General features: G+C 50.5%; 7 protein-coding genes across 15 annotated transcripts; 6 read left to right on the forward strand and 1 right to left on the reverse strand.

Moving 5' to 3' along the window:
* Window positions 1–656: 656 nt before the first annotated feature.
* Window positions 657–20,877, forward strand: MPG (N-methylpurine DNA glycosylase). 2 transcript variants are annotated; one of them, XR_012634610.1, is made up of 10 exons: window positions 657–764; window positions 2,782–2,916; window positions 3,591–3,703; window positions 4,886–4,957; window positions 6,920–7,068; window positions 7,651–7,876; window positions 11,390–11,594; window positions 18,395–18,658; window positions 19,916–20,038; window positions 20,737–20,877. XR_012634610.1 is itself a non-coding variant. In XM_074919646.1 (8 exons), exons 6-8 carry the CDS (start codon window positions 7,655–7,657, stop codon window positions 18,787–18,789), a joined length of 822 nt encoding a protein of 273 aa, XP_074775747.1. In that variant the 5' UTR covers window positions 657–764; window positions 2,782–2,916; window positions 3,591–3,703; window positions 4,886–4,957; window positions 6,920–7,068; window positions 7,651–7,654; the 3' UTR covers window positions 18,790–18,917. The 2 variants fall into 2 exon arrangements, 1 of the variants encoding a protein (XP_074775747.1); XM_074919646.1 differs by lacking the exons at window positions 19,916–20,038; window positions 20,737–20,877 and having other exon boundaries at window positions 18,395–18,917.
* On the reverse strand, window positions 19,154–66,824 carry NPRL3 (NPR3 like, GATOR1 complex subunit). 6 transcript variants are annotated; one of them, XM_074919640.1, is made up of 16 exons: window positions 66,679–66,818; window positions 64,665–64,734; window positions 59,299–59,337; window positions 55,535–55,664; window positions 52,215–52,289; window positions 49,136–49,289; window positions 48,226–48,307; window positions 41,078–41,215; window positions 40,203–40,359; window positions 38,219–38,325; window positions 36,842–36,971; window positions 28,377–28,566; window positions 27,015–27,207; window positions 21,141–21,381; window positions 20,725–20,828; window positions 19,154–19,266 (listed from the first exon to the last, which is right to left on the reverse strand). In XM_074919640.1, the coding sequence occupies exons 1-14, from the start codon at window positions 66,794–66,796 to the stop codon at window positions 21,216–21,218; spliced, it is 1,749 nt and encodes a 582-aa protein (XP_074775741.1). In that variant the 5' UTR covers window positions 66,797–66,818; the 3' UTR covers window positions 19,154–19,266; window positions 20,725–20,828; window positions 21,141–21,215. The 6 variants fall into 6 exon arrangements, with proteins under 6 accessions (XP_074775741.1, XP_074775740.1, XP_074775746.1 ...); XM_074919639.1 differs by lacking the exon at window positions 19,154–19,266 and having other exon boundaries at window positions 20,048–20,828; XM_074919645.1 differs by lacking the exons at window positions 19,154–19,266; window positions 20,725–20,828 and having other exon boundaries at window positions 21,211–21,381; window positions 66,761–66,823.
* A 5,264-nt stretch (window positions 66,825–72,088) lies between these two features.
* Window positions 72,089–74,076, forward strand: LOC141966310 (hemoglobin subunit pi). The gene is made up of 3 exons (XM_074918821.1): window positions 72,089–72,183; window positions 73,162–73,366; window positions 73,948–74,076. Exons 1-3 carry the CDS (start codon window positions 72,089–72,091, stop codon window positions 74,074–74,076), a joined length of 429 nt encoding a protein of 142 aa, XP_074774922.1.
* Window positions 74,077–76,612: 2,536 nt separating this feature from the next.
* Window positions 76,613–77,384, forward strand: LOC141966302 (hemoglobin subunit alpha-D/D'). Its single transcript, XM_074918796.1, has 3 exons — window positions 76,613–76,788; window positions 76,907–77,111; window positions 77,209–77,384. The coding sequence occupies exons 1-3, from the start codon at window positions 76,697–76,699 to the stop codon at window positions 77,335–77,337; spliced, it is 426 nt and encodes a 141-aa protein (XP_074774897.1). The 5' UTR covers window positions 76,613–76,696; the 3' UTR covers window positions 77,338–77,384.
* Window positions 77,385–79,678: 2,294 nt separating this feature from the next.
* LOC141966759 (hemoglobin subunit alpha-A) lies at window positions 79,679–80,501 on the forward strand. Its single transcript, XM_074919839.1, has 3 exons — window positions 79,679–79,835; window positions 79,968–80,172; window positions 80,275–80,501. The coding sequence occupies exons 1-3, from the start codon at window positions 79,741–79,743 to the stop codon at window positions 80,401–80,403; spliced, it is 429 nt and encodes a 142-aa protein (XP_074775940.1). The 5' UTR covers window positions 79,679–79,740; the 3' UTR covers window positions 80,404–80,501.
* A 7,372-nt stretch (window positions 80,502–87,873) lies between these two features.
* Window positions 87,874–105,010, forward strand: PGAP6 (post-GPI attachment to proteins 6). 2 transcript variants are annotated; one of them, XM_074919545.1, is made up of 14 exons: window positions 87,874–88,019; window positions 92,077–92,254; window positions 93,806–94,013; window positions 94,100–94,233; window positions 94,857–95,122; window positions 96,303–96,314; window positions 96,417–96,628; window positions 97,315–97,408; window positions 97,966–98,089; window positions 98,761–98,897; window positions 100,892–101,070; window positions 101,535–101,681; window positions 102,082–102,198; window positions 102,727–105,010. In XM_074919545.1, the coding sequence occupies exons 1-14, from the start codon at window positions 87,923–87,925 to the stop codon at window positions 103,021–103,023; spliced, it is 2,202 nt and encodes a 733-aa protein (XP_074775646.1). In that variant the 5' UTR covers window positions 87,874–87,922; the 3' UTR covers window positions 103,024–105,010. The 2 variants fall into 2 exon arrangements, with proteins under 2 accessions (XP_074775646.1, XP_074775645.1); XM_074919544.1 differs by having other exon boundaries at window positions 96,303–96,628.
* Window positions 105,011–105,177: 167 nt separating this feature from the next.
* MRPL28 (mitochondrial ribosomal protein L28) lies at window positions 105,178–108,778 on the forward strand. 2 transcript variants are annotated; one of them, XM_074919186.1, is made up of 6 exons: window positions 105,178–105,512; window positions 105,736–105,888; window positions 106,209–106,343; window positions 107,013–107,099; window positions 108,013–108,077; window positions 108,492–108,778. In XM_074919186.1, the coding sequence occupies exons 1-6, from the start codon at window positions 105,225–105,227 to the stop codon at window positions 108,520–108,522; spliced, it is 759 nt and encodes a 252-aa protein (XP_074775287.1). In that variant the 5' UTR covers window positions 105,178–105,224; the 3' UTR covers window positions 108,523–108,778. The 2 variants fall into 2 exon arrangements, with proteins under 2 accessions (XP_074775287.1, XP_074775286.1); XM_074919185.1 differs by having other exon boundaries at window positions 108,013–108,778.
* The last annotated feature ends 17,298 nt before the right edge of the window (window positions 108,779–126,076 follow it).

The raw sequence follows: 126,076 nt of genomic DNA on the forward strand, positions 1-126,076 counted from the left end.
ATTAACAGGGTAGATACTAAGCGCTCCTTCTCTGTGTTGCTGGCTTCCAGGTGATGCTGTCCTCGCTGGTGCTAGCCTAGAATCAGTATTAATTATACAAATGCAAATAAATCCATTTTGATCCGTCAGACTTTCCCTCACACCCTTTGTGCAAACACTTGTTTATGAATCAATGGCCTTAACTCCACGTCTCCAGAAAGTTGTGAGGAAAGTTGTATTTTGACCCCACTTTGACCGCATGCTCCATCTGGTTAAAAGCTGATGCCAAGAATTTTTTCTACAGGCCCGATACTTGTTACTTGAGGAACTGAAGGAATAATTAACGCAGCTCTCTATAAAGCCAGCTTGTGACCATTCGTATTCATCAGAATGTATATTTATCCCTTCATTTTTCTGAGTATTATTAATATGAAACAGCAAGGAGTGCGAGAGTGGAAACCGGGGAGAGTTCCCTGAGGGCCCATAGAGAATCTGTGGTCCAGAAAAAAACCCAGAGTTACGATCAAGCGAGCTCAGAGAAGGGGCTGTGGATCCGTCTGCCTGTGGCTCATCTACAGAGTGAGGTGTCAGGTAGAAGAAGGATCTTCGGTCCTCCGAGCCGCAGCGCAGCCGTACCGGGGCTCCGCCGGGCCCGGGCCCGCCTCCCCGGGCCCGCCCCGCAGGAGAGCTCCCGGCTTCCGCCGGGCCTCCGCGCCGGGCCTGCCCGCGCCCCCCCAGGCCCGGGCGGGGAGGCGGCCGGCGGCGGCGCGGGGAGGCCCCGGCAGGTGCGTGTGCGGCGGGGCCGGGGCGGGCGGGCTGCGCGGGGTGCGGGAGCTCCGGCTGCTCTCGGCGGGCCCCGAGGCCTGGGCCCGGCGGCGGCCCCGGCGCGGCAATGGCCGGGCGGGAGCGATCGGGCGGGGCCGGGGCCGCCGTTTCCCCGCTGCTGCGCCGAGGCCTGAGTCGCTTTCACAACGTGAGCGTGCTGGTTACCGCACCGTGTAAAAATCATGTACTTGTGGGCTCAGCTTAGCCCCGGCGGCCAGTTCTGCGTGGAGGGATTTCACCAGCAGAAGCCATAAACGCTTCCCGAGTGTAGGAAAAGCTCTGGGGGGTCTTGCATCGCCTGCGCGGCTGTCGGGGCTGTTTGTTGCCCTGGAAGGGGCCTGCCTGTGGACAGGACCCCTTCTAATCCTGTAAAACCTATTTTGTGTATGTTGTGAGTCAAAGATACTGCAGAGACTGTGCAGCGAACACCCAGGGCAAGGTACCGACCCCGCTTTCTGAAGGCAGTGCAGGTGGGGGAAGGAGGTCTCTGATCAGCTTGTGAAGAGTGTGGTGGTGATCCGTGTTAAAAATAGAATGACTTCAATAGGAGGAGCGTGGGTGCTGCTGATGTTTTGCTGTGGACATAAGTTGAAAGGGATTTACTGTAGTTTAATTGTTAAAATGGTTTGGAGGTTTTTTATCGAGTAAATACAGACCCACGTGGACAGTTATTGCAAATGTGAAAAAGTACTGGAAAAACCCCTGTTGGAAGGACTCTCGTTTTAGCAAGAAAAGGAATGGAAAAACAAAACAAAAAAAAAACCCCGCTCCCCAGCGTACCGAACCTTTTTTTGTTTTGCTTGTTCTCATTTCAATAAATTCATAAAAGTTATTTTCTGGTTCTGCCTCTGCATTTATAACAAGCGGGTTAAATAAAGGTGTACAGATGCACTTTGAATAATGTTGCACTGTGATTTCCTAACTCTCCTGTCACTTGTGTTCTACAGGGAGCTTCCTTTGGCATTTTTGTATATAATTAAACAGATTATGACATTGATAATATGAACTGTAGAGATTTTGAGAGAAGAGTGATTTCCCAGTCAAGTGCTCAAAGAGCAGCTGCTGTACAGATGTGTCACAAAAATGGGATAGTTTGGACCCTGTAAGGAGGAAAAATACCCAGTCTACAGAAATGTGCAGTACGCCTGTTCTGAAAAAAAAAATGAAGCTTTTCTAAATAAGATTGTCATGTTAGAAGCAAGTCTACTGTGGCATAACAAGAGTGCCTTTGCACTCTACTGGTTCAAATCTGCGTCTGACTCAGATTTTCACAGCCTCTGCAGTCAGCAGTGATTTGCTGGTTTCCTGGAAGCATCTTTTTATAGAGGAGACTTTTGGTTTTGTTCTTTTGTTTTCCCTCGCTTGCCATTAGCAAACTATTGTCACAGCATATTATCCAAAGCTGTGTGGGAAATTGTCCTCTCTCCTCCCATGCTTCTTTGTTTATATAGGACCTGAAGGCTTTGTTCTAGTGTTTTGAAAACCACCACTTTCATGGTGGACATTTTATCAGCTGTTTATCTTCACCTGCGTTTACACTTGTATCTCTGCAGACCGTCATCTGTTAAGGCTTTGATCCAGCGTTCTCTTTCCTTTCTCTAACTGTTTTACAGTGTCTGGTAAGGCAATGCAAAGTACACACAGAGTTTTTCTGTAACAAGGATATACTGTACAGATTAATCCTCCATCACTAAGTGTAGGAGAAGCCTTTCCTCTGGTTGAAAATAGAAGAAAACAACCTCCTTTGAGGAGAGAGGCTCGTAGCATGTGCATTGAATCCGTCCCAACTTAATTACTTTGAACAACACCTTAGCTGTTACAGAGCTGTCTCATGACTGATGACAGAGTGTGGCTGTGATTCCCTCCACATGGTTTTGTTGGAGCACTCAGGTTCTTTGTGAAGAGCATGAACTCTAAGGCCTTTCTTTGGGTAGCTTGGCCTGAAATAATCTGTTCTGTTTCTCTCTTAAATCAAAGATTTCCTCATAGGGCTTCACGTGCTCCTCCTTTGTAAAGCTGGACGTGGAGCAGTTCCTTTCTCTGACCCTGAGCCTAGGGCTGACTTCTCAGGAGGAGGTGTGAGAAGGGAGCAACTCCAGCATTCTTTTGCAGGTAAGTCTTTGCTGTTTATGTTTTTCTTCCTAGTCTTTAAGTTACTAGTATTTCCACAGGAACTGTTAAGTAGAACTCTCTTTGTGGATATTGTTCAAGTATTCCAGCATTTGAGTCATAAGTTTTTGTCAGTGTATTAATGAAGGCTTTGGTGAAACATCTTTGGTCATTGAGTCAAATCCCTATGCTAAAACTAAATTATTTCTCATGCAGTACTAAGATCTGGGGAAGGAATGTGTTTTCTAGGGTCATTTTATAAGATAGGTACCCAGCACTTGTGTAACTTGTTCTGTATCCTGTTATATAGCTCTTTCAATAATGTCGATATAAAGAAAAAACCTGAACTGCAGGTGATTTTGAATCTTTATGTCTGTTTCCTGATCAGTGTTTGTGACCTCTCTAAATGCTGCCTTGCTTAACTCAAATCTCAGGAGGCTGAGCTAGGTAACATCATTGTTAGTATTTTATTTCACTTGTTTGTTTGCATTTAATATGCAAGTTTGGCACTCAGTTAAAAATAGCAGCCAGAATGTTGGAGGGAGGGGGAAACAGAACAAAACAAAATGGTTCAAGAGAGTCAGCTAAATGGAGCATAATTTTGCTGTGGAGGATTTGGGGGTTTTTCATGACTTTTCATCACTCTTCCTCACTTTTATCTTTCTCATTCTTCACAGAAGGATGAGTCAGTTTCATTCCAAAAAGCTCAAGATGTCCAGTAGGCAATAGGAGCAAAGAGTGGAATTCCAAGGAGGTCTTGCAGTAAATGGCATTCCCAGCCCTCAGTAAGGCGAGTTAAACTATTCATTTTGCCATACTTTTAGAGGTATTAGTAGGATTGCACGTAGTGTCCAGTTTGATCACTACCAGCTAAAGTAGCAGAAAATTATTGGACACCTGCATAAATATTATATGGTGGGAAAGAGCAAGTGTGGCTTTTGTAATAGAAAGTCATGCCTTAAAAAAATCTTGGAATTCTCTGAAGGTCTAAACAGGCATGTTGAGAGCTCTGGCTTACAGTCTATACTCAAATTTCAGAAAGCTTTGAAACAGGAGCCTTCACCTGAGCAGTCCTTGACATAATAAGGGAGTTCCCTGTCATAAATAAACAATTGGTGCAAAGATAGGAAAGAGAATATGAGTAAACGGGCAGCCCTTGTGGTGACTGGAAGTGACTGTTGGGGTGTCTCAGGAATGTTTTGTAAATGACCTGGAAAAACAATGTTTCCAGCTGGCTTTACCTTATTTAAGGTGGTAAAGAAGAGGGCTGAGGGTGATGAGTTGCAAATGTAAAGTGATTCATGTGGGTGGGGAGCAGGCCTAATTTCACACACAAAATGAGTGAGTTTTTGGAGCCATAACGACTAATTCTATGAAGCTTTCTTTCAGTAAAGCCTCAGTTTGGATAGTTTCACACAGGCTCAGGGATGACAGCATAAGCTCACAGTTACCAAGTACACAGAAACTATGCCTGGTTCTGAAGGTTCTGCTCTGGCGTCCTGGGGGATGTGTGCTGCTTCTTCCCTAGGCTCCCGCTTTGGACCTGTGCTGCAGAGCAGGATCCAGGGAGAGGCATCCTTGGGTCTCACCCAGCATTGGCTCTTCCTGTATTCCCACATAAGATCTGTACACCTGGGAGCTGGAATGAGGAACTGTCTCTCCAGAAGTGGCAGTGTGTTCTTACGTGTGCTGCTTCATCATGCTGTCAGAGAGATGGGTGCATGAGGAAAACTTTGCAGCTGCAGGTATCTGGACCTGTGAGCCAAAAGTACATGCAAATTACTGGTGGGGTTTGGGTTTTTTTACCTCCTTTTAATGAAAGCTCATTAAGTACATAAGGAAATACCTACAAATGCAGTTTTATTAGAAGGATTAAAGAAGCTGTTGTAGACTCAGTTGTGCCTTGACTACAGGGTGTATCTGCCACTGAGCTGTATTTTACACCGATTGTCTTTCTGATTCTGCCTTGCAGGGTCCCTGAATGCTGGCCCGAGACTAGCCCAGAAGCCCTGAAGACTTCAGGCACTTTTGCAGAGTTATTCAGGTCTTGATCTTCCTTTTCTAACTTCCATACTTTTTTTTTTTTTTTTTTTTTTCTGCATGTGTATACACATGGGCTTAACAAATTGTAGCTAGTTACAACAGGATTAGTAAAAAGTGATTAAACCCAGAGATGATCCTTATTTTAGGCACAGAAGTAGAATTTGTTTTACTATACATGCAAGAAAATCTAGAGGGGAATGAAGAGTTGAAGAATTTGTAGATTTAGACGTGCAGAGATTGTGTCTCTTGCTTCCCAAATACACAGGTCTTGGGCACTTGATCTGTACTGTGTTCTACCATGTGCTTTTTCACAGGCAAGAAGGAATTTGTGTATGCAAGCAACATCTATACAGACAGCGTAGATAGGCTTTGAGGCATAGAGTTTGATGTTTCATATCTTGATATGAACAAGCAGGGAGACAAAGGGTAGACTGGTAGTCTTCGGGATTTCCGAGATGGTATTGCAGTCCCCTCATTCTGTGCTTTTGCTTTTAAAGCAATCACATTTCTGTTGTGACCCATTTCTCATGACTAAGGCAGTTTCCTGCTGCTGTTTCTAAGGAGAGTTGAAGATGCTGAGATCTGTCTAGGATCAGCCCATAGCAATGAAATTACAAGTGCCCCGGGGCTGCCAGTATAACATTTACATGAGAGCACTTGCAGCTTTTAAGAATTACTTAATTGGAAATGCGATAGGTGCCAGGCAACTCAGATCCTGTTTCTGATGTCGCATTCCATAAGAGCACAAATTACCAAATGAGTTAATGCTCTTCTCAAATTGGCCATGTTTTCAGCATGTCTTTATGTGTGGCTGATGAAGTGGAAGTTCCAGTTAATAATGTCAGAGAAGGCTGGAGGTACTGTCTTCAGTGTGAAACATTCCCTCGATGGAGTCTTTACTGGGTCAGCCTGGTAGAGGGAAGTGTCCCTCCTCTGTCCCTTCCTTCCTGCAACCCTTTTTCCTCTTTGCACCCCTTCTCCCAGACAGGACTCTCATTTGCAAAGGCCACCAGCCAATTTTTTCTGAGGCAAGCTGGTGACTTCTGACAGAATTTTTGAGGATTCCCACCAGGTGAAAATCACAGTTCAGAGCAAAATACCTGGCATGGAGCTGGCCATTCTATGGCAAGTCTCGGATGTCACTGAATTACTGAAATAAAGATTTAGGAGAAAAAAACAAATCCCATCTCTCTGCAAGTTGTGCCAATGTGATTTTTTTTTTTTTTTTTTTTTTTGGCTGCCTATTTTTATATGTTTGTGTCTGGATTCTTCTGGAGTGAAATGTAACACTGTTGGGGAATTGGCCGCGGTGTAGCAATGCTGAATTTGTTTCAGTCTAGTTCAAGGAAACTATGGCTGGTGGATCTTTCTTTGTGAGAAACATCAGAGCAAGATAAAGATTGTTTTTGATGGTGAAAGTTTTTGTAGTCGTTTTTAAAAGCTGATGGTCCTGGTGAAAAATTAGTGGCAACAGCTAGTAGATTATGTGTATACTTCCCTTGCAGGTTCAGCTGTACGTAGGATTCTTTCTCCATCTCTGATTATTTATGATGTTGAACTTTGCTTTTTTCCCCTTATATCCACATGTGGTTGAATTTCAGAACTGATGAGGCATCTTCTAAAACCCAGTTTCTTTGCACTGTCTTGTAAGAGTCCTTTCTCGAGGACTAATTTTCAAATTTAGTGTCAATGGGGGAATTTTAAAAGTTTGGTTTCAGCTCTTCGTGTATTCAGTATAGGAAAAGTGCATTCCCCACTGTTTTCATAGCCTTTTGTGTAAAAACTAAAGAGTATCTCCGGCAATGCCCCAGGTGGGAGTTGGTCTTCTGCTAGACCAGCATAAAATTGCAAATTGTTCTTGAGTTTGAGCTAATGTTGCACTGTTGGTAACATGTCCAGAATCTCTTAGCCTATTTCAGAGTGCTTCATACAGTGAATAAATAAGTTTGTTCCTGTTCAACAGGTATGAGGACTGTGGCACAGAAAAAGAAACACTTAACTTTTTGAAGCTTAAATAGTAAATTGGTGACAAACCTGGAAGAACAATTACAGGTTTTGTAGTTGCCTCAAATACATTCTGTTGACTGGAACAGACTGCTCTTCATCTTTCTGGTATGTTGGACTTAAAGCTTATTTTTTGGAGGTTCTAACACAAACGTTTCTGCAGCATGATAACCAAGTTTGACACTAATTGTAAAAAGGGCATCTCCCAACTCAAATGTTCTGTGTCCTGAGGAGTTTTAGATTCTGACCCAGTGACATTAGTGATTAAAATGATTGATACGTGACTTCTGAGCACAGTTTTTGAGGTGGCCGTTTCCTATTTTTTTCCGTCTGCTTAACGGATTACATTAGTTCTCGGTAAAAAGTGTATAGTACTGGTTCATCTTTGTTTTCAATTTTTGAATTTCCTAACCTAAAACTTCAGTGGAGCAGAGCTGCTTTTTAGCTGCAGTCCTTAAAAGATGAATACTCAAACTGCAATTTTCTATTTGCTTAATAGTAGAGCCCGGTATTTGCCTAGCCTGATGTGGACACAGCTCAATCTGTCACCTGCTTCTGTAGTTTTGCCTATTAGTTACAGCTTTCAGATTAATTGTTCTGGAGAGATGTGTAAAAATAGGAGTTTGTGGACATTAGTTACTTTTTAAATAAGCTTTATATTCCTAATTATGATTATATTGATTTTTTTAGAACTATGCCGAGAAAAAGAAAGCTGTTGGCTCAATTAAGTGCTCTCCAAAGCAACTCGAGCGTCCCTCCATTTGATGCCTTGGGGAACCTGAACACTACGCCTGATGGGGATTCTTCTCCAAAAAGCAGCAAATATTTTGCGATAGAGAAAAAAAGTTCTTGCCAGCTAGAAGCAGATTTTTTCAACCAGCCCTGTATTAGTCTGGCCAAGTCCTTTCTGGGACAGGTAAGACATGAACACTGAGATTACTGTACTGAAGCATGTGCTAGCGAATAACTTGGAGTAAAAGGATGAAATATTTTTTTTTTTTTGTCATTTGACTCCAAGGCTTTGCTATTTTAAGAATACAGTTCTCATTCCTTCTCTTGTTAAGTGCAGTGGAATTTAAAGACTAGTAGCCAAATCTATTTTGGATGTAGTCAGAGGAGTATTTTTTTCAGGTTTAGTTTACTGTCACATTTCAGAATTAGTTTTTTTGTGGAGTTTTTCTCTCTTTTTTTTCTGGTTTACTGAAATGTGCTTTTCTGGTTGTGGTTTGAAGGTTGTTTCTGGCCCATTATTTCCCTTTCGGGTATGCCTTTATTTGTTTTTTGCTCTTGCTTAGCCCAGTGGAAGGTAATGCTCTGCAGTCAGCAACGTCTCCTTCTCTGCCTCCATTTCACTCTCCTGTGATGCTGATACGTGGCAGGGCCGTGGCCCTTCTTGCCAGTGTCCACTGTCATAGTGTACTCGAATATTTCGTACTTACCTGCGAGTTCAGCAGACTGCTTGGTACTTTGTTTTGTGCTGCCCTGAATGCTTTTAAACTTGCATCTCATACTACCTGCTTTTATTTTTGCTGTTCTGACTAACTCGATACTGCCAGCACACGTGGTGAGCTCGCTAACAGTCATGTTCCCCCAGAATAGCCTTTCTGAGGTTATTAACACAAATGTGTGAGGCAGCCCAGGCCCCGGTGTGGAGATGTTTAGGACTCCACAGTTCCAGTTAAACTCTTTTCACTCCAAAAACTGCTATTCCTGTCTTTTATTTCTGAGTTTTCAAGTCATTACTTGTTCACGAAAGGACCTTCTTCATTATCCCATTGTAGAAACTTTGAGGAATTTTTGGACTTTGTTGAAAGCCTTTGGAAATCAGAGTGGGGGAGATTGAATGTGTCTCTTCTGCTTAGTGAGTCCTTAAAAAAAACTCTCCTGCTTTTTCCACGGGAGGGAGTTTCTCCAGTGTTTTCCCTATAAAGAGTTCCAGTCTGGGACCTCCTAAACAACAATTTGCAAAATGTGTTTTTAGTTTCACTGCTGCGGTCTTATCTTCTGTGAGTCTTTTTTATACCTTTGTTGTCTGTAGGGTGAACGGGCTTTCTGGGTTCTCATTCATTTAGATAACTTCAGGAATTTTTTTCCACAAACTGTTGGTTTTGGCCTTTCTCACTGTGTCTAGCTTTTATTTTTTTAAGTTTTTTTTCTAAGGATATTGTCTTGCTTGTAATTGACGCCTTTGCTCTGCTTCTTAACCCTGCTGGGGATTTTTTGGTCTGTCTTAACCTCTCTCTGATATGTAGTGTGTTTGCTATCTTTATAGACATCCTGCTAGAGGCTTGCCTTTCCAGTTTTAACCTTTGGCTGCCTCTTTTAAGTTCTTCCTAACAAGCTTCCTCACTGTATGTAGTTTCCCCTTTTTGCTGGGAAGCAGAACTCTGATAGATTATTTTTGGACCTTAATGCTTGTGGAAGGACACTGAACTTTATACTCCATGGTCATTACAGAGTTGTTTTTCAGGGATAAGCCTTTGGAAAGGACTTTGCATTTTGCTCTGGTTCTGTTTGAGAGCTTAGTCTTTCCTTGAGAGATCCCTGATTGCAAAATGCTCTGCAAAGCATTTGATGGTGCCTTAAAAAACGTAGCCTGTGTCCTGTCCTAGTGTGATATTTACTTGGTCTGCATGAGGATTCCTGAAGTCTCCCAGTACTGATGCATTTTTTTGTTGTCTTCATGACTCTGACATCCTAATGCATTCAGCTACCTTGGGCAGATGATATTGTAGTCCTAATTCTATGCTTTTTCCTATTTAGGCCTAGAATTACAAGCCAGGCTATTTTTATCTTAATTTTAGTTTTTCTTTATAATGCCCAGTCCCCCATGACCCAGTCTGTTCTGTCATTTTCTTAGAATTATAAGGGTAATTTAGTGTTTCAGTCATTATCTTCATTGTATCAGATTTTGGAGGTGGCTAGTTATATTAATATTGTTTACCTTAAACATGATACTTGAGTTCTCGGAAACAACAAAAATACCCCCAAATATAATAAATATATTTAATGTTATTGTATATTATTTAATAATATTGTATATTATTGTATTGTAATAATACAATAAATGGCCTTTCAAAATGAACTGTCATAGCACCAAGATACATCCTCAGTGAGAAATAAAAACCTCTATGAAGTAGTTTACTGTGAGGGATTGTGGATGATCACCATTTTTTTTACTGTTTTAACTGTGAATATTTGGTGTGTCTGAAGAGTCAGGGAAATGCCTGCATGCTTTTAAAACCATAACCACTGCATTTTATCATATTGAAAGAGAAATGCAGCCTCATGGGTGTTTACAGCTTTCGAGGTGTTTACAGGCAGTTGCTAAACTCCAGTGCTTTTCCAAAATCACTGTGTTTTTCATAGAAATAATAAACTGTTTCCAATGATTTTTTGAGAAGTGCTGTAGGGAAACCGTGATATACTGGAGTCACAACATTTGAAGGTGCCTTCTGGAGCACCCATAGATCGGGTCAATAACTGCATCAGCAATCCAGCACAAACATCTGTTAGGAATGAAGCTTTGTTTCTTGAAGGTCACTGCTGAATGGCTGGTTTTCAACCATGGCAGCCCTGAATGTAGTATAATTAAACTGATAGCTGTTGCCTAAGTGAGACTATTACTGCAGTATTTCTGAAACACACATTAAGTAAAATCAAGTTTAGAAATCGGGTCAAACCACAAAAAACTTCATACAAAGTTTAGTGACTGTTTTATTTTTAAAGAGAATCTTTTCACTGTCATGTGCTTTATTATTTTTATTTTTTTTTTTTCCCCTGCATCTGCTTTGTTTTATTTAAGGAGGTATCAGCAGTGAGGAACACACTGTAATAACAAAGATCTGTTGTTGTCTGCCTGAAGCCAATTCCCAGCTTCCCTGCACTGCCCCTCTCTGGGGTGCAGAAAATACAGAAATAGCAGTGATACTCACTCTGGTCATGATTATGGCTAGGGACTAGGACTTGTTTGGAACATCTCTATGGAGATTCTATCTAATCATAGTAGTTAATTAATTGTGTTTAACTGTGCCACTGTCGTATTTCTTCTGATCTAAGGAATATATATTCATGATGCTTCAAGGTTGATATTGGTCATGCGTTTTTGCCTAAAACCTGGTGGGCTGGGGAATACAGAAAATAACCACAAAAGCAACTCTGTGGGCTTTATAGGATCATGAATTTGTTCGTTATGATACTGCCACATCTAGACACTCCAGGCATCTCGTGGGGTGAATGTCCTGAGGTGTGGCCTGGACGGTAGAAGCTGAAAAATCTCACGTTAGCTTAGACACTGGACTGGTAGGGGGAGAGGACAGTAGGTAGTACCATCAGGGCCTTTTTGAGGACTTCTTTGTTTCCACAGCTCGTGTGCTCTGGTTGTGTTGCGCAGAGGTTGCTGACTGACACACTCTGACCTCTCTTTCAGATTTTAGTTCGCAAACTTCCTGATGGCAGAGAACTCTGGGGGAGGATTGTTGAAACAGAAGCTTATCTGGGTGGGGAAGATGAAGCTTCCCACTCAAAAGGTGGGAAGCAAACTCAACGCAACGCAGCAATGTTCATGAAACCAGGAACCCTGTACGTGTATCAGATCTACGGGATTTATTTCTGCGTGAATGTTTCCAGCCAAGGTAAGTTGAGGCTGAAAGAGATGTAACGCCTACAGCACAGGGATGATATTTCAAGGTACACTTGCTGTGTTGCAGTGGCTTGTGAGCTCCCTGGGGGCTCTGTGAAGTCAGTGACTAGCTGCCAGTCTTTCCTTGGAACCGGGGTTTCGCCACTGTGAACAGTACGTGGCTGTGGACACACAGGGTGTTGACTTTCAGCATTACAAGCAGGGCCCACCTCCAGCTGCATGGTGGCCAGCCCAGTGGGGTTTTGGTCCCAGCTGTGAGCTGTGTGAGCTGTGCAGGAACAGAAATAAAGACTAAGAACTGGAGGAGAATCTTCATAGGATGGAGCTTTCAGTTTTAATGACCTGGGCTGCTGCCTTATTCATGTGATTCACTGGACTTTGTTCCTTGAAAGTGGTGATGTAGAAGTAAACTTGCAGTCTAACTTAAATCTTGGTATCTGTTATCAGGACAAGAAACTCTTCTGTCTCCTACCTTTATCTTCAGAAGTTGTAAATGTTGGGGAAAACAAAAAGGTCCGAGATATCCTAAGCAAGGAGTCAATGTAGGAGTGTTTTAGCTGCTTTGCTGTATCTTAAAACCGAAAAAAACCTCCAACCCCAAATCAAAATACCCAGACTGTTACAGAATCTTCAATCTTCTTTTATTATTCTCAAGATAATATAATAACCCCCTAATCAAGTTATTCTGGAATTTACTCAGACTCTCCTTCCACAGCTCCTCTTAACATGCAAGTGCTACTTCTAAAACGTGGGGTTTTTTTTCTTTCCTGTAAGAATGACAGTGTTTGCGTTGCAATAGAGCTATTGGTTAATCAGACACCTTGAAACAGCAGCAGGTATTTTATGGATAAATACTCATTTTGTTAGGAAAAAAAAAATCTCAAAAATAATTTCTTTTTGACCATTTCAAAGATACAGCTTCATAAAACCCCATCACTTGTATATTCCTAAGTGGAAAGCGAATGTGGTAACAGTGACCGTTAATCCTCGGGTTTTGGCCTTTGGACAGGAGCCACGTGGGAAAACAGTGCCAGGTTATAGTGTGGGGGAAGAGCCTGTCTTCCTAAATGGAGGTCTGGAGTCTGGTGGATGAACACATGTGAACTTCATTACATTGTCTCTGCCAAATCTGTTCAGATAATGAAAGCAGAACGGTTCGTTTTTCAGGATGGGATTCTTTAGTGTTTGAAATAGTAGGAATAAGAATTTTTATTAAAAAAAGATGCTTAGCCTTTGAATTCTAAAAAGATTTCTTTGAAGTGTATACTTTGGGAAATTTTCCCTTATATACCTGTGTTTAGTTTTGTAGCAAATCAGTTGGAGAGCTCACTGTTGTGATGGATTTAGTTGGATTTATTTTTTGTTACAAACTTAGTCTCCACTGGCTATGCTGACACCTGGCACAGCTGTCACTGCCAGCTTTGTCGGGGACACACGGAAGCAAATACACACCAGGCAGAGCCGTGCTATCACAGATGCACCTACACCAGTAGGATTTACTCCTTCAGTATATTTGCCCACGTATTGAAAGAAAGAATTTGAGGAGGAACCGTACCTGAGATGCTTTTCTCATCTTAACACAGACTGAGAAGCAGCCTGCCCTGTTAGTCTGAGGAGGGACTGAGGAAGTCCTCTTCTGCGGTGGCACTCCGCACCTGGGTAGAAGGCAAAAGCATCTCATTCTCTGGCTGTGGGACAGGTCTTGGAAACTTTGTTTTGAATCTGGCTGTGCAGAAAACACAAGGAAACACTGGTCAAAAAAAAAAAAAAAAGAAACAGCAGCCTCTTGTGGCATAACCTGATCCTTCTTAGTAGCACAGACCACACTTCGCTTATAGCATGAACTTCTGATGTAATAGGATTTCATCATCTCTGCAGGGAATTTGATGCAAACTATCTGAGTACTGCAGCGTCTCCCTGGGAGTGACTGACCAGGAAAGGAACATGAACGTGTTATTTCTGATGGTGCCACTTGAAAAGACTGAACAGAAATTACCGAGAGAAGACTAAATGCTTTCCTTTTTCAAAGGGCACATCTCCAGTGGTGTCTCAGAGCTGCATCACTCTTTTCTTGGATTTTGGCAGTGCAAAGCTCAGAGCAGCACGAATGTGGAATGACTGCATCTGTTCCCACGTATGATCTTCTGCCTCCTGTGATCTCCCAGGATCTTTCATGTTCTCCCTCAACTGTCTTCCAAGCTGAAGGTTTTTCAGTCTGCTTAGTTATTCCTTCCTTAGGCTCTGGCTCCAAAGCCAGTCTGTACCTTTGGTAATCCTGGTTGTCTGTCCCTGAATCTCTTCCAGTTTCGTTGTATCTTCCTGTAGATGGAGGGGAGGAGCAGAACAAGTCTAGACATACACACACACAAATTCTGGGACAGCAGAGCAACTTGCTTTATGTGAGTAGCTGGGGTTTACATCTGGGAATATCGTATGGCATTGCTGCAGCAAATTGGAGCAGTGGAGAAGGTTTTGGGGGGGTTCCCTGATGTCTTCAAACACACACAGATTGACCCTGTCTTAAGCCGTTTCAGTTTTGACCTGGATACATGTTAGCAAAGCTCATACTGAATGACATGAGAATGAGGGGAAAACCAGAGCTGATTTAAGGAGAAATTAATTCTAGAGATTTTCCAAATGACTCTTGCAAAGTGTTTCTGTTTGGCCACTGGGTGATTTGCATCAAAATACTCATGTAATCGTACACTGATGTTTTAACAAAGCGTTTCTTTCTGGAGGCTGTTGGAACAAGCACGTAGATTTAAGTGAGATCCAGTGCGGTTTGAGATGGTTTATTAAAGTCAGCACAAATTAATAATCACAAACAAATTCTTAGCTGGCTTAGATTAAACTCTCTAGTTTCGTAGTGCAGGCAAGTGTCTCTGCTGCTTAAATTACAGGATCCTTGTAGGAGGAAAGCAAGCAGTTCAAACAACCAGTATATCCTCTTCAGTGCTGGCAGTGACTGCTGTCCTGCTGCTGCTCAGACTCTTGAGCTGAGAGTGACCGCAGAGCTGATCTGGAGGCACTGGCTGCTCTGCAGGCTGCTGTCCTCTGGAGAGGTCAGGGTGTTGCACCGTCCCTGCGCACAGACGCTGCACAGGGCTGTCCCAGACACACGCTCTCGGGACCAGGCAAGCAGCATGAATTGGACTGTGCAGCAGACTTTGTTTTAAGAAGTAGTTTAACACCGACTTGAATCATGCTGGGGCCTTCTTGGTCCTGAATCGGCTCAGATCTGAGGCCTGTGCAGAGCGTTACATGCAGCTCGTACTTGTTCCCTCTGCTCAGCTTGTCAAGAACAGGGTATTTGGCTCCTGAGACTCTGGCTCTTTAGAGACCTCTTGTTTTGATGTGTAACCCCACAGTATTGTCTCTTTTAACACCAGGTGGAATAAATTTTCTCTACTGTTTTGTATATTTGGCTTATGCTAGACTTCAGGCTCAGCAGTGCCACTTGGGGGTAGGAAGAGGTGTGTCCCCATGTCCCCAGCAGAGCTGTGCTGGCAGAGGTGCCTGGTAGAGCAGCTACAAAAGCAGAGACCTCACCTTGAGAGCCACCACCACTTGTAGTGTCCTCAGCAGCACGTCCCAGCCCAGCCTGATGCTGCCAACAGACATCAGAAGCACTTCAGCTGTAGCATTGTTCTGCCACTTTGCTGGGGCACGAAGTTGTGGCTGTTAGTGTGTTCAGTCCCGTTCACTTGACTGTATCTTTGTGTTCATAAAACCGTAACGGGCTGAAGGGTGGGCTCAAATATTTTCTGTTGCTGGGGAAGGGGAAATCTTTGTGCACATCCCTGAGATGAAGCTGCGTGCTGGGGCTTTTACTGTGGGAGGTCTTTCCATCACTGGGTGAAATACTGCCACTGCCTGAAGCTGTAGGGGGCATCACTCCACTGGTTCTTTGGAGAAATCATAGTGGCAGAGGAAGAAGAGTTTATAGAAAAAACATAACCAGTGTCTTTCAGTGTGTGTGAATCCTACAGCATATCCCGGGCAGCACAGTGATCTTAGTACAAAGAGCTTTCCCAAGGGTTAAGAGGGATCTTGGGCTTCCTGCACTTCAGGAAGAGGGTAAATGCCAGTCAAGCTTCTCTTTGACTTTGCTGTATTTGTTTCTCTGGAATTTGCCAAGGTGTGTTTTGCTGCCAGATCTGAAAGAATAACTTATAAAATCAAGATCTCAGTGGTGTTCTGCCCAGGGTCCTACTGCATGGACTTCCCCCTAACTTTCAGATCCTAGACTAGGATTTGAAGGAAGGATTTTGGGAGCAGTGAGTCAGACGGGTGGAGAGAGGAGAAAATTTTCTTCTCTCCAGTGGCCAAGAGCTGTTTCCAAGAATGGGAGCTGGAGCTGTTCCAGGGAAGGAGCAGCAAGCTGCGCAGTGGGGGTGTGGGACTTCCCTATCGCTTTATGATTTCTAGCTGCTCAAGGAGAGAACTGGCCTCTGCGCTGTTAGATCCCAGCTTTTAGCTCTGGATGCTACTCGTTACACGGAGTGACTCGGGCATGGGGGGCAGATACTCGGCATCTCTGGACTGGCACCGCTGCGGATGGCGTCTCAGCGCCCAGGTGGTGTCAGGCAGATGCTGCAGCCAGATAAACCCCGAGAGCAAACCGCTGCAGGGAGCCAGGACGGCAGCCTGAAGCACTCTGGCAGGCAGGAGTTGACTCAGAAGGATTTGGCTACTCTTTGATAGTTAAAATAAAACTTCTGATGGGCAAGTGTGTTTAGGAGGGACCCAAGCATCAGCCCCGGGGTGCAGGGACAGATGGGGGCAGAGAAGGCAGTAGGTCGTCGTGGCACCCCTGCACTCTGACCCTGCCTGCTGCCTCCAGCTCTGCCCACAGCTCCGGCGGGGTTGTGGCCACACTCGGGGGCTGCTGACGTGGAGCCGGGCACAGGGTCTGTGTTGCACAGAGCTAGGAAGAGTGTGAAAACTTTCTGGTGGAAATGCAGAAAGAGCAGCCAGAGACAGAAATGCCCGGTACCCCCTGCCACGGCTCTGGGAGCACCTGCAGTTTCTCCGAGGGCTTGTCTGTCTTCACATGAACTCCCCGAGGACTCGGTTCAATTCAAGTCGAACCAAGGGTTCCACTTGTGATGGGTGAAAGTGAGCAGTGTCGTAGTGATTGCTCAGAGCAGTGTCATTAGTGATTGCTCACAATCCCACAGTTGTTGCTGCCGAGTGAGGCAGCATCCTGAGGCGAAGGATGTTTCTTTGTGTGTGGATGAAAAGCAGATTTAGGACATGGAACATGTTCTTAAAAATCTAAAATGACCTTTGAGCTCTAAATCACTGTAGTACAGGGAAGCAGCTTTTGGCTGCCAGATTAGCATCAATCCCCTTCCTTAGAGAAGGGAGTGCCGGGGAGCAGATTGCTGACAGCTGTTGGAAATGTCTGTTGACTTCACAGAGCTGTCCTGAGGGCAGGGGGGCTCAGGGCAGGTTCAGGGCAACAGCCACACCTTGCAAAGCCTGACATCAGGCCCTCAGTTGGGAGCCCAGGAGGGTGATTTAGCGTGGGACTGGTACAAAATCAGGGAGGGATGCTATTTTTGGAAATGGCGGATCCTCAGGGATCTGTCAGTGCCTACCAAAAAAGCCTTTGCCAGGCGTGAGCATGGCTCCAGATGTTTGAGGCTGGAGAGGGGATTCTCACGGAGCGGCATCACGCAGATGCTGGCGGGCAGGAATGTCGTGGGCGGCCCGGCACAAGGGCTGCTGTGTGGGCCAGCACACAGGGCGCTTCACCAGGCGCGCTCCTCGCCCACCCCAGGTCACGAGGGGACCTTCCGTGCTGTCCCGCGGGAAATACCGAGGAGGTGCTTGTGTCCCGCTGAGGCTGGAGGTCCTGGGCACGGGGGGATGCCCGTGCTCACAGCTGTCACCAGAATCAGGGAGGGCAGCTGGATCCAACGGCTGCGGGGGGCTGGAGCTTCCTAAGGCTCCTGACAGGGTGGCAAATCACATTTGAGAAGCGAATCTGTCACTTTTCTTCAGTTCTTGTCACAGAAGGGTCTCTGCTGGAGTGATGCTCCCAGGGCCGTGCATCCCACAGCCAGAGACCGCACAGCCCCGGGGTCCCTGGCCCGAGGGTTTGGCTGGCTCCGGGCTGTGGCTGGCGGTTACCCGTCGCCCGGAGCCATGGGGGTCCCACCTGCCCTTACACCTCCACGGGGGGGTTGAGTTGGCAGCGCCTGCAGCCAGGGCTCCCGCAGCGGCGCAGTCGGCAGCTGCTCCCTCCCAGCCCTTTGTCCAGCCTGACTCTGCGGCTGCCTCTGCCTGCTGGCCCCATCCCCGCTCATTCCTCCTCTCCTTTGTCAGCTGGAGTTCGTGTAATCAGTTTATTATAAATCCACTGGGTTTGGGAGCAGCTTTAGATAGCTACGCCCAAAGTGAACCATATGTGTATTTATTCCTGAACACTGTGTTGACATAAGAAAAAAACCTCTTGCCCTCTGGTGAGCCTCGGAGCAGCAGCTAGGCTTGGAACATCCAGAGGTGGGGTTGGGGAAGAGCAAGTCAGCGCTGCTCAATAAATGACATGGAGGTACGGGACCCTGGGCACTCAGAAACGGGAAGATGGGGCGCTGGCCCTGCGTTAGCTGCTGACTCTGGAGCCTGGCACTTGAAGCAGAGTGGCCCGAGGGAAGGACAGACCCTGCGGTCAGGGGCTGAGCTGAGCCGCAGGCTCAGAGCCCGAGTGCCGCTGCTGGCGGCGGGGCTGAAGGCCCGGCTGTTCTCCACCTCAGCCCGCGTAACGCCCGTTCTTGTTCTGCACAGGGGAAGGGGCCGCAGTATTGCTTCGCTCTTTGGAACCTCTTCAGGGTTTAGAGGCGATGAGAGAGCTGCGCAGCGCTTCAAGGAAAGGCCCCCCAAAGCTGCTGAAGGACTGGCAGCTGTGCAACGGGCCCTCCAAGCTCTGCCAGGCCTTCGGGATCGACAAGGCTTTTGACCAAAGGGACCTGACGCAGGACACAGCCATCTGGATGGTACCCGGACCCGACCCCCCCGGGGAGCAGGACGTGGTGGCCACAACGAGGATTGGTATCGGCAACAGGGGAGAGTGGGCACAGAAACCTCTCAGGTTTTATTTACGAGGAAACAAATTTGTGAGTGTTGTAGACAAGAAAACAGAGAGAGAGATGGCAGCAGTGGGACGCTTCTCTTGCAGCTGACGAGTCGTACAGGTCCCACTGGCCAGGACCTGAGCTCTGCTCTGTGTGACGGCCTCAGGCTGCGTCACGGCAGCAGCCAGGGCGCACACAGCGGCCTGGGGGCTTTTAACAATAAATGTACTTTATCACAGTGGATGGGGCAAGGTGGAATTTTATTTGTGGGGCAGAGGGGCATGGGTCTCCCAGCCAGCACTAAGATCTGTTGTGGCTGTTGAAGCCACTTTGCCCCTTGCGTGTGGATGCAGGAGTGAGCAGGGGGCTGAGCGGTGAAGGGTCACAGCTCCGAGCTGCTCCCAGCAGAGACCAGCACTCGGCTGCTGCAGGGCTGGCAGAGGAGAGAGCAGAGGAGCTCAAGGAGGGATCTTACTGTTCTCTACAACTACCTCTTGGGAGGGGGTGGTGAAGAGGGAGCCAGGCTTTTGTCAGACAGGATGAGAGGCAACGGGCACAAGCCAGGAAACAGGAAATTCTCATTAGCTGTATGGAAAAAAATTTTCACCATGTGAGGGTGGTCAAACACTGGAACAGTGACCCAGAGAAACTGTGGGACCTTCAAACCTCCCCTGGACAAGCTCCTGAGTGACCTGATCTAACACATTTTCTCTGGCAAAAGACCTCCAGAGACCCCTTCCAATCTACACCAGTCTATAATGTCCAGCTTAGAGAACAAGAATGCTTTTTGTGTGTTTTGTTTTTTTTTCCCCAGGTGCTTTTAAAACCAGTTCAAATCTTAACCACTGTGTGAACCCCGACACAGAGAAAGCACCAATACTGAGATTTCTGTAATGCTGCAGCCTGTCACGTTCAGGGGGAAAAAACCTCTGGGCTTTAGGGCAGAAGCTGCAGAACTGCAGCCATCCTGGCAGTCTGAAGGGTGACAGGGATACCCCACACCCCCAGGATTCACATGCAAGAAAAAAGCTCAAATTTTTCAAAACCCTTGTCCCCATCACATGAAAAAAAAAAAAACCCAAACCTCTTTTGAGCCCTTCTGAACTGCCCTTGTTAGCCTGATCTCAGTAGCTAACCCTGAGACACAGTTGCTGGGGGTGGGCTGGGACTGGGGCCCTACAGCCGTGTTGATCTGATTTTTAGGTCAGATATTGCTTCTGCTCTTCTGTAACAGCCCTGCTTGCAGCTGCTGGGGAAGACTCACGGAAGGGACCGTGAGAGAGGAGCCGCCATCGGGTATCTGGTGATACTGGGGGACACTGGGGTCCCTGGCACAGCTGTGCCTTCCTGGTGGTCGGTAAGTTAACATAAAGCTCCCAGTTTCACCCAGTTTGCGTGGGCAAGTGAAGCTGCTCTGGGAGAGCCTGCAACTCTGGGAAAAACTCCAGCCTGTGTGTGCCGTGTAAGGGAAGGGCTCAAGGAGGAGCCTGGCAGCCTTTTAACACCACACAGCCTCGGAAGCCACCACCAGGGAGGTGAAAGTGTGTCCCTCCCTTCCCGGGTGCACAGAGCAGAGCAGTGGCCTCACGCAGGATGGGGGGGAGGTGGCATAAGCTCCTGCTGTCCCCAGCAGCGGGAGGAGCATCCTGAACCTGCCACGTACAGACCTGGGTCTTGGCTTTCAGCTGCAGAGCTTTAACCCACAGCCACGCTTGCAGTGAAGGGGAATGGAGGAACAAAACAAGCCCTGGGGGACAAGTCTGAGTGCCCTCGGCACCAGCCCCTGGCTGTGTGGAACCCACGCCTCCGTGCGCTTGCAGCTCGGCCAGCTGAGTTCGGTTCTGCTCCGCAACCCAGCTCCCCACCCGCCGTCAAAAAACAGGAAACCTGGAAAAGCCACAAACACACGGGCTGTTTGGTGACAGCCATGTGCCAACAGACACTTAGCAATGAGGATACCGGGGAGAGGAAATAAGCTGTAACACAGTGAGTGAGTCATTCTCATTCATGAAACCGTTTACTTGTGATACTTTGCCTTCCTACCTCTGTCCTCAGTGCCGGCAGATAACAAGGATCAAACGGAATTCCTCGGCGCCCAGGGACACTCCCCTGAGAGCCAGGCTGCTCGCACACCCAGCAGTGACCTGCTGGAGAGAGAGGAAGCGCTTGAGGTGCGCCAGCGCCCACCCAGAGGTGAAGTCCCGCAGGGAACGTCCTGGCCCGCTCTCGGGAGCCCTGGGGAGGGAGCAGGGGCAGGGAAGGGCTGTGGACCAGCAGCTCCCGCGCTGTGCACGTGGCGTGGCAGGAATCCGGGCTGAGCAAGCGTGTGCTGCGTGTGCTGTCCTGCAGCGGGCCCCGGGCGCCCGGCCCGGTGTCGCCACAGGGAGCAGATGGGATAGCAAGGCACGGAGGGGGAAGAACCTGCTCTATGTCACACGGCGAGAAGGAATTGAAATCACCTCCTTCAGTTTTTAGGCATCTTTTAGACTATCCGTGTGGAGCCTGTAGCAGGTTCCCTTCCTTTGCCAGTAGAGTCACTTCAAGAGAGACTGAAAAACTGAAATGACGGGGTCCTCGTGGCTGGTCACCACCAGCACGCTGCGGAATTTGTCAAACAGCATCAGCAGCTGGGAGCGACGCATGTTCTCGTTGTACATGATCTCCTCCAAGTGGTGTCGGCCTCGGAAATAGTGCAGCAGCCTGTGGGGAAGAAGAGCAAGGGAGGCCCGTGGGCCAAGAGCAAGTGCACGCAACAAGCACTGACACTGCCGCCCTCAAGGTTTCCTCTCCCCTGGGATGCAAAGCAGAAGGTGTTTGGGTTGTGTCCCTCATTTACATGAAAAATGAAGAATTAAATGAGTTCTTACCTTAGGCAGGCCTAGCACAGAAATCTCCTGCAAAAGCAGGGGACTCCCCGTGCTTCGGAGCTTTGCAAAGGTCTGCCTTGTATTAAAAGGTTTCCTAGCCTGGGTCTTTTCCTGAAGTGATTGTCAATTTTCAACATAGTTTTAACTCCAGAAAGTGAGGAACCACAAGTGCCAACAAGCCTTGAGAAGTCAGGATGTGGCAGATTTACTTCTGTCCTCTCTTAGCTGGGTCTACAACACCCTCTGTCGCAGCTCCGCACCAGAGGCCCAGGTACCTACACCTGCTTTTAGAATCAAGAGTGTATTTTCCCTCGGACCTCGGTAACTACAGGTCGTGCACTCTAGAGGTTTGGTTGGTTTGGGTTAGGTGGAGCAGTGACAACAGGGAGATGGGTATTGTAAAGCCCCCAGAGAGAGCCAAAACCCTGAGGCCTAAGCTCAAACCACACTGACCAAGCTGGGGCAGGGTCTGGAGCACAGGTCTGCTGGGGAGCGGCTGGGGGAACTGGGGGGGTTCAGTCTGGAGCAGAGGAGGCTGAGGGGAGACCTCCTGGCCCTCTGCAACTCCCTGCCAGGAGGGGGCAGAGAGGGGGGATGAGTCTCTGGAGCCAAGGCCCCAGCGCCAGGCCCCGAGGGAATGGCCTCAAGCTGCCCAGGGCAGGGTCAGGCTGGCTCTGAGGAAGGATTTCTGTGCAGAAGGGGCTGTTGGGCGTTGGAATGGGCTGCCCAGGGCAGGGGGGAGTCCCCGGGATCCCTGGGGGGGTTGAAGAGTCGGGCTGAGCCAGCGCTGAGGGATCTGGGGGAGTTGGGAACGGTCAGGGGGAGGGTCATGGCTGGGCTGGAGGAGCTTCAGGGGCTTTTCCAACCAACCTAGATGATTCTGTGACTTCCTAAATTCCCAGTTCTCTTTAAATAGAAACAGCACAGATACCCCTTTGCTGGCCACCAACACGCTACAGCCATCCGGTAACGCCAGCCCTGCAGGGCAGGGTCTAAGACAAACCACTGCAGCCTCTGCAGTGCAGCAGGTCCCTGCTGGCTGAGGACCTGCTCCCCGAGAGCCTTCGGAGCCGCACCACCAAGGCAGCCCTCCTGACGGACCTCGAGTTTGCTGCTCAGTCCCTTAATTGTCTCGACAGCCTCCCAAGCGCAGGAGCCGCGCACCTCACTCAAATACTTCTGCCCGTCAAGGCCTGAACGTGTATGCCAGAATCCCTTCCCCAGCCAGATGTGCATCCACATGTGTTACACATCACACTGGGCTCTGCGCTTCGGCAGCTTTTGCTCGTGTTTCCACACCCATCTGCGGTTTAGGAATATGCTGGGCTGCTGCTTCATGCCAACTGACAGTAAAAATGAGTGGAGATGACAAGATCTGTTTTCCAATTCATTCATACACTCCTCATGCAGGAACAGCCCTCGAAAGACACCGAATACCCCTCAGAGCATTCCTGCTACTTTCACGTGGCAGCAGGATGGGGCCCCTCGTGCTCTCCCTGAAGGACTGGCGTTTGCCTGCCTGCCTGCTGCTGCTCAGGCTCAGCACTCCTGGCACCCGTCACCCTTCGTGGGGGACTGGAAAGGAGCCACTGTGCAACGAGTCTGCCTCCCTCTACAGTGCCCAGAGTAGGTGTCACCTCTCGTCCACTGCCATTTGGGTTTCTCTGCTCCCCCCTTTGCCATGTCCCTCCTCTCACCCCTCTCTTGTTCCCCCAACAGCTGTGTGTAAGCTCAGAGCCAGGAACCTCACCGCCTCACCCCTGCAGGCAGCCTGGGCCGTGCAGCCCCCAGCACGCTGCAGCCTCCCTTCTGCTCTGATGTGCCCCTGCCAGCTCGCAAGCTGACACCACAGAACATGATTGCGGCGTCGCTGTACCTGCAGCACGAACGCGCAACAGACAGACAAGCTCCAGCCATATCCACCTTCCCACTCTCTGGGCTGTGCATTCGCCTCTTGCACTGTCTCCCACTGGGTATTTAAATTGGGCCAGCTGGCTTCCTCCCCTGGGCCAACGGCAACCAGTGTGCACTGCGAAGCAGCCATCAGAGGGACAGCATCAGTTTGTGTGTCTATGTGTCAAAACCAGACCATTCCATGAGGTATTAAGAGAAATTTTTGCATCTTATAACTTGTATCACTGTTCAAAAAGTGATTTTGACAAAAATTTTAAAAGCTACGTATTCTCTCCCGTCTATAACGCTGCTCACTGTGATTGCCCATGCGCTCATCTCCTGGCCCAGCTGTCTCCTGATTACAAACTGGCTTTCAACAGCAACACAGACTAAGCAGTTCTCCAATAAATAAATCCATCCTATATGCAAAAAGAGTCTGGATTTGTAACCAGTCAAGATGAAATACTTTCCACTCCAATAAAAGTTAGAGAGGATATTAAAGAATATCACAAAAATGCCGGCTGGAAGACACCTCCAAAGTCTAGTCCAGCATCCTGCTCCAGCAGGACTCGTGCCAATGCTGTAGCTTTTTCTAGCCAAGCTCTGAAACCCTCTAAGGATGGAGATCCCCCCACATGCCTGGACAATCTGTCCTGGGCTGCACTGCCCTCCCAGGGAAGAAGTTTTCCCCCAAATCCAACCAGAGTCTACAAAACTGTAACTTGGGGCTCACAGCTCCAGTGAAGATGGACACTACCTTTGCCTTTTTGGGCAACGAACATTTATGGGACCCAAACAGGACATAAGATGGCACTTCTGGGGCAGTAACACTGCATCTGAGTCCCTCTGAACCTGCACAGATGTGTCTGTTGACAAATGTGCAGATCCAGATCCAGTGATGGAAGATTTTTGCTTTCCATTGCTCATCACTCTTCTCCCCTCTTTAAGTTATAGGAGCTGCCCATCTAACAGCAGTGTAGTGTTCTTAAATGCTAAAAAAAAAAAAAAAAAAAAAGCATTATCTCAGACTAGTCATTCAAAGAAAATTAACTTATTTCTGGCCAAGGAGATATCCCTTCCACCAGCACTGCTTGAAAATGGAGAACTGTCCACAGCTTAGTGCCACCAATAAGCATTCCCCAGTGGTGTAAAAGGTCTCCATTTCCCAATCTAAGAGCAAGAAAAATCATCCTGAAAGTGACTCCAGAGCCATGGCTTGGAAGAGAAGCCACGAGTGAAGCCTCAAACTCTCTTTAAAAGCACTGATTAATGTGCAGTGAGGAACACCTTGTGTACGTTACCGAAGGTCTAGCTCAAAAAAACCCTTGTCTCCTCCTTAAGTTTACTTCTGGAAGCACAGGCCAACCCTCCTCCAGCAGCACCTAAGTAAAGAACTTGGATTTCAATTCCCATTCAGTGTAATGAGGGTTAATGCAGGCAGTGCTGAAGCCAAGCTTCACTATTTCTCATTTCCCCTTAAGGTTTCTGTCTGGCTGTGCATAGCACTGGTCAGGCACAAGCCCTTTCTGCCATCTGTTTAATGAGTAACAGGCGTTCGGAGGCACAGACACCAGAAAATGTATCAGGATGAACTTTACTGCTCTGCTGAAAACAGCCCATCCCTTTGTGTGCACACACAACTACACCTGGAAGGGCAGTTGGAGTACGTTTAGTGCACTAACTGTGCATTTATAGCAGGAGTTTGTTCTCGGGGGCAGGTGACAGAGCAGAGCCCAGCCCTCGTTAGGCTGCCGTTCCTCCAAAGGGAGCCGGCAGTAACCTGGATCAGGGTAATGAGGGACATCACCTCGTTCACTGCAGCAGCTTCTCCACAATTGTTTACACTTTCATTAAGAGCGATAGGTTTACCCAGAAGACATTTATCTCTGATGGTTTATGGCACAAAATGAGAGAAAATACACCCACAACCTCCAAGTTATGGTGTCTCATAAAGCCACCAGTAACCAAGAGTGTCTTGCATAAACATTTCTGTGGGTACACTCCAGCATCCTACCCCCAGGACCCATTTGTTTATCCTTCTTCTCTCTTCCTCGCTGTTGACTTGGAAGTAAGCTATGCTGTTGTCAATTCAATCTATAGTAGAATGGAAATTCAGACTTAGCAAAGCCATCCTGGGGATCTGCAGAAGAACCTGGTGCACAAGCAAACCGCAAAATAAACATCATTCAGACAGCTGCCTGGTTACAGCAGCTGATTTTATGAAGAAATCAAAGTAATTTTTTTGCATCTGCAATTCCAAAGCTTTCAAATGGCTGTTTTACCCAGATGAGGGAAGTGACAGGGGAGCAATCATGAAATCCTTTCCTCTCCCCAGGATATCTAAGAATCTGCACTGCCACTAAACTGGTCCAAAGCATCCCACACAAATTCAGTCTTAAGATATCACCAGTTAGGATTTTGTTTTTCCTTGCCTTTCTCACTGGTTTTGTAATGACTTATCTTGAAATGTTTTTGCCTCATTACCAAGTTCCCAAATGGCCGAAGTGTTGCCTCTCAATCGAGAATACCCTCTGAACAGTTTACAGACGATGGAGAAGACAAGTAACTCAGCAGTAACTACCCGCAAGCTTGGGAGAGCTCTGTGAAAGTGCCCGAGCACAGCAGAGCTGCAAACTTTGACACAGACAAGAAAAACATTTTCTTGCAATTAATTTCTCTAGGCTACTTGACTATATTCATCCTAGAGCAAGACCCGGGTTTTCAGGGGACTACCAGCTGAACATGGGAAGTATAGAAAAAGCTGCAGGACTTGCCTCAGGTGGTTTTCTGCTCTACAAGTACGAAAACCAGTGAAAGCTGCATTCCAGTGATGCCACTGTGTTTTGAAATGCTTAGGAAGAAAAAGTATTTTCCCCCACGCCTTTTTCCCAGATGGCTGGTTAGGAAGTTATTCTGCTTTTTACCACGTGCAGAACCACATCTTGTGTATTTTGCTGTGTTAAAATTTGTAACAACAGAACTGTGTGCTACTAATCACACATCCTAATGACTTTAGCCTAACTAACCTAATGTAACGAGCAGCTCATCTCCGCAGAACAGACCCTGAAATGTTTGTAGGCTGGGCTGTAGAAGTATTCAGCTGGCTTTGTGTCTTACGCTCTTTGTCTCTGTCTCGTATTTGCATGGAGTTTACAAACCTTAAAATACAGGCTTGGAAATACCAACGGACACAAAGCGACAGCATCAGCATGACTGGGTCTTTGCTTTGCAAGCTCAGAAGGCTTTTTCAGGCTATGAAGTTTTATGACTACCATGTGTGGACACAGGAAAACTCGCAGGCAAACAGTGAAGTCCGTGTTGTCCAACCACATGCCCTGATGCTCCCTCACACATCTAGGACTCTTCGTTAACAAGTGTTCTTGTGACACATACATTAGTTTTTGTCCAAAACTGATGTGCACAGATGAAATAGGTGTAAGGGGAACAAACCCGAAAGAATTTACCCTCCAAAAATCCCAAGCTAACAGGATTTGCTGAGTCCAATGAAACAACAAGGATAAGAAAAAAAAAAAAAAAAAAAAAGGATTACATTCTGCACTCCTCATTTCTTACCTTGCAAACATGCGAAGATCTTCTGGATTTTGGGCAGCAGGGACATTAAGGATAGCTTCCCGCTCGTGTTCCAACAAGCTTGCTAGGAGATTCTCCGTCATCCTTTTATTTAGGGGTGAGTCCCCACCAGGTATCAACTCAGCACTGGAATTATCCATGCTAGGGCTTGTCAGAGTCATGTCATCACTACTAGCTATCAGGGGAAGAGAGAAAGAGACACATAATTTTTATATACCTCAGCATAATGATGCAAAGATTATCAATTCAGGCTGTTTCTATGCAGTCTTTGCAAATAATCCCTTCAGATTTGTAGAGCAAAGAGAGTGGCTCTTGAAATGCTACATGTATCTGCAATTAGTCATATGACAACGCAGCGATTTTCTCAATGGGAAAAGTCAAATGTTTCAACGAAGGCATCAATTTGTGTGGAAAATTGTACTTCTGGAGACCATAAACAGTCCATAAAAAACACTGAAGAGAAAATTCCCAGCCAGCTCTGCTGGAATACCGTGAAGTGGTAACATGAAAAGCCTAACAGCACAGAAGGTGGGAGCAAGCAGAAAGAAAGGCCAAGAAGCAATATCCTCTTGTGAGCGAGCCAGGATAAGCAGATCGCAGACTGATCTGACTCACGTTCCAAGATTTCTGCCCTAATTCATGACTTCTGTAAAGCTGAAAGTTGTACAGAGAATCTCTCTTGATATCCAACCCCAGTAGCGTTCTGAGAATGTTGCTCGTAGCAGCACAGGCAGAAAAGTTGGGGATTTCAGCACTGGATCTGGTTTTTACCCCTGAAAAAATGTTTTCCTGGAATCACCCTGAAGAATGGCACTGAGGAGATTAAAGAAATCAGGAGACAAACAGCAATCAACCACTGGTGATGAGATTGATTGTGACTGAGAAAGACAGCTGGCTCTGCATCTCCTTAGGTGGCTCTACAGCCCACAGAAATCAATGCAGCTTGAAACAAATTGTCACAATTGTCCTTCTCTCCTGAAAACCAAGGTTCCTGCAGGAACAGTGGTGCAGCCAGAGGAACGTGGCAGTTACTTTTCAGTATAGCAAGGAAGCAGGAAGTTGCTTCAACAAAACAGAAGTACCTCCGATACTTTACATGACCAAATGAGAACCTGGCAAATTACAAAGCACTACTTCTTTTTAAAACCAACAATTTAAGGTCTAATAGCCCTTAAGACTTTCACCAATGCCCAGCTCTAAATTTAAGAGGGGCTGGACCCAATTAGTAAGCACTCCAGCAAAGACAACTTGTCTTGTTACCAAGGCCTGACTACCCTAGGCATCACTAAGGGAAGCTCTAGGAGTGGGCTGTAGTCCGAGCAGCAGAGAAAAGGGTGCTCATACTTGGCGAGCCAAAGCTGAGAGCATTGGGGGTGCTTAAACTTCGGCCTCCAACTCTGGCGGTAAAGGGCATGTCTTCATCTTGGGCTCGGAAATCCTCCTCATTTGGTGGCACCATCAGACAGACGTAAGTGTGAAGCTGAATAAGAAGCCGGTGTTGGAGCATCCATATCACCATCTGAATGAGCTGAGTCTGCAGAGTGAGACGTGAGGTATTAAACAACCCCGAAATAAAATACAGGAGGAAAACAATGCACAAAGGTTAGGCTTTGTGACTAAGGAGTCACAAGGAGAAATGCTTTCCCCCACACACAACAGTTTTATCTCTTCTCCAATCACAAAAAGGTGACCAGGCACACAGGTTCATCACACCCAAAGCCTCTGTGGACACTCAGGCTGTAATCAAACCTTTAATGATCAACATGCCTGCATGCAACACTGACCAGCACAGCCAGCGTCCTCAAACGAACCAGCCCTGCCCCTTGCCACAGCTCCAGCCCTGCCGTGTTCCAGCAGAGCAGCTGACCGCCCTCCCCACGTGATGCTTCAGCCACACAAGCCCCCCTGGAGCTGTTCCATCCTCTTTTAACAAAACAAGTTTTGTAGGTGCTACGAAAATGGGATAGACTTCCTTCTGAGAGACAAGACATGGAAAATGAGTCAACTGGATGCAGGCCCTGATGCCCACAGCCCAAGAGTGTGAGCCCTGAGACCAGTTTGCTGGTTTCTATAAAAACCCCACTAAAATCGGTGATCACCGAAGGGTTAATCCCAGAGCGGTCAGATTAAAGTGCAGCTTCCCCCAGGAAGCCAAGGAGAGGGCAGGGTGATGGGGCAGAGTCGGAGCAACCAAGACAGGTGCCCAGAAGTAGGAGCCATTTGCTGTCAGATGGGAAATTGCTGCATAACCACGGGAGAGCCTCCGGAGATCAGAGCCCTGCCAGGACCCGGCGATACAGACACAGTGCCAACAGCTCCAGCAGCCCTGGCAAGAGGCAGCAGCCTGCTGCCGCCAAGGAGTCCCCTCGCAATGCGAAGGGTTAACATCCCCCATTTCCTCACCATCCCTCTGCAATAATAGGACAGGCTAAGCTTACGAAGGCCTCTGGTTTTTTAGGCTGCAGACAGGCAAGAGTTTCAGAAGCTCCAAGAGATGACGCTCATATTAAACAAACATGTGCAACACCTTTGTATTCCAGCAGCTGAGGACCTGCACAATGTCCCCAGAGCACCACTGAAAACGGTGGGTAGAGTGAGGGACAAGCGTTTGTAGGTTCTTGGCATGGCCCATTTTTCAGGAGTTTTGAAGGAGCATTCAAAACACATCACCGTGTCTGGATTTCGGCACAAAAAGCCTTTTCATATCACTGCAGGCAACCCTTCCCATAGCTAATGGCTCTGAAAACACTGATTCACTGACAAAAGCTGTTTGGGGATTTCATAGCAACCAACACTGTTTTGGTGAGAGAAACACATGCAGAATGAGCTCAGACTCTGAGAAGGAAGCTGGCTCTGCTGTATTAATCATCAGGATAACGGGCCAAATCTCAATAAAAGCCCCAAACTGAAGTTCATCAGCCCACATAATTTTCCTTTTTCCATAAATCTTGTAATTCTCAGTTACTCCTCTGCTATCAAATCACAAAAGAAACATCTTCTGTTTGCAGACAGACCCACACCCTGTCTTTTCAGGGATTACCACTTTTGGGGACTGAATGGATTTTAATGTTAATACATATTATCTGGGATCGCCTTCAAACATTATCTTTTTTAGAAAAGCCATAATTCATTTTACATGTTTAACAGAAAATCTAAAGACGAAAGTTGGCAAAAGATGCCAAATGCATAGTACTTTGCTAACATCTGAAATCAGCCTGAAAGAGAGAGGAGGCTTATTCCAGTGATTACGTTGCTAAAAACCTTCCTTCCAAATGCAGGCCTGGATGGAAAGATGTCTCATATATTTTACTTAAATTTCCAACCTGTTGGCGCACAGTGATGTCTGATTAACTAGTTTCACATCAAATGAAAGAAGTCTGCACATTTCACAGCACAAAATAACTCTGGAAAAATCCAAGGCAATTCAAGGAGACAGTTAAGAGAGGCTCTACAAGACCTGCAGAATCTGCCGGGTAGGGCCTGACCCAGACCAATCTCCACTGGTCACTTTGGTAGTTTCATGAATTAAAATAACAGCCCGTTGCATTTTTTACACTCATGTGCATGGAAAGTCTTATCCAACACACTCTAACCCTGCGTATGCACCTCCACTTCTACACTCTTGTGTAAGTATCTAGAAAGCCAGCCCTGAGCCAGCAGCTGTGGCTCAGTGGAACAAGAAGCCAGGGAAAAGTGGTGTGACAGCTTTACAACCAACAACTGCCAAACGCCTTTGTGCTGGAAGTGGGAGAGCTGGAGATTGGCTGTGGCTAACCTGAAAACTAGAGAAAACTGTTCTTCTGTATTGAAGTGAGCCTGAACAACCATCCCCAGATAAGAGAGAATGAAGATCATTGACTGTCTTAAAGCTGGACTTCAGTGAGAATTTGGTACCCTTTAAAATCTAGTCGTAGAAAAAAGCCCAAGCAATGCAGCATCCTGCAACTAACACCATGCCCCCAACAGTGTGCTTTGTGCCATCACTGCCAACGTGCCTCACACCATTTCCACTTTTTCCAGTTTTAAACCTATTTCTTACCAAAAGCAGCAAGTGTTTTTACAGTTAAGGTCTAGCAGAAGCTTTGCTAATACGTTCTGCTGCTTGTCCTTCTGGACACAAACACCTAATTTACAGCCATTCTCCATCTGCTCCTCTTGAGCTCTGGTGGGGCTTACAGACAGGTCTGCAGGAGAAGAGGCTTCTCTGCACCATCTGTGCCGCGCTGACTGTTGGAAATGCTCTTCCTCCCTCAGAGATACAGCGTTATCTTCATGCCTGGTCTCGGTCTACTTGATTAGCTGGGCTCATTGCTGAAGCCAAAAGGGCTGGGAGGAGCTTCCCAGGCAAGGATATACTTCAGTCCCACGCCTGCCTCCACTCACTGTCATCATCTGGCGTGGCAGGAGTCTAGAGCCAGGCTTTCTTGGCTGAAACACCAGGACCACGATGGAAATATAAACCAAAACATTTTTCATTGCTTAATTTAACTAAAAATCAACTCTAAATTTCATCCATATTCTTTTCATCCTTCCCATCTCCCCATGCTGCCTCTCTCCAGCCTGCTGTACGAGGGGCCTGTCTGCTGCCGCATCTGGACCTCTCCGTGCTGCGGCGCAGCAGGCCCCGGGCAAAGTTAGAGGCTGTTGTCATGCCAGGCAGCACGGAAGGAGTTGGTAACAATACATCGCTTTGTGCTCATTGACAAAAGCAGAGAAGATGTATTAGTTTCTGAAAACACGGGCATTATACGTCAGCCCATCTGGGCAGTTTGGGACAGTCAGAGGAAAGCTCAGCCCCAAGTCTTGGAGGGACAAGATCCAGCATTCATTACTCTCTTCCCTCTGGGAACCAAAGGGAGCGTTTGTAAAACTCGAGTAATGTGTTAAACAAACCACATTTCCTGCAAGGACTTTATAAGGCTGTTTTCTTTCCCAGACCTAAAAAGCTAAGGAAAACGCCAAGATAACCAGGACCGGCAGCAAGTTCAGGAAAGGGAAAACAGCAACCCAGAAGCGCTCGATCCTAGCTTGTTTCTTACTACACGACTATAAAATGAGAGTTAAAACACAGCCTGTTTTGCCTACTGAAGTATATGAGCCCCCTTTCTCCAGTCTGGATTATACGGTTACTTGACACATGCACTCTTCAAAGTCTGACTTGAGAACTAAGGGCTGCCTTGGCTCAGTAGGACAGCACCTAGTTGCTGGGGTAAATGGATGTTTGCTGAAATGTATGACCCTCCTTTATCATTCAAACCACGCTGGTTTACGAAAATAGATCAGCTAGTCAAACTTCTCCCTACTCTACAGAAAACAGTCTCTAAAGACCCCTTCTCAGTGTAGGACAAAACATTTATTGTCTCATATTGCCATTTTAATCATTATGTAACGGCTTTGAATTCTCAGCGTAACCACACCCTCCACTTAGGTGTAGAAAGACATTATATTTTTAACTTGCCACACTAAACCCCCCTGATTTTACACCTAGTCCAACTGAATATAAATGCACCTTAACATTACTCTCATCCCGCTGCCAACAAAAGCTCCCGTGGCTCTTAATGCTTTCCAGATGCCCAGCAGAACGGTCACATTTGCAGTGTGTCTCTCGGAAGACACAACTGCCCATTCAGTATTTGCATGCAGCTCTCCTCCCACTCCCATCCCCTGACATACTTGCTCATTTTCCACCGAGCTGTTACACAAAGCACGGCACGTTTTCCGGATGCATAAGGCAGAGGCCTCATCCACCGGTGCCTTACTCCCAACAGGATGGCCAGACTTATTAAAACAAAAGTGAAAAATTAAACATTATTTTGTTCAGCAGCAGCTGTCACACTTTCCCATCTGTTTTTTTTTTCCGCAGTTATCCTAGCCCCATCAAGGGAGAATTAGATAACTACGATAATAATAACAATGTGCATTATGATAAAGAGCTAGTGCAGTGAAGGGGATGCAGGGGGGAAATGGGATGGCTAATTCACCTCCGTGCACCCCTTCTACCTTATGGGTGGAAAGATCCCTCCTGCTTGTTCCTCAAGGCAGGCTAGAGAGATGTTAGAGCTTCTGAAACAGAGGAACTAGCTGAGGCCATAATGCACAGATGAGGGAAAGCCACAAGCACTGTCCCTTTCTCTTGGTTTGCAAAGAAACTTAGTGGACAGTAGCTGAGTGAAGAAACTTTTGATATGGTGCAAAGAAAGCCTTGCACTGAAAAGCAGGTTAAAGCATTCCCATGCCCCAGCTGCAGTGCCTAGCACACACACTCTGTCAACGAACGTGTGCCAGCTTAAAGGTTTTAGGTCACCGAGTGTTTCTGTGCTTTCACAGGAGGTTATGAAGGGCTGTGCACCACACTGAACAGCACCAGAGTCCACTCTGGTGTGCTCTGCAGTCACATCAGGCTGCGCCACGTCTGCGAGAGGAGAGCACAGGGACAGGAACCACCAGTCACAGGCAGCAGCAGGAAGGACGGCTCCTTTGGGGTCGGGGTAGAGGAGATGCAAACTGTTTCTTTTCCAGTAAAAACACTGAAAGGGAAGAGTTTACCTATTGTATCAGCTCGCAGGATCTCCTCACCCCACGGCCGCACCCTGGTGAGATCCAGGACGGGCAGCACGGGCTGAACTGGCTGCTGTTCAGGACACGGCCAGGCTGCCCTGGATTGCTGAAGTCGGGGTGACACCATACAGCACGGTGGAGCCACTGGGAAAGGGGAGAATAGCTTCTGCTTGCCTCACTCACATCCCCAGCTGCAGAAATGCCTCCCTTGTTCTACACCAGCCCTGGAGCTTGCTGGATCTCCCCCTGTGCAAATTCCACCTGCTAACCTGGTAGAAAACTAGAACAGCTGAAACAAGTTAAGTGAACAGTCAAGCTGGACAGGACCCAGAGCTCTAGCACAAAGGGGGAGGGAAAGGAGGAAGGCATGTGTGCACACACCTGAGGGTAGAAAGGAAACCCAGGGCCTCCTCTCATCAGCACCAGATCAGCTGAGCTGTAGGCACAGGCTCATCCTCATGCTGCTGCACCATTGCTAACCTGCCTTGCTTGGATAAACACAGAGAGAGGGAAGCTAGCATACAGATTACTACACAAATAATAAAATCTTTTCAAATTATAAGCACAAGAGCACCGATAGATATACAACCACCACAGAGTTCAACTGCAATATACTGCTCGTCATCAGAGGCAAGAAAAGAGATCAAGATGACAGACTCAAGAAGAATTCCGTCTGTAGCACAGGGCACAGCTGAGAGCACTAGTGGTCCTGGCAGACACCACTCGCTAGACATCTCCCACCTACTTGACAGACAGACACCAAAAGCAGCATGTTGACATGCACTCCGTCTTTCAAGGCAGTCTTGTCCCTGCTCTGGGTATTGCAGGTTGTCTGTACCTCCTACCAGCCAAAAAATATCACAGCACCCTAAGTATAAAAATGCCAGTGTCACATTTTTTTTTATCTGCTCAAAGGAACGGAGCAATTCCACCCGTGTAACAGTAAGCAAACAAAAATAACTTAGTCCTCTTTCAACTCAAAGCGGTACAACTTCATATAAAAACAGGGGAAGAGCTCTTCAACAGCTTTCCTATTTCGTATGGTGGACTTATGAATGCCTTCCATATCCTCTGCCCATCCAGAAGCACGTGCCAAAAGGAGAGAGCCAGTCCCATGCTTAAGACAAGAATCAAAGGGGATGGATGCCATGAGACCATGAGAGTTTCTGCAGAAAATCCAGCCCTTCCCACAGCACTGACCTTCTAGCGCGGACGACCTTCAGTAATAGGGAGACAGTACAGTCAGCATGATGACAAGCACAAGGTAACAGACTACTAGTGAAAATCTTCAAAGTCAAACAAAATCCCCACATCCCCTCTTATGTACACAAAGAACAGTGAAAGGTCCCCAACTTTGTTAACTTTTTTCAAAGGCAAAACAAATACCATTTGACAATATTTACAGTTCAGAGTACAGCATTTTTTATCGCCACACAGTGGAACAAAAACCTACCCACATTTCATCAGATTAATTGCTCTATCAACTAGAACTCTGTTAATTACAATTGGAACCTGACCACTTCAGCACAGGGATTGGATTCATCTCTCAAAAGGCTAGCTCCTAATAAAACAAAAATACAAAGAGTTCTACATGGGTAAATCAAAGTGATATGAAAACATCAAAGAACTCTCTCTAGTCTCAACTCCCCCAAGAACTGTCACACTTAACTTTATCAAAAAAAAGCTTGCCCTGACTCCAAACAGCCCACCGGTGTATGGTGGTCTACTTCACCTTCATGCACACGTCTTGCCAACGTGGCCCCAAGTCTTCTGCAACCACAGTTCTCACCTCCCCTTTTCAGACTGTAGAAGGCACTTCTGTATCGCAGCATCACCCTTCACCCTTCCACACATGCTGAAAGGATGATGAAAACAAGCCGTGCTGCTGACCTTTAGGACCCCATCACAGACAGGTGAGCATCAGAGAGAAGGCACACGCTCTAAAGGATGCATTTTAGCACTTCAGCAGCTCTGGCAAACACTGGTCACACACTGTTGTTTCAAGGCAGAACTGCAGTAGTAAGTGGCAGAGTTTATTTGTGTATTTCAAACAAAAGTAGGACGTCTGAGAACAACCAGAAGTATTGAAGGAGAAGTATTAAGGCAAGTAATTAATTTTAAAAGGAGTACTGAGAGTAAGAATGTCTCCTGAAGCTACTGCAGCTAGAATAAAATCAATGTCATTAATTCAGCTTCAATTTCCATGACACTGATTTGTCTGTAACTACAGAGAAGTACTGACAGAACAGTAAAACTGCTCTTCCCCTGCCTCCCAAGGTGGCAGCTGACCAGTACATACTATCAGGATTAGATCCTACATCATTACTTATCTTTATCTCCGATCATAACCTCTGCCAACCTGTAATTACAACAAATTCTTCTCTCGCAATTGTGCCTGTGTGCGCAATTGTTGTTCATCTTCTTGATATCTGAACAGTGGCTCAATTTGTATAGCCAGCAAGTTATCAAAGTATGAAGGCTGGCAACAACGCTGCAAGAAATCAGCTAAAGCAATCTGCCTGTGCTTCCTCTGCCACAATGAGCTGTGTACAGAGGTCCAAGCTTCTTCATCTGGGAAGAAAACAGTGTCAACCAGGAGAGCTCACATTAACTGAGCTCCTTCTTGCATTTCACCAGTTCCCAGAAATGCTGCAAGCCATGATCTATATGTAAGCAAAACAACGGCTCACAAATCCAAACTCTGTATGTTATTATCCCAAATCTGAACGTTAAAATGCTAATGCTGTAACACATGGACTTCTGTTGACTACACGCTGAGTCTACTTCCTCTAACAGCCTTTAAACAATTCCAGTTTCATAGCAAAAGCTAAGTGAATAGACAGTTTGCTTTTAAAACCAGATTGTGAACCTAAAGCAGATGGAATATAATAAAATTAAATGTGATTGTGAGGAATCCACAAACTTGCACTCAGCCTTACTAATTTATGACAGTTTTCAACAGACCAAATGGAGTTTCAGTCTTCCCTATTATATCACTCAAGAGAAAGAAACATTCTGATTTTTCTTTTAGGATTGTGCTGTCCTAGCAGAGTATCCACACAACTTCACCTTGAACATCCTCACAGCTTTTTGGCATGTGGATATGAAACAACAAATCATATGGTTAGAAACACAGTAATTGGCAACCTCTAAACCTGCAATAGCAGGTTCCTGACTAGGTACTCCAGAAGCACCATTCCTTGCTCTCATTAGCAGGAGAACAAGAGGCTTGTGGACACTCCCCATCTCACCTCCTGAACGGGTGGCGCGAGTGGATTCTTGAACTCTGAGAGTGACACTGGGAGGGAGAACTTGGAAAGCATCGACGGCAGGTTGTGGCCTCGGAACTGACAAGAAAACGCATCTGCTAATGGAGAGTAACTACAGAAAAGAGGGAAAGGCAGAAATCAGTTTTATTTTGCTGGTCAGCATAACACTTATCCATTTAAGCATTGCAGAAGTGCCAATTCCCAAATGAAATATTCTGCGTTATCTAGAAAAACAGCAAGGATAGTTTATGGCATTTTGCATCCTGCAAAAGTAATCAAGAAGCATATGCACTTTTATCTTGGCTTTAATGTTCGTGTGGAGGGAAACCAGAGGAGAAAAATAAAAATGATAAAAAGCCTAGACCTTCGCAGTCTCTGATCAAAGGAACAGGGGTTAGGCAGTCAAGAGAAGACAGGGATGGGCGGGACAGATGCACAATCTTCAATCTTTGCATATGCAAAATGCAGCTGCAGATGTGACTGTTCTTCCTGCCCATGCTGACAGGACAAGCAGTGTCACTGATCAGAAGTAAAGGAGAGTCAAGTTAAATATTAGGAAAACTGTCTTTCTTATGCTTTCCATCTACAAAAGTCTCTAAGAACAGCACTGCCATATATGACACAGGCACAGTTGTTCCTGAATGACCTCAAGGTCCCTTCCAGCCCTATTTTTATATTTCCATCACAGAAGTTCTGATTTAAAACTATTTTCCTATAACTGAGTTCCAACACAGATTCTAAAAACATCTCAAATCCAACACAGAAAGGGTTGCCAATCTTCAGCAGAGCAAAAATACCCACCACTGTCTCCATATTCCTTGCATTGCTGCTGCCTGCTCTCAAAATGGCCTCACTGCCTTCTGTCTGCGAGCAGGCACATCAGTATGAAATGAAACAGTACAACACTGAGAGCAACACTACCCTGATTTGCTACTTTTGATTAATTTAAGGTGATGCTGTGTGCCAGATATACAGACAGTCCTATGAAACATTTATTTAACTTAATTGCCAAGTATTTTGTTTTGTAAACGTTTCCATACTGCTTCAGGTTCATGCAGCCTTTCTGATATGGATATTCAGTGAGCAAGAGTACTAAAAATACTAAAAGTAGCTGCACAGGATAAATATTGCTTCCAAGACCCACATCACTGCAGAAGCATATTGATCTGCTATGATGTTCCTCCCCACCACACACTGGCTTTGCGAGTTCAGGCACATGTAATGGTTTGTGTTTCGTACAGTCTCAACAAATTCCTATGTGAAGAAAGACCCCACTCTGTACCCAGTAAGACAGGAAAGGAAAGCATATCTGCACTTCTCATCACCTCATCGCTAGTCACTCATTTTCCTTCTACTTACAGACAGACACTGGCATTTGGAGAAAGCATGTAGACGTTGTTTTCACACAGCGGATAAATAATAATTGCTTTTCCCCAGTAAACGAGATGTGCAGCAAGCTGGAAAACCTGCATTGAGAAAACAGGGAAAAATTAGAGGAGCAAAAGCAAAATTGAAACTCAGCAAGAGTTCCATACAGTGACAGAAAAGTCTTGTTTGAGATGAAATGAAAGAAAAATGTTCCACTCTTTCACCCTGCCTTCAGAATAAATTCAGAGTTTAATATAACATGTGGCACATCAAAAAGCCTTTGACAAGGGCATGAATTTCCAGAGGGTCGCTTCACGTTTCTAAGTATTTCCTGCCTTAAAGGAGTTTCTTCAAACTGTATCTATAGAAGTTTAGTTACTTTTTGTGCCCCAAAAATCTATTTTTGTTTATGCACAAAATGCATTGTTATACATGAAAAATGAAACAAAAGACTCGACCTCTGCCATGACACAAAAATAAAGGAAACCAACCCTGCCTTTTTAATACACTGAGATATTTCAGTAATGAGTTACACAAAGTGTTTTAATGTGTTAAACAAGTCGGTGGTTGTTAATGGCTCTGGAAGAGCCACATAAATAGCGTCTATGAGACATAAAATCCAGCCTGTATCATTAGATGCATTTAACTTTGCTTTTTTGTGGAGAACAAAACTACAGCAGCAGTAGGGAATTTCCAGAGTTCATCCCATAGCTATATAACACCAAGCAACACCACAGGCCACTGCAAGCAGACCTAGAAATTTTATTACAAAACAAGACCTTTCCCTCTGAATAAGAGAAGGCACGGGCCTGCCATCAGGAGCACCTGAGATGACAAGCCGTGTTCTTCTCCACTGTCACACAAGGCACAGATTGCACGCCCGGGTCTGAAGCGACCCTGAGAAGTCCAGAGTGGCTCTCCCCTCTCCTGATTCATCTAATACCACCATCAGGCCCGAGCAGTAAAGGGCCGCAATGCCTGCAGTCCTCCGCAGTGGCCTCGTGTCTCAGGTGCTTGCCAGTCTCGCTCCCTTCGCTGGCAGAAACTTCCCTTTTCAAGGGCTCGTCACATCACCTTGAGCAATTCAGATTTGAAATCTGGTTGTCAATACTGGAAAGGCATTCAGAAAGAGCTGCTGCCTTGGAGAGACTGCTTCAAAATTTTTGCCAAAGCCTGAAGTAGAGCTTCTTCCCAGGACTGCAAAGTCCCAGGGAAGCTCTCCTTTAGGCTTGAGCAGAAACTTTCAGAATAAGGGAAATCAATAGGTAGGTTTGTACAGGCTTTTAGAGCTCTTTAGTAGAAAAGATCTTGGCAGATCCAGAGGAAGAAACATTTGGCCATGGCAGCTGTAACCTTTCACTTGCATTTGGGGTGCCTCCATTTGCACAGACATCAATGTGGCAGAACCAAGCCAGACCACCGTGGTGTAAGTCAAGAGTAGTATTCATTCTGGTTTTAGCCACAGGAAGGCACAGAGAAGACAGAGTCACTCCTCTCCGAGGGGCACAGGGACAGGACGGGAGGCAACATACACACACAGGGTGGAAGATGGGAAATTCCCATTAGATACGCGGAAAGTTTTTCACCCTGATGCTGGTCAAACGCCGGACCAGGGCCCAGAGAGGCTGCGGGAGGTACCCTGGAGGTATTTAGAATTTGCACAGACAGGTTCTTGAGCAGCCTGCTTTGACAGACTTGTTCTGAGCAGTGGGACTCCAGACTCCCGGGCAGCCCTGCTACCCCACAGCACTCTGTGACTGGGATGTGGCTGCAAGCCTGCCGAGTGCTGTCGCTGTGCTGCTGCCCTTCCTCTCTCCAACCTTTCCCCACGCTCTAAGGCTCACGCTTTCTCCGTGCACTCTGCTCACACCAAGAGAACCGACGTGCTCACGCGCCACAGACACCCGCTGGCGCACAGAAAGAAAACACCTCGTGATTTAAAAGAATTTCAGCTGCGGCTGACAGTTCCCCGTACCTGCAGCAACGCTAAGTCAGCATCTTGAGCCAGTTGCTGCAAATTCTTCACAGCAGAGGTAGTTTTAATTACTCTCACCAGGGCAGGAGAGCAGTCCAACGGGAGCTCATTAAGCAATGACTTCTCATCATTTAAAAGTAATAAGGCATGGTAAGGCCTGCAGAAAAACAGAATACATTTGCACAGTAAACTGCAGTTTTTCCCAAAGGCTGTTATTGCGAGACCATGATACCTGGGGTCAATCTACTGGTAAAAAATAGCTTCTAATATCATTCTTTTGCTGTAAGTGGGTTCAGAACAAGCTTGTTTTTATGTCACAAAGTAAGATGCTCTCCATAAAATGGGGATAGAGGGTAACTGGATGCCCCAGTGACTAGATAAAAAAGACTGCACTGTCCTGACGTGCAATTAAGCCTGGAGAACTAGTCTGAAAACTGCTCATCTGCATTACTGAAATACAGAATAGAGTAGAAGAAAGGAAGAAAGCAAAAGTGAGTTACTTTTTCTGGTAAAAAGCTATAAACCTGGAATGCAAGAACTATGATATCACAGGGCCTGGGGTCTCTTTCTTCTAAAAGCAAAATTACTTCTGGGTCAACAGATTAAAACAAACACACAATTCCTCTCTTGCAGCATCACCTCAGTACAACCACCTAATGTTAACACAAAAGCTGTGGTTTCACACCACCACCTATACAGCAGCATCATGGTACCACGGCATCAGGTTCAGAGGGTCCTGTATCAGCCCATGCCCCCACCACTGCTACAGCTCAGTGTCACATCATCCTCCCAGCTGTGCCAGCACAGATATTTGCAGCAGCACACTTGGAACTGGAAGGACTGGCCACACTCTGAAGGCCAGAGCTTGCTCTTACCTGATAGATTTCAGGCTTCTCTCAATTGCTTCAGGGGGTATAAAGTTTGTGGCAACATAATGGATTTTATGAGGCAAGCAGAAACTCACTTCCAGCCAGTTGTTGATATGTAAACGGACCACCCCTGTTGTGCAGAGACTAAAATAGGAAGAAAATAAATACATACAGCATTTACCATGTATAACAAAGGAAAACAGTGGTCCAGATTCTCCCCTGCATAGGATAAGACTGAATGTACCTTGTCTATCCCCAGACTGGCTGAGGACCAGCTGATTCATAGCTGCAAGGGCTCCTTAACTTGTACTTATGGAGCATTATCCCCTAATGAGTCTTTGGGGGGATGTGAAAGACTTCACCCCAGTGACCTTCTGCTCCCTCTGCTCTTAACACTGAAGCAGTGTCTCAAGTTAAAAGAATTTCTTGAAGATCTACTACAAGGCACTGAAAAATTCCCTAGATCAGAGCTGCAAAGGACAAGATGAATCGGGCACAATGTTTTCACCTCCGATTTCCATCTTCCTCTCCAAGGAAAAAGAAAAGGAGATGTCTGCACTGGGCAAGGGGTGTTATGAACAGCACATTTCCACAATAACGGACTCCTTTGGTTCTGCTGTTTCCTACCAACCTACTCCTGCTTGTCACAGATGTGTTTGTTAAATGCTTTCTTCATTCTAGGAAACCACAGGGACTAAGCTAAGCCTTTAAGCTGACTTCAGACAACAGGGCTGGAGTGGAAGTGATGGACATCTCAGGAATGACAACAAAGTCTGACCCGCATGTTCAGCCTGAAAGCAACTATAAGCCTCTTTTACTGAAAAAAAACCCAGAAAGCTGGGAGATGAGAGCACAAATGTGATTCAGGTAGTTCTACAGAAGTCTGTAAATCTAGACAACAGATGAAATACACCTACATATTTCCTATATCACCTATAGATGAAATATACTATATTTGCTTAAAAATGGGTAAAGATCCCATAAGGAGCTAAGCAAGCACCACCTTGCAAACCTTCACAACACTGCCCAGGGAACAGCTTTTCTCAAGGCAGTGGGACTAAGCAAGGAGGAAGAGGCAAGGCCCACCACATATTTTCAGGTATACTGAGTTAGCAATACATATAAACTTGAAAATCAGTCTTAAGCAACAGCTAATGTGTCTCCACTGGAGAGCTGAATTTCTCAGCATGTCCTTTGATTTTAAACTTTGTTCCAAAAGAACTTTCTGGGGCCTAAAATAAAATTTCAAAGTTTGCACTCTGAAAATTCCAGTCTGAATTTCAAATTCAAGTGTGTTGAGACTCGTAATAGGACTTTTGTGTCATTAACACCCACGAATTTCCCCTCTACACAAAACAGATTTTAAAACATGCCAGGAACAGGCCAGGAGCAGATAAATGTCTTGGAAACTCTTTATGTGGTGATTTAAACATTTATACCTAGCATTCAATTGTAGACCACAAACTAACATGCTCTTTTTCAAGTTCATCTGGTTGTATACAGGGATTAGAAAGACCTGAAAATTCAGCTTTCAAACAAAAACATTGGGTAGCTTTAGCTGCCAGTGTAACTATTCACCAAACCACAACAGAGTGATGAGAGAGCCAACACGATCCCATCCTGCCCCGTGCATGATCAGACTCATTAGGGAAAAATCTCACTGCAGAAAATGCTTTTCAAAAGCAAAGGCCATGGTTTTGTTCACAAATCTTGCACTGACCTCTGAAAAATAACAGATTTTTCAAGTTGCAGATGGAGTAGGTACTATTTATGTTTTCATTTTTTTGAAAGGAACTGAAAGGATGAATCCACTGTCTCTCTGGCACTACCACCTCACATCTGATCAGAGGCTCCAGACCCTGAAGGAACATGCAAAGCACAGCAAACACCTCTGCTTTTCTTGCATTAAATGTTGCAACTCCAGTAACACTGCCCATCCCACCAGACACACACCAACTGACAGATAAGGCTGGATTCTCTCAAAATACATCAAGGTGAAGGGCATCCTGAAGCAGCGGTTATCCATACTACCTACCAGGCCAAATACTCACAAGAGAAAACATGACAATAAATGAACAGAACATGCGAGTTAAGAGACTACCTGAAAGCTACCAGGGTTGTTCAAACAGGTTACCAAAAAGCAGCAGAGGCACATGAAAACACGAAACACTTGCAAGGATATCTTCCCTGAATAGTTTAACATTCAGGAAACAGAAAAAAATACAGTTGGTTCCTTTCATTCTTTTGTCCAAGTGCACCAAGGCAGAAGCTTTAATTACATAATTATACTCTCCTCAGCATAATGTTTTCTACAGTGCACTATACAAGAGCCTAGAATTAAAGGCAACAAGAAAACCAGTTTTCAGTTCTGATCTGGATCTTAATTTCATTCTTCTACATTTGCATTCAACTGTACAATTTCAAGCCTTTATTATAGCTTTATGTTCATGATTTCTCCTTCACCTGCCCCTCCCTGAATGGAAAATAATTTAAGTTTCTAATAATTTGACAAGGAATAAGCTACATCCCCCAGCAGCAATGTATGCGACTGCCCTTAAGAGCCAGAGTTAAATAATTTCACCAATATATGCACAAAGATTCATGCAATGTGAAATGCAGTCAAGTCACAGAAAGTGAAGTTCAGATCCACACTTGTCTTCAGTTTTACAGATTTCCCTATAAGTCATCTATTTAGCAAGTTTTTTTACTGTGAGCCTCACAAACCTCCACGAGCTGCCCCAAGCTTTTTGGCTGGGGACCAGCAGACCCAGAAGCCACTTTCTTTTATGGGCAGAAGCAGAACGGCAAAAACCAGCAACAGAAGAGAATACCAAGAAAACAAGTTTTCAAAGTCGCATCGGGGAGTCACCTAGCTCCAATTCTACTTTGTTATCCTTAACCAACTAAAATTGTGGAGCAAAGAGTCCGGGCTGCATTGCACGCTATGAACCTCAGGGACACAGTTTAAGTAGCTCCTGATAGGAAACCCAGAACTGCAAAGATTCAAAAGTGCAGTAGGTACAGCAGGAGTTTACAGGAGGCTCTCTGTTGTTCTTTGCTCATTTCCTAACCACTCTGCACAGTTTATGAGAATTTTTTGTGGCGTTACTCTACCCTGAGCTTTTTCACCGAGTCGACATTTTCACTGAACTACCTGCTGTAATTCCAAAAACTCTTTTCACAGCAGTTAATGTGCTATATAAGGGTTGTTTGGCTTTACATGCATTACTTTACATCTATCTACAGGGAATTTCATCTGCTGTTCTACCACTTAACTGGTATCCAGAGACCTTGCTGCAACTTTTCCTTCTTCCCCCAGACTTCAAGTATAACTGGGCAAGAGCAGCTTCAAGTCCCATACTCTAACTGGCTATTAAACCCTCAAAGACATCCCATTTTACCCCATGAACACTTAGTTTTAACAATTTTTTAAAAAAATCTCTGATGAGATAATACATGATGAGCGATACTGAGGGATACATGGTGAGGGATTAGGATACTGAGAGGGGATATCAGTCTAAAATTAGACAGGGAGAAGTAAATAGGAAAAAAGCTGTTTAATGTCTCTCCATTGTAAAGACCTAGGAGACATCTCATGCTACTAGAAGAAACAAAGTTCAGAACAAATAGAAAGAAACACAGAAACTGGTTAAGCCACGGAGCTCCTTATCAGAGGATGCTGTAGTTGTTAAATATTTACTCTGGCTCACAGGATTGTGGACTAATTCCGGGAAGTGAGATCAGCTGAAGGCTGTTGAATATACAGAAACCACCCCCAGAGCTGCAGGAAGCTGGGGAACATTTTTTGGAATATCACTGCTCTTTTGCTCTATTATGCTCTGCCCTGAACAGCAGCTGTGAGCCACTGCCCCAAGTTGGCCAGTATCCCACAGAACTGCAGCCTTCTTTTTCATAACTATTGGCAAAACAAAGACAATCCCACCTCATATTCAATAAAAGAGTTATGAATTTTTACATATACAAACCTCATTTTATGTCAAACCTATTTATATCAGAAATCAATGTTTTCTAGTTTGGTGAAGATGAGCTTGGAGTTTTGGAGTTTGTTTATATTTGTTAGAGGTTGTGACAGAGCTTTTAAATTATTTCACATTTCCTTGTAAAGGACGCACTAACCATCCTTTGATCAAATAACTGTAATTGGGTTTATATTTTACAGTACAGCCACACAAATTATATCTAATAATTCATTAGATCTCATATAATTATTCCACTTCTCCCTGAGCTGCTGTGATAGGCTTGATCTACCAGTCAATTCAAATCCCACTGGGCTAAAAATGTATAAAGGCTCTTTGTGTATTAAAAAGAAGAAACAAACAATCCAATCCTCCCAAAAAACCTCCCCATGCTTTCACTTCTATTCCAACATAAAGCTAAGAGAAGTTTGCTAAAATCAGCAAGCAGTCAGCTAGTATCAAGCTAGCATATTACACGCAGTTGCAGATAAAACTTGGTGAAAGCTGTCTTAATTCCCTAAATTGAACAGTGGCTTAAAGAGACACCCGTTGTAACACTGGTAAATTTTTCATGCTGGAGGTACTGGCAACTGGACTTTCTCGGTCCTGAAGTCATTGCTTTTTGTTCCACACTCATGCTGGAGTTTGGGGATAAGATGAACGAAGACTCTCAAATCTATTTTCTGAATTAATTAAAAAGAAACATTCTAGTTTTCTCCATTCCTTTTCTCTAAAAAGGTCCCAGGAACTAGATGTTGATTACCTCTAAACTGTCAGGTTATTAACACTCCATTAACTACAGGAGCAATAGTGTTAGAGTCAAGATGACCTGGCTATTGATTCCCACCTTATTAAATACTGGCATTTCACTCAAAACGCAACGATAAAAAGATTCATACACTTGTGGGTTTGTACAAACCAGCTTGCTAAGGGACATGTTGGGTCTTGCCTGAAATACCTCAGCACCATCTACAGGAAACCAAGGGCTCGACAGCACCTCTGGAGCAACCCTGAGAGTTGAAGAGGCCTTTGCCTGGAGCTGCAGAAGCAGCAGGCGCTAGGAAACGCCAGCCGGAGCCCTGCGTTCCCATCTGCAAGTCAAAGTGCTCCCTCCACTTCACTCTGCTGTTCCCCTAGGCCAAAGGCTATGCCAGAAATCTCTGTACATTTAAAACAGCGCCTTGTCACTGCAGGCATTTGAACACTTCCCAGCAGTCTTTTCTCCTCTAAAAGAAACACACCAGATCTTTCAATCTTTCCTCTTAGGTCATTCACACTCCTCCACACTCTCTAGGTGGCCCAAATCCTTCTTCAAGTGTGATGCCCGAAACTGGATACAATATTTATTACAGCAGGGGCTTTACAATCCTGAGAGGGATTGGCTCCTAGCTTACAGACAAGACTTTTATTTTATGCATTCTTGTCTATTTGCTTTTTCTGCAACCCCATGTCACTTGTGACTAATGCTCATTTCATAGAAGACCACACAGACTTCACTCCAGAGCTGTTGCCACACAGGAATTCTTCATCTTGGAGTTGCAAAATAAAAATCCTATTTCTAGACCATTTCTTCTACCTTATCAAAAAATTAATTTTAATTCTACGCCTGCCTGGCAAGGTGCTGCTGCCTCTCTCAACAGATCTGATTACAGATGAAATACGTGTGTTTCCTATTCTCTCATATGAAGCATTAACGGAAAAATACCACAGAACACCACCCTACTACCCAGCCAGCTACTTATTCTTCAGATAGAGCTTTCCAACCAAATGCACAGACATTTTATTTTCTTATCAACACCTTATTTCTTATATTAGCTTACAACAATGTCACGTAAAAGTGTCAAAATATAACTTGCACCACTTCTCCCCCACTCACAATGCCTAAATGAGGAAGACCCTGCCTTATTTTACATGTTGGGGGCAGCATCAATGTGTGTTTCTCCACGGTCAGTCTATTCCTCCTCTTCATGTCATGGAAGGGTTGTCTTAGCACACTCCAAGAGCTTGGGCCGTATGTTCCTCCAGTCACTGCTAAATGCCACAAGATGTCACTGTGTCACTAAAATGTTTGGAAGCATTTTAAGGTTTGCCCAGGCACAAATACATAGCCCTAGAGGAACAGAAAAATCTAAGTAGTAGGTCAAGTTTAGTATTAGCGTTACAGGCTACATAAAGTGTGCCTTATTTTAAACTTTAGTACAGATTTTGTGCAAGTTTTATCAAACAATATACAACATTTCTTCCAAACACGCTGAAATTCACAGCTCTTGAACTTAGCAAAAACCAGCTTATTAAAGTTTTCTTAATGTGCTTTGCAATCATTAAATTATTTAGGCTCTCAGTGCCTTACCTTACAGCTGTGGCTTTGCCATTATTCCCTTTGTACAAAGGGAACTGCAATCTAGGGAGGCTAAAGGGTCTGTCTGATGCCATACAATGTGCTCTACAGTCAAGGAACTCCAGAGTAATTCTCCCAAGGCCTGACAAGCACCCTAATCAAGGGGCACATCATCTCCCTCCCCACCAAAACCTTCTGTGCTCCTCTGTCAAGGTCTTTGGCCAAGGCTGAGGACTGCCTCGCCTGGGGACGCCGCACTGACAAGCTGTCAGAGCAGAAGCACGCTGGAGGAGGCTGGTGCCAGCTCCTGCTGAAATTCAACACTAACGCCGCGCTCCTTTGAAATCCTTGCCAGAACTTTTAATCCAGTCAAGAAACAGCATGTTACACTTTTCATTCAGCTGAAAGTCTCACCACCTAATCCAGATTTACTGTCCAGACATGCACAGTGTAACCAAATGAAGCCAGGGCAGTGTATCTGACTTGCCATCAGTGCTAGGTGAAGCATTTTTCTCTTGGCTGCAGGTTTAGAGCATTTCTGCAGCATTATGATATTCATATTACAACACTTTCCAACTCTACAATCCACTTGTCATTATGTACGTCTGTGCTAAGGATGAAAATAATTCTTAAAGCTGTGACAAACATCACCAACTTTAAAGAACTTTTAACATATCCAAAGGGAGACCAAGGTAATGATTAGGATAGCAATTCTGCAAACATTTTGCCTGGCAAGCTAGGTCTGAAACACAAATCCCAATGAGTCAACAGCATGAAGAGGTGGATAACATTTCAGTGAGAAGCAATATACTGTGAGCTAGCAAGAAAATCCCACTTACCTGTCATATGTCTCTTTGAGATCTCTGGCCAGTTTGCACTTGGGTAGGATGTGATGAAAAGGTGACTGTGGCCCTTCTGTGGCTATGGAAAATTTCAAAGCAAGAAAGCAAGCAACTGATTTCAAAGCAAAGAGTTTCCTCTTCCCATAGTACATACCAACCGGTATCTTAGGGACAGAATCCGTATCTTTATAATATGCAATTATCTTTCAAAGCTTTTACAATAACTCAAGTTACGTGTTAGAGTAATAATAGTGAATTATTGCCAACTTGACCTACACCTCAACTCAGTTAAGCACATGTAACTGTGAGTTTGACAAGTGATGATTTTATGTTTTTAGTTTTATACATCAGTTTTAATTTTTAATGCTTGCAGCAAGATGATGCATCACTGTCAGACAGAGTTCACCCTAAATAGTGCACGTTATTATAGTAAACTGCTCTGAAATGCAGCCTATAAAAATGCTCAGTAACTGTTTGCTAGCCATGGTAACAACATGTAAGAGTAGATTTTCCACACAAGAAGTCTGGTGACTCAGCACACAGCATTAAAGCATGGGAAACTTGCTCTAGGTTGGGTGAAGCAGGCTACGTATGAGTTCTTCCATCTCAGCCTGACAAGAAGTTCCAAATGTGATGGTTCAGTGCACATTCTCCAGTGATGGTGCTGAACTGAGCTAGTAAGGAAGGTAAAGAAGCTACTTCACTTCTAAAGCTGACATCTCTGTGTTGGGATAGTGATCTTGGATGAGGTAAAATCCCGTCAAAGGCTGTCAGAATGCTAAAGAGCACCAGAACTTGTTCATACTGATCCCAGCCACAAAAGAAGTAAGAAGATACAATCAGCACTTTTCTGAAAAAGTGCTCCTGGACAAACATATTCCTGCCGAAAGCTAAGCTCAGCACTCACTTTCTGACATGGCAGACACTTCGTCCTGAATAGCCAAGATCAGCTTGGCCTCCCTGGTCAGGTACTGGCAGCGGCGTTCCTCATGCTGCAAGACGATGGCGATCCTTCGGGAGAGGTTGTGTAGGCAGTTTATCACAGAGGGATCTGCATTGGCCTGCAGGCAACACAGAACAGAAACAGGCTGGTCACTGAGCCACAATCACATCTATGGAACTGCAGTGATGGAGAAGTAGTCAAAATAATTATCGTCAGTAGATACTGAAAGTCAGGCTCTGATAACTGGCAAAAGAAAGGAATTTTCTCTAGCAGCAGCAGAGCAGAAGCTCAGAGATGTCCAAAAGTAAAGAGAAGACTCAGGGATTTCTAAGCTTGTCTATGTGCATCAAATGAACACAGCACCTGCAGTATGATACTCCCCCATCTGGTTTATTTTCTGCAGTTGTTAACAAGCCTTCCACTGGGGAGACCATTCCACACAGTGAGAAAAGAAAGTGTCAAGCTATTTGAAAAGGTGAAATATTACAATGTTCAAGTGAAAGTCCCTGGGAGTGTAAGGACTGCAGTGCCTTTAACACAGCCCGTTCACTCCACGTCGCTGTACTGCTGGTTGTCTTCTATACTGACAAGACAGTAACTTGGTGAGAAGTACCAACACACCATCAACAATTTGATCCCAAACCAAAATGAATGTGGGTTTACGCTCCCAAACATTTCACAAATATGGCTTATTACTAACACTGCATTCGTGCAAGCCCCAGAGTGAAAGTGCTGGAAAAATCTATCGTGTAAGTACAGCTGACAAGGGGGGGGACACTTGGTGGCTCCAGTCTGAGTAAGCAGCTGCATCTTGTTTGTTAAGACATTTAAAGGAGTTTACAGTTCTAGCAAGAGATAACTTGGCATGTACACCAGCAAACCATGAGTCATCATTTTTTGATTCCACTGTTCTTGCTGAGTCACGACACGTTGGTAACCCTGAAGCTTAAACACAGCAGGATCGGTGCTGATTATAGCACTTGGGACTCTGCCTGCTCTGTCTGCCCACTGCAGATGGACTCTCATCTTTATCTCTTTGTGCCTCCACCCACCCTCTGCAGCACACTACACCATGCTAGGAGAAAATTTTCACTTGCCTCTTGAACAGCACTTTCCAGAAACTTGAACTAAGAGTATTTCATTTGGCAAATAGGAGTTAGTGCTGCATTACACACATAATTACATCAGTATCATCACATTGCCAAAATGCAAAAAAAAAAAAAAAAAAAAAAAATTTTTCTAGGAGAACCACTAGAAATTACATTCTAGGAAAATGGCGGGTAGATAATAGTCTTCATTGCACTTCACCAAGCTCTTGCAGTATTGTGAATGAAAGAGCACTGGTTTCAACACTTCTGCTTCCACATGACTCAACGTGCACGAATATTTCTGTCTGCATGTGCATCTACACACACTTACCTACAACCAAAGCATGGTGCTTCACCTATACACCAAACACCAAATTTCTTGAAGCTAATGTCTCTTAATGGGTGAAATCTAAAATCAAATCCTGTATTGCAAATTCAGCACTTCCTGACCTAACGATGTCCCAGAGCACAAGAACACTAGATCCCCAGCAGAACTCAGTGAATGATTTCTTGCTGGATTCAGACCAATTGCCAGGATAATTGTCTTGTGTGAAACCTTGCTGTTCAACTGAGGACAAGTTATCTGGTCTGTCCATGTCCATGTTAGTCACCACTGCAAAGCCAGTGGTAAGAAAAATACTAGTGCTCTCATGCTGAAAGGAAAAAAAAAAAAAATAAATCTCATAAGCAGGGAGCTGGAAGCTTTTAACCCGTGACATCATATCCAGTCGAGCAAAAATCAACCACTTCCATAAAGACAGCTATTCCAACTCCTTTATTTTTAAAATGTTTCTTCATATGTATACATGACAAAAGAATAATATGATGGCTCCACAGATGCAACCTGTGGGCTGGGAAGAGAAAGCCAGAGCTCAGAAATCAAATAATGCTCGAACATAATGAAATTTCTAGGGCTTTATACCACCTAATTAGCCAGGCCAGCATCCCTTAACACAGACACCAATATCTAGTCAATAGAGTAGGCCTGAAAAAAAATTCCAAGCAAAAACTAGGTATTTGCTTCAGGTTCTTGCTGAGCATCAAAAGTTATTTATTCTTCACTTGTACCTTCACCTCATTTAGAATGCTACCGCTGCTGCTCCCTGGCACTCCTCCTTTACAATGATCTCATTGATAAGAGGAGTCAGCTTTCAAACACTGGACATTTAATTATAAAAAAAGCCTAGAGACACTGAGCAAAGGCACATGTCTCTGTATCATACAGCATGAGTAAGGGTTCAGAACAGTGCTGTTCAGAGCCACAGTAGGCTTCTGAATGACTCTGCACCAAAAAGCTTGGGTTGGCCAAGGCCATGGTGGGGACCTGACTCTTAAGACTGGCCAAGCATGAGGCACTGTCCACACCAGCTGCTGCCTCTGCTTCTGGAGCAGAACCGACCACCAAGGCCCGAGCTGCACGGAGGCACAAGGGCTGGGCAGCACGCTACTGCAGCTGGGTGGATCTGGGCCTATCCTGGGCAGGAGTAGAGCATCACGTACAGAGAACAGCATCCAACACACAGGACGGTCAGACCCAGGCTGCCTCCTTGCACAGCTTAGTTGGACAAGCCTCAACTGCAGAGTCTAGAAAAATCACAGCAGATTCCCAGCTCACTAATAACAGAAGACAAGAAACATACAGGACTTGCAACTGCATTCGTAGCTATTTTGCAAAGTGTCCTCTTGCATGCCTTTACACTCTGGGTATTTAAAATCAAAAACTCTAGAAATGTCCTGAAGAGAACAACTGTACTTGTTTTCCACTGGGCAGGAAAACTTTTCCACTTGTTAGTGTCACAGTCCATGTTGTTTGGGTTTGTTGTTTCAGATTAAAACATCGCAATGAAATCAGGCACTGAATGTTTTACAGGAGATTACCAGAACACGAGTCTACCGCATTCTCTTATACATCCGAAGCACATCCCAGTGTCAGATGGAATGAAGACAGTCCTTACCCTTAATGCAAATACCACGTTGAAGAGAATCATAGTGGGCATCTCTCTCTTTGGTGAGGGATCAGTTTTGGATACCTGAAAAATAAAAGGGCTAACTCAGTCAAATAACAAGTTTGCTGCGAAAAGAGAGCAGACAATTCAAATTATACCATCAAATTTGACTTTTAAAAAGTGAAAATATGGGACCTTTTTATGCCACAGACACTCTACAACAACCACCTTTTCTGAGAAGCTGTGAAAACTTAAACCAAAGCATTTTGGTCATGACCATGGGAATGAGAATCAGTTAAGATAGCTGTCTTATTAGGTGTCTTCACTATTGTATTTTATCATCATTAGTGACCCTAGGTGTAAATTCCTTAGCACAGCTGTCATATATATTAATCAAAGAGAAATCCATAGATTTCTCATCCCAGGCCACACACTCTTTCCTTTCCTAAAATCCTCATTTGGATTGCATCATGTTACAAACTGTTGCTTTTAATCAGAAAAAATATGCTCTAGAACTGCAGTACTAAAATAAAAGGTTTGATTTTCCCTTCCTGGAGGACTTCAAACACATTCTCTGCCCCCCCCTATTGTTTCTGCAGCAGAGATCTTTATCCCTAACACAGGCAGAGACTTTCTGCTGGGGAGGAACAGTGGAAGCCAAGACAAGCAAGTTGAATTTGCACATCCGAGACTAATAACTCTGAATGGAGCAAGCGTCACCACAAGATGGAGCACAAAATCCAGAGGACATTCCTGCCACCCCCGAAGCTCCCTGCTGAACACCCATCCCATCCCAAGTGAAAACAGCTATAACCTGCCAGGCCAAACACCCAGCTGACCTAATATTCGGTCTCTACCCAACATATGTGCATCTGAGACAGGGCAAACACGGAGAAGGTGGCAAAGGCAGAGCTGCATCCACCCTTCCTGACAGGTCCCAAGCATCAGCAATGAACTGCTCAGCAGTGAACTCCAAAATCGGAGTGCTTTCACTCACTAGTCTTAAAAAATAGAGAAACTAAAAGAAGTGATGCATATTTTTGTTTTTGCTAAGTGTAAGTGAAGTTCTATCAAAAAGACAGTGATGGGAGGGTGGTAAAGCCAATTTACTGTGTTTATTTGTTCTGGAGTTACAGGTTCCAGGATGTCTTGTGAACTTCAAGAAAGACTCAAAAGCATTTCTGAGTGTAGGGGCTGATCCTATTCCTTCCTTAAATTCAAAAAGCTACCACCGTTAACATCAGTTGGGATGCAGGCCAGATTTCATATCATCTCTTGTCTAGAAAAAAGAAGAAATGACTAAGCTGGTTAAGAAAATGCCGAAGGAATTAGAAGAATTCAGAATATTGCTACATAAAAAGTGGTCTGGCACACATGATTAAATATCTGTGCTCTTGTAACTCCCAAATCTCATCTGAGTAAGAATTTGATGAGCTGTCCCTTGGATTAACACTGCAGTATGAACTCTGAAGAAACTCAAACCAGAGGCTGTCAGGTTACTCTGGCCACTGCCTTTGTTCCATGGGAAAGGAGCTCCATCTAGCTTCCTCCTAACTGCAGAAGGGGCCCAGATTTAGACTCAAATAAACTAGCAGAGATGGCTGCCATGTCTAGAACATTCTGGACACCAGAAAGTTCTGGGGTGCCTACTCGGGTGATAAGACACACCCAAAAAGAAGATCCTACAAGTAGTAACAAAAAAGTGTTCACAGCATTTTATAAGTTTATTTATGCAGATGCAATTTTATTTAGACAAATTGAAAACGACAAGACATTTCATGCAATGAGGATAAAACTGACTGGAAAGTGGATAAAAAGGTATAGTAATGTGTGGTGAAAAAAAATCCAAACACAAATTTGCAACCTCATTTACAGCACATTTAGGAAGTTGTGCCTTTTGGCCAAGATGAGGAAAATAACAGAATCTGACACCGTGAGAGAACAGGCCACAGCTGTCAGGGCCCTGAGGGCACCGAAAGGTCTCAATGGCCCTGGCCAGTCCGGATGGGTCCCCCACCTCACATGCTAGCCCGTGACCCAAGAGTCCCATTTAAGCTCAGCCCAGGGCCTGGAGGTGTGCCTGTCTCCAGCCCTGCCTCCTGGATGGACCTTCCACCTGCGCTGTGTGCAGCTTGTCTCCTGCCTGGCCCCTGGTTAAATCCACGGCAGCCTCGTCCCCCAGCCCTGTCTCTGGTCCTGCCTCCTTCTGCTCCTGGCTGGGGTCCTCTATGGACCCTGGCCCTGCTCCATCACTTGCCTTGCCTGGGGCTGCTGATGCGCTTGGGGACACTTGAACTCTGTCTTCCAAACCAGCTCAAACATTTGAGGACAGAGTCTTAGTGATCCTCATCACATTTCTTGTAGACTCACGACTGAGTTTCAAAAGTGGAACACTAGCATTTTCTGATGCTTGAGGCCAGTTCCTCACTTGGATTAAAGCAGTCTGGTCCTCTAAATATCAAGCAGCAGTTGCCAACAATCCGTTTGCACCTCTAATTATAGATAGAGAGGATGATAGAATTGGCAAATGGATTTTTTTCCCTAAAAAAAATGAACGACTTAGTAAATTTGATGAAAAATGAGACCAAAGCAGTTCAGTGACAGAGATCACTGTTGGGTTCAGAAATTACCAAAGCCTAGTTAATTCTTACAGTCTATCAGGAAGAAGGAATGGGACAGGGAATATTTTGCCCATAGAAGCACATAAGTTCTTTCCTGGGTTTACGCAGGACCATTTCCATAGCCTAGGTGGCAACTGCTTTCATTACAAGCAGCTAAAATACAGACCACAGAGCAAGGTCCCAATGCAAAGAGCAGCCTGACTTCGTCCACAAGAAAGTATCAGACCTCTTTCAACATCCCACCTATTCCAACCAAGCCTTGTGAATCATCTTCAGCACCAGAAAAGAGTTAAAAGCCAAACAAGGCTCTGATGCAGCTTGTGAAGGATTTGGGTGTTGGTTTTTTTTTAGCTGCCATACTAATTAGAGGTGCCTAATTAGAGGTGCTAAAAAGCTAACTTGCAATAACTAACCGAGTGAGGAACAGCTTTTTGAGCTGGACTGCTTAGTATTACTTCTCTTATTACTTCTCTTTACCCACACTGCTTTTTGACACTAACCAGAAGGGGGTTTCTGTGAATCACTGACCCAGCTCCCGCAGTTTGCCACTCGCTGTATTTATCTGGAGGTAAGTAAAAGACAGCTTTGAGCATCAGGAAGTAAAAACAGGATCAAAAGCCAACAAGCACATTCTGAATTCTAAGTTTCCTCAGTAAGCCAGGCAGTTTATAAAGAAGGCAGGTCTCCAGAGTGGACTTCATCCCGTACCTGGCCAAGCGCATGCTGAAGCAACGTGGGATGACCAACAAAGCGAACGTTATCAATCTTCAGTTCAAACTTTTTGCCACACATATCTGACTTGGTAGCCAAAATTGTTGCCAGGATGACATCCGAAAACCTTGAAGAGCAGAAACGTAAGTTATTACAATTTTCAAAAAGCAAACCCCCAGAATATTCCTCCAAATACAGGGATATTTAACTCACAAGTTTTTAAAGCATTTTGTGTCTAAATTGCTGTACCTGGAGTACCACCAATTATGGAAAATTAAGAACCCCTTAATTACTTCTCTCCGATCATCACAATTATAAAACAGGAAGCATTCACAAGACTGCAGGGTCATGCTTATTTAATTACATGCTCAGCAAAATACATTGGAAAGATTAGATGCAGTTCGCTTAAATATCAAAACAGCTCAAGTTAGCCATTGCCTGGATTTAGCTGCAGGTTAATGAACTTACTAAGCAACTACATATTGACACAGCCTGTCACTCAAGCACAACAGAGATCTTTAAGCCACCCAGTATGGCAGAGAGGAAGGCAAGAAAGAGCTGATTCACTCACAAGAAACATACAACCAATGCTTGTCCTTCCTTTCCCAAAGCTCATCGGTGAGATTCAGAGTTACTCACTTAAGAGATCTGAACCTGTGGTCAAGAGACCACTGGCACCCTTCTGAGGCTTCACCTGGGCTTTCTCATTTGATAAACCCAACTGAGAAAAATTCACGACAGGGCAGGCCCTTCCCAACACCAACCACTGGTGTTACTGGATCGCTCTGGATCGGTGGTGGGAAGAAGGCAGCCGCGAGACAGGAGGGCAAGTATCTACAAGGAGTCTGCCCTGCAAAATACAGCTACCACTGCAAAACCAGGTGAGAATCCAGAGTGACAAGGGAGGAATTCCGCAACTGCTCTTTCTGAAGGCCTGACAACATCTGTCTGGTCTCTACAAACACTTGTTTTCCTCAGGGTGACCCCTGAGACAGTGGAGCTCAAATCCACAGGGAAGAAGAACACCTCAGCTGCCAGAGGGAACTTGTTCTAGAACAGGAGCAGTGCAAGGTTTGATTTCAGCAAGTTCTTTCCTCATCTGATTTCTCAGAGGCTCCCATTTAACCACATACATTTCAGACCAGCTTCTGATGAGACCCATTTTTTAAGAATGAAGAAGTTTATTTCATTTTCTTTATTTACATTCAGGGATATATGTCCCTGTCAGACCATCCCCCTCCACCAGACAGGTATCCCAGATAACCCAGTATCACTCAGAGAAAAGGGCAGGCATGGGTGTGTGCTGCGCTCACCTTATCTCTTGGCCACAAGTGAGCCCTCAATGCCCAGAGAAGGACTTAATGCACCATATTCCTGCTTCAGTCTGAGTGAGCTATGGAGTACTACAGAAATTAAGACAAATGCACACAGACAGGTCTTTTGTGTCTAATCCATCTGCATACGACCCATGGGACATTTCTTTTATTAGACCTACATATACTGAAAATGAAGGACAACAGAGGGGCTTTACAAACTGTCAAAGCCTCTGGTGTTTGTACAAACAGGTCATCCTGACCACAGCACACTGCTTACATTTGGCTTATGGAAGGAGCAGCTGTGTACGAACTTCCAGATCCCTGGCTGCTCTGCTTCAAACACAGCTAAGGGCAAGCAGAGAGAGGGCAAGACTAGCCAGAGACTCCTAGGGCCACCGAGCCCACGCTCCTCAGCCACCCCACTGTACAGCACACAGTTTGTGAAGAAAGGGCAAAGCGTCCTCAAACAGGATCTGGACTGACAGTCCCTGGAGATCACATTCAAAATAGGAAAAAAATGTCACCGTGACAGCAGTGAGCTTCTCCCCCCTCTTTTTGCCCTGTTCAGCTGTGTTCATTAATTGACTCATCATGGAGCCAGGAAGACTGTAATAGCAATGGTTCCAAAACGAGCATATGCTCTGTGGGGTGAAGGGAGAAGGAGGGTAAACTAGAAAATGCCTGCTTGCTGGTGAGAAATTAGTTACTCTTCCCTCCCCCAGCCTTGGCAGCGGATACCCTGGGAGGTGGAAAACCGATTATTATGATGACTTTCACCACTGTTAAGATTTGACTTTTACAAGGAATTACACCAGCAGATCTTTTAACAGATAAATGTGGGGCTAATGTAACAGTTCAGCAGTTCCTCAGCAGAGCTCATGACACCTACAGCCCTCTGTCTGCCCCTGTGGGGAGGTGGAGATTCAAAGCTTGATTTTGTAAAGTCCTCAGTTTCTTTTCACTAGCAGAGACTTCTCTTTCTGGGAGAGGAGGGCGACTGCAGCCAGATGACACGCTCAGGACAGATAACCCTGTGATGGGTTACACGGGTGCTCCCTGATGGGTACAGACACCTGGTAACACCACAGGCTCTCTCAAGAGCAACCTGGACTCCAGTCCTGCTCTCTCACCTGGCAGCCTACATTTCTTGGTTTTGCTGGTTTGGGGTTTTTCCCCCCCCCCCCATGCTCTACATAATTTATACATTCCTTAGGCCTCAGGATGATAGGGAAATTGAGGGACAGCAGATACATTATTCCCATCATTTCAATTAATCAACTCATCTTAGAAAATAACACTTTTACTTTAAATATTTTAATACTGATTTTCTAATCTCCGAGGTATATTAAGATGACCTAAAAATACTGACTTATCAGAGTCCAAGAGTTTGTTAGAAGCAGATTAGGTTTCACAGTTGGGCAGTAACAGTCCCTTCTCCTTTTATGAGATTAGTCTGAGCAGTGTGATTTCCAGAGGGAAGCAAACCTCTCCTGCACTAAGGAATTCAGCAGGCAGAAACTAAATACAAAAACCAAAAGCTTTGGTTTGCCCAAAATATCCTACCACTCCTATCACAAGCTCAACGTAGCAGCGACAGCAGACAGACCAGCAGTACGATACAAACCACACTAGGGCAGATCCACTGCTGTCACCAGCATCTCCTCTGGAAACCCAGCTGAAACAACAACGGCTTTAGCACACGGAAAGGGAGGGGGAAAAGAATCTCAAACACAAATTCATTTTTTCCCCAAGAATGGATAATAACTTTTTATATGCCACAGGAATTCAAAACAAGGTTTTAATAAAGAATTCTTCTTTGAAATAGTTTAGAATGGGAGCTGCGTAACTAGGTGAGCATCTTTATGTTAAGCAGGGACTAGAGAGACAGTTTAATACTTCTGGGGCCCTGGGCTGAGATAACCACTTTTCCTTCCACACATTCATAACGGGGGTATAATGCAATCAACCCAGTTGAGCTCAGTGGGGCACCAAGAACACGCAACCAGCACAAGCTGCTCAAAACCAGGTCTCTGAAGAGCTCTCCATAATCACTGTGGGATTAAATAGTTTACTCATTGATCCGTACTTTTAAGTCATTGCTCATCAGAAAGCAATTTATTTTAGGGCTCCTTTTGGAATAACTACAATGCCAAGACTACACTTGTTGCATTCTCAAAGGATCACAACTTTTCTCATTTCACAGAAGGGACAGTACCACACCCATTCTGGATACCCTACAGGAAGCACAGAAATGTTAGTAGGACCTTTGTAATTATCCTAGCATAAACCTTTAGCAATATGTCTCCTACAGACATTGTGATTTAGCATATAATTATCTCATCATTCAGTGTAAAACAGAAACCAGAAACAAAGCACAATTAAAAGGATGGTGAGAAAAGAAAGCCATTCTAGACAAAGGTGATTGTTTAGAACATTTGGTCTTACCCTGAAACCAATTGCTCATCAGTTAGAGGACATTGGTCTCTGAAATGGGAACATGGCCATAAACACAAAACAAAACACAACAAAAGAAAATAAACGAGGCAAGTACACAAAATACAAAAAAAAAAAAAAAAAAAAAAAGATAATATTAAAAACTAGGATGAACTATTAAGGGTTAAACTCCTGTAAAGGTAAAGGAAATATAACTACTGAGAAGAGTCAAAAGTTAATGGTAGGTGAATTCCAGGGATGTACTGCAGGCTTAGATTGACAACATGCCGAAAGCAGGCTAAGGCATTTTAGACCTCCCACTAACACTGGCCGCTGTACCGTGTTCCCACAATACACTGCATTTACGGAGCGGTATCACACTGGACTTTTTAATTCATGCTTACCTTAGGAGAAAACAGAAGAGGTTGCAGTCTGATTGAGAGCAGATTCTAAACTTGAGGTTTTTCTCTGCACTATTAACTAGCATTTTCACCCAAGGAACAGCCTTGTGCAGCACCAAATGACCCACAGCTCTTCACAATTGGTTCTGGCACTTCTATACCCACAAGACTTAGAAAAAGAGGATGCCACACATTTATTGTTGCACGCACAGGCAGGATTCTGTACAGGGCCTTGCACACAGAGCTGCTGCTGCTCTCCCCAGGGATCTAAACAATAGGTACAAGTCTGTCCAGAATCACAGCACAAGCATGAACTCATTCTTCATCTGTCTCCCCCAGGCAAAGAGCAGAAACTCAGGACAAGTAGGCTGCAAAAGTTTTCAAGGCAAAGAACCTGAAAACCTTCTTTTCAACAGGTGTAGGGAGCAAGGCTCTGTTAACAGCTGTACTCACTTTTATATCAGAGAAACAAACACCTCTTTTCATTTTAACAGTTCGCTGCTTTTTGTTCCAAATAACAAGATTTAAAAAAGGACTTGTTTCCTGAAACAAACTTCCTAAATATACTGAAAAATGAATCTGATAAAAACCTTTATGTTGTCCATAGAGACAAAATAAAAACCTCCAACAATTACTAATCCAAAAGACAGCTGCAGATTTCTACTGGTCGTTTTGAAAAGGGAATCTAGAGCAATCCCAAATGACAAACTATACAAAGGGGGTGATATTACAGGAAGGGTGTTTTTAAAGGGATGGATGGATGAATGGAAAAGCATGGGCTTACAGAAAGGAAGCCTTTCAGAATAAATACAAGGAAGAACACTGGAGTCCAGTGAAAGAGGGACAGAGGATACAGAAATGTTATCACAGGAGAACTACTGTTTGTTAGAAAGGGACATTCAAGTCCTTGTTTGTCAGTAACTTGACTTTTTTTATAACAGAAGCATTTGGCCAATTAATGACATCAATGCTGTCAAACTTGCTAAACCTCCTTCAGTTAGTCAGTTATGCTACTAAAAGATGCAAAGTCTGGTGTAACATATGTTACTATACATGCATCTTCATTAGAATTTTTGCTTGCTGACTATACCACCTTCAGAAAAACTACAAAATACATTTCAAACCCATTTAACAAAACATTATCTTATGGCTTCAAAAGAGTAATTGCCTCCTGTTCTTTCGGGAATAAATAATAAAAAAAAAAAGACTGGCAGGCATCTGGATAAGCAGTGAGGGGTGTGTATCACTGGTAAAGTATGCAAAAACTGAAGGATGTTTTTGAAGAGAGCAAAAACAAATGATGAAAGGCTGAGAAGAAGCCAACAGAGAAACACTTGACTGGCAATTTGTTTTGACAGTGACAGATTCTTCTGAACACCTTTTTGCTGCGTGGCCACCATCAACACACCTCAACTACTTTTGCTGGTTGACTTGCTTTTAAAAGGAAGAAAAATCTATATCCTGAAGATCCAAAGACACAGCTCCAGGAGAAATTAATACAAGTAGAAATGCTACGCTGTAGAAATTAATACAAATACACACCAGTAACCTAGAGGTAGGATTGTATAGGCTGCAATTGTCTATAAAAAACAAAGAGCACAACAATCACCAGTAAATTTGAGTCTGAAGGCTAAAAGAAATCCAATTATACATACATATGTGCTATGTGGAAATGGAGAGTTAAGGCACCTAAACTGATCTAATTTTGTCCTTTCTGATGCCATAAATAAATACATACACCTCAACTGCTCCAGAAAAGGTCAGCTCAAAAGTAATCGATGTGGGTTCCAATAGCTTAGGAAAAAAACAACAACGAACATTATCTAGGACACAATTGGTGCTAGATTGCTATTAAATTAAAGACAGCCACCCGGTATAAAAATGGATGAATCCAATCCTCATAAGAACTATTGCAGCAACAAGACCAATCTGAAATAACCTTTGCTACCGAACACAAAAACATGGGAAAGACCCAACCCTTCCACATTATCAAACCTGCCACACACCATCAACTCAACCAAGCAGTCTGCCGGCTCCAAAGCCTCAATTTGTGCCACCAAAAACATCCACAGATGCTACTGATGCGCGGTGATTTAAAGGGATCTTTTACTCTTCCTTGAAAAAGCCTTCCAGAAATAATACGAAACCACTTAATGAAATACTTTCATCAAGGACAACTCCAATCAGCAAATCACCGCCACGAGAAAACAGGCCGATGAAATGTGTCCGTGGACTCCTGAACTGTTTGGGCAGGAGAACCGCTGCACCACTGCACTGCGGGAGAACAAACCTACAGGGGCAGAGCTGCCACTGGGGTAATGGGAACGGCTCTCACAAAACCAGTCTCTCCATTCCTGGTGTCTCCAGCCTGATCTGCAATGGGAACATACAAAACACATTCCAAACAGGAGCCCGGGAGCAAAAATTCATAACACTGGTAAGGAAAAACCCCCTGAGCTCAAGGGCAATACTGGTTTTACAGCAAAGAATAATTAAACTCCTTCCTTTCCTAGTTTACAAATCATATGCACCTCACTCTCTCCAAGACATCTGCACCTTTCTGCCTCCACTCTCCCCTTAGAATCTCTTCTGCGCCACAGACATCAACTTCTGTTACTCCCAAAATGGTCTGATACAAATCAAAAGTCTGAGCAACCTACTGTACACAGTTTTGAAGATCCCTGTTTTTCCACCTCTACCAGTAAGTCCAATGAAAGATAACTCTGCCAACAAAACTCCTCTTGCCTAATATAAATTAATAGTACTTGGTATATAAAGCAAATCAGCAATTTCTTCTACTAGCTGCTGTCACTGAAGAGAAGGACATGTTTAGCTGCTACATCAGCTGTACGGGATGCAGTAGACTTAACAATGATTACCCTGGTATTGGGAAAAAGCTTTTCAATAAGCAAACTTGAAACAAATGCGATTTTCAAAGAGACTGTGAATTTCTGAGTGCAGATGCCCAGTCACCTAAGCAGCACAAGCAGTGTGCTGGACCTTGGTATCTGGCCTCTAGCAGAACCAACACTTTCAGAGCCACATAAATGCTTCTCTTCTAACTCCCCTTCACCTGCATGGCAGCTATAGACAGATCCGCAGGACGTAATATTAAGGGACTTCCTGCTATCAGGCCAGTGTGGGCTGACACCTCAACTTCATCTAAGCAGATATATAAACCCTGACTTTAGTAAGAGTCAGGTGCAGACACTGCAGCATGAATTTGTATGTATTGCTACATACAAGACTCTACAAATGACAGCTTCTTTTCTCTGAAGACCATCACTGCAGAGGGGGATTGATGTCTCAATATTTTTTCATGTAGTGCTTCAGAACTGTGATACTTTGCTTTAGCGAGCTCAGATGAGAGATCATAAATTCTTTTCAACACTAGAAGCTTAATAATAAATACCTAATGAGGAGATTAAGCACTAACTTTCAAAACCAGAGCTCTAGACATCACTACAATGAAATAATATAAGCTTTGGTTTAATGTAGGTTACATGCCAGCACATTCAATCTACTTAAAACCAGTTTCAGGAAAATACTAGCAGTTTTCTCATCTAACCACAATTTGAAATGATAAAAGCTTTTCCTGCATCACTGTAGTAGCCACATACTGCAACCCAGTAATTCAGCACCACAGGTAACATCCAGCAAACACAGCTCTGCATAAGTGCTTTGTCCAACCTGCCAAAATGGCAGAGGCAACAAGAATCAGCATCAGACAGAAGCTGGTACCGTTCCAACACCATCTTAATCTATCTAGGGAAATGCTAGAGCCAGGTTTTGAACAGCAACCAACAAAATCCCTGAGATAACCAGCAAACGTGTGCACTGAGCCTTCCTCCTGTGCACACTAGCTGCCGTCCACAGCAGTCCGAAACACCATTCACCAGTTACCAAACTTACACCATCACGGCTCGCTCCCACTGGAGGTGTGCCCTGCACCAGACTGCACTCCCTGCACACACGACAGAAGGCTGCGTTTGAGGGTCTGGAAGGTGCCAGAAGAGGCAAGAGATACGAATGACCTCAAGCAAATTATGGTTTTTTGTATCCCAGTCCTGGAAAAACATATGAATTGTTAAAGTTTACTGTCATGGGTGATTTTAATTTCAGCTAAACCATTCTCAGTCAAAGTTAAGAAGGAGCTTACATTCTGAGAGGCTGGGATCTAAATTTCTTGGGGGGGGGGGGGAAGTGATGAGTAATTTTTTCACCCTTATATGAGAGAAGAGCAGCAACTACCCCATTTTATTAATACTGGAGATTAAAACACATATCACAAAAAAGATCTGCAATTGAACTGTAGGCCAACAACCAAAAACCCCTTTTCTTTCCCTGATTAGTCTCATATCTGATAGGCATAAATTTAGAACCACACAGCAGATTTCAAATTTTCTACAAAAACTAACTAGAGTGTCCATTTGTACATATATAACACTGCCTATTTTCAATGCATTTGTTACCCACTGATGTCCTGTAAAACTATCTTTAAGTCTTGGTTTCCTTTTGAGCTACTATTTCACTCCACAGATACAAAGGCAGCTATCTGGAGAAACAAAATTAGTTATTCATTAGTGCACAGCAGCTCCATACAACAATCACATGAGCTAGGGAAGAATCTAAGGCAATTGAATAATATATCCAGTTAGAGGGAGGCAAGTAAAGAAAAGTGGAATTTTGCCAAAGGATTAATACTCCTAATTTTGGAAGAGTAATACTGCCTAACGAGCATAAAGTACCTGACCTATACCTTGCCCAGAAAACAACAGATTCAGTAGCATTCCCTCATCAGACATTCCTCATTACTAAGCACTAATTTGCTCATAACTTGGCATTAAAGCATTTATTGGCAGGTCATCTTCTATACAGACTGAGAGAATCTGCCTAGTGAAGGAGGAGGCAAGAGAGCAACAGGCCACCTCTCCTCTGTTTCAAACTCTTAGGCAAGGAGAAATGTTTTCCCCCTACCTGGAGTCCCCATCTTGATCTTCTGTGGTGTCACCAGAGCTATTCACAGCATATCGACTCCTTGGTTTATCTGAAGCAAAGAATAAAGACAATTTTTTCAAGGAACAATCTCCTTAAAGTTATGTTAAGAGTACATCTCTGTAGTGATGTCTGTGCCCTTTTAAAAATTATCTATAAGGTAGATCTAAAAAAAAGTAGTAATAAAAGCAGAAAGCCCCTTCCTTTTTAGGTGGAAGCACTGGATCTTTTTTCTTCTGTTCTCACCCAAAACCACATAAAAAGTAGGAGAAAGAGGTTTACATCTTCAGGAGTTAAAGAGGAAAAAGCAAAACATTCACAGGAGTAAATTTTCTCTCAAGTGCCAGGTTTGCAGTTAGAGAAAGAGTAGAAAATAAAACTCTGTCCAATGCATTTCCCTCCTTATTGCGTAGGTTTCAGGACCAGGATAATGCTCCAGAGACCCCTCCTGCAGTGGCAGGTAGTGAAATCCTTTACCAACAAAACCCAGGAGGGGTGCAGGAGGAAAGGAGCCAGCCCCCCTCCAAAAAAAAAACTTTTCAGATTTTACTTATAAAAACAAAAAAGGGGTTGAAGAGAATTCTCTTTTGGTAAAAAGTGACTCACAACCTAGAGCAGGGTGTCAAACCTCCCGTGACATCCAGCAGTTAGCGAGAGGCCCAAGTGAAACAGCCTCGTCACTCCGGGGCTGCTCCAGGCCGCGCAGCAGGACACTCGCCCAGGACACTCGCCCAGGACACTCGCCCAGGACTCTCGCCCAGGACTCTCTCCCAGGACACTCTCCCAGGACACTCTCCCAGGACACTCTCCCAGGACACTCGCTCAGGACACTCGCTCAGGACACTCGCCCTGGACACTCGCCCAGGACACTCGCCCAGGACACTCGCCCAGGACTCTCGCCCAGGACACTCGCTCAGGACACTCGCCCAGGACTCTCGCCCAGGACACTCGCCCAGGACTCTCGCCCAGGACACTCGCCCAGGACACTCGCCCAGGACACTCGCCCAGGACTCTCGCCCAGGACACTCGCCCAGGACTCTCGCCCAGGACACTCTCCCAGGACACTCTCCCAGGACACTCGCTCAGGACACTCGCTCAGGACACTCGCCCTGGACACTCGCCCAGGACACTCGCCCAGGACACTCGCCCAGGACTCTCGCCCAGGACACTCGCCCAGGACTCTCGCCCAGGACACTCGCTCAGGACACTCGCCCAGGACACTCGCCCAGGACACTCGCCCAGGACACTCGCCCTGGACACTCGCCCAGGACACTCGCCCAGGACACTTGCCCTGGACACTCGCCCAGGACACTCGCCCAGGACACTCGCCCAGGACTCTCGCCCAGGACACTCGCCCAAGGCACTCGCCCAGGACTCTCGCCCAGGACACTCGCCCACCGGCGAGGCCAGGGCGGACACTGGCTCTGACAGCTGCCACCCTGCCTCCGGCCCCCGCAGGCTGCGGGCAGGTCCGAGCCCGGCCCCAGCCGCCATCCTGGGCTGGGAATGTCAGAGGCAGCCGGAGGCTGCACGGCAGCACCCGAGCGGCCGCGGTTTCCTGTTTTCCATACGGAATGAAACCTCCTCCGCCCCGTTATTCACCGCAAGGGACTAAAGTGTCTCGGGTTCTACCCGCTGTCGGTTAATGCTCACTTAGTGCCTCCCGCAGCCCCTCTCCCAGAGCGGTGCCTTCACCTCTCACCCTGCCTCCGCCTTCAGCTCCGAGCACCCGCACCTGGAGCAGCAACAAGGCCCCGGGGCGGCGGCAGCGCCTGGCACCGGCGTGGGGCAGTGACGGGGCGGTGTGAGGGGTGCCGGGGCACCCGGGGGGGACCCGCCGTGTCAGGGGTGCCAGGCCCCCACGCAGGGCACGAGGCGCGGGGGGTGCGGGATACCAGGCCCCCACAGGGGGGACGGGGGGTGCCGGGCCCCGGCGGAGGCTCCGCAGCAGCCGCAGTCCCCGGGCCGGGCCGGCCCCGCGGCGTCGCGCACTTACTGGCCTGTGCGGCGGGGTGCTCGGCGCCGCGCTGGAAGGGGAAGCGGAACAGCAGCTTGTTGCCGCGGCTGCCCGAGCTCACCAGGATAACGCTGATGGGGCTGGTGCTCTCGCCCATGGCGGCCCGGCCCGCAGGAAGGCCCCCGCCGGCTTCCGCTTCCGCCCGCTGCCCGGCACCGGCCGCGGCTCCCGGCTGCCGGCGGGGCGGAGAGGCCGAGGCCGGGGCCGGGGCCGGGGCCGGGGCCGGGGCCGGTGGCTCGGGGCCTCGGGGCAGCGGGCAGAGCGCAGCCGGCCCCCGCGCCCCACAGCCCGGTTCAACCAGCACCTCGCACCCCCACAGCGCTGGCCCCCAGTGCAGCCCAGTGCTCCCAGTTCAGCCAGCACCTCGCACCCCCACAGCGCTGGCCCCCAGTGCAGCCCAGTGCTCCCAGTTCAGCCAGCACCTCGCACCCCCACAGCGCTGGCCCCCAGTGCAGCCCAGTGCTCCCAGTTCAGCCAGCACCTCGCACCCCCACAGCGCTGGCCCCCAGTGCAGCTCAGTGCCCCCAGTTCAGACCAGCACCTCACACCCCCTCACCAGCACTCAGTCAGCCCTGTGTCCTCCAGCCCTGGCACCCCAGTTTATTCCAGTGCTTCACCCACCCACAGCCAGCTCAGCCCAGTGCCCCCAGCACCCCCAGTTCAGCCACACACCCAGCCAGTGTGTGGTGGCCCCTGGGCCCCCCAGCCATGGCGCTGGCCCTGGAGCCCACAAGCAGGGGCTGCTGGAGGCCTGGGCCGCCCATCCCCGTTTTTCCATCGGCCCCTTTGGGTCATTTCTCGTGATTCTGCCAGTTCAGCATTACGAGCCCAGAACTTTACTAAAAGCCGGCGGGAAACGGCGGCGAGGGCTGGTCGCGCCCTGGTGGGTTAGCCAGCCCGGGCTGCGTGCTGCAGGCAGGCTGTGGAGGTCAGTCCTCAGCCCTCCGTGCTCCGGGAAGAGCACGCTTGATCCTGTTTCTCCCATTCCTTGCAAGATCTCAGGGTGCTTTACCACACGGGTACAACTTGCCTCGTGGCTCTGTAAACTTACTCCTGCCTCTAGGTGTAAGATGTACTCCCGTAAGAGCAACAGCTGGCAGCTGGCTCGGTGAATTTGTCTTGGTTTGTATTTAACTGAGATCAGGAAATTATCAGGAGTTATGCTAGAGGATGTCCGGGGTTTTGCATGTAAATTCTTTTGCATTTGATTGTAATATTTGGCTATTTGAACACTCTGAGATATCCCCACTCTGGACGTTGCTCTGCAATTCCTCCCCGAGGACATTGGGCAGAGGCGGGTGGCTGAAGAGGGAGATGAGCACACACGGCGCGGGTGTAATCTGCAGGGCCATCCTCCGCAAGGCCAGCGATAACAATTGAAGCAGGAGAAGGTGTCGCTGAGGGGAGAGAGTTGTCCAAGGGTGATTAAAGAGCAGTCATATTATCACAGCAGAGCATTCCTCATGCACCAGCGCTGGGCAGCTGCATTGAAACTTCCCTGTGTGTCTGCTTCAAAGTGTAATTTTGTTTTCTTAAGTAATAAATTACAGATATATTTGTCATTTCCACCCCTTGGAGGCTGTGGTTTATTTAAAAGCAAGCTGTTGCAAGCTGGTGGGAAAATAAAGAATAAAACCAGGACTTAAATTCCACTTTTAAGATTTCCAAAACTTAATACGCCCAAAATTTTTCAGTTAGAGTAGATGCATGTGCCACCGTATCCATGGGAATTCCCTCTAAGGGGGAGGCTGTCCCTGCACAGAATACAGGAGCGTGGGGAAACTTATCCCTGATCTCCCAGTGGTGCCATCCAATTGGTCACTGGATTTACAGTCAGGGCTCACAAAAATTATAATCCCGCTTTTATAATGAGCAAACAGACCTGTTGATTGCTTCTGCCTTTTAAAATGAGAAACTCTGGCAACCCGCTTTTGGAACAGGATTAAGAAAGACCTACGTCAATACTAAAAATCACCTTTTTAAATACTAAAAATCACATTTCCCAGGTTCATGGCAAATATTCATCATCTGCTCAAGGGTGGTCATTCTGCTGGGGGCTTATGAATCCTAACTATGAGAAGCAGCAGCAAGAGAGGAGGGCAGGTCTGTGGGGTTTCCCATAGGACTATTCATTATTGGTCCTGTGACCAGGACAACACCAGCAATCGTATTTTTCAACTCCTTGTGTCACTCAGGCCAGAACCTCCGTGTCTCACCATCCCATGGGCAGCTGGAGCACCGGGAGGGAGGAACCTGGCTGGAAGGTCCATGAAAGGACAGAGACCACCACTCTCCGTGTCACACTGCAGCGTGGCCAAGGATCACGCTTCTCGACACAGCATGTTCCTGAGGAGTGTCCCCAGCCATCCCCAGTGCAGCCCTCATCTGGGCAGGACATGAGTTCCTGGCAAACCCCTGTCATCTTTTGGCTGCTCTGGCTTTCGTGAGAGTGCAAGAGTAGCTCTCAATAAATGAATTCAAATTCCATAAAGATTTCAGCGGTGCTGAACCCTCCTGTGCGGGCATCGCTCTGATCCTCATCTCTACACAGACCTTAATCCTACAGTCCTGGAGGATCAATGTTCAGGCTGAACAGTGGGCAGCGAAACAGGAAGGAATCCTGATGGTCTCTGCCTTATCCCCAGATATATCTGGGTCACAGACGCTTCCCTCATGCCTTGACTGATGATCTCTGATTAAAAGCACTCTCACTGAGGAGAGCTTGGCGCACAGCCATGCAGTGGGCAATGCAAGAGGCAACACATCGGGGAGGAGATGAAAACATTATATAAATGTATATTCAACAGCAACATCTTCATTTTCAAAGCAATTTTGCAATGGGAGAACTGCAAGTTTTTCAAAATACGTGTAGCAAGGGATGATGAATTCAGCCTGTCTTGATACTTCCATCCATATAAGCAGTGTAAACTGAATAATTGCCTTTTCCTGGGCCCTGGCTGAAGGACTGCTGCCCTTCAGCCCATCAGAGGCAGTGTTAGTTAATGGGGGACTGCTCTGCACTGCATCCGTGCAGCCAGACAGACTTAGCTCTGGGTTTTCAGTAGACACGTGGCATTTATCAAAGGGGGGATATACAACAAGCACTCTAATAATATTCCTTATTATAAAGTGATTGTCTTCACTGGGTGTCAAGAGAGCCTCCTCTTGTATCCCCTCTTAAAGTGAGGTACCAAGAGAAGCGAATTACCCGGGCGCCCAGGGAGTGGGCAGGAGGGCTGGGGCGGGAGCGGTGGTACTGGCCACAGTCTGAATGAAATCCCACATAAGGTGTTGGCCTCTGCAGAGAGGGTGATAATACAGGATTACTGAACCCAGCCAGGCTTGCAGACCAAGAAGCATCAAGTGCTTTGTGCCCGCCCTTCGGGAAAGCCCAAGGTTTCTCCTGCTTCATCTAACAGATCACACGCAGAAAGGCTTAAAGTCAGAGCCCAGCGCAAAGCACAGGGGGTGGGTCAGAGCCCTTCTGCGAGTGCCACTGCAGCCACCAGAACACTGGGGACACCAGAGGACACCGCAGCAGCTGTCTGACCCCATCCCTACCACTTCTCTGGCACCCCTGATTCATTCCCACCTGACCCCAGGATGCGGTGGCAGAGCACAGCCCCAGGAGAGTGGCGTCTATTTGTAGTCAATGCATCAACCCCTACAGGCTGCAGAGTCTACCCAAAGAGGAGAGGCCTATGCCCACGTGAAAGTGCTGAGCAAACCTCCACCACGAGCACAGCGCACGTGAGAGCCTGGCTCCCACCCCAGACCCAACGCCTCCTGGCAGACGGGTCCCCCTGTCCGGCAGCATCACACAGCTGCACCGCGGCCCCCAAGGGAGGCTCCAAGTTCAGCGCACGCTCCTGTGAGATATTTAGGGAGGCTGGGTGGTGGGATTGCACTGGCATTGCTACTTTGGTACAGATAGCCAACAGTATGCTGGACCCAAGTATCATTAGATCCCTAGAAGGGTTTCCTCTTCGCAGGACAACCACGTCTGGGGAGCAGCCCCTGGAGCAGTTGGCAGCATTGCTGTGAAATGCAGACATGTCTTGCAAGGAATCTGGCTTATACATATAAACCTTCTCAGCACAAGGCTGTTGCGGCACAGAACACTATCTGACCTCTCTGACTGTACCAGGCAGCTTCCCGTGCACAGTGCCAGCACTCGGTGGTGTGTACGACTGCTGTAGTTTATCAGGGTGGCAGAAAGATTCACCCCCGCTTCATGCGCTGGCAGGATATTAATTCCCTGAGGTTCAAGCAGGGACCATCTCCCTTAGGGTATTTCTTTGACACTTTGCCCATTTATCTGTGATTACAGACTTGTGCTCATCTTCCCTTTGCTTGTTTGGTCCTTCACCCACCAAGTGTGCCCATGCCCTGAAGCTACAAGCCACCTATGGTGGGACCGGGCTTTCCTGCGCATGTCCAGCCCGTAGCACGGCACGCGCCAGCTCTGCCTGGGGTGCTGAGGGCTATTGTACTGTTCAAAGGCTAATTAACAGCAAGATCACACAGCTAGAAATCAGATGTGCAATATGAGGCATTTAGTGATGAAAAAAAAAAAAGTCTGACTGGGCTTTCTCACATACACATGCTTTTTTGTAGGACCCTTACCAATTTCAGAAGCTCCCTCTCCCTGTAGCCATAGGAATCAGTACTGCTGGTGCTGTTACAAGCAACATCAATTGTGGAGTGCATCCCTAATTCTTTGTCAGAGGCTGGCAACGCGAAGTCCTGGCAGTGCTGAAGCAAATGGCAAAATTTCCACTGATTCCCCCCAAATCAGGGTCTCACTCCCCCACTGAACTATACTGCACGTCTCCCAGCCTGTCCCTAGTTCTACTTAGAAAACATTTTATATTAAATATTGGGCCACGTGGCAGCCACATATACTGGAAGTGTGCGACATGACACAGAAAGGCCCTGTCTTGTGTTCACATCTGTGAAGCAAGGCAGAAAATTCAGATTTTTTTTCCAAGCTCCTTATCCTGCTCGGAGTCCATACACTCCTCAGCTTAAAGATGTGTCCTAACGCTCCGTGACTGGAATTTTCCAGCATTATCTCTCTGTTCACGTATCAATATGTGTTCACACAATTTCTGCTGGCCACACGGCCATTATGTTAAGAAACAAGAAGCTGATAACACCAGCAAGCGAGGAGGGCAGTGCACTGACCCTTGCCGAAATAGGCATCGTTTCCCGGGGAGATAAGAGTCTCCCACCTCCATGGGTGGGCCTCCGGAGTGACCAATGAGCGTGGACAGGCGCCAGGGTCCGCTCTCCCCTTCCCCTTTATAACCAGGGCTGTCAGGACGATGAGTCCAAACCTGCCCTGAGCACTCGTTGCAAGGAGCCCGAGCCTGCACCCTCCCGCACGATGACGCTGACTCAAGCCGAGAAGGCCGCCGTGGTCGCCATCTGGGCAAAGGTGGCCACCCAAGCCGATGCCATCGGGGCAGAATCACTGGAGAGGTAAGTCCCCCAGAACCCCTCCAAAGAGGGTCCCTCCTCTGGCTTTGCTATTAGGATGCATCTCATGTAAAACTTGCACGAGTGAGAGCCCACGGGGGATTGGTGAGAGTTGATGGATGACCTCTATGTGGTTTGGTGTGTAATTATATCCGTGCTAGTAAATGCTTCAAACTCTCATAGCGAAACATAATTTTCTAAGCAATTCTATAGGTTTATTTTTCATTACAGCAATTCAGAAGAATTCACAGCCAGGAGCCCTGGTGAGGAATTCGAAGTTTTTCATACTCGGTGTCCTGAAACAGGCTTATCACTGTTAGGAAATGAACTTGAAGCGGTTTATTGCACAAGTGATGCACTTTCTTTTGCAGTTTCTAGGCATTGAGAGAATAGATATCCACTAATTTCACCGGATACTCATGTTTCATTGTTCCAGCTGATAAATAACAAACTGTTAGGAAACAAGACAACTGGACCCCCTGCATGAAGTAAGCACAGTAATCCAGAATTCATACAAATGAAGCAAGCTGGCACAAAAGGGATAATAGTCTGGAAACTGTTCAGAAATGATGATGTTATTCAAAGTTATTTAAGTGTTGTTTACAGCTCAATATAAAGCATTGCGACACTCCTTCCAAAACTCTGAGTACCACTCATATCCATTCTGGTTTGTTCAGCTCAGACTAGTTTGAAGGTCCTGCAAAATGGCTTGCAATGTAATACGGGAAGTGTAGTGACAATTTGGGACTATTGGTTTGGTTGGTTTTTTTCAAATACATTGTTTAACATCATTTTTATTATTTCATTCTTCTCTCATACTGCAGGGGAGGTTTAAGAGCAGACAGATGCTTTCCTCAAGCTCCCAACGCTCTGTTACAGCTGCTGCAGGAGTGCCCTTCTGCAGCTGGCAGGTTTACACTGCACTGGCTCTGAGGTTTTACCATTTCCACTGCTGAATTTCATTCTCGTGTTCTCCTCCAGGCTTTTCTCCACCTACCCTCAAACCAAAACCTACTTCCCTCACTTTGATCTCAGCCAAGGCTCGGCTCAGCTCCGTGGTCATGGCTCCAAGGTCATGAATGCCATCGGGGAAGCTGTGAAGCACATCGATGACATCAGAGGCGCTTTGGCCAAACTCAGTGAGCTGCATGCTTACATCCTCAGGGTGGACCCAGTGAACTTCAGGGTGAGTGAGCACAGAGACTTTCAGGGATGAAAACTGCCATCACAGAATTAGAGACCACAGATAACTTTGGCTAACGGCCCGCTGGTCCCTGGCTGCACCGCACAGCCTCATCAACTCATGTCGCACCTTGTTCCCCACCTGATTTTTACCCTGAGATTGGATCTTTTAATGAAAGATCTGGTCTTGCTCAAGCAAAGTACTACTCAGGGGGCTCCTATGGGTTGTGTTAGATGGACTCGAGTCTCTGCTGCCTTTGTTGTAATTTATGAATCTCCCTCACACATCAGGTTATATCACCTGTCTTGAACAAAGTCTTGGTAAATTCTAAACATTTCCACCTTGCTGCATTTCCCTTTGGTGAGGAAGGAAGGGACATTTGGAAGAGGGAGTGGGATCAAGGAGTGCCTTTTTCCCTATGCCAGAGGCAACTCTGCTTCTTCCCATTAGCACCAGGCAGCAGCGTTACCTGCTTGGGACACGGAGCTGTCGTCCCCAAAACACTGGGACCAGGGTCCATTGCAGACCCCTAGACTGACGTCTGTTACTGGTTATGATGGATTTCATCCTGTTTTCCCTTACAGCTGCTTTCCCACTGTATCCTGTGCTCTGTGGCTGCCCGCTATCCCAGTGACTTCACCCCAGAAGCTCATGCTGCGTGGGACAAATTCCTGTCCAGTGTTTCCTCTGTTCTGACTGAGAAGTACAGATAAATGTCCCCCACAGAGGGTGAGGAATGCACATCCGTGGCACATCCCAGCTGCCAGGCTCTGGGGTATTGATCCCTTCCGATGCAGTCCTCTCAAATCCCCTATGCAGGGGCTCTGTCACCTGCAAAACCCAATAAATAATTCAAATGTGAGCTATGGTCTCTGCGTTTTCATCTCCATGTGTTCCACCTACACCTTACTGCTCAGGCAGGAGTGTTCTGAAATGTCTACGCAATATGGAGAAGAAAATTCTAAGCCGTGTGAATTTATGTACTGATTCTGGTACTAATGAATTCATGTATTAATTCATGTGAGAAGCTGGGTAAATTCAGTGGGAATAACATAACAGTGAGCAGAAGCCCAGAACAGGCTAAAGCCCTACGACTGCTACTGCTCACCAAAGGTATCAGCCACTGAAACCTGTTTCCAGGCTGACCAGAAACAGTCTGTTACCCTGCTGGGATATTGAATGAACCCAGAGTTTTTGTTCGGCCTATCCAAAACCTGTCACGGCCTGTTGTGAACAAAACCTTCACTGCTGTGTGTTGTGACGTGCCCAGAGCAATGCTGGGCATTGTATTCTCATGCTCCTCTCCGTGGTGTATGGACAGAGTATCTGATGTGCTTCATTAACACCTTGGGCTGTCACACGTGCCAGACAGGTGTGGTAAAGGAACCATCCACTCGGTTTGACATCTCTTATTTTTATACAGGGAACTTCACATTTTTGTAAAAGTTTGGAACTTTGAAATTTGGGAATACTAGTGGCCACTGGAGATCAGTGTTGATGGTGTCTGAGGGACCACAAATTCCCAGGGTTTCTCTAGAAGGCAGCGACAGGGAAGAGTTCAGAACTGACGGTCACCCTGGGGGGAGTGCAGGGACCCTCCATACATACCTGCTGTGGGTTAACCCCCCTGAGCAGCTAAGCACTACACAGACATTCACACACTTCCCCCCCCCCCCCCTTCACTGGGATGAGGAGGAGAGGAAAGGAAGAATAAAAGTAAGAAAAATTGGGAGTCAAGATCAAACAAACAAACAAACAGAAATAATTGTTTGATAAGTGGAAGAAGAGGGAAGAAAGCAAAACAAAACAGGTGATACAAAGGCAATCACTCACCGCTTCCCATGGGCAGACCAATGCCCAGCCAGTTCCTGATCAAGAAAGATGGGTAACCCTCCTAAAACTCCCTGAACCCCCCTCTTTCCCCTCTTATTGCTGAGCATGGCATTATATTGTATGAAATACCTCCATGGTTAGTTGGGGCTATCTGCCCAGTTGCATATCATACACCCCCAAATCTATTCTCAGGAGGAAGAGGGGGGGCCAGACTGAGAAGCAGAGATGGCCCTGATGCTGTGCAAACACTGCTCAGCAAAACCAGAACATCAGCGTGTTATCAGGGCTGGCTTGGTCAAAAACCTGTAACACGGCACCATGTGAACTGCTGTGAAAAGAATTATCAGGTTGCATTCTTTGCCCATGCCTCTCTCTGAGGACTTCTGGCATGAAAAGGTTGGTGCCAAGTCTCAAGCACACTCTGATTGACAGCCTGAACTCGCATGGCAAGCTGTGGTCCTCAGCTTATTTACAAAATTTTGGGACCGTGTTTGGTCAAGGGGGAGAGAGAGACAGCGAGGAAGCTCTGAAGCCACCAAATTCCCCTGAACGTGTCACACATTGTACCACAGCAGTTTTTAAAACCTTCTACGTTTGTGGATCTCAGATAACCTGAGCATTTAAGTCCACAACTTAGGTAGGTCAGCATCTGGTGCATCCCTAACCCCAAATTTGTCCCAATGACTTTGTGGAGAGGCTGAGCGAAGGATGTGACTGTCACCAACCACCATATGCCCTGCAGGATGTCCCAGTGTGTGCGGGGAGAGGCAGGAGCACACGCTGGGCTGAGAGGAAGGGAAAGAAGCACAGGCCTGACAGGCATCCCGGGATGGACTTTGGGAAGACCATGTGCCCAAAAAGGATGTTCTTCCCCACCCAGATTTCTTCAGGCTGCTGGAGAGATGGTGTTTCTCATGGCAGATGCCCAGCACAGCCCAGGAGAGTTTGTCCATGGCTCCTGCTCAGAGACCCAGGGGCTCTTCAGGCAGAGAGGGGCTGGATGTGCCGGGGGCTGGAGGACGTGAGGGACCAGGGACACGTGTGGGACCTGCTCTGACACCCGTGGGGCCAGGGAGGACCCGGGCCCGGTGAGGGGGAATGTGGGTCCCGACAGGAGGCTTGAGGACGTGCCGGGCGGTGAGCCCAAGGCTGTGGCACCCCCAGGACGTGCCTGTGGCTGCTGTTGACCACGGGACAGCCCAGCCGGGTGCTGCCCCCCACCCTCCGCCTGGTGTGGGGCTGGTGCAGTGGGGCGGGACAGGGCAGGGCAGCCGGGTCCCTCGGGGCCTCCTCAGGGCTGGGCCCCCCGAGGCAGTCGGGGCCCCCCAAGGCCACACAGCAGCCACTCCCTGGGCCCGGCACTGCACAGACGATAAGATAAGGCCGGGATGGAGGTGCTGGCTGCTATAAGAGAGCGTCCTCGTGGGTACTGCTGCCACCAAGACCTGTCTGCCACTGCCAGCTGCCACCAAGACCTGCTCGCCACTGCCAGCTGCCACCATGCTGACCGCCGAAGACAAGAAGATGATCCAGCAGACCTGGGACAAGGTGTCAGGCCACGCAGAGGTCATAGGAGAAGAAGCCCTGTGGAGGTGCAGGCCGGCCTGGGGACCCCAGGGCGAGGGGGGCAAGCGGGTGGGAGCCCCACGGGGGGCTGGGGGGGGGGTGTCCAGCTGAGGGTCACCAGCACTGACCGTCCCGCTCCGGCAGGTTGTTCATCACCTACCCCCAGACCAAGACCTACTTCCCCCACTTCGACCTGACCCGTGGCTCCGACCAGGTCCGCAACCATGGCAAGAAGGTGGTGAACGCCTTGACTAGTGCCGTCAAGAACATGGACAACCTCAGCCAGGCCCTGTCTGAGCTCAGCAACCTCCACGCCTACAACCTGCGTGTCGACCCCGTCAACTTCAAGGCAGGAGGGGGATGTGGGATGTGGGATGAGGGACAGGGACCAGGCTGGGGGTAAGAGGGCCATAACAGTGGTGCTGAGTCCTCTTTTTGCCTTGCAGCTGCTGTCGCAGTGCTTCCAGGTGGTGCTGGCTGTGAACCTGGGCAAGGACTACACCCCTGAGGTGCACGCTGCCTTCGACAAGTTCCTGTCAGCCGTGGCTGCCGTGCTGGCTGAGAAGTACAGATAAGCTGCCACCCGTGCCTGGATGCCATCAATAAAGACTCTTTTGCCACAGCACCGTGTCTGTCTGTGCCGGGGCTGGGGTGGGCTGGAGCCTCATGGTGCTCCTGCTGGAGGGGGGGAAGGAGGGAGCGGCTGGTGAGGCCAGCCATGGTACAGGAGGCAGCACCGGCCACGGGCACCCTGGGTGCCCCCCGGGCCCTGCCTGCTTCCACCCTGCCCCCGCTTGGGATGCGGCTGATGCTGGCAGCAGGACCAGGGGAATGGAGCTCAGGCCGTCACCCTGCTGTGCCTGCATCCCTCTGGGGAGCAGGGGGAAGAGTGTGCCAAGCCAAACTTGGTGCTGGCATCCCCCTGAAGGATTCTCTGATGGGGTAGGATGAATCCCTCCAGGGTCCGTCTATCACAACGGCTGCTTAGGACTTTACTGAGGATGCTGTAGGAGCCGAGTGCCTGCATGAGCTCCAGAGGCAATCAAACGAGTTCATGGAATGAAAAAAATCCACCAGAGACCATTAAGCACAAACACTGCTCTTGGGCTCAAGCCCCTGAGCCACAAATCCCTGCTGACTGCCAGGGAAGTGCCCCCACACTTGCCCTGGGTGTCTGGTCCCCTGGCACCTGGGCAGGGTGGGAGTGGGACAGGCAGAGCTGCAGCCCAGCACACGGCCACTGGTTTCAGGGGGTTGGAGCCTAAATTTAAAATAAGTCATTGTCTTCAGGTCACAGGTGATGGGTTGTAAGATAGTAAACTAGCCCTGGGTTTGCTCTGTGCGGTGACACCAGAAGGAGATGAGCATTCGTGAGGGGTGGGAGAGGGTGTATGAGGAGAGCAGTGCCTGCACTGGCCCAGTACAGGCGGCTGCCGGGTGCTGGGCATGCGGGGACCCTGCCTGCAGAGATCCAGGGCCGGGATCCCCGGGCCACCACGGCCCCTGCTCCTGCAGGTGAGCTCACGAACGCACAGCGCTTTCCCTCCGTGCTCAGACGCATCCCAGTCTACGTCCCGGCGTTTTCCTTGGCTGCATTTACACCCATTTGTTCTTGTGCCACCAGTTTGCAGGGCTCTTCTGCCTTTGCAGTTTGCTCCCTGATGCACGTACAGGCAGCAGACACACTCCCCCGACAGTTTCCCAGGGCTCTGCTTCCCAGAAGATCAGCCCCTCCATCCTCCCCTCCTTCCCTGCCCTGAAACGGTGCCAGCTCGACCTAATCTCCCCCGAACACAAACGATAAGGCCCATCGGCCGTGGAGGAAACACGGGTGTGAACTGTCCCCTGCCTGCCTGCGCCAGCTCTCGAACCTACTCGAAGCACCACAGCCCCCCCCTCCCTCCTCACCCTCCTCGCCTTACTCACCCTCCTCATCTTCTTGCCCCTCTTGCCTTCCTTGCTTTCATCATTTGGGCCACACGGGACTTGCCATGGGCCACTGTGGCCCTGCACACCTTCCTTCCCTGGCTGTGAGCTCCTGTCGCCGCAGGCCGGCGCTGATCCCCGTGGCTCTGCCGAGTGTCCCCCCTTCCCAGGAGTCGGGGTCACCCAGAACCCCGCGGCACTGGGGCCAAGCACATCATCCCACAGAGAGAGGGATGGGGCAGGGAGCTCCGGGGTCTGCGTGCAGAGGGGTGCGGGTGCAGTTCGGGGAGCAGGGGGTGAGGAGGGCACATACTGTGGGGGTACACCGGTTTGGGGTGCCCTGGGGGGACGGGAGCCGTGGGTGCAGTGGGGGTGTGTGATGGGGGCTGTGGGGGACGGCGGCTGTGCGCGGGGGCAGCGTGTGGGTGCCGGGGTGGTGCAGGGGCCGCGTTAGCGGTGCGTGTCGGGGCACGGCAGGTCCCGGGGCAGGTCCCAGCCCGAACGTGCCTGCGGGGGCCACGAGTGGGTGCTGGGGGTGCTGGGGGCGCTGGGCAGCCCCCGTCTGGGGGACACGGACTCCCACCACGCCACTGAAGTTACAATCCCCCGCCGCTGCCCCAGCGCCCTGTGCGCCCCCGGGACCTCAGCCCCTGCCCCGCGCCGAGCCCCGAGCCAGCCTGTGCCGGGAGGGGACACCCGGACCGAACCCTAACCTCAGCCCACGGCAGCACAGCCTAAACCGAAGCCTAAACCTAAACCGAAGCCTAACCCAGCCTGTGCCCGAGGGGACGGGCCACCCCGCCTGCGCTGACGCCGCCCTGACCCCAGTCCCGACCCCCGGCCCGCTGGTGCCGGGGGCTGCGACCCCCCAGGCGGGCCCGGGGCCGGGGCCGGGGGGCGGAGCGGGGCGCGGCCCTGGCCGGGGTCCAGCGCTGCCGGGGCCGGGCGGAGCGGGGCGGGCCGGGGCGGGCCGGGCCCCGGCACCGCATATAAGGGCGGCGGCGGCCGGCGGGGACACCCGTGCTGGGGGCTGCCAACGCGGAGGTGACACCATGGTGCTGTCTGCCAACGACAAGACCAACGTGAAGGGCGTCTTCGCCAAGATCGGCGGCCATGCCGAGGAGTATGGCGCTGAGACCCTGGAGAGGTATGTGTCCCTCCCTGCCGTCACCCCCTCTTCTGTCTGTCTGTCTGTCCCCGCTTCCGTCCATCTGCCCCCATCCTCTCCCTATCCTCTGAGTCCCAGTCTCACCTGTCCCTGGCCCCCTCTGTCCCCCAGGATGTTTGCCACCTACCCCCAGACCAAGACCTACTTCCCCCACTTCGACCTGAGCCACGGCTCCGCTCAGATCAAGGCGCACGGCAAGAAGGTGGCGGCTGCACTGGTTGAGGCTGTCAACCACATCGATGACATCGCGGGTGCCCTCTCCAAGCTCAGTGACCTCCACGCCCAAAAGCTCCGCGTGGATCCCGTCAACTTCAAAGTGAGCGTCTGGGAAGCGGTGACCAGCCCCGCCGCCCTCCTGCACCCCCCTGGCCACCCCCTCACCTCACCCCCTTGCTCACCATCTCCTTTTGCCTTTCAGCTGCTGGGCCATTGCTTCCTGGTGGTGATGGCCATCCACCACCCCGCTGCCCTGACCCCGGAGGTCCACGCTTCCCTGGACAAGTTCCTGTGTGCCGTGGGCAGCGTGCTGACTGCCAAGTACCGTTAAGACGGGACCGTGGCTAGAGCTGGACCCAACACACTGCCAGCCTTCCGACAGCAAGCAGACAAATGATCTGAAATAAAATCTTTGACATTTGTGCTCCAGCCCTGGTGTCCTGCTCTGACTGCTGTCTGCAGGGAAGGAGTGGGAGGGATGTGCTCTGGGGACTCCCAGTGCCAGGTGGGCAGGTGGAGGAGAGGGGTTCTGGTTTTGCTGTCTCTGAGAGGAAGCAGCATCTGGGCGGCAGTGCCTGGCAGGCAGATGCTGCTCGGCCAGCCGTGGGGCTCTGGGGGTGAGCAGAGTGTTTCCAGGCACCAGTGGAGGGGGAAGAATCACAGAGAGTGGCCAGAGTCTGGCCCTTGGGGGTCCCTGCAGCCCCAGCCTGTGCCGGGATCCCCTCCTGCCCCACTAGCCCTGTGCACTCCCTGCCCCTGTTCAGGCCAAATTGTTGGAGATCATCTGCTTCTGGTATTTCTTGTGGGAGGCAGTGGGGTACAGGGGCTCCTGGTGCCTGTGAGCCCCTGCGTGGTGGCACAGTGAGGGCACCCTGAGGACTCCCAAGTGCATGGGCATCTTTCTGTGCATCCCTAGCACGCAGGGCTGTGTGGCATCGTAGGGCTTCTGTTTCCACCTAACGCTGCATTGCCGGGGAGTCACTTTGGAGGGGTCCTGGGGGGCTGGCAGGCTCGGGGAGACAGCAAGCATGAGGAACTGCAAGGGCAGCGGACAGAGCTCAGCCCCAGATCCTGCTCTTTGGGCCCTGAACCGCAGCGGGGTAGGGGTGTCAGGGCAGGAACATGAGCAGAGGCAGCAAAGTGGTGCTGGGTGCTGCAGTGCTGGTGTCTGCACAGCCCTGGCCCTTATCGCGGCCCACAGCTGGGCAGCCACTGGGGGGGGGGACAGGGGGACACACACACGCACGGCAGGTGGCTGATAAAGGAGAGTGTGGGCTCTCCTCCAGCTGTGGGTGTGGTGGGAGATGGGGCAGCAGATAGTCCCAAGGGGCTACAACCTGCCAGGTGCTGAGTAAGGCTTCCTGGTCCCTGCCAGGGCTGGGAGGTGCTCGGGGTGAAGATTCAGAAAAGCCCTGAGGGGTGGCGCAGCCACAGCATGGGGCTAAGCCAAGCTTGCCATGGGCCCCTTTGCTCCCTGACGCTTGCAAGGGTGGACGCTTGCCCTAGCCCCATGGCCTCCAGTCATCATCAATGAATGCACCAGAGGCAGGAGAGACCCCAAATGACTCTGGAGAGAGAGAGAAAGAGGGAGGCTCTCTAGCCCCTGGGGTTTCTCCTGCAGAGCACCACAGGCATCATGACCCCACATGCCCACCACACCTGGGCACGGTGAGGAGAGGAAGAGAAAGCTGGTCAGGGCATCACTGACCGTCCTGATCTACCTTTGCATGGAGCAGGGTGTTGGGGCAGGGTGCACCCTTGCAGCTGACATCACCCAGAGGGCACAGTCTGCTCTGCCGAGAGCCTCTGCTCCCCGGGGAGCCCAGGGAGAGCAGGGGTGTAGCGGGGGGCCATGGCACACAGGTGTGCGAGGCAGTGTGGGCTAGCGTGTAAAGCACTGGGAAGAGCCAGCATCAAATTCTGCACACACTTGGGTTCCTCCAAACCCAGCCCGAAGGACCCTTGTGGTCCTGAGCGCGGTGTGTGCATGAGACAAGGCGTAAGAGCAACGCAGGGGACGGTACGTGTGTGTGTGGAGGGGACGGGGTTGGCAGTTGTCCCCACTGCCTCTGCCAGGCTTTCGCTTCCAGCTGCTCCCATGCCGTGCTGTGTCCTGAGGCAGGACCCTGCGTGTGGCCCTGGGCAGTGTCCTGGCTCTGCAGCGCTTTCCCAGGGCTCTGTCTGGCCAAAGAACCGCTGAGCTCCAAAGAGCCGGGATGAGTTCTGTCCCGGTCATATGTCCCCGCTGCCACAAGATGGGGACCTCCAGCCGTGGTGCTTTATCGGGGCCAGGCAGAGGGTGCAGAGGGCCAAGCCTTGGTCCTGCCTGCAGGGCTGAGCTGGAGGAGCAGGGATGGGCTGCCAGCCAGCCCCAGGTCCTGAGCACACTGGGGACACGGGTGCCAGCTCGGAGAGGTGCAGGAACCCTCCCCAGCAGCCCATTTCCAGTGCTGGGTGCCCCAGCAGTCAGTCAGGCACCCCATGGCTCCTGGCTCACAGCACAGGGCCATGTGAGCCCCAGGCTCCTTTCACTGGGCATCCCTTGGTGGCTGTGGCTTCGTGTGCCCCAGGACACAGCCTGCCCCATGGGCCAGACACGCTGGCAGCAGCTTCCTACAGCCTGAGGCAGTGTTCCTGCCCAGCTGCACAGGCCGCCGGGCAGGGTGGTTGGAGTGGAGCAGGTCAAACACCCACCCCACTGCTGCCCTGCGTTGGTTTGCAGCTCGTATTGTTGCAGCTCCGGTGCTGAGGAGAGAGGCGGCAGCAATCTCTGCACTGCCAGGGCAGCGGCAGCCCAAAATGGCACGAGGTGACATGAGGGAGGTGGACTTTGGGGACCATGGCGGTGCTCAGGAGGCAGAGTCCCAGTTAGCAGCTTCAGTGGAAGAAGGAAGATGAACATCTTCAGGTGAGACAAAAGCCTGTTCTGATATCTTCACTACCTGGAGGCCTTTCTCGCCTCTTGTCAACATTTATCCTTGATGGACAAAGCATCTGTGGTTCAAAGATACTCACAGAACAACACAGTGTTGTGTTATCTGATAGTCACCAAGGCAAATGGCATCTCCAAGCTTGTTTTTATTGAAAGAGGAGCTGAAGTGACATTAGGAAACAAGCTTGAGAGTTATGACTTACCTGATCACAACACTTTTACCGGTCTCTTGAGGGGGTGCAAACAGCGTTGTCCGGGTAGCTTGGCTAGCATAAGAAAGCGACGGCCCTAGGGAGAGTGTCCTGGACATGGAGACAGAAGTACATACTTCTGGGGTAAGCATCATCCTAGGGGAGTTTACCAGCAATCTCCCATTGCAGAGAAGCAGCGGGAAGATACAGAATTAATTTCTTACCGGAAGCTGATCTTGGGACCCCGGCTGAGAGATGCTCTTGCTGGAAAGAGGAAGGGAAATGTCACACATTTTACAAACTGTTCTTCTGTTTATACATCCCATATTGGCACTCAATGTGCCAATAGAATAACTCATGATTGGTGCAACCTATAGTTCTTATGTTGAAAAGCTGCTGCGTAAGCAGTTTGCCATGCATTTGGACAGTTACTCTTTCCTAAATCCCTGTTTTCCATACTGAACTGATCTCTGATTTGTCCAGATGTTTGATTTTTTAACCCAGGGTGCTCACAGCCTCTGTAGCCCAGAAACATCTGAGAATTTAATAAGCACCTTCTCCATTACAACTCATAAGTTATTGACGAAAGGACAGTGAATAATAATGTTGAACCAAGGACTGGAATCTGTCACAGAAGGAAAACAGACTCATCTGAAATTATTCATTCTTGGCAATGGCCATGGTTATTTTCACCTCTCTCTTCAATTAAATGTCCCACTCTTTTTTTTGTGATTTGAAGTTAACTGATTTAAAGTTCTTTAGTTTCCTCCTTTTACCCTGCTAATCATGAGACCCTATTGTCTCATTTCTGTGACCCCATCACCCTCCATCACTTTCCAAAGATACTGTCTGTTTGGAGACGGCTTCAATCAGTCACTGAGCTAAAGGGGATTTTTTTCCAGTCAAGCAGCCTGAAAATACAGGAATATTGAAATACATTTTAATCCACAGTTTTTAGGATCCTTCCACCTTCTCCACTGGCTGTTTTGCCAGTGGAAAAAGGAAGAGTGGTCACAGAAGACAGAAAATAGACTCTGCCTTCACTAAAATGCCCATTTTGATGAAGGACTTCAAATACTTTCTCTCCTTCTTTTCCTAAAAGCAGAAACTGTTCCCAGCAGAGCAGCCACCTCAAGCACAGCTGCACAAACCCCTCCAGACAGGACAGGGCTGATAAAAACAAGTATTCCACAAAACTTAAAACCCTGTCAGCTCCCCTTTGCCATCACAAGAAGTTCAACATTGCAAGCAACATCTTAGAAAACCTTTTTTGCTGATCCACCTCAAAGCTGACCTGTGAAAAACTCGGGTCTTGCTCTTTGAGCCCTCGTGACTGAAAAGGCATTAAGCAGCATGAATCCCCCATCCTTGCAGATGCTCACAACAGAATCCTCTGGTTAAAACATAGGGATTTCCAGCCAGCACTGCTTTTTTACTCCTTGTACCAGGCCCAGACAGAGATACAGGAGCAGACTCTGCCAGCTCTGTGCTCTCCAGAGACATTTGCACATGGCCAAGAAGATCCCAACTAGGGATTTATGGAAAGCAATACAGCAAAATGTGCATTGCAGCTGCTCAACCAGAAAGGTTTTATACCTCCTGCAATGGTTGAGCAGCTGAGTGCCTTTATTAATAGTAGAAGTATATTTATCAAAATTCATGGGTCAGCATTGTTAAAGCTCCATAGATTCCATTTGGACAGCTCACCATTATTTACTTTTCCAGATCATAGCTTCAAACAGGGATATTTTCAGTGCATAGTCCAGATTTCTTCTCGGGCCAGTTTAAAACACGGTAGGAAATACACTTTCCGGAACAGGGTCTTCCATCTGTGTCTGACTTTCTGGGGAGGGGCTGCGCTTGAGGGCTCATGGACCAAAGAGCAAGAAGCAGGTGTGGTGAGCCCAAACCATTACACAGGCACCTGCGCCTTACTCTGAGCCAAGTGTGTCACTAAGCCAGACAGAAGCCCTGGCCTGAGCATCACCATGCTTCCTCAGATTTCAGCATCGACAGAAGCTCACCAGTCTTCTAAACCTTGCAATTTTTGTTGCCACCACAAGAGGAGGCAGATACCACTGCAGCTGGATCTTCTGCCTGGCTGCAGGTCATGGTGATCTGCTCGAGTCCACCTGCGGTGCAGCCTGTGGAAGAGGAGGGAGCTTCAGCTCCAGCTCTGCAGCTAAAGGGAGATCCTCCCTAATTCAAACTCACCCCTTCCTCTGAGACTGCAAGGCTGCTTAGCCAAAAGGGAAAGGAGCAACCCACAGAGTTACTAAGCCAACGACAACATTTGAGTGTCCTCGCGTTTGGAGCAGCTGGCAGGCTGGAGGTGACATGTCCTACAGCATCCACCACCCCAAACTGTCAGTGAACACTGGAATGCTTTTCTTAGGGAACAGGAGCAAGCCCAAGGGGCCCGAGTTGTGAGAAAACAGGTATTGTAACGTGTCGGGGATCTGATTCTGCATTACGTTAGGGGAGTTTGATTTATGCTCAGAACTCTCAGATCTTTGACTTTGAATCACCTTTGTTGTCCTTTAAGAGGAAAATAAGTAGAGACAACGTTGCAGGGAAGTCATTCATAAGGACTGATTGATGATGAGCTACTACCTTTAAAGTGGAGCTGAAGGCTAAATCAATGTAGAATGAGAATAGAAGACTTTGTTTGTTCTTCTTTCAGAAGAAAAATTTTTGAGCAACAGCACAATCAACCGGGAGAACTCAAAGCTCATGTGGAAGACGCTTGCCATTCCTTGGGGAAAACATTGTAAAATGACTTTATATCCCAAAGAATCAGGAAAAAAACTAGAGGAAAAGAGTTTAATACCTAGATGGAATTTGATTTCCTAGTATCAAAAGGCTATTGGGAATAAGCAGATTATGAAAAATGGAGAGGACTAGCTGTTAAAGAAGGCTTTGATTGATGTTTGCAATATGCGTGAGTGAAGTGAGGGCAGTCAAATCCATCAAGTTGTGGGTCAAGATCTCAAAGCTCAGTCATAAGCTTTGTCGTAAGTCATGAGCCGTGTTACAGCAGCACCATGTGGTGCTGGGACCATGTGATTTAAACTGGAGAAATTATCAATTAGTGGAAGATTTCTAAGATGGAACTCAAGAAAATAGGGAGAAGATAACAGGAGTGTTGAAAGGGAATTATCAGACTGGAGGGATACTACTGATGGAATCTGACAATGGATCTGGCCTTGAAATTTTCATTAATGGCCAAAATATTTAAAAAAAAAAGATGTGTGTACTGTCACAATAGAGGAGGACCAGGATATTACAGGATACTTGCATGACATCAAGGATCAACATAGCAGAAAGGGGATGATACCCTCATGCCCAGCAAAAAGGTGGTGAGGAAGCTGATGCTGTTGTTAGGCAGGACGCGTTCCAGAAGGAGAGCTCTGAACATATTACACAGGGGCACATGGAAACGAACAGGCAGTGAACAAATCTAGCTGGGAGTTAGAATAGTCCCTTCCCATCCCATGCTTTAGGTGCTCTGGCTCTCGGGCTGACTTCAGGGAAGTCTTCTCATAAATTCGATGAGGACAGTGCTGGCTATTGATCTGACCGGGCTTTTGGTGATGTCAGAGCCCCTTGAAAATGACCGTCTCTTCCCTTGGGGATTTCCTTCCCACACCAAATAAACTTATCAGAAATGTTATCGGGTCTGTGAGAGGAAGAAGAAAAGATTTTGAGCTTCTGAAGTAGAAAGTCCATCTTTAGGGAGCTTGGGGTCGACTGGAAGTAGGTCTGGACTCCTCAGTCAGGGCGACCTGTAAGTGAGCGCTGGGATTTTGGCCTGAGCAAGGACTCGGAAGCCGTGTCCAGGCCGTGGAGAGCACAAAGGCATCGGCAGGCATCCCAAAGAAAAGGTGTGTAAGGGGGAAGATCCTTGGCTCTTCTGAAGTCAAAATCAGAGACTGAGTTGCCCGTTCCTGTGAAAGCCACATCCACCCCCTGTGGCTCCCCTGAACGGGGCAGACAGGCGAGGCCTGAGAAGGCAACTGGACTTTCTACGACCAGATGCAGATGGAAGGGCTGAGCCTCCCCAAAAATTCCTGCGCTGAGCTGGGGTACGGTGGGCTGCCTGGCTGACTGAGGCACATTAATGTTTGGGATTTCAGGTTATGAGCTCAGATTGCCACGTTACCGCGCCTTCACGGCGCTGAGAAGCAGTCTGAGGAGGCTCCTGCCCGCCGTGGCAGCAGCCTGGTGCCAGCACCCCCCGTTTCCCCAGGGCACTCCCCGCGGGACCGGGGTGCCCCCGGGGCTTTGAGCCGCTCCCAGGGTCACAGTCCCGGGGCTCTCAGGGACCTCCTGGACTATCGGGGTGCCGGGGAACCCCAGGACTGTCTCAGCTCTCTGGGTCACAGGGCTCCCTGGGGTCTTGGGGTGCTGACAGGACTTCCCCAGGATCACGGGGGGCCCCAAACTTGTCCCAGGACGGGGGTCGGGGGGTGGTCCCCCAGGTCAGTGCCGGGTGTCCCCCAGGATCTGAGCACCCGCCAGCCCCAGGCTTGTCCCCGCGCACCCCCCGCTCTGCGGACAGCCCCGGCTCCCCCGGGGTCACCGCGGGGGTCCCAGCGCCTGCCCCGGGGCCGGCGGTTCCGCCGGGGGCGGGCCGGGGCGGGGCGGACCGGCGGAAGCGGGCGGCGGCGGCGATGGCGCTGCGGGGCGGGCGGCGGGCGGCGATGCCGGGATAGCGCCGGGCGGCCATGGCGGGGGGAGCCGGCCCGCCGCTGCGCCTGCTCCTGCTGCTGCTCCTCCAGCTCCTGGCGCTCCCCGCCGGCCGCGGCAACCGCACCGGCCCCGGTGAGTGCCGGCCGGGCGGGGGGGGGGCTCGGGGGCAGCTCGGGGATGCTCCGCGGAGATGCTCGGGGACGCTCCGCGGGGAGCAGGGCTGGGACAGAGGGGGCGCGGCGGGCAGAGGGGCCGGGCTGGGGGGGGGTCGGGGCCCGCCCGGGGGCCGGCGGGGTCCCGGAGAGTGGAGGCGCCGGTGGGAAACCAACCGGCTTAACGTTAAAGTGAGCGGGGACTCGTCTGCCGCGCAGCCCCGGAGCCGCTCCGAGTCCCGCAGCTCCTGCCGGGGGGGGGCTTTGAGGTGGCTTCGTGATTTCCCGAGCGGTTTGGGTGCTCGGGGGGGCTCTGGACCCTCCGCAGCCCCGGTGCGGCGGAGCAGCGGGAGGTCGGGCCGGCCCCGGAGGGGTTTCTGCTGGATCTGTGGCCGCGGCGGTTGTTTTGGTTGGTTTTGCTTTGTTTTCAGGTGACTTTCTTCCCAGCGCATCGGGGCGGGGGCCGGGGTTTTGGCAGCGCGCTGGGCTGCTCTCCGTGGTGATGCCGGGGGTCCCCGAGGCCCGCGCCCCCCCTTCCTGAGGGGCAGCCGGGGAGGGGGGCCCGTGGTGGAAGGTGAAGGTGAAGTTCTTCGCCAGCTTGGCCCCGTCGCGGAGGTTGGCTTGCGCTGGCGAGGCTGCTGGCTCTTGGCTGTCACTTCCACCGTCGGCGGAGCAGGGAGGCAGCCCCGGGGAGCCGGTGGGTGACATGGCCTTTGGCCCAGGCCCACCCTCCCCTGGCATCCTGCTCGCTGGGTTCCCGGCCCCGGGGAGCTCCCCTCCGCCCGAGGTGTGGTGCTCGGTTTGTCTTGGCGCCCGTCCCGCCGGTGGGAAGATGCCTCCGGAGGGGTAGGGCTGGGACCCGGGGAACATCAGCCCTGGAGGGGCGAGGTGTCCTCTTCCTGGAACATCTACAGACAGATTTTTGGCCTGGGCTAAGGGAACAGGGTTTCTGTTACATTATAAACAGCCAAACGTCCTGCCACGTAGCCATGGCTTTGCTTGAGTCGGGCTGATCACCCTCTCTGTAGCTGTAGACGGCATCTGCTTTGAAATGAGGGCTTCACCCTTTTGGTGGGAAGCCCTGAAACCAGCAGGCAAGGTATCATTTCCTAAAACTACCATGAGATCATCTTTGGACCAACACATCCAAGCTATCGCAGGTGGCTCTTTATTCTGAAATTCAAATTACGTGTCTCCTCTCTGCATCTGTGATTCTACTGTGTTTTGTTTCTCGTCACAAAAACATTTCTGGTTTTTAGCATAATATGTTGGAGATCTGCTTGTGTGAAATCTGTATGGGAGAGGATAGAAACAACATCCATTGGACAACTCCCTTTCTCAGTTTAAAGGCTTGTTTAACGTCATGGGACAGCTGATTGGGACTTTCCAGGTGTTGCCACGCTGGTGCAGAGCATACTGAATAGAGACAGACACACAGAGCACAGCAAGGACTAGAGTACGCTCTCCCGATGCAAATGGGCTGCGGGAGCACACGCCTCGCCTGCGGTGACCTGTCTTTCTGGCTTTTCTCTGCCGATATTCACTTTATCTGCCTGTGGTATTTCCTTGTCAGCCGAGGCAGAGGGTGCCCAGGGCTCAGCTTACCCACTCCCCGGGTCCTGCTCTCGGGTGCCCAGCACAGCGAAGCCTCCGAGCTGGGCTTTGGCCGGTGGTTGTCACGAGAAGCTGTTTGCGAGCGGACTTTGTCCGCGCTGGTGTTTTGTTGGTACAGCCACAGCTGCTGCTAACCTGGTCGCAGGCAGTGTGTGGGCAGAGCAGGTCTGCCGGCGTGCCCTCGGCCTGTCACTGCGCTTAAGCTTGCTCCATATAATTGACCAGTCCTTAAATAGCACTGCTGATTGCTTGAGTTAATTTTACAGCCTGCCTGCCCTCTCCCCCCCAAAAACCACACAAATTGTGCTTCAGCTTCATGAGGACGTGTTGGGTGGGTGGTGACTGTGGCTGTTGGCCGTGCAGAGCCTGACAGTCCATGGGGTTGGAGCAGCTTGTATCAAGGCAGGAGGGCTCATCCCCGTGCAGGTTGTCTGATGGGATCTGTTGCGCCGAGCAGGACCGGGCTCTAATTATGCTTTGTGTCCCTGTCTACCCTCATCCTGTGCCCAAACATCTCCACGGATTTCCGGAAACGAACGTGCCGTGTGCGTGCGGAGTGCGGCTGGGGTATGGACACTGCTGGCCAAAGGCTGCTCCCCTCTGAGCCTCCTGGGCGTGAGATGTCACCGGGCTTGTAGGGGATGGCAGCCAGCTCTCCGCTGTAGTAGCCCATGCGCTGCGCTGGCATTGCAGCCAGGGAGCATTTGCTTGAAAAGCCCCTTTTGTGGTCTCTGCTCCTCGCTGGCCTAGAGAGCAGCGTAACCCCGGCGCGGGGACTGCAGCGGGACGGCTCTGCCCACGGGCTGTGGACTTACTGCCATCCTGCCTGGGGCTCAGCCTTCCCGGTGACCTCGCCTGGCCCCGTGCATGAAGGAGCTGCAAGTGCTGCTTCCCTGGCTGGACCCTGTGGGCGCCCGGCCGGGGCAGCCCCTGCGGTGAGGCAAGGCAGCCACGCTCTTCCTCCACCAGCGAATCCTCCAGTTGGCTTGCATGGCTGGTATTTCTTGCTTTCCTGTTTCCTCCTTTCTCTGTTGGGTTTGCAGGATGCCCGGAGGCTTTGGCTTGGTAATTTGCCAGGGAATTAAAGCCATGATTACCATTCCTGTGTCTTTGCAGCACCGTGGGTGCAGGCCAGCATGCATCCTCCTTTGGGGCATGAATCGTAGTTCCTGCTAGGATTAGGTTCCTCTTGGCATGAAGTACGTCCCAAGGCTCTGGTCCTGCCTGAAGACTGCTTTCCTCTTTCTTTGGCATCTTTCTTAAACTCGATTGGGTCCTCTGTGTTTCCAGCAAGACCCTGTGCAGCGTTGGAGGAAGGAAAGTTAAACCACACTTGCTGCTTTATTCATGATAGAAATGAGGAATCTGTGTCTGAAAATTGCCACGGTTTCTCCCCACTCCAGGGAATTCCAGAGTAGGAAAGGAGCATTGGGAGGACTCGGCAGCGATGTGAAGACATTCTTCTACCCCCTTGCTGAGCTTTATGAACCTTGTTTTTGGGAGGGTGGCATGCCTTGGCTCCGCTCTCTCTGTGCAGTTTTGCCCCCTTCTCAACCCTGGTGTGATGTTTCTTTCCCACCCTTGAGTTGCAGTCTGGCTCGTTTCTTGCTAACAATAACACCAATATGTAATTTTGCAGGTGACACTATCAGCAGGCTGGTGGTGATCTGTAGGCATAGCTGGGCAGAGGGATGCGTGGAGAGTCTAGCTAGCCCTGATGGCACTTTGACTGATGACCTGTTGTCCTCTTGCATGAGGTTTCAGCCTGCCCTAGGGCTGTTCTCTCTATCCCAGCAGCCTTTCTTCCAGGTAGGAAAATCTGTAGCCTTTGGAAGGCACATCCGAACGCACAGTTAGGTTTGCAGCACATGGATTTTCATCGCGTTGCGTGTCACAGGGAGGCGGCACGTTGCGTGGTACGTGTATCCTGAGCTGGGTAAGACATCAGCCGTGCGTTCAGCAGAGACAGACAAGGGCACAGCTCTTGCCTTTTGACACCCTAAACTGCTGCTGGAGCCCAGAGCACCCCTGCGCTACCAGCACCCATCTGCTCTGCACCATTTGCCCCAGTGTTTGCTGCTGTCTACTCTGTTGCTTTTTCCTGTGCCATCAACTTTTCCTCCTGACCTTTTCCTCCTCCTCTGTGTCTCCAGTGATCTGTGATCTTCAGAGCACATCCCAGAGTGTAGTTAAGGCATCTTTTCGTTCTTGCTGGCTCCAGGTGATGCTTTTGTAGTGGAGTTGTGGATGGTTCTGGCTGGAGGAACAGCGTGGATCACCACGTATCTAGTGAGACTGGGATGAGAAATCAGGGACACACAGGGTCCTCTCCAGCAGCCTTAGAACTCCTCTGTGCTTCTGTGGGTGGATGTAGCCTGCCCCCAGCAGCCACCCCAGCAATTCCTGTGCTCTCTCCCTTTCAGACTCCCTGTATGTCTCCGAGTACTTCTCTCAGAGCGCACAGAAGCTGTCCTTCTACAGCTGGTATGGGAACGCCAAGCTCTTCCACTTCCATGTGCCAGAAGACACTGTGCTGCTTCGCTGGCTCCTGCAAGCGTCCCGGGGGAAAGGACCTGAGTGCACCAGCATGGAGATCACAGTGTGCGTATGTCCCTGTGCCGGTGCTTGCCCAGGGGGGCTTCCTGTCCTTCTCTTGTCCTTGTTGCTTATGCCTGTGGTTGGTTGGGTGTAGGAGGCAGGGCATCTGTTCCCCAGTTGCAGCAGCCGGTTTCTTAATGTACTAGCACTAAATCTGTGTTTAAACCTGTAGGAGTACTTTGTGTTCACCAGTGGCTGTGGGGTTGTCTATCAGATGTGGTGTCAAAGAGACACCTTAGAAACACTGGAGAGAGTTGCACAGCAAGGCTGGTGTTGCTGCTCATGAGCAAAGGTGTTCCCAGACCTTCCTGTGCCTGGCAGGATCCTGCGCCTGGTACCAAAGGATGTGGCAGGACTGCAAGGGACTTGAGAAGACCCAAACCGATTGGAGACGGACAGATTCCCCAGTACAGAGGAACTGAAGAGACTGGGGACACTTTGTGAGAGACGTGGCTCTGTGTGGAGCAGAGATAGGAGAGGAATGCTGAGTCCTGCAGACACAAGAATGTGAGAAGATTGCAAACTCAATGCCAGTGAAAGAAATGCTGCTTAAAGCAGTACTTGAGTTGCTGGAGGATTTGAAGTCAAAAACTTGCAAGACTTTGAGCTGTCTCTTGGGAGGGTACCAAGTTTCCTGGGCAAGTTGTGCCCGTAGAGACACGTGGCTCTCTGGCACCCACCCCACAGAGGTCTCAGAAGTGACTGAAGCTGCTTGGCTTGCACTTCCCTGGTGTGTCCTGGACACAGACTGGTGCTCTTAGTTGTTCCAGAGCAGCCTGTCACAGAAGATCTTCCACTTTCTGCTTCCCAGAAAGGTTTCCAGTAGTTTGGGGATGTGAGGGACAAGCCAAGAGCTAAACGATAGTCTTCATTTCTTAGGCTAAGCTCAAATGGGTTAATAACAGATCACCTGTCACATTTGCTTGCTGGGCCTGTTATGTTCTGTTGCAGTGTAGTCCAAAAGCGAGCAAATTAAACGCCAAATTGGCTGCCCAAATAAATATCTCGCCTGTTACTTAGCTGCCTGCTTTTCTGCTACTTCAAACATTGGGCTGCTTATCTGGAAAGCAGAAGTGCTGGTGTACTGAAGTCAGTCACATGGTAAGTATCTTTCTAGTCTGTCTGCCCACCCTCCTTGCAAGAGGAAATAGGGAAGATGCAGATCTTAGCTAGAAAATGAGAGCTCTTCATTGATGATTTAGTCTATATGGGGAATTTGCTGATGGTAATGAAAAAGGAGTGGTCTTGCAGCTGGGGCTTAACCTCACTAAGTGTGGAAATTTGCTTTCAGGGCTGATGGAACCATGTAAATCCTTATCTTAATAAGCAGTCAAGTTAAACCAATCGCCAAGTAAATCCCGGATAGGCTAATAGAAGCCAGTCATCACCAGATGAAGATGATGGCTCTTGTGGTTCGCTTGGAAATGTGGGGGTTTTCCAGCCTGCTTCCTCTCCGATCCTAGGCCAGCCTGGGTGCCCACTGATGAGTTTGTATCCCAGTTTATCTTGCCAGTGTCTTTACATCCCTCAATTTATTGGCATTCTGTGTCACAGGCACTTTCGCTACGGAGCCCCTCCTGTGATCAATCCACTGGGCACTCGTTTTCCTGCAAATGCGACCGTCCGTCCTTCCTATAACATAAGCATCACTCTGAGCAGTGCTGTGCAGAACACCACCTTTGTGAACATCACCACCCCTGCTGCCGGAGACTGGTTCATCGCTGCCCATCTCCCTGAGACTGCTGGCAGGATTGAAGTGAAGGTCAGGCTCCTCGTGAGGGTCTTGGCCATTGTACTCTGCCCAGGGTGTCTCGTCACAGCTGACCCGTCTGCTCTCCCCTCCTGCAGGGTTTCTCTACTCCGTGCCCCTATATGTTCCAGGCAGATATGTTTGTGCTCAGACTCACTGATATGCCTGTTCTGGAGCCTGGTGTTCCCATGCCACAAACCATCGTCTCACCTGCTAAGCCACTGCATGTCAAGTAAGTGAGAGCAGCGGATGGGAAGGCTTGGGGCCACGCTGGGGTGGGATCTTCCATGGGTGCTGCCTGGGGGAAGCCGCTGTTGTTCCCGTGTGGGGCTGGAGCTGGGGGGTCTCCAAGCCTGTTTCTGAGCTCCCTGCGGTGGTGGGGTGTGCAGGGGGAGCACGTGAGCACCCTTCTTCGACTCTTCCCTCTTAGAGGTTCAGCTGCAGGAATTTTAGGTCTTTGAGATGTTTCCCTTGGGAAGGATTTTTACACCACCAGCCAGGGCAATCTACTTGTGCTGGTTCGGGTTGGGTTAGAGTTAATTTTTCTTCACAGTAGCTAGTATGGGGCCATGTTTTGGATCTGTGCTGAAAACAGTGTTGATAACACCAGGGTGTTTTTGTTATTGCTCAGCAGTGCTTATACAGAGTGATCTGCTTCTCACCCCGGCAGTGAGTGGGCTGGGGGTGCACCAGGGGCTGGGAGGGGACACAGCCGGGGCAGCTGACCCCAACCGATATTCTGGGGTTAAACCATGACACTAGTTCTTGCCAGAAAGCCCTGGGGACTGTGATGGGTCATGGCTGGCTTGTGTTGAGAGCACAAGCTCTACAAAATGCTGGTCCCTCCTCCTGCAGGGTCTTTGTTCCCAAGCACGCCGCAGGGATGCGGTTTGAGCTGCGAAGCTGCGTGACAAGCGAGAAAAAATCATGCACTGTGCGGGTGGTGCTGGGCTCCATCATGCTGCCTCAGTCCTTCCAGAGGATCATCACCTGCACGGGGAACGTAAACTGCAGCCTGACCCTGGATTCGCCTCCCTGGGAGAAGTGGCTGCAGATCATGCTGGAGAGTCTTGGCGCGGCCGGCGCGAATGTGTCGGTGGAGATGGTGGCTTCCTTCACAGGTGGGCTTCCACTTTGTCCAGCCCTGTGGGAAGGAGCAGAGAGAACGTTGTGTCTGCTGTCTCTCTCGGGCCTTTGGGTGGCCAGCTGTAGTGGCCTGCGTTCCCGAGAGCGCTGGTTGCCTGGGCACAACCTTGGGGGCTGAGACCTAGTTGTTGCTTTGGGATCAGAAGTGAAGGCTCCAGTGTCCACCCAAGGGAAATGCCTGAAAATTTCAGGATCTCTGAAGCAATAGTGTTTTCTGAAAGCTGTTTGGGAAGCAGTGGCTGGCCTGAAATCTTACGGGGATGATAGTTTTGTGTAGATGCACTAAACTAATGATATGTTGACTGTTGATTGGCCATAAGCAGGCTGCAGACAAGAAACCATCTCAGGGAGGTTTACTTGGGGTAATGTCTTGGGTTGTAGCGAGGCAATGTCACCATTTCAGGTGGCACCTTGTGACTCAGGAGGTCACAAGGTCCTCGTGGCTGTGATAGGCACCTTTGCATCCTCTTATTACATGACCATGATTCCTGTTTGGCTCTTGGAGCCTTGGAAACTCACCAACTAGGTACATTTAAAAAAATTTTATTCTACTGGGGTTTCTACCATCTCTTCCTCAAAGGAGAGCCTCCTTCCATGTGCTTGAGGGCCTGGCACTGGTAGCTCAGGTGTTCGAGGGGACCACTAGAGTCTCTGGGAGGCTCCAGCTGTGGGACTCCCAAGTGTCACATTTGACTCCAGCTGCCATGACATGATGGCTTGTGCCTGTAGCTGTATTGGATGAGCTTCTCTTTTCTGCTCAGCCTTGTCTGCTTATATCTGGGGAGCCGGTAGAGACTTTTGTGCAGTCTGTGGTTGTGGGACAGCTACGTGCTGTGCTCTGCCACTAGCCAGTGAATACTCCCTGGGTACACTGATGTGTTAGGTCACTGTGTGTTGTCCCTTCCTCTGTTCCCACTCCGCTTCCCCACAGCTCCTGGTTGCTTCCACCCACTGGCTTTCATCGGTGTCCCAACCTGCAGATGCTGATGCTAGAGTTCCTGGTGCCTTTCAGGGGCTGTGGCCAACACTATGGCCTGACCCAGCTGAAATACCCCCAGTTTGTGCTATCACTTGAAGGTCTGGAGCTGCTGGGGCCCTGCCTGGATGAGGTGCTAGTCCTGGCTGTGCTGACTCCTCTCCTTTTTCCCTTCACAGCTTGCAGACCAGGTAGTACAAGTTCATTCCTTAACTTCAGCAGTCTAAACCAGAGCCAAGCTGGTCCCCGACCAGGTAGTGCAGGAGCAGCAGGGAGCTCCACTCTGCCCACAGGAGCCTCACGCAATGTGTCCAGCAAGAGGAGCTTCTGTCTGCAGAACCAGCCTGTTGTTCGTGAGGACCTGGACGTCGTGTCTGTGCGCTACAGGCTCTTGAACGGTCCCAGCGTGCCCGTGCACTCCATCTCCCCCACCCTTCTCCTCCTCAACCTGAACACTGGCATGGACAGCGGGGGTTCCCTCGTGGTCAGTCTCCTCCTTAACAAGGTGCGGAGGCTGATGGATGGGATTGTCTTTCCTTTGCAGGGCTTTGTCCCTGCTACTGGGCTCGTTTGGCAGCAAACTCCAGGGGTTGTAGGTACCAGTGGGACTATTTCCCTTTCTTTTTCGTTGTTACAAAACACTCTGAGCCTGTTCTAGCCAATTCCAGTGTGTCCCACCTGCTAACTCCAACCCAAATGCCACAGCTTGTTGGCATGTGGTGGCAGTGACACGGAGGAGATGAAGTGGGAAGCAGTTGCAATGCCATCTCCTCCATGGGAGCCTGGTGTCTTGCCAGCAGGAGAGGAGGCTGAGCAGGGAAACCCAGGGATGTTCCTGCCCGAGTTGCTGATTCCCAGACTCCTTCAGTGACACCCAGAAATCATCCTTCTGAAATTCTGACAGTGAAGCTTGTCGCCAGGGCTGGTTATTGCCTTCCCGAGGGCTGGAGCAGGGCTCAGCCCTCATGTCCTGTTGCCTCTGACTTCTGCCGCCCTGTGCTCACGCTGCAGCGACGGGGTAGGGTGAGGTGAAGGTGGGTTTGCCCAGGAAGAGCTGGTGAATTGATGGGTGATCTTGATCTGCAGGGTTTATTCTCACCTGCTGTTCCTGTATACTGTGGGCAGGAGATGAATTGTGCAGGGGGGTGGCATCAGGGCGCTCTGACGTGGGTCACTGCTCTGTTTGCACAGACGTCCGTGAGCCTGGGCAACGCCACCGTGGTAGCGTGTGTGAGTGCTGCTTCGCCGGTGCTGTCCCTCACTGCCACACAGAACTGCAGCACAGGTATGAGAGACGCTGGCACCCGCTGCCAGCTCGGCTACACCAGCTTGGGGCTTTGCTTTTAGACCTTGTCAGCTGTTAACTGACTCGGGGCTTTGTGGGATGTCCCAGGGAAACCGATTTTGGCACGAACCCTCCTGAAGTCCTTGTGCTGGCATGTGCCCAGAGGGGCTGAAGTGCAGGTGCTAGTCTGGCACCAGGAGTTAGCCTCCACCAAAGGAAGGTCTGCTTACCAGCTGGGGCTCTTCCAGCCTCGTGGGCAGGAGGTTTGGGATTGGTCAGTGTATTGCAGAGAAGCTAAGCTCTGGACTGGAGAAATAGCCAAGCAAACAGGCTGTTCCAGGTGCCCTGTACTGTCAAGGCAGGTACCAAGAGCTGAGATGAAAGAAAACCCAAGGGTCTCAGGAGCAAGGGTCCTCTCTGTCCCCCTGGTGCCTCCTGAGGATGGAAGCAAGGAGCCACAGGAGCATCTGATTCCTGTGCAAGTGGTCTCAGCCTGGGATTGCTGTGGGCCCTCCTTCCCTAGTCTTGGCACAGCACAGCACCCTCTTTTCTTTAAGCTTTCTTCCAGGGCTACCCTCTGAGCGTGAGCACGTCCTCTGCAGAAGCGATGCTGATTGTCCTGTACCCGCAGACGGATGACTGGTTCCTCTCCCTGCAGCTCATCTGCCCGAAGGGCCAGGGGTGAGTCTGGTGTGTCGTCCTGCCCTGGGGCCGGTTCAGAGCATCCCTCTGCCCTTGGCTAGCATGAGCAAAACTGAACCCCCGTCCTCACTGCCGTGCCGTGGGCTTGTCTCACCTGGCAACAGTGGAACTGTGGCTGCAGAGGGGGGGTGGCAGTGCTGACTTCTCTCTCACAAGCACCCAAGCAGCATGTCTGCTGCCGAGCTGGCACGTCTCGTGCAGACTGCAGATGGCAGAGCCTGCCTGGATGGGCTTCTCCTTCCCCAGGTGGATTTTTGAGGTGATAAATGGGTCAATGAAAATGCTGCTGTTACTCCTTCGAGGGGTCTCTGAGATGCAGGCAGCCCTGCCCGTACTCCTGTGCTTTGTCTTCCTGAGGGTTCCTTGCATAAGGGGCCAAGCACGTTGTAAAACAGCGCTGGTGGTGCTGGTCCTGGGTACAGGGGTCTGCTCTGGGGATCTGGGGAGAGCTGACACCCACCTGCACATGGGTTTGGCAGTCCGAGCGGAGAGGGAGACGGCTGCTCCCAGCTCTCAGGAGGGACGGAGCAGATCCCAAAATAGCAGGGAGCTTGCGTGCACGAGCGCGGCCTGACCCGCTGGAGCAATGCTCCCTGGGCGCAGGGCTCCCCGAGGGGCCGGGCTGCCAGCACGACCTGCTCTCCTTGCAGTGAATGTAACGCCGCAGAAGCCAAAGTGACCGTCTTCGCATACCTCACCCCCTGCTTCAACGACTGTGGGCCGTACGGGCAGTGCAGCCTCCTGAGAAGACACGGCTACCTCTATGCTGGCTGCAGCTGCAAGGCTGGTGAGGGCCTTTTCCTGTCGTCCCCAAGGGGGGGCCACATTTTTCAGTGGTGTTTGGGTATAGAAGGAGCCTGGGCTCTGCTGCAGCTGCCAGGAGCAGCCGGGGGTCGCAGCGCCTACCCAGAGAGCCCTCGGCACCTGTGGTGGCCTCTCTGAGAGCACCCTGACTCCCAGGGGGGGCCGGGTTCTGGGGAGCACAGAGTGCCCCAGGGGAAATGGGGAATCAGGCTGAGGACAACTTTCTGCTCAGATGGCTGTTTTGCTTCCAGCTTGGAGTCCCCCAAGGCTTGGAGAGGTGCATCTGAGCATCCCTAGAGAGATCAGGGTGTTGGCAGGGCTGCCTGAAGAGCCTCTGCCTGTCGGGGCAGTTTGTTACGCAGGGTCCTGACACAGGATGCGACAGGCCGGGCTGCGGTCCCTGTCCGTGCTTTGCCATGGTGCTCTATCTCCTGCCAAGAGCCAGCATGCAGGCCAGCCCTTAGACTCAGAGATGCCCCTGGAGGAGGAACATCTAGTCAGCTGCTAATTATCTTAATGGGATGAGAAGACCGGGTGAGAGTCAGTGGCACAGGGAAGATGATGGCTCTGCTGTGCTTGGGTGGGTCCGCGTACCTGTTCTCAGCAGAAGGACAAGGCGAAATGTGGCTCATTGCTGCTTTGGGCCTGAGCCAGGACGTCCCTGCTGTCTGATGCTGGGCGAGGAGTGAGATGGAGAACAGCATCCTAATTTCCCCGAGGGGTGCCAGGTTCTGGGAAGCACAGAGCACCCCAAGGGAACTGGGAAATCAGGCTGAGGACAGCTTTCTGCTGAATTGCTTGGAGCAAAATGCCCCATCTGCATATTTGTGACCCAGAAATAAACTGGAGAGAGCAGCTTCCCTGGGCCCTGCCTGGCAGGAGCTGGCAGAAGGGGCCAAGATGCTGCCTTGGTTTCTGGTGGCACTGTAGTAGGATGGATGCTACTTTGAACTCTGCTTGTTGACCGTGGAGGGCCTGCACATACCCTGTCTGCCTGCGACTGACTCCTTTCCCCAAAAGGAGGGCATGGGCATCCTAATGTTGAATTAAAATAATTTAAATTTTTTTGAAAAAGGCAGGTTTATGTTCATAGGAGACTGTCTCAGTTCTTAGTATCGCGTCAGCAGACTGAGCATTGTGTCCTGTGTCATGCATTGTCCTCTAGGAAATTTTCACTCCCACTGTTCTGTGCAGATGTGAATGTCACCATGAGGAGGAGAAGAGTTGGAGGGGGATCGAATCACACCTCTCACTGCCCCCAGGGGTTACAGGGACCCTGGAGCTGGGCTCTTCTCTGGGAGCACAGGGAAAGGTCAAGAGGCCAGACACAGGTTGCAGCAAGGAAACTTCCAGCTAAATCGAAGAGGACAAATTTTCCTCCAGCAGAACTGTTCAGCTTTGCACAGTATCCAGGTCTCCATCCTTGGAGATCTTCACAACTCAGTTGGACCAGGCCCAGAGCTACCTGCCCTGGCTCTGCAGTTTGCCCTGCTGTGACAGGAGCCCAGTGGCTTCCTCAGTGCTGTGGACCATGCTCCACCCTGGTTCCTGGGATCTCTGGGGATCTTGCACCCAGCTTACAGCATCAATCCGCAGCACCTGAGCCTCAAACACTTGATGTATCACCCTCAAGCAGCATGTGTGTTGAGTTACTGTAGGGAGCAGAAGTACCAGGCTGGACAGACCCGTACGGTACATAGGATGGCCCCTGCTATGTGGCAACAACCTGGGGGATGTCCTCAGAGCAGACATGGGGCTCTGCTGGGGTTCCCCAGGAGTCTCCACAGCAGAGCACGCAACGAGTAATGAGACCATCCTGAGAACAGGAGTGTGAGTGGCTGATGGAGCAAGGGAGAGGAGGCTCAGGGATAGTCCTGGGTTGTGATTGCTGTTTCTGAGGCATCCCAGGCTCCTGCCGGGTGCTGCAGGAGGACAACGCCGGGCGTGGAGATCCACACGATCCTCTCCGCTCCACAGGTTGGGGCGGGTGGAGCTGCACGGACGATACCAAGGCCCAGTCTGTTGGTGCACAGAACCTGGCCACCCTCCTGCTAACCCTGAGCAACCTCATGTTCCTGCCAGCAATAGCAGTTGCTATTTATCGCTACTACCTGGTGGAGGCCTCCGTCTACACCTACACCATGTTCTTCTCCACGGTAGGGATTGCCTTTTGTTGGGTCCCCTGCAAGCCTCCCCTGAGCGTCACAAATGCTGCATCAGACTGAAGTCTTTAGTGGAGCAGTCCATCCTGAAGCTCCACAAGATGCTTCTAGGACCATTGGACAAGCACCTCCATGTTCTCCCCCTTTGGAGTTTGGCAAAAATATTATTGTCACTGGGCTCTTTCACCCACACCGCGAGTGCTCGTATTTGGGGGTGGGACCCCAGGGAGGGGAGATGGTGTTGGAGCACTGAGCACCTGATGGGTGCTGTCCTAGGAGCTCTCAGCTGCTGACAGAAGGGTGCAGGTTGATGGCTGCTCTCTGCTTTCTCTAATGGCACGGTGGTTTGGTGGAGCTTCCTGGTGGCACAGGCTGAGCCTTTTCCTGCCTCTCCTTCCCAGAAAGCCGTGTGGTGCTGCTGGATTCATGCTAGCCTTTGCTTTTGTCCCCACCTCTAGTTCTACCACGCGTGTGACCAGCCAGGTGTTGCAGTGATGTGCATCATGGACTACGACACACTACAGTACTGTGACTTTTTGGGCTCTGTGGTGTCCATCTGGGTGACGATCCTGTGCATGTCCCGAGTGAAGAAGATCCTGAAATACGTGAGTGTTGGGTAACCCTGTGCAGCAGGGCCAGACCGGAGCCAGCCAAGCCACGGGTGGCTGTGATGAGCCCTCTCACAGCTGTATTTTAATGACACAGCCCAGCCTGGTGACAACGCCTGTTTGTCACTTAATACCACCCTGATTTTTAAACCAGTGGGTTGTTTTGTCCCAGGATCATGAACCTGGGTGCTTGTAGGGACTGGGCCTGAAGGGACTGAGATTTGTGGGAAAGGTTTGTGGGTCCTCTGGTTTCTCCTTCTGAAGGTGCTGCTCCTGAGCCCTGCATGCACGTGGGGCTGGGTGGCCAGGAGGCGAGGCCCTCCCTGCCTCTGGCATGGTTGGCCGTGCTCTGGCAGCAGATGAGGTGCTGATAGTACCGGTGGTGTCTCATTCCCAGGTCCTTTTCGTCTTGGGGACCCTGTTAATTGCCATGTCCCTGCAGCTGGACCGCAGAGGGGTGTGGAACATGATGGGGCCCTGCCTCTTTGCCCTCGTCATCATGATTGCAGCGTGGGTAAGTGAGGGCAGCCAGACAGGACCTGCTGCCCTTAGCTCCCCTCCAGGGAATGATGCTAGCAGAGCAGACCCCAGGCTCCAGCTGATCCACAGGCAGGGCTTGATCTCCTTCAAACACCAAGGTAGAGGGAGGGCAGGACAAGGGATTCACCTTCCATCCCTCCAGTAGCTGAGAAATCCCTCAGTTAAGGGTCTCGGCAGAGTCTGTCTGCTGCAGCTGCAGTCGAGGGCGTGCCTGTGGCTGGAGTGTTGTCCCAGAATGGCTGGCTGTTGCCTGTGCCCTGGGCAGGAGCCGTGGCATCACCACAGCCCTCTGCGTGCTGGGCTTTGGTGCCCCAGCTGGGCAGGGGCTCTTGCATAGCAGAGATGGGCCCAAGAAGGGGGGAGGCTGAATTTCTCAGGGGCAGCAGGCACAGCCTCTTGCTCTGAGGTTGGCAGGTGCTCCCGGGTCAGGCAGCGCTGCCTCTTTCCTCCTGCCTGAGCTTCTGGTTGGCCCCTTAACCCTTCTGTGCTTTCATACCTTCAGGTTTACCACGGAGTGAAGCGCAGACACTGCTACCCCTCCTCGTGGAAGCGCTGGGTTTTCTACCTCCTCCCAGGGATCACCTTGGCTTTCATTGCCATCTCAGTATATGCATTCATGGAAACCAATGAGAACTACTACTACACCCACAGCATCTGGCACGTGCTGGTGGCTTGCAGCGTTGCTTTCCTGCTTCCTCCCCGGGACAAGCATAAGAAGCCCTGGGCCTGGTCACAGAAGCTCACTTGTCGCTATCAGATCTGCCAGAACGACCGTGAGGAGCTCTATGCTGTGACCTGAACTGCTTGGCTCCCGGCCGCAGAGGTGGAGGGCTGCTGAGGTTGCTCTTTGCCTGGGCTGCCCCGCTCTCGCACGTTGGCAATCCTCTTCCGTGCTCATTCACTGACTGGGAGAGCGCAGTATCGACCGGGTTTAAAGATGAAGATGGTGCCCTTATCTTGTGAAGGCAAGTTTGAGGCCACCTCTGCTTTTCTGCTGGGATGGGTCAGGCTCTTCATGGTTCTAGATCAAGGAATAGCCTGTCCCCCAGCTCCACATGGCCCTGGGGGAAATCGCCAACCCTTCTTCCCCTCCTGCTGCGTCCGTGAGGCTTGGGCATAGCCCATGCTGAGCTGGATCCAGGGCTTTGGCTGCTGGGCTCTTCCCTGCACGCCCTGTCCTAGCAGAGGGCTCTGGGATGGGGATTTCCCCTGCCATCCTGCAATCAGCATTCGAACCGAAGAGAACGGGTTTCTTCTGATCTGAGGGGGCAAGTGATGCTGCATGCCCTTGGTGCTGGTGGGGAGGGAAGGAGCTGATCTTGGCGTGTGCTGGGACCTTGGCCACTGTCTCCATGGGGGGCTGGAGCCTCTCCCTGTGAAACAGGCGGTGCTGTTCTTACCTGTTCCTGATTCAGGGTGGGGGGTGGGAGCCGGGGAGGAAAATGAGACTTGGACTTGGGCCCTGTGTTCAGGATCAGACTTGGCAGGAATGTGAAAAAGCCCCGTGTGGGGACATGCAAGAGGCATCAGTAGCATCTTGCCCAGAGCTGTGAAGCCCACAGCAGTGCAGGGTTTAGTTTAAGTTTAACTTTAGCCCTCTTAGCTCATCTGGCAGGATCCAGGCTGCTGTGCTGTCCTCTTCCTCTCTCAATGTTCAGGTATTGACTGTCTTCCTCCCTTTTGTGGGTTTGGCACGTGTACAGATCTGCCTGGGGCAGTGTAGGTGGTCCGGGATGGCGACCCAGCTGCCCACCCCCTGCTCCTCCAGCCTGCTGTGCCTCAAAGGCTGAATGTGCTGTGGAGTCCTGGCCGATCTGAGGCCACCAGTGATGTCCCACCTCAGCCAGGAGCATCACCGCAGGCTCCCCAGATGGCCACAGTCTCCCTCGCAGCATCTGTCTCACCTTAGCCTTACTATAGGGCACACAGGCATCAGAAAGCAAGGACAGAAACTTGGCAACCAGGAAAGTTGTCTTTGCCCGTCCTCAGCCTATAGATAAGGGCTCACATACATCGTTTCTTGCTGGCTTATTCCAGCTGTGGTTGGTCTGGTGTGCGCTGCTGGGAGCCCCTCCTCAGGTGGCTTTGGGGAGGAATGAGCTATTAATGAAGGATTTGCCTCCAGGTTATTTCTTTGCTTTGAGGAGCGCCCAGCCTTCTGTTCAGCTCTGCACTTTATCCCTCTGCCTCCCCTTCCTCTGCAAACTCCGACTTTTTAAACAGATGCAGGACAAGCGAAGAGCACTGGCCTGTGCCCAGCGCTGTCGTCCCCACGTCCCACGACAGCATGGACAGCATGGCGGGAAGGGGGGACGCGGGGCCCTCAGGGCTTCCTCAAACTTTTATCACTTTTAGGCACTTTTTCCCCCGACCCCATCTCAGTTTGCACAGTGGTGTTGCAGCCCAGGTGCTGCCGGTTCCCAGAGAAAGCAATAATTCCTTTCCCTTCAAGGGGCTTCTGCGCTGCCAAGCAGGAGAAGCTTCGGGGCGAGAAATCCCGCGAACGTGATTGTTTATTTTGTGTTTGATTGTCGAAATTCTGCTTTTGTCCTCCACCCCTGCGGCTGTTGGTCCTGACACAAGGTTGTGTTAGGTGCCTAGGAGGGGGGAAGGGGGGCGGTGTTAATTATTTTGGGTTAAATCTGAGCGAATTCCTGTGTCTGGGGGGGGAAAAAACAAAAAGGTTGTGGGTTGTTTTTGTTTTTCTTTGCTGTTCATACCTGTGATTATTTTATATGGTAAATTTTAAAGCTTACAGTTTTATAATTTAATAAAGGTAATGGTATTTGAGGGCAAAGAGGTAGCGGCTGGAGTTGGTGCCGATGGGGCCGGGGCGGGAGCAGCGGGCGAAACGCGGGCGCGGTGCGGCTCCTGCCGGCCGCCGTCGCCACGGCCCCTCCGCGCCAGCCAATCAGCGGCGGCTCCTGCCCCGCTTCCGGCCGCGGTGGCCGCTGGGAGCGGAAGCGGAAGCGGGGGGCGGAGGCGAGGAGCGGGCGGGCGATGCCGCTGCACCGGTACGCGCCGCGGCTCTGGCCCGCGCTGCGGCTGCGGGAGGGGCTGTGCGCGCGGCTGCCGCAGCACTACCTGGCGGCGCTGCAGGACGAGACGCCGCCCACGCCCGTGCACTGGCGGCCGCTGGGAGTGCGCTACCGGCGGAACCCGCGCACCGGCGAGCGGGAGCGCGTGCAGGACGTGCCGGTGCCGGTGTATATGCCGCCCGCCGCCGACGAGGGGCTCTGGGGCGGCGAGGGCTGGATCCGCGGCTTCCGATATGCGCGCAACGACAAGGTGAGCGCTGCGGGCTTTCCTTACCCCGGGCCGGTGTTATGGAGCCCGGGGGGGGGGGGACCCCGGGCGAGCAGGGCCTGCCGGCAGCGGCCACCCTCTTACCCCTGCGGCACCGGGGCGCGTCCCGGGCGGCTCCTGGTGCAGCCTCGGCCCGCTCGGGCGGGCAGCAGCACCCCCCGGGGAGGGCCGCGTCCGCGGGCCCTGACGGCCGGGCCCTGCCCAGCTCTCCACCAGGCTGCCCAAGACGTGGAAGCCGCAGCTCTTCAGGCGGCAGTTCTACAGCGAGATCCTCGACGCTACGCTGACCATCACCGTCACCATGCGGACGCTGGACCTCATCGACGAGGCCTACGGCTTTGACTTCTACATCCTCAAGGTGAGGCCCAGCGGGACTCGCTGAGCAGCAGGTGCCGTGGGGCAGGTCCGGCCCCACGCTGCCCTCGCCCAGGGGCTGCTGTTAATGTATTAGTGCCTGGCCAAAGCTTGACTGGAGCCCTTGGTATTAAAGACCAGAACTACACTCAGATAAATTGTAGGATAAATCCAAGAGACCTTTTCCTTTCATAACGTGTGGCCCTACGAGAGCCTCTACAGCGTGTGGATAAACTGCCAGTGTTGTCTGCGTGCTGATAGACTCGTGTGCTCTCTGGCAGCGGGTCTCTTGGTGCAACTGAACATCAGACTTTATCTCTCCAGACTCCAAAAGCCAATATGTGCTCGAAGCTTGGGATGGATTTGAAGCGAACGATGTTGCTTCGTCTTGCACGGCGGGATCCTAAACTGCATCCTGATGATCCAGCCAGAAGAGAGGCCATCTACAATAAGTACCAGGTGGGTGCCTGGCCTGCAGTTCTTGCCCTGGTGCCTGCAGTGAGGTTTGCTGGTTGTGCAGACTATAATGCCCTGATCACCCTGTCACAACACAAACCGGTGTTAATGCTCCTGTGTTAAGGGTGTAGGTAAAGATCTGAACATCATTTATCGGGTTTTTCTTGTCTCTCCGTGGGCTGCTAATTTCTGTCCTGCTCATTTAGGGAGACAAAAGCACGTATTGCTGTGATCGAGGTTAGCAAGGGTCTGCAATAAGCACTTGGTAGGAGCTGGCACTGTTGACAGCAGCGAGCATTTGTGCTGATACTGCAGCAAGGAGTCCAGACTGCCTGTGTGTGGTTTAGTTCTGTGCAGCTGGTGGTGGTGGCCAACGTAGAAACACCACCAGCATCCATGGTCCGTGGAGTTGTGTGGAGAAACGACCCCAGAACTACACAGAGGAGAAACACAGCAACACACGTGGCTGATCGAAGAAAACAGGACCCTGGCTAAGGAAAGAGGAGAGAAGGGAAGTGGACTTTGGTTGCCAGAAAAGAGGGAACAGTGTTTTAAGATTTGTTTATAGTAACGTTTGCACTAGATCACGTGTTTGTGAGAGTTGAGTGTGGAGAGGATTTGCATCTTAGTCACCTGGAAAGACTCTACCGTCTGCTCCTTCTTTTATCACAGGAATTTACAATCCCAGAAGAAGAAGCTGAGTGGGTTGGCTTGAGTTTAGAAGAAGCAATAGAAAAACAGAGGCTTCTAGAAAAAAAGGTGAGTTTCTGAGACAGTGCTTAGCACCGAGGTGTCTTTAGCTGTATTAGGCTGCACGTCCAGCTGATGTGAACAGCCTGAGCACTGCAGGGTGATGGAAGTGGTGCCCTGGAACTCCGGACAGCCACATGAACCTGGTTAAAATTGGGAGCCCAAAACCTGGGACTAGGTTAAAGTGCACTGTAAACTCGATCCCCCAATCAGGAGAGCGCTATTTAGGGGGGTGGCTCATAACTGGTGCTGTGCGAACATCTTTGCCTTTGGTCGCCACCTGCTGTACTTGTGCTGTGGGACACGTGGCTACAAGCCGAGGGCCCACGCAGTCCATGACCCTCTGTCACTGCAGCTCCCTTGTTAGAAGCGACGTGCAGAGGAGGGTGCACCAGAGAGCTGCTGGGGCAAAAGGCTTTCCTGGGGTCGCTTGATGACGTTTCCCCCAGATCTGTTTGCTCCTGTTTTGGCTGCAGCAGGAACGAAAGGTCCGGAGCACTGACTGCATGAGGCAGTGCTGGGCCCTGAACCCTGTGGGGCTCCAGCTTCATCAGGGGGTACGTTCCCTCAACGTGCTTCGGTGCAGCTCTCATTGAGGGCAGTGTGAGGAGGGAGGGAAGCATTTTTAGAAGGAAAGGGATCCCTGGGAGCTACTGATGATTCTCATCTGCAGGCAGAACTGAGAAAGCTGATGAATGTCCCACGCAGGTGCCGGTCATCTTTGAGGCAGTGTTACAGAGCTGAGGAGCAGCAAAGCAGGTTGACTTGTTCAGCCACTGAAAAAAACCCGGCTGCATCTTCCTCTGGTTTTAACTGTTAGCACGCCCTCAGCACTAGGTCCCTGGGCTCTCCGCTAGGCTTCACCCCTTGATGCTGCTCAGGTTCACTCCTTTTAAGTGGCTTATCCTCTGCTTTGTTTCAGGACCCTGTCCCACTCTTTAAGGTGTATGCTGAAGAGCTCGTCAACCAACTGAAAGAACAGGAACTGCAGAAGCAGTAGAAGGAAAGAAACCTTTGGAGCAAAAGCCCTGCTGCAGATCAGGCTATGGGGTTCAGTGAGTCTTCTGTCTGAACCACGCTTGTGTGGAAGGGGATGCATGAAGAGCATGCCCAGGAGCATATTGCAGTTATTGAAATCTAACAACAGCCTAAATTCAGTGAGGAACCGTTCCTGTGGGTTGAGGGAAGAATTTCTGGCCTGTGGCCTCAAAGTGTTCCTGTAAGACTGACTTCATATCGTTCTTCTGCCTGTACGAGTAGTTGGCTGCTGTTGAGAGCTTGGTCATGATGTAAAATGAACATGCTTTCTGGGAATGAATATCAGAAAAGTTTTCTCTGATACTCATTGCTCATTAGTGTGTTATAGCAGGGCCTGTGAGACACAGTGATGGTGTAACTTAGATCAATCCCCAGCCTTCTGCAGCAGAGGTGACTGTGCCCCCAGAGCGTGACCCCGAGCCCCCAGCATCAGGCAGTGCCTGCCAGCACGTGGGGCTGAGCTCCCCCGCTGCAGTCACTGGCCCTACAGCTCACCCTGACCCCTTGGGTGCTTCCAGCACTGTTTCTGTTTGAAATTGGTGACTTTGAAATCTTTTTAGTAAAAATGTAGTTGAAGTGGGTGTTGAAGCCTTTGCTCCTGTCTGGCAACAAGGGAGGCATTTACCATAATTACACGCTAACGAACGGTGCTGTGTGTCACTGCTGTCGTCCTTAAGTTTCATGCTCCTGCAGTGGGTTTCTGGCTGGAGTAAAACCAGCCTTCTCCTCCCTTTCCCCTCAGTGCTGAGGTGAGGGACAAGCACAGGGCTTGCAGTCTGGACCTCGTGTGAGCCCTATCTTTGGATTGACACTTGCCCCCAGAAGAGACTTTGCCTTCACCGTGTCTTGGGATGAGACGTGCTCCCCCTCGCTAGCACGTGTAGTGTCTGATTCTGAGCCACAAGACCCGTGATGAGAGAGAAACTGGGCTTGTAGAGCAGTGTGCAGCTGGTCCCCTCTGCACTGGAATGGAGCAGGACCACAGGGGAGTGGAAATTCTCAGTGCCTTAATGTCTGCCTTAAATATTTGGGGATGGGGTGCTGCGGAGGTGGTCGCTGGGTGGGCACAGAGCCGTTGCAGGGCAGTAATGGTGGCCAGGGACGAGGGAGGTAGTTGAGGTGAATGCGATTTAAATGGTGGTGCTTCGTGAAGACCAGACTGCTGCTTTTTGGGTCTGGGAATGGTTTGGAGCCCTTGCAAGGAGTATTTGAGCCCCCAGGTGAGTGTGGCACAGCTGTGCAGCCCCTGGCTCGTAGGGCTGGTTGGTCAGGGGCTGCCAGACTGGGGCTGCGCTGGCTCTGCACAGGCACAGGAGGCTCCGTGCTGCAGGGGATGGGTTGGGTGTCAAAAGCTGGTGTGTTTCCAGCCTGCCTGTATGTCTTGGCTCAGGCGAGTCCAGGCTCTCAAGAGCAAACTGGCACAGAAGGTCACATTTGCCTAATTAATGGTTTTGTAGCTGGGCCAGCACAATGACATTTGCTTATCTTCTCCCTCTTCTGCAACTGAGCTGAGTGGGAAGCTGCTGCCCAGCTCCTCAGGGACCCTGACACTCTGCCCTCGTTAGAGATAATTAGCTAGGACAAGCTCCTTGTTTGACAGCTCTGCTCATCATTAAGGGCTAGCACAGCTCATGCATTTTAATGCAGCTCTGAGCGAAGCCCCACACTGTGCCTCTGTCCCGGCCCCCCTCCGTGGCTTTACTGGAATGTGCCGGTGTGGGTCTGGCTGGGGGTCCCTGGGTGCCTCGCAGCCCCTCGGCAGTGAGGGGGCTGTTTGGGCTGGCTGAGCGGGCAATTACCAGCTCCGTCTCTGTCTGTGGGGCTAGTAGGTTTTAGTTATGTAAAATTATCTTCCAGTTGCGTGGTGCCGTATCTCTTGGGGAGAGCTCTGGCTGCGCGGCTGGTATTGCCTGTCCTCGGAGTTGACTCTGTTCTTCAGTGCTGCCCCTCACGCGTTCCCGGCCTGCAGGATCTGCTGCCTCGGGAAGGTTTGTGGGTGATGAGGGGTAGCAGGAGCTTTTGGCCAGACTTGGGGGAGAGCTCCTGTCCCGCTGGGGGTGCTGACAGGGGCACTGCAAGTGTTTCCAAGGGGAAAAGCTACTGGAGATGTGGTTAATGCTGACTTCTGAGTTGGAGCCTTCCGTTCTTTCATCCTGCCTCTGCTGAGAAACCTTCCCTTTGCTCCTTTCCCTACACCTCTGCAGGATGTGGCTGGGAGCTTCCCACGAAGGACACGCTCTCATGGAGATACTCTGCTGACTTGAGGAAAACTGGAAACTGTTTGCGGACCAGGGGTGCTGCAGCTTCAGAGAAAGCCAAGTTGCAAGCGTGCAGGGCTGGCTCACCCTTCAGCTGGGCGGAGTGGCAACTGTCTCGAGGAGGGGAGGGAGTCCCCACGCAGCATTCGGGGTAGTTGGACTGTGATAGTGCCAGCCAGGTCACCTTGAGGAGGTGGAGGAGTAGCTCAAGGCCCCGTGTTAGACCTGTCTGGCTTTTACACCTGTTCACTTGCAGCTCTGACCACAGAGAGCTTGATTCTGCTTGTAGGGGGGTGGTGGTGGGAAACCTGTCTAGGTCGGCTCAATCTGGAGATACCGGGTTCCTTCGCTGCCCTAGCAAGGGCAATCAGAGGAGCTGGTAGCTTGCCATGACAACGTGTTCCCAGGAAGCCACAGGCCACAAACCCACAGGTGCAGTTGGGTGCTCTTGGCCTGAGGCTGCAAATCCACCTCGGGCCGGGGAAGGGCCTGGCTGCTGAGCACAGCTCAGACTCAAGCCCTGCCTCGGGCTGCAGCAGAGGTCACCAGCCCCCAGCCTTGGCCTGAGGCCAGGCACCGCTTGTGCCTAATGCCAACCACCATGAGGATCCTGAGCACCACAGCAGGCGTGCACAGCAAGTCCCAGCATGCCAGCGAGCCCTGCCCGGGGTCACCTTGAATTTGAAGATAAAGCTGGGGTAGCAGTGGAGACTGCTCGGAAGGGGGAACGGTGAAAAATTATCTCAGCAAGGCAGCAATGAAAGGAAAAAATCCCAAGGCAAACCAGCAGGCTGGTCTCTTGATGCTTTCTGGGTGAGATGGCTGCTAGCTGACATCTTGGCTGCAGAATCGCTTGGTTGTTTTATTCTCCTGCGCAGGGGCTGCAGCCAGTGCCGGGAGGACTTCTGATGGGGCAGGACAAGGGGGCTGGTCACCCAGACCCAACCATAGCGCTCTGCCCGAGGCTTTCCCTCAAGCCCCGCGTTTCCCTGCCCGTGGCAGGGGAGCCCTGCTCAGCGGCACATCTGCAAGCACAAACAGGGGAGGGATTGGAGCACCCCGGGCGTCGTGCCACGGCTCCCCACTGGCTGCAAAGCCCTCAGCTCCCCAGAGCTGCCCTGCGGAGTCACAGCCGGGGAGGCCGCCTGCCGCAGGCATGTCAGCGGTGACAGCCCCTCCCTGTGTCCCCGCGGCCGGGGGGGCCCAAGGAGAGGTGCAAAGTGTCCCATCACCCACCCGCAGCCCCACAGCTTGGCCCCGTGTTCGTCTCTTCACTGGTCAAACAGAGGAGCGGGAGGGATGGCTGTGGCAGACGAAACGAGGAGTGGACATGGCCACAAAGTGTCAGGCTGGGGTTGGAGATGAGGAAAACCTTCCCCCAGAGGGTGCTGCAGCCCAGGACGGGTCAGTGGCGAGGGGGATCTCCAGCCTTGGCAGTTTTCCAGGTGTTGGTGGACAAAGCCATGGAATGGCGGGCTGGGAGGTGCACGCATGCACATATCATCATGATTGGTGATCAATCCAGGACTGAGAAATTCCCGCTTAATTCATTCCACGGGTAACAAAAATATGCTCTTTTGTAGTCGCAGCAAGCCTGCCACAAAAATGAAAGTGCCCCTTGAAACATGCAAATTGGGCCCATGTGCTGGTTGTGGAGGGGGATTGGCAATCCCTCCCAAAATAACAAATCTTCTGATTAACTGGAAAAGCCTTGGTAGGGATGGCGGGACTAATTCTGTTCTGCAGCAGCAGGACATGTATACTGATGTCACAGCTGGGAATTCCACAGTCAGTGTTAGCTGGTGTCGAAGCAGCATTTGAATTTTGTCTGCCTGGCTCGTGACTCCCAGCAAGTTGTGGTCACTGATCCAAAACAGAGTTGAGGTTAAGGCCATGTTTCTCAACAAACTTATTTTCTCACTCGTTTACGTTCAGGAATTAGATAGTGTTTTACTTGTAAATTAAAAAAAAAAAAAAGTCTCTCCTCAAACAGAAGTAATATTTTGGGAGTATTAGCAAAAGCAGCGTGTCCCTGCCTCTCTCCCTGCTCTCGAAGCCAAGCCTGTGTTTTCCCCTGTGGCTCTGAGGCTCTTGGTTTGGAGAGGCTGTTGCAGAGGGACGTGGTTTTTAGGAGCTCTGTGAATCATCAGGAACCTGGTCAGCAAACACCAAAACTTAGCCTGAAAGTCACCCCCGCCCCGGTCCTGTGACATTTCTCAAGAAGAAATGAGATTTAGAAACACACTTGTGCAATTCCAGCAAATGCCTTTCAAATATCACTGCGGTTTGCTTTCAAATCAGCAGGACCCCGTTTCTCCCAAAACTCCGGACTCGGGTGCTGAGGGCGGTTGTGGCTGTGGGGTACACGCTGTGCTCGCTCCTACAGCTTTGCTCGCTGCTTGGGATTTGCTTTGGGATGTTTCGAGGCGACAGGGAAACGACGGCAAACATCCTCCTGGCTCTGCCGGTGAGTAACGTCTGTGACAAGTCACTCTGCAGTTTTGGGATCAGGATGGAGCCAGGCTCATCTCGGAGAGACACGGGCAAGGGCGGGAGGCCACGGGCAGTGCTGTGGGAAATGCTCGTTGGGTGTAAGGCAAACTTCCCCAGGAGGGTGTTGCAGCAGTGGGACAGGGTCTGGAGGAGTGGTGTCACCTCCACCCTTGGAGGTTTTCAAAAGGGCAGGGCAAGGTCCTGAGCAACTTGCTCTAGCTTTGCGGCCAGCCCTGCTCAGAGCAGGAGGGGCTGGAGCCCTCCGGAGCTCCTCCCAGCCTCACTTTTTCTGTGATGCAGTTTCTAGTAGTTCCTCCACCTTGGGAAGCTCCCTGCAGAACGGCCATCAGCCTGAGGAGAGGGGATGAGTAATGAACTGAAGAAAACCAGCTACCAAGTGCTGGCTGGAGGGGAAGGGCCCTGTCTGGGCAGGAGAAACCGCCCTGCTCCCCGCTGCCTCCCGCGGGGTGTGCATGGTCCCCACCCCGCGGGGAGCCCTGCGGCCGTGTGCCGTGCTCCCTCTTCTCCCATCCACCCAGGGAAGTGTCTCGTGCACCAAGCCGTTGCCCCCAGAAGTGGCTGTGGGCAGGAATGGTGGGATGGAGCCATTGGCCACACACTGGATCACTGGGAGCCCAGCGCAGTGGGAAACAGCCTGGCTCTGCCTGAGCATCCCTGGGGGGGCCCGGGGGGCCCCTGGCCCTGGGTGGCAGTTGGCTGTGCCCACCAGAAGGACCCGGCAGCTCTCTTTGGGTGACTGCTGGGTTTTCTAGTGCTGCTGGTTCCCAACTCCCAGCTCGTCCTGGCCCTGGCACAGCCACCGATGTCCCGGCAGACCCGCGGCTCCCGGCGCGGCGGAGAGCTCTGCTGCGGGCAGGGCTCGGGGCAGCCCACCGAGACCAGCCTGCGGCCAGACACAGGCTCCTGGCTGGAGCCTGGTGGAGAGGAACATGGGCAGATCTGTAGGGGAGCTTAGTTTGTGCTGTAAGGAGTCATAAGGAAAAAAAAACACCTCAGAAAACCTATATACGCATACGCATTAATTGCCAAAAGCATCTATTCCCTGATACGTTCTGCTGCAATCTCTCCTACAGCAGGGGGCTGAGCTGGGACGGGGATGCTGGACCAGGGGTGCTGGGCACACGGAGCACAGGCCAGGATGTGGGGTTACCTGCACCCACAGCTCCTGCTGCGCATCACGGGCTCAGGCTGGGCTCCTTGGCTGCAGGGGGGAGTGCTGCGGGGTGCGAGGGCAGCCGTGCCAGCTGGGGACTGGCCACGGACACCTTTGCCTGGCTGGACTCTGCCCTTCATGTGCATCTCCACTGCACACATTCACCAGGCAGCCATCGCCATGGTAACACTGAAAATGGTGCTGTTTCAGGCCAGTTAGAGCACTCTGACAAATGCAGAAAATGGCATTCCTGAGATGGGAGCCCAGCTGTGCTCGCAGGGCCTCCAGGTACGCTGGGACATGGTTGCTTGGAGAAGGTCCTTTCAGGACACCGTGTCCCCAGGAATGTGTGTCCCATGCTGGGGCAAAAAGTGCTGGAGGGAGCCTGTGGGATGAGAGATGGAAGGGAAAAGGGAACAGCCACAAACTGGGCTTCTCCGGCAGCGCTCCTGGCACGGCCGGGGCTGGGACTGACCGAGCTCATCCCTGGGACGGCCTCAGGGTCCGGGGCAGCCTGGGGCTGGCACGAGGGATGGGACAGGCATTTCACAGAGCTCCATCCTCACCCCACGTGTCAGAGCCATCCAGCACCGTGCTGGTGTTTCCTAGCTAGTGCTGGATTATTCATCCATGCAAGAAGTAGTCTGTTCCTTTTTGCGAGGACAGCTCACTGTCGTACGCTCAGGCTGGATTTTTCCCTCTGTTTCATTACAGAGGCTGAACTCTGCCTGCTGTTTAATCCTCCAGGCAGTCCTGTAAGGTGCTCGTGCAGCTCCTCCTCATAAACCCTCATTTTCTCGCCCTGATCAAGGTGGTATCATCAGCAAACCCGATCAGCTTCCTTTTCCCAGCAGCTGGAGGAATGCTGAACTGTGCAGAGTGCCCTGGGGAGCTGCCCTGCCCTTCGCGCCGCTGCAGAACACCCGCTTTGTGCTTTAACCAGGTATCTATCCACACGGGGACTTGCCCACTCATTCCAAGGCATCTTAATTTCCTTGAGATGACGGACCCCTCCTGACTGTGCCGTGAGACCCGGGTGGACCTTCACAGCTGAGTCTCACCCACCCAGCAGGATGTGGGGTGACTCTGCCCCAGTATCCCCAGTAGCCCATCACTATCTGTGTGTCTGCTCGTTTTATACCTTAGAATGTTGTCCGTTGGCTTCTGAGCCTGGTTGAGGACCTGAGTTTGGTTAAATCCTTCCTCCTGTAAGCCGTGCATGGATTTGGGTGGTTTCAAGTGGTTGAAAGTCTTTAAGCTGCGTTGCTCCAACTCTGGGACTTGAGCCTTGTCACACTCTGACTCCCAGAGCAAGACTTTGCTGTACCTGGTACTTTCTCTTCTTTTTCACATTGTAACTTCTCGGTCTCTTTGACATCAAATTTCAAGTCTTGCTGCAAGGTTTTCTTTCTAGAAATCATTAATTGTGGCCTTTTCTTTTTGCAAAAGTTCTCTACTACTGATTTTAAAGCATGGGACTGGAGCTGGGCACTGGCAGCAAAAACTGGGGGAAATCTCCGCGAATGCAGGCGCTGGGCTAGCAGGCTTCTGCCTGGCCAGGCTGTCCTGGGGTGTGCAGAGCCAGCACAGTGTGGAGGTGGGAACTCGCCCATACACAGACCCCTTGTCCTGCTTAGCTCCCCTCTCTCCCATGAATGCTGTGCTCCTCTCCCCTGCTATCAGTTTTTCCTTGCTTTCTGTATGATATGCTGCAGAAAAAAAGGAAAATTAAGGCCTTTGCAGGGCTCTGGTGAAGGTACTTATGGGGGCTTGTGGAGCACCTTGCAGGGGACCAGGGTGTCCCGGGTGGCAGCAGCGGGAGGGCGGGTGGAGGGTGATGAGACCCTGGCACGGGAGCTGGGATGGTGGCACAGAGCGAGCCGGTGGGCACATGTGGCTAAAGCCGTGATGGCGTGCGGCTAAAACCTTGCTGGCTCGGGAGCCTGTGAGCCAGGAGTTACCATGGGAACCACCGGAGGATGCTCGGGAGGGCAGCGCAGCTCTGCCGCGGCTCCACGGCCTCAGCGCCTGCGCCCCTGTCCCCAGCCCCAAGCGGTGGCAACGGGGCCGGGTGGGCCCCTGGCCCGTGGATACCTGGAGAGGTACCGGCTTGTCTTCAGCAGAAAGCGAGCGATCCCCTTTCAGCCAAGCTCCGAAGCACTTCACAGAGAAGCTGCCTTTAAAATGGAGAAAGCAGGAGTGGGGCAGGAGCCCCCGGCACCCAGGCGGGCTGTTTGCCCGCTGGCCCAGCACCGGGACCGGCTGCGTCAGCTGCTCCAGGCACCGGCCAGCCCCTTCACGCAGGCTGCGCCACTTCTCTGGCAGCCTTCGGTGACAAGCCTGTCACCGGCCCTTTGCACAGGCGCCAGGGCTGTATTGCATGCACCACCCACATACGTTGCTGCTGACACCTTCCAGGCCCTCCCTTGGCGAGGCAGCTCCGTTTCCCATGTAGGGTGTATTTACTCAGCTCCCCACAAAGTCTGTTTTCAGGAGCATCTCTGCTGGTACAGCTCTCGGAGTGAGTGGTCTGTCCTTTCCTGGCTTCCTTGGAATAGGTGAAAAGGAAGATGTTGTTGTATCTGCCACGCTCCAAACGGCCCGTTCCGGGAGCAGGTAGGTTGGGCTGTTTGAGGATCAGCTGGTTCATCCCCCGGTTCCTTCAGAAGCCCTGGAGATGCCTCCTAGCGCCACGGCTCCTTGCTGCTCCCTCGTCAGCGGGTTTCACGGTGTTATCTGTGGTCTTTGTGCTCCCCAGCAAGCAGGGTGGGATTCCCCTGGTTCTCCCACCAAAGCAAGGACTCAGGCAGCGGCTCCCAGTGCCCCTCCTGCAGCCACCTTGATGGACTCCTCCCTCTGGATGGCTGTGAGGAGGGAATGGGAAGATGGCTTTGGCTTCCTTTCCTTCAAGCTCACCCTGCCGCCCATGAGAGTTTCCCCAGATCTCTCCCACCCTTAGATTCTCCCAAAGACCCTTTTTTCCCATTTTTCTGGAATTGCTCTCCAGTGCCCGTGATGACGGGTGGGGACAGAAGCACCTGTGGGTTTTGTGCAGATGTTTCAGTCGACGAGGCTGGGCTGAGCACCCATTACTGTTCTCTGGCTGCAGCATCCATCCCTGGACCATGAGGTCAGGGCCAGGACCACGCTCCCACTTGTCTCTCCTCAGTGGGACCTACCCAGCCCTGAGCACGAATCCTGGTCCACGCTCACGGGTCTGGCAAGAAGACCCCACGTATCACTGTGTCCATCATCATTAAACACCGTCCAGGAGTAACGAGAGGCTCCGTGCCTCACAGACCCGGCAAGGAGCGGCTAGGCATGAAGGCAGCGAGGCAGAGCGGGTGCCCCAGCATCCCAGCGTCCAGGGGCGAGCGTGGCCGGAGGGATGAGCTTCCTCATCCAGCCAGCAGCGCCAGCAGGTCCTGCAGAGCTGGGGCACAACCCGGCCAAGCCGGGCAGTGCTGGTGCCCTGGCAGAAACCCCACACGCTGTGAACACAAATCGTTAGTGGCAGCAGTGGGGAAGGGAGGGCAGAGGCGATGGAGGAACGTCCAGCCCCGTCCTGGCTCTCTGGATGAACCGGCGTGAAATCCCCATGAAAGGCAGAAGTGGTGGCTGGCAGCCTGGTCCAAGAGCCCACCATGGCCAGATCATTGCACCCATGAGGCGTCATGTGCCCCCACCCAGCGCTGTGCCTTGGAGGAGGAGGAGGATGGTGAGGGCTGCACAACAGTGCAGGAGAGCCCTGGCATCGAGGCATTGTGCAGCGGGAGCAACGGGGAAAGGCTGGCCAAGGGGGAGGCACTGCTTTCTGCAACAGCCTTCAAAGAGTTTTCCTTAAGTGTCGCTGCTCTTTAGGGCTTCCTCCTCCAAAGGAAAAAAAAGAAGGGAAAAATAGGCAACAAGGAAGAGCAATCTCTCGGTGCGGGATGAAAGCGGCCTGTCTTGACTATTTACCCAGCAATTATAAGTAAATCGGTGGTGCCTAACGGGGCCGGTTGCCATAGTGACGATGGGATGGAAGGACCAGCATTTGGTCCTGGCTGCAGCCAATCAGGCTGGGAAGCCCAAGCTGCAATATAAAGTAAAGATTCCCATCTTCCAGCCACGCACTTGCCAAGAAAGGGAAATAGGTTCAAGAGTCTGGGGAAAAAAAGTGCTCCGGCCGGCGGCAAGCAGGGCGGCTGCTCCCGTCATGGCGGACTGCGAACGCCCGGGCAGGTGAGAAATCCCAACTCTCCCCATCTCCCCGCTTATTGTTCTCCCGCGCCGCGGTCCCCTCCAGCGCCCCACCCCACCCACGCCGCCGCCCCGACCCCCTCGCCCCGGCACCCACAATGAAACCCCCCTTCGGGCAAGAGACAAAGAGACGCGGGTGGAGAAAGGCTCCACCATTCTCCCCAAATTGCCATCGTAGGCCTTTCAAATCAAATTTCGCAAAGCAGCTTCATCAAAGGCCCCCAGCTGGGAGGCACGAGCCCCATATTCCTGCCCCCCCCCCCCAGCAGGTCTGGGGTGGTGCGGCAATCCCACACAAAGTCGGCGCTGCTCCAGAAGTGTCTTTGAAAAAAAAAAAAAAAAAAAAAAAAGAAAAAGAGGGGGGGAAAAAGGAAAAAAGGGGGGGAGATGGAGATAAAAAAAAAAATGCAAGCGAGAGAGCGGCGCCTAAATTGCTCGTCGTCTTCCCCATCTCATTACTCGCGACTTCTGAGGACGGGTATTTCCAAAGGCTGCTATGAAAGACTTGTGAATGGAGCCCCCCCGTATGAGATCAAAGCCCGAGGGCCGGGACGCCGGGGTGTGCCGGAGGAGGGGGCGAGCGGTGGCGGCGCCGCAGGATGGTGGGGGGAGTCTTCCTCCCCTGCTGCCGCTGCCCTCCATGTTTCCCGGTGTCGCTGCTGCCGCTGCCTGACCCATCTTGCAATGGAGACCAGGGACGGCGGCCGGAGCCCAATGGCTGAAACCGAGACGAGCAAACTCCGTTGGCTCACAGTTCGGCAACTCTCCCAAAATTCATGTTTAATAAAGGAGCTTATTCCAGCCGGGACCTCTCCGGACACCTCGAATTGCAGATGAGCGAGTGGTTTCCCCACCGCTTGAGCCCACTCCTTGGGTCTCTTCCCTCCCCGCGCCGCAGCAGCGCCAGCCTGGTGCCACCAGCAGAAGGGCCGAGGACAAAGGCAGGAGGACAGAAGTTGTGCCACTTTGCCCTTCCCGTTGCCTCCCTTCAAACACGGGCTGCTTTCTTCTGCTCAGAGACAAATTCAGCTCCAGGCAGCGTTCCCACCACCAGCACCACCGGCAGACGGGCGCCCCATCAGCGGCACGGAAAGCAAACTCACAGATGGTAAAATAAGAGAGTCGTGTAGGGTTCAAAGAGACCTTCTATGTCAATTGTTATATTATTAGGTAAACTCCAAGAAGAAAATCTTTTAATCCACTGTGGCTAATCCAGTCCACTTTTGTTGGCCAGGACATATTCAGCATCAACAAAAGGCTCTGGCCGACGGACACCGGCATACATAATGTATTTATAACTGCGGGAGCCGGCTCGGCGGCAGAAAGAGCCACTGCTTGGGCCAGCAGCGGGGGCCGGGGTGGAGGATTTGCCCGACTTTTATCAGTTTTATTTTCATTTCAAAGAACCCGGCAGATATTTGCACTGCGACGCTTACCAGGGGGAGCACAAAGAGCACAGGGATGTTCCCAGCTCTGGCTGGTCCCAGAACCCCACTGGGACCCCACTGGGACCCCAGCCCTTGCCTCCCCCCAGGGCTGGGGCTGCACCAGGGCAGTGGCAGCAGAGAAGGCTCCAAGGGCAGGTTTGGCCCGAGCCTGGTTTTGGGGTGATGGTTCCCGTGGGGAGTTAGCAGTTGGGGTGGCTCCCCCCTGAAACGGCCGTCCCGGGCTGACAGGGTCCCCTGGGCTTTACCCTGGGAAGGTTCCATTGTCCTGGGATGGGGGGGAGTCACCTTCCTGCAGGGATGTGGGAATGGATGCGGGAACGAGCTGCCTGCACTGCGAAGGGCCAGCGCTGCCAGGGCGGTGACGGGGGGAGCGGCGCGGGGGGAGACCTTGTCCTCCAACCCCAGAGAAGCAGAGACCCGAGCCAAGGAACCTGAAAAGCAAATAGAAACCAGCGGTGGCAAAGGGCAGGTGGGACTCGAGCGGGGACCACGTGGACACAGCCTCGGGCAGGAGGAGGGGGGAGCTGGTGGGTCTGAGCTGGGATGGGTGGAGGTGGCAGCTGCAGATGCTGGAGGTGGGCAGGGGACACCGGGCACCCAGGTCCCCCAGGCCTCGGGTGCAGCCCGTCCTGAGCACTGGGCTCTCCCGGGGCAGGGCCGGGTGGGCGCCTGTGCCTGGTTCACAGCGGCACGGGAGGGGACAGATGGGATGGCCAGGCCGGGTCCGTGGGCTGAGCTGGCGATTGAAAATGTGTGTGAAACATGGGGTGAGGGTGGGACTGAGCCAGCAGAGAACTCCACACAGCAAGGAACCAGGGTCTCTGGTGAGGGTGAGCTTGCTCAGGAGTTTGTGGTCCTCCCAGGATGCCACAGAGTCAAAAATGTCCTTATTCCCACCCTGGGTAGCTCAGTGCCGTCCCAGGCCAGCGGCTCAGATATGGCCATGAGGGGCTTCAGTAAGACTATGGAAAGGAGACACAGCTGTGAAGGGACCAAAAGGATTTGCTTCAAGAGCCCAGAGAGCTTGCCCAGGGTATGGTCCTCATGACAAGGGACAGCAGAGAAGAGGAGCCCTCTCCTGAAGTAGGCACAGAGCGTCCAGCCACTGGGGTCGTGCTAACAGAGCGCTGATGGGAGTGACCCAGGGAGAAAACCATCTCCAAGGGATGTGGTTGTTACTGCAAGTCCAGGGTCAAGCTTTTCCACTTTCACCACGCCGACAGGTACTCGGAGTCCTCCAGAACTAGTGTCTTCCTCGAATGTGGTTAAACTGGCCAGTGCTCAGAAGTTTCTGCAGGGACCAGATGCACGTACAGAGTGGTTAAGCACAAAGCTGTGAGTCACCGGCCCTGGATCCACCATCCTGAGACCCACCAGGGGGCAAGGGATGGGGGTCAGGGATGTGGATGCCACCTGTGAAAGCAGCTGCTCTTCCAAAGACTGGAGTGCAATGGGGGCTCCCCAGGCCTCGCTGCCCGACACAGCCCATTGCTCTGAGCGTCACCAAGGCGTCCCCAGAGCTCCTGGCTGCCCTGCACGGTCCATCCAGAGGTCCACCCAGCACAGGAGCTGCCAGGCTAAACGGACATATAAGGAGCACAAACCATCTGGGAGACAGAGGATGAGAATTCAGGCTCAATCATCCGTTTTCATCAGGCAGAAGTTGAATGGCAGGAGCTGCAGAAGTGCCAGGCTCCTGGCAGCTGTTAAATGCGAGACTGAGCTAAGTAAGCTGAGTTAAAGATGTTCAAGCACTGGAGATCTGAAAGTACCTCTCCACTGGGAAAAGGGAGCCATGGACCTCCTGGGCAGGCCCCTCTGCTCCACGTCCCGTTGCAGGAGGAGTCTCGGATGGGCTGGGATGGCCTGTGGGCTGGGGTGTCGTGGTACGGCTGCCCACAGGATGGTCATCTCCAGACCACGGGCACTCACCCCACCTCATGGCCTTGGGAGAACTTCCCAGAGAACTCCCCAGGGAAGTGTGGGAAGACTGACCAAAGATCATGCCAACCTCCTGAGAGACCCTCTCCATGACATGTCCTTGTCACGCCAGGGAAGCTGCTGCCACGGGAAGATGCCGAGCCCAAGGTCTGTCGAGATCTGATGGTGTGCATCCACTGCCACACGATTTCTCATGCTTTGGTGAGTTGTAACTATAAAGGATCAGGATGAAACACAGTATGAGGCTGGAGTTGCTCGTGTTTGCCAGCTGTGGGTTCTCCTGAGGCTGGTCGCCATGCCAACCAACATCTGTCCATGGAAGGACTTCTGACAGAGGAGGTGCATTAATAAGAGAAGGCCCAGCAGGACTGTCAAAGCGGGGAATATATCCTCTGGGAGAAGACCAGGAAAGTTCAGCACCCTGAGGTCAGAAAGACCAAGGCTGCAGGAATTGGGCTGCTGTCTGCTCCCACCACGGGGGAGAAGAGCTGCGTAGGCTGAAGGACACAGCTGGCACGAGCTTGAGTGGTGTGAAATGCCTGCAGAGGGGGAGGCTGGACACGAGAAGGTGGCTGAGCCCTGCAGAGCAGGGTGGGGTGGCAGCAGCCTCCGTGTCCTGATGGGCTCAGGGGCCACAGGGCTGTGAAGCAGCACAGCTTTATGGAAGATGGCCCAAAGCTTGGTCTCTGGAAGAGATGGGACACAGCAAAGCTTGGGACACCTGCCTAGCCTCGTGCTTACATCTCTGATGTCTCCTCCCCAGGGAAGGAGAGAACCGTGGGATGCTCATGATCGCTAGTCCATGTCTCCTCCCAGCCATCCTGTCCCGGAGAGGACTTGGATCTGCTGTGGTTCACCCTCCCACCCTGGCACAGGAAGAGGAGGGGATTTTAGGAGAGAAGCGGCCTGGGCTTTCACACCAGGGAAGAGCTACCAAGTGGTGAGCATGAGCAGAAAGGGGCCACTGACAGCCCCAGGAGTGCCAGCAGAAGGGGATGGGGAATCTCACGGCTGACATCCAGTGTCAGGGCAGGTTTGCCTAAGCTGTGGAGCAAGTCTTGGACCCCTCCGAAGACAGAGACCATCCACTTCTCTAAGTTTCCTCCCACAGTGAATGATTTTGTGGGCAATCTCTCCAGTGTGTCAGGACGAGACTAATATTCTCCACGTCTTCACCTGATGCTGGAAAGCTCTGAGAAAAGTCAGCACCAAGATGATCTTCTGGACTGGGCTTGTGCTGGGGCAGCTAAAGCAGCAGAAGAGTTTGGAGACTCTTCCATAAGTGCATGAATAAATAGCCCTCACTGAGCACCCCCAGCTCATCAGCCGTGGCTCAGTGCAGCACCAGTTTGCTAACGAGGAGCAGCAGAGCCTACCCCTGCCTGCCCACCCATGCAGCCTCCTCGCACAGCCCCACTCACCGCGGCACACGTGGGTGTCCTCAGCCAGGCTGCAGGTCTCCAGCCACGTCAGAGATGGTGCAGCAGGAGGGCCTTGTTCTCATCACGTCTTTGTGCACTTCTGCTCTTCTCCGCAGAAGGAAGCAGGTAAACCCCAGGGTCACTGCTGGGCTGGGTCCAGTGTCTTGGCTCAGTGCAGAGCCTTTCCTGGTCCTTTTCCTAAGACTTTGCTCCCATCATAGAAGAGGAACCCTGCAGAGAAACCTCCTTTCCCAGAGGTGATGCAGCCCTTGGGCAGGTCACCAGGGGTGGAGGGGTCCAGGATTTGCCTGTGCCAAGCCCCAGCTGCCCTGGCCGGGTGCTGGTGACACAGCAGCACGGGGGTCCTGTCCACCAGCTCAGCCGGGAGGGTTGGCCGTCACTGGGGAGATGGGTGCAGGATGGGTGCTCTGTGGAAGGGCCACCTCACAGGGGAGATGGCAAAGGAAGGCAACCCCGACCTGGGGCTGGAGGTTTTGGATGTGCTGCTGGGATGCAGAAGGTTGGGAAAGGGGTGGTGGAGGCTGGAGACTCAGCAAGGGTAGGGAGAGATCCTGGGGGGTCTGTGGCTGTGTTACCAGAGAGCTGAAAGAGCAGGGGGCTCCCAGAAGTGCCCTCCCAGGACTAGGGCTCCCCCAGCCACGGCTGGCTCGTCCCCCTGGCCCGGAGCAGACCCGCTCCCTTGGTGCAGCATGTCACGCCGCAGAAGAGCCCAGCGAGGGCTCTGGCTGGCAGGCTGTGACTTCTCACGAGCGTGGCCATCCTGCCCGACGGTGGGCAGACACCAGGAGCCTGTCACCGGCAATTAGCTGCAAACGGCTTCCCAGCCTGGCTGCTGCCCTGCCTGGGCACCATGGGTCAATGTTTGCCAGAGCACAGCATCTCTCCGAGGAGCATCTGGGATGCATGAGGCAGTGAGGAAAACCACTCTGCAGGAGAAATAAAGGGTGAAAATGCGATGGAGCTTCCCTTAGCAGCTCCCGATGTGATCACGAGGTCCTTTTGCCCTAGCCCAGGTCTGGCTGGGTTTGGGGCCTGAGCAAACCAGCCACAACCTCAGCTGCCATTCTCACTTCATGGGCTGGGAGCTCTCCTGGAGAGGGACAACAGCGAGTTGAGACCTGAACTGTACCCGACGGGTATGCGTGCAGATAAAATTATTTCCAGAGCTTGTCCTGGGTGCGTGAGTGTTTCTGAGATGTCTTCAAAAGCCTCACCCTACCAAGCAAAGCTGACCAGAAACCCACGGGCCACTGGGTGGACTCACAATAAACCAAAATTGCTTGATAGAGAGCTCGTTGATCATCGTCCGCATTTCTGGGAAGAACCTCATCGAAGCAGATGCAGCCAGTGAGCCTTGTCCCAGGCAAGAACTGAAAAGCCAGCAGAGTGCATCCAACTGGCCACCACCTGGTCACCAGATGTTGGCCAAAACATGGCCAACAGACCTTACTACCACAAAAGTTTTTGCCAGCTGCCTGGCAGAGCTGATCCCTCCAGGATGGGTGATCTAGGAGGGTGGGGACAAGCACTTGCTTTCCAGGCTGGACTGCTGATAGGGATCATCGTATCAAAACAGTCAGGCTGGAAGTCTGCAGGGCTGTCGGACAGACATCGCGGCATCGCTGAGCGCTGAGCTTGCTTTTGCTAGCCAGGCTAGAGACCACATCTAAGCCAGAAGATCCTGCCCAGTGTTGCAAAACAGATCTGCAAAAGTGGAGCAACCGATATTTCCAGCAGTGCTCTTGACATCGGCCTTCCCTTACCTGCCAGTAGCCCAGCTGGTCGGGATCATGGTGGCTGGATAAAGGAGATCTGCCTCTGCCACCAGGATCAGACGGGTTGAATTAGCACAAGCTGCTCTGGGACAGCTCTGCCAGCAGGGACCAGCTGTCTCAACGCAGCTGTCAATGATGTGAGCCACCAGCCAGGCCCCGTGCTCCTCCGCGGGGACGATGCCCCCCACGTGCCCACCTCGTCCCATCCCTCCACGGGGACAGCGGAGCAGCAGGCGCAGAGGGCGAGCGAGGGATGTCCTGGGGCGGGTGGGTGAGCCCTGGGTCTGCAGTGGGGCTTGGGGATGAGGGACAGGGATGTCCTCCCAACACTGCTGTTCCCTCCTGCCCACGCTCTGTGAGGTGGGACCATTTCTGTAGCGACAACTGCTCCAGAGCCCCCGTGCTCAGGGACGGGACAGTCCCAGCATGGCTCAGGGCAGAGCAGAGCCCTCTCCAGACATCTCCATCCCATGGAGAGCGAAGATATGAAGCGTGTCCTTCAGGAGCGTGGCAGCAGGATCCTCTCCTGCAAGTGGGGACTGGAGGGTGTCCCTGTCTGGCCCAGCTGCCCTGCAAGCATCTCCTGGGCAGGGTGGTCCCGGCAGGGACGAGCTGACATCTTTTCTCTCTGCAGAGCGGCACTGCTGGGACGCGTGTGGATGGTGTCCCACCCCCGGCCCCCCGAGAGGAGCAGCGAGCCTGGTGGTCCGGAGCATGGAGACGCAGGTGTGCGGGGCGCAGGCCCGGGGTGGGCCCCAAAGGTGGGTGCAGGAAGGCGCGTGGGGCGGGATGTCTCCGCGGGGTGCTCACCTTCACCAGACGGTGATGGAGAGCGCTGGGCGCTGGCGGTGCTGGCCGAGGGTGTGTGCAAGTGCCTTTTGGCAGAGATCAAGACCAGGGGAGTCACGGGGTCTCAGATACAGGGAGGGGTCTGGCAGGTTCTCTTTGCTCTGCCAGACATGGGGAACCCTTCCCCAAAAGCAGCACAGGGGCCAGGTGGGGAGGGACGGGGTGACACTGAGGTCCTGGCACCCACATCGGTTCCTGTGCTCCTCCCCTGCGCATGGCCCCGGGCAGGGCTGGGGTACGTGCTGCGCCCTCACCACTCAGCAGGGACGGGCTCAGCGGCCGCCCGCTGCCCGCTCCTGCCCTGAGCGAGGTCCCAGAAGCAGCTA

This window comes from Athene noctua, chromosome 15 (genome assembly GCF_965140245.1).
Source record: "Athene noctua chromosome 15, bAthNoc1.hap1.1, whole genome shotgun sequence".
NCBI lineage: Eukaryota > Metazoa > Chordata > Aves > Strigiformes > Strigidae > Athene > Athene noctua.

Coding starts and splice junctions, on each gene's coding strand:
- LOC141966310 (XM_074918821.1), top strand. CDS start 72,089: ATGACGCTGACTCAAGCCGAGAAGGCCGCCGTGGTCGCCATCTGGGCA. Junction 72,184..73,161: donor GGGGCAGAATCACTGGAGAG/GTAAGTCCCCCA, acceptor GTTCTCCTCCAG/GCTTTTCTCCACCTACCCTC. Junction 73,367..73,947: donor TGGACCCAGTGAACTTCAGG/GTGAGTGAGCAC, acceptor TTTCCCTTACAG/CTGCTTTCCCACTGTATCCT.
- LOC141966302 (XM_074918796.1), top strand. CDS start 76,697: ATGCTGACCGCCGAAGACAAGAAGATGATCCAGCAGACCTGGGACAAG. Junction 76,789..76,906: donor GGAGAAGAAGCCCTGTGGAG/GTGCAGGCCGGC, acceptor CCGCTCCGGCAG/GTTGTTCATCACCTACCCCC. Junction 77,112..77,208: donor TCGACCCCGTCAACTTCAAG/GCAGGAGGGGGA, acceptor TTTGCCTTGCAG/CTGCTGTCGCAGTGCTTCCA.
- PGAP6 (XM_074919544.1), top strand. CDS start 87,923: ATGGCGGGGGGAGCCGGCCCGCCGCTGCGCCTGCTCCTGCTGCTGCTC. Junction 98,898..100,891: donor TGGCTGCAGCTGCAAGGCTG/GTGAGGGCCTTT, acceptor TCCGCTCCACAG/GTTGGGGCGGGTGGAGCTGC. Junction 102,199..102,726: donor TCATCATGATTGCAGCGTGG/GTAAGTGAGGGC, acceptor TCATACCTTCAG/GTTTACCACGGAGTGAAGCG.
- MRPL28 (XM_074919186.1), top strand. CDS start 105,225: ATGCCGCTGCACCGGTACGCGCCGCGGCTCTGGCCCGCGCTGCGGCTG. Junction 105,513..105,735: donor GATATGCGCGCAACGACAAG/GTGAGCGCTGCG, acceptor GGCCCTGCCCAG/CTCTCCACCAGGCTGCCCAA. Junction 105,889..106,208: donor TTGACTTCTACATCCTCAAG/GTGAGGCCCAGC, acceptor TTATCTCTCCAG/ACTCCAAAAGCCAATATGTG.
- NPRL3 (XM_074919640.1), bottom strand. CDS start 66,796: ATGGGCGAGAGCACCAGCCCCATCAGCGTTATCCTGGTGAGCTCGGGC. Junction 59,338..64,664: donor GATCAAGATGGGGACTCCAG/GTAGGGGGAAAA, acceptor TTCCCATTTCAG/AGACCAATGTCCTCTAACTG. Junction 52,290..55,534: donor TTCAGCATGCGCTTGGCCAG/GTACGGGATGAA, acceptor TTTATTTTTCAG/GTATCCAAAACTGATCCCTC.
- LOC141966759 (XM_074919839.1), top strand. CDS start 79,741: ATGGTGCTGTCTGCCAACGACAAGACCAACGTGAAGGGCGTCTTCGCC. Junction 79,836..79,967: donor GGCGCTGAGACCCTGGAGAG/GTATGTGTCCCT, acceptor TCTGTCCCCCAG/GATGTTTGCCACCTACCCCC. Junction 80,173..80,274: donor TGGATCCCGTCAACTTCAAA/GTGAGCGTCTGG, acceptor TTTGCCTTTCAG/CTGCTGGGCCATTGCTTCCT.
- MPG (XM_074919646.1), top strand. CDS start 7,655: ATGCCGAGAAAAAGAAAGCTGTTGGCTCAATTAAGTGCTCTCCAAAGC. Junction 7,877..11,389: donor CCAAGTCCTTTCTGGGACAG/GTAAGACATGAA, acceptor CCTCTCTTTCAG/ATTTTAGTTCGCAAACTTCC. Junction 11,595..18,394: donor CGTGAATGTTTCCAGCCAAG/GTAAGTTGAGGC, acceptor TGTTCTGCACAG/GGGAAGGGGCCGCAGTATTG.